Source organism: Tenrec ecaudatus, chromosome 8 (genome assembly GCF_050624435.1).
Source record: "Tenrec ecaudatus isolate mTenEca1 chromosome 8, mTenEca1.hap1, whole genome shotgun sequence".
NCBI lineage: Eukaryota > Metazoa > Chordata > Mammalia > Afrosoricida > Tenrecidae > Tenrec > Tenrec ecaudatus.
This window is the reverse complement of record NC_134537.1, coordinates 83,652,640-83,783,710: the sequence shown is the minus strand read 5'-3', so window position 1 is coordinate 83,783,710 and position 131,071 is coordinate 83,652,640. Positions and strand designations below refer to the sequence as shown.

Sequence of the window (131,071 nt, the reverse complement as noted above, 5' to 3'; positions counted from 1 at the left end):
AAACTGTTGTGATGTTGAACACAGTTTACAAGGACAGCGCTATGGGAAAAAGTCAAGTGTACGAGTGGTTTCCTCATTTCAAAAAAGTGAAATATTGATTGGTTACAAACCTCATTCTGAACGTTCGTCAACTTTGCAAATGGACAAAAATGTCAGCAAAATTCACGCACTTGTGCTTGAAGACCAAGGACAGACCATGGAGGAGATGGGGAGTTATCTGTGCTGTCTTGGAGCTTGGTTCAGTGAATATTAAGGGAAGATTTGGGAATGAGAAAGGTCTTGTGGGATTTGTGCCTTGGGTTCAGACTAACCAGGAAAAAGAGTGTGGAGTAGAAACATGTCATGTTTTCAACAAACAGCTCAAAAGCGACCCTGACCTTTTCCCAAGGTCATTACTGGTCATGAGACATGGTGTTACTCTTATGACCCTGAAAGCTAACATCAGTCAAGCCAGTGGACGGCGCCATCGTCATTTTGTTCAAGATACGCTCGTCAGGTGAAATCAAAGATCAAGACAATGCTCTTTTTAATTTTTTTTTTAATGTGAGGGGCATAGTGCATTAGGAGTTCATTCTACCAGGTCAGATTGTTAATCAAGCTAACTATTTAGAGATTCTGAACTGATTGCATAATAGTGTGGAACAAAAAAGGCCTGATTTGTAGCAGATGGGGGAAAGGTTTTGCCACTACGACAGTGCACCTATACATACAGCCATCTCAGTGTGCCAGTTTGGGGCAAAAAAAAACATACCTCTCTTGCCCCACACAGCTTACTCACATGACCTTATGCCATGTAACTTATTTTTGTTTCCAAGAATGCAGAGGGACATGAAAGGACAGGGATTTGATGATGTAGAAGAGATGAAGAAAAAAACGGATGAGGTTCTGTCAGCCATCAAAGAGATGAGTTTGAAAAATGTTTCCAAGAACGGAATCACAGATTTGACAAATGTATTAATTGTAATGGAGAGCGCTTTCAATGTGATAAGGTTGTTTTGTAAAAAAAAATCTAAATACATGACTTTGAAAAAATCCTGTTTGTGGGTGGGGTGTACCCTCTCATATACGGGCTTAAAATATGCTGCCACAGCACCACCCACATTCTTGGGGATCTGAGACTTAAAGGGCTCATTTAAAAGGCAAATATGTAGCTTGGGGTTGTGGTGGGTGGAATTACTATGTAAGTCCATTAGTATTATTCGACTAACGAGTATGTTCGGATTTGTGTATAAGGGAGTGAATGGGGAAGGGAAAAGACTCCAAAACCATTTTTCCCTAGAAAATGCAGAAATAGGTAAACCTATTGTCTTACTGATTGGAAATTCAGGTAAAAGCTGCAAAACTCCTCAATAAATTTTGGTGTTGTGAAAACCATTTAGGGTTTCTCATTTTAAGGTACATGAAGGTAAAAGCATTTTATGTATTAGAGACACAAACCTTGGACTTACTCTGACGGAGTTCCTGTCACAGGACTCCTCCATCATGGGGAGCTCGCAATACATACTGTGAATAAGAAGCAATGTGCAGCTTCTTCCATGGCAGTACATAAGGCACAAGAGATTAATTTCTTCTCAAAATGTATTCTTATGAATTCCATCCATGCCACATTCATCAGCATATCCTGTGCATGAGAGAACTGTAATGTCAAAGGGATATCAGGATACACTTTTGAGTTATAAAATCAGTCATGTCCCCAAGTCCTTCTTCCGCCAAGAAATTGTAGTGTGTCCTTTAAAGTATATAAGAGGAAATGGGTAACAGGTTACCAGAAGTCAGTTGGATTGAATATGACAGAAGAAACAGAAAAACATGTTTTGTTTACTGGCTTGTGAATATTCTCTATAAACACTGTGTGTGATATAGCATCTGGGGACTTAAAGGCTTGAAGTCAAACAAGCGGCCATCTAGCAGGGAAGCAAATAAGCCCACCGGGAAGAAGCACACCAGCCTGTGTGATCATGAGGTGTCACCGGGATCAGGCATTGGGTATCAAAAGATCCAAAACAAATAACTATATCAAGGCAAAAGAGAGGGGTTAGAGTGGAGACCCAAAGCCTACCTGTAGATAATTAGATAACCCCACCCCCTCCCACAGAAGTGGTATAAGGAAGGGATGATTCATCCAAGGTGTACTACCGCACCGATGAATCACACATCCGAAGGGGACGGATAACAGAAATATGGGTGCAGGGAGGCAGTGGACAGTATAAGATATGAAATAACAAAACAATATATCAAGAATACATGAGGGTGGGAGAGTGGGGAAGGGAGGGGAGGAAAATAGCTTATACCAAGGACTCAAGTAGAAAATGTTTTGGAAATGATGATGGCAACTTATGTACAAATATACTTGATACAATTGGTGTATGGAATGTTATAAGATCTGTAAGAACCCCCAATAACATGATTTAAATTAAATAAAATTCACAGAGGAGAATCACAGGAAGGGAGGAGGGGGGCAGACACTGGATGAGAAAGCAAAGGCAGTTTCAGCCACCGGGGTTTACTTGTTCTCGAAATCACATCAGACTCCACCCTGCAGTGCTTTTCTATACATCTCGTGAATGAGAAATCAAAGACATCAAAGGAATTGCCATGCAGACATTGAATTACAAAGCTTTAAAATCCCCCAGATATCTGGAGGTGGCTAACACAACCTAGTATTTCTCATATTATTATTAAAATAGTTTTATAATTTCACTGACATGTAATGCACATACGACACACTTCAGTAGTTTCAAAAGAGCTGTAAAATTCTCACCACCACAAATTCCAGAACATTTCCTTCCTCTTGCACTCACTGTGACTGGTTTCCCATTTTCCTTCAATGGAAAATATCCCTCCCACATCCACAATAACCCACTGACTATACATTTAACTATCCTGTATTTCATATATTGGAGAACATACCAAAACACAAACCCCAAACTCCAACAACATTTTCAAAACCAGACAAAACCCTCAATGGGAAAAAAGTAGGAAATATTTTAAAAGAACACATTTTAAATGGGCCCAAAGGGAGATCAAATGATAAGGTGTTACATTAGATATTGTGTTATTCTGGGTGAACTAGAGAAAGTCATAGATATGTATCTGTGTGTAGGAAAGAGCTTTATATAAAAGAGCAATTGTATATTGAAAAACATCCCAGCCTAGACCAGATCAAGTCCATAAGTCTGATATTAGCCCTTATGTCTGATACCAATCTATAAAGTCCTCTTCAGACTCATGCAACATATGCAATGACACCGAATGCAGGAAGATCACAGGCCACTGGGTGGGAAGTCTTGTGGATCCAGCAGCTGTGGAGGCATCTCAGCGCTGCCAGGTTTGTCCACATGGCTCCTTCAGTCTCAGGACTAATGTAGCTCAATGTGTCTTGTCCACAGGAATGTCTCACAGGAAGTCTAAGTAGAGACAGTGAGGCTGTGTCCCATCTCCAGTGAGCTATTTATCTCCTTAGCACCTCCAAATGAGGTCATCATGCTGCAACCAATTGATAGGCTAAACTCCACCCCTTCACTATTAATAATCCCAAATTGACAACAGATTATGTAACTACCACAGATATTATTAGCCTATAGCAGCGGTTCTTCACCTGTGAGTCGCGACCCCTTTGGGGATCGAAAGACCCTTTCACAGGCATTGCCTGATTCATAACAGTAGCAAAATTACAGTATGAAGTAGCAAAGAAAATAACTTTATGGTTGGGGGTCAAACCAACATGAGGAACTGTATTAAAGGGTCACGGCATTAGGAAGGTTGGGAACCACTGGCCTATAGGTTTGCTATGTGTTGGTATCAACTGAGTGGCAATGAGTTCGGTTTGGGTTTGGGTCTGCAACAATCCACTTTCCGTTCCATTGCACTTTGCATGATATCACGTTTATAAAGATCCCTAGAGCAATGCACAGCGTTCCCCTACCTAAGCACCCTGCGCACATGCCCCCCCCTCCCTCCTGCACAACATTCCCCTGCCTCCGTGCCCCATGCACCTTGTTCTCCTGCTGCAATCCCGTGCCTTACCTCCCTGGTCAGTGGGTCACTGACTACCACCGCCTTCCCTTCCCCTGTGACTATGGAGATCTGCCAGCATGGGGAAGTTTCCCAGGGCAGTCAGCCTCTAGGGCTTCACAAGGGCAGACCCACAGGACTCTGGAAACAGCGGGTTAACCCGATAGATAACCCCAGCTATTTAGCGAGAGAGCCAGCCCCAGAGAAACAGAGATGCAGCTCGAACTCGTGGTGTAGTGGGCTCCAGGAGGCTATTAGATTTTTTCCTATTATCTTTGGAGAAAGAAAACAGCTCCTTTCCCCGCCAGAGACATTGGTATTCAGTACTTCCGAGTTACTCGGCAGCCATCCCTGCACCTGGCTAGGTAGCCTGCAAACACAGGAACCCACGATCCTTAGCTGGACCACAAGCCCCTCCTCCCTGGGACACCCGCTTCTTTAGCCTTTTTCCACCCTGCCACCACGCGTAAGGAGCAGAGAGTTCTGAGTGGTGCACAAAGGGGCCTTCTGTTATAAACACAAACAAGTGAAGGACTGTACTCTCCCTACATAATATACAGGATGGATAAGTGACTCTGGTAGATTTCATATACCCCTCACATACCCCAACTCCCATAGCCTCTACACCCTGCTTCATCCACCTCAGTAACACACTCTCCTTCAACTTGCCAAGTAAAATCTCATCTCCCCAAACTCTCTTATTCATCTTATAAAAATTTCATATATTTAACAGGAAGGCTTTCTGTAATCAATACCACGAATAGCAACCTATTTCTGAACAACTATATCATATTCTTCCTACTGACCCAACGAAGACTCCCTCATCATCTAGAGAATATAAGTGAATATTGTTTAGGGGGCTTACAAGAAATTAGTGGATCAATCCTGAAAACAGAGGGAAAAAATAGAGATACTAGAATCCTCACACTGAAGGAAAATCCAGGAGTTCAGGAATGATATTGTTGAAATAAAGAGCAAGGTGAATGATCTTAACAATAGAATGGAAGAATTGGAAAATTAAGCCAGTGAACTCGAAGATAAGCAAGCAGAATTCCACAAACAAAAGAAACAGTCAAACAAAAAAGCAAAAGAAGCTGAAGAAAGCCTAAGGATGATGTGGAATTCATTGAAGTGAAACAATATTCAAATTATTGGGATGACTGAACAGAAAGAAATGAGGAAGCCTACAGTTAAAATTTTAAGGGAATGCATGGGAAAACATGTCCCAAATATCACAAATGGGGAGACAGTAACCATTCAGGAAGCAGAGAGAAAACAATTAGGTTAAACCCCAAAATAACATACCAATACATAGAGTAGTCAAATTATTCAATTTCTAGGAAAGATTTTTGAGAACAGCTTGATAGAAAAACGCAGTCACTTATAAAGGTAACTATATAAGAATAAGCTCAGACCTCTTTCTAGAGACCATGCTGGAAAGAAGAAATTGGAGCAACTTATTCTGAAAGTTGAAAGACAATAACTTCAATCCAAGAATCCTTTATCCAACAAAGCTCTCCATCAAATTTGAAGGAGAATTAAAAGGTATCTCAAATAAGGAAACATTTAGAGAATTTGTAAAAACAAAGCAAAACCAGTCTTACAAAAAGTACTTTCCAGTTTTTTATGGGCAGAAAAGCAACAACTGCAACACTCACACGTGAGACCATTACAGGGTAAAACACCACCCCACACGGGAGACCATTACAGGGTAAAACACCACCCCACACGTGAGACCATTACAGGGTAAAACACCGCCCCACACGTGAGACCATTACAGGGTAAAACACCGCCCCACACGTGAGACCATTACAGGGTAAAACACCACCCCACACGTGAGACCCTTACAGGGTAAAACACCACCCCACACGTGAGACCATTACAGGGTAAAACACCGCCCAGAACATAACACACTGAAAACCCAAAGCTTTACAGATCTAGTGGAGAAGTGAAGACAAGGAAAAACCCCACACATCACCCTGTAAAGGAAAATATCAAACACAAACAGTGTGAGATGACCCTGACTGTACTACATTTAGACTTAATTACACTGAGTGGCAATGTTCTAAATGCCCTGATTAAAAACAAAGAGTAGCAGACTGGATTAGACAACAAAATCCACCCATCGGCTGCCTTCCAGAGACACATGTCAAGCTCACATAGAAAAATAGAAGTAGAGTCAAATGTTGGTGAAAATTTTACCAAGCTAATGACAATTAAAAACAAAGTGGGGGTGGCAATATTAATCTCTGATGAAATAGACCTCAACATACAGGATATCAGAGAGATAAAATGGGTATTACATAACACTCAAGGGATCAATAGGTCAAGAAATAAAAAACATAATAAGCTTATATACACCCAATGAAAGACCCTTGAAATTCATCAACCAAAGCTTAAATGACATTAAAAGCGAAATTACCATAAAACAATCATAGTACAGGATTTCAATACACTGCTCTCAAAAAAAGATAAATCAAAGGGTAAGAAACTCAATACAGAAATGAAAAAGCTGAACATCACAATCAAATAACTCGACCTCCTAGATATTAACAGAAATCTCCAACCAAAACCAAGCATAAAAATATACATATTCTTCTCCAATGCACACAGCATATCTTCTGAAACAGATGGCATGCTGGTCCATAAAACAAGCTGGAGAAAATTTAAAAACAGATTATTCAAGCCATTTTCTGTGCCATGGTACCATAAAGCTGGAAATCAACAATAGAAAGAACAACCCCCAAAATCACAAACATTTGGAGATTCAAGAGCACACTTCTTAATAAAGACTGGGTAATAGCTCAAATTATCGAGGAAATTAGGACGTTCCTAGAAACCAATGAGAATGACAGCACAACAATCCCAGCAAAGGCAGTTATCAGAGGTCACTTAATTGTAATAAAAAAAGGAGAGCATTATTGTCAGCACCTTAACACAGCACCTCTAACAATTAGAACAAAGTCAACAGCATAATCCATGCAACAGCAAAAGAAATCATAAAACTTAGGGTGGAAACAAATGAACAGGAAAACAACAGAAGAATGAAAGGATCAACAAAATAGACAAACTGAGGCAAATTTAACAAAGGAAAAGGAGCAGTCGTCAACATCTAGAATTGTGGATGAAAGAGGAAGTCACAATAGAACCAAATGAAATAAAAGAGTAATAACTCAGTATTAAGAAACACCTTATTCCAACAAATTCAATAATTTAGAGGACATGGACAAATACCTAGAAAACCACTCTTTTGTCATATTAGCATATAGGGACATTAAGAACTTGAACAGACTCACAACAAAAGGAGAAATAAATAATGTCATCAAGAAACACCAAACCAAAAAATAATCCCAGTCCAGATGTCTTCACAAGAGAACTCTACCAAGCATTCAGATAAGGGCTGCCACCAATTCTACACACACTCATCCAGAATATAGGAAGGGACAGCAAACACCCACACTCATCCTACTGAGCCAGCTTAACCCTGGTTAAAAACAAAAACAAAAAGTAGGTAAAGACCCCACAAGGACAGAGAATTACAGACTGATATCTCTCATGAAAATAGATGCAACAATTCACAACAAAATCTCGGTCAATAAAATCCAACAACATGTCAAAAAAATAACACATCATAACAAAGTGGGATCATACCAGGGAGACAGGGATGGTTCAACATTTAAAAAACAGCTAATGCAATCCACCACATTAACAAGCAAAAATATAACCATATGAGCATATCAATTGATGTAGAAAAATCATTTCATAACACCCAAGACACAAACAATGAAAGCATACAAGACAATAAAGGCCATACACAAAAACCAATGGCCAATAGAACACTCAATGGAGAAAAGCTGAAAATGTTCCCATTAAACAAGGGAAGCGACCAGGATGTTCCCTATTCCCACCCTTCTTCAACATTGTGTTAGAAGTCCTACGTAAAACCATAAGACAACGGCAAGATGCCAAGGGAGAACAAGTGGATAAGGAAGAAGTGAAACTTTCACTATTGGCAGATGATATGATTTTCTATATGGAGAACCCTAAAGTCTCCACAATAGGATTGCTGGAAACAGAAGAGGAGTTTAGTAGAATAGCAGGATACAAGATTAACAATCAGAAATCAATTGGATTCCTATAATACAGTCAGAGGAATAACGAGAAAGATATCAAGGAAATAATACCACTCACAATAGCCACACAAAAGCGGAAATCCCTAGGAATAAACCCAACCAAGTAAACGAATGGCCTGTATAAAGAAAACTATAGAGCAGTGGTTCTCAACCTCCCTAAACCGCAACCCTATAATACAGTCCCTCATGTGGTGGTGACACTCCAACCAGAAAATTATTTTCGTTGCTACTTCATAACTATCATTTTGCTACTGTTATGAATCGGGCGACCCCTTTAAATGGATCGCTTGAAGCCCCAAAGGGGTCGCGACCCAGAGGTTGAGAACCACTGCGATAGAACCTTACAACAAGAAACCAAAAAGCATTTACTCAAGTGGAAGAATATCTCATATTCCTGGATTAGAAGACTCAATATTGGGAAAATGTCAAGACTACCTAAAGCAATGTACAAATTCACTGCAGTCCTGACCCAAATCCCACCATCCTTCTTCAAAGCAATGGAAAAACTGATCACCAGCTCCATAGAGAGCGAGAAGAAGCTCAGGGTGGTAATTACATAACCTCGTGTGAACTTGAGGGTATTAAGAGGGAAGGAGAGGCGTCTAGCCTCTCAATTAGGCCAGAACCTGATGCCTCCTCGTGATGATGGCTTCTCGCTCTCTCTGCCTCCGTCTTTCTGTTATCAAGCCACTCAGAAAATTGCTGAGACCTACGAGGATCCTCTCCCTCTACTTCACTCTCCTGCTGTTGAGACACTCGGAGAGCTGAAGGAGCCACATGGAGACCTGCACCTGGGCTGAGATGCTACCACCAGCATTGGGTCCGCATGACTTTTCACCCACTGGCCTGTGAGCTTCCTGCATTTTGCAGCATTGCAAGTGCTGCATGAGTCTGAAGAAGAATCTGTGGACTAGTATTGGACTATGGGCTGATATCAGATTTATGGACTTGATCTGGTCTGGGCTGGGATGTTTTCTCAATATACAATTGCTCTTTGATATAAAGCTTTCTCTTACACATATACAAGTTTCCCTGGATTTGTTTATCTAGTCAACCAAACCTAAAATACCCAAGATAGGCAAAGAGCTCCTCAAAAAGAAGAACAAATAGATGATCTTGCCGACTGACCGTATTACCCTACTATACAGCCAGAGTGCCTTTTTTCAGCTAGCTGAACTACTGAGAAACTGAAGACGCTTCCCCTCAGAGCTGCCCTGATGGACTTCTCAGTCCATCTTCAAGACCAAGAACTCATTTATCACCTGCCTAGGGTTTAAGCAAGAGTAAACAGAAACAGAAAGCAAAATTAACGGATTAATTGTAACTTCAAGAAGAGTAGGCATGCATTACAAGGTTCATTCCTTATCGTAAAAGAAACAATACTAAAATTGATTATATCATCCTGGTTATCATAACAAGATGAACTACACCATTCAGAGTACAACATCAAAGGGAACAATAATGAAAAATAATCAAACAAATGATATATTGGAGAATAGTCTAAACTAATTATATTGTCTTGAACCTGGGAACATGGGGATACATTCTAAAATTAATCATCAGCAGAGACTTTCCCATAAGAGGAGGGAGGACAGGCAGGTCAACTAGCAGTCAACTTTCTGGGCTGGAAGGAAGGAATGGGCAAGTCACTTAGCAACTAACAAAAATAGAGTTTCTTTTGCTAGTCTGCCTCAATACACCATCCGCTTTAAGTAAGCATTTTTAAGGTCACTGTGGGAGGCCACCTCAAATCTTTGATGAGGTCCCCTGGACAGGTAGAGCGCCCTATCAGAGGGAGGACGGGTGCTGATGGGACAAATAACACAGCAGAGAGGAAAATGAGCAAACATGCCTGGGGGAAACACAAATGCATGACTGTTGGCAGGGAAAGAGGAGGACTGACCTCCAGGTGAGGGGAAGAATGGCTGAAAATGCTTTTAGGGACACTAAGTCAGGGGGTGTCTGTGGTGGTGTGCCCTGGATGGACCACATTGACCCAGGCTTCTGAGAGCATCCTGGGGACCCAGACCAGGTGCCAAGGAATGCTGGCACACTGAATACTGGATCTTCAAGATACACAGCATGCTCCAGAGACTACATCAGTGAGATCCCCAGCAGGAACTCTACTGGATGAACTGGACTCTACCTCAGACACACTTGTATTTAACCTGAGGACTTAAGTCAGAAAGTACATGGTGTCCGAGGAAGCAGAAGACAGCTGTACCAAGCCGTGAACAATCAAGGTCCTGCTTCATAACACCCTGTATCAGTGCTTCTCAAACTTCCTAATGCCTCGACTCTTTAATACAGTTTCTCAAGTTGTAGTGACTTCCTCAATCATAAAATTATTTCTGTTGCTACTTCATAACTGTACTTTTGCTACTGTTAGCAATCAGGCGACCTCTGTGAAAGGGACGTTTGACACTCCCCCTCTCCAAGGGGTCACGACCCACAGGTTGAGAACCGCTGCCATATGTGCTGTGTTAAGATTTGTAAATGGGTGATGAACATTCTGTTTCATTTAGTTTATACTTGTTCATAGTAGGGAGTATTTCTCTTGAACAGTGCTATTTGTTTATTTGTTTTTTGGTAAGTAAAACCCAGGGACCTTGAGCCTATAGGGAAAGAAAATGTAACAAGGGTTTGAGGGGAAGGGTGATATAGAGAGATGGAGGACATAAGAGGGAGATGATGTCAAGAAGTCCAGGAAGGTAAAGTGTGTTTGGAGACTGAGGTAGTTAGTTTATTGAGCCAATCTGGCCGACAAACACATGTGCGGTTAATTGAAGAGTGGTGGGATAAATGCCTCAGGGAGCCTTGCCTTTCGAGTTCTCAGGTCTCTTGTTTTGTGATGGTTGGATTAGGGTGCAGCTGCCTTAGCCAGTTCACTACTTCAGCTTGCAAGGCTCACTTCCTGCAAGACAGCCCCAAGGAGAATCCACATGAACCTTCCTCGATGCAGCCCTGGGTGCTGGAGCACCCGTGTGGAGACCCCACCAGCACTGAGATGCTTACACACTCACTGACTCGGCTTTTCTCCTGCAGTCAACATCATAGTGTGTGTTTTGTGAGATGAGGAGGACTTTGTGGATTGGTGGTGGACATATGGGTTAATGTTGGACTTGTAGGTTTGGGTAGCACTGGGTTGGGATATTGATGTGCACTTAACCTTTATATAAAACTCTCTCTTATACATGAGTGTCTGAGGATTTGTTTCTCTAAAGTACCTAGACTAATACACTGATTATGAAAGCAGTTGTATAACTATGTGTGACTTGATTGAACTATGGAATGTTATGGCATATATCTTACTTCCCATGTTACAGCAAATTTTTTTTTTAAAGCATAGATCCAGGAATGGGTTTGGGGCTCATATTAAACCCTAGCTCCAACTTAAGAACAATACGATCTTACATCATGGTCCTGCTTGAGACTCACCCCCAGAAAGAAAACACAAAAGACATGGGTGCTATAGCAAAATGTGGTGAAGAATGCAGATGGCTCCTAGCTAGCAGGTAAATTTCACCTGGGGTCTGAACAGGTTGTTTCTAAACAAGCAGCCATCTAAGTGAGATGTCAACTAAGCTCACAAAGAAGAAGCACACCATCATCAGTCACCAAGGGATGGTCAGCCATATATTCTGAAATGGAAGGAGGGACTAGTTTCAGAGCCTAAATAGTGAGAATCTGGAGTAGTACAGAAGGCTATGGTTGACAGTGGGAGCACAATATTAATTTGTGGAACTACATAGGAAATATGAGGGGTAGCCCCAAAAAACAAGAATTTTCCCCCCAAAAGCTATATATTTAAACTTTTTTTTAACAAAAAGCCTTATCAACATCAAAGTACTCCATTACGCTTAATACAGTTTTCAAACCTGCAATTCCATTCTTGGGAACATTTTTCAAACTCACCTATTTGGATGGCTGTAAAGCGCCTCCCTCATTTTTTTCTTCACCTCTTTTACATCATCAAATTGCTGGTCTTTCGTGTCCCTCTTCATTCACAGAAACAAAAAGAAGTCATGAGGAGTGAGGGCAGGTGAGTAAGGTGGGTGGGACAAGAGAGATGATTTTTTTTGTGAAAAACTGGCGCACTGAGATGGGGTTTGTGAGCAGGTACATTGTGGTGGCAAAACCAGTGCCCTACCTGCCACAAACCAGGCCTTTTTTGGTGACACACTGTTACACAATCTTTTCAGAACCTCTAAACAGAAAGCTTGGTTAAAAGTCTGACTTGGTGGAATGAACTCCAAATGCACTACAGGTTGACATTTTCATCCCTTGTTTAGTTGATGGATGTCCAGAATGAGGTTTGTCATCGATCAATATTTCACCTTTTTTGAAAAGAGGAAATCACTCCTACACTTGAGTTTTTCCAGAGTGCTGTCCTTGTGAGCTGTATTCAACATCACAACAGTTTCTGCAGCATATTTCCTGAGCAGGAAACAAACTTTCACTGCTGTACACTGTTCTCTTAAATGGTCCATCACAAAAAACAAGGTGAGCAGAACTGCTTTTATGAACAAGTTCACTGTGACCAGAGAGAACTTTCCCAGACGACACCACTGGTGCACTAACTCAGAGTGAGTTGCTCAATGCTCACTTGGCAGGAAAAATGTGTACTATGAAAGCTCCGCTCCACCCAGTGCAATTCCAATTTTTCTTGGGTTCCTCTTAAGTCTCTAAAGAACTCCCTCTATCTTCTGTTATGGTATGGGAGGAGAGTGGTCACTAAACAGAGAGCTTTGGAGAAATGAGTTCAGAAGATCAAAGGCATAAATCTGACTTCAACAGTTAAAACTTTGTCAGTAAATCCATCTTATGATGCAGGGTGGAACTAATCTTGCTCCAAAATTTTCAGTGTTTTTGGTTAGTATGGTTTGGTTTGGTTTTTGATGGTTCGTATCAGAGTGCATCTCAGAGGTGTCATGTCATTAGATGTCATCCTTTTGAAATTGCATGATATATTTTTCCATTTTCCACATAGGAAACCCAGGCAGCAAGTAGAATAAAGGTTTCAAGGGGAAAGGGGTACAGACTTGGAGGGGGTGAACAGGAGATGATGTCAAGGAGTCCATGTAGAATAAGAATATTTGGAAACTGATTGTATTAGCAATTGTACAATTCTCCTTGACATAATTGAACTATGGAATTATATGATATATATAAATGCTAATTTTTAAAAAATTAAAAGGCCTAACTGTAAGATAATTGGACACACCTGTAAAATAATTGGATAGTTTTTCACAAGAGGGCACAAAGCCAGGATGTGGTACACACTGATGAAACACATAAGTATCCTTGAGTTCATTAATATTTCCTCCCCTTGCTGCTTTGGTTTGCCCTCATTAATCTTGTTAGACCTGCATTCCTTCATTTGTATAATTAAGATCATTCGATGCATGAGAGCCAAGATAGATAACTCTTCAGAAAGAGCACTGTGAGTAATGATTCCCTGAGGGTACAGGAAGAGAGGGAGGAAGGGAAAGGGAGCTGATTGTCAAAGAGCTGAATCGAAAATTTCAAAGGGCAGTTTGAGAAGACAAAGCCAAACAATACAATAAAATGCGCTAAGACCTAGAATTATAACACCCACAGTAAAGGACACCCTCAGCATATCTGAAACTGAAAGAACACAAGAAAAATGCCAAGCCTCAGGTTGAAATCCTGAAAATGTGCATGAGCAAAGTATTAAACGATGCAGGAAGCATCCAGACAAGATGTGTGGTAGTTACATCATTACATGCGAACTTCATAAATAAGTGCAGGGGTGGAGTCTAGCCTGTCAATCGGGTCATAGCGTGTGGCTGCCTTCTGTGGGGGCCTGGCGACCTCATAAAGATTCTGGGAACTTACTGCCTCCCTTTTGGTCTTCCTATTTGATAAGCCAAGCTCTTTCTTATAGATGTATGATATGAGTCCCAGGAATTGTCTCTCTAGTCAACCCAGACTAACACAAGATACAAAGAATACACAGTCAGTGTACCAGAAAACACTACTCTACCACCCACCATTTCAGGAGTTAGCAAATGATATCGAACCAATGGTGCTGAAGGAAGAAGCTCAAAGTACAATGGAAGTATTAACCAAAAACAAAGGTCTAGGAATGGGTGGAAAACCAATTGAACTACTTCAACAAGTGGTTGAATCTCTGGAAGCACTCATTAGTCTACCCCAGGGAAAAGAGCTGTACAGGGGGAAAAAGCTACTTGGCCAACTGACTGGAGATCAATAGTTTTACCCACTCCAAAGAAAGAAGGATAATCTTGCAGAAAGTTTCCAGCATAGAGCAATATTATTGATATCACATGTCAGCAAAATTGTTCTGAGGATCATCCAACAGTGCTGACAACAGTACATTGACTGGAAGCTCCCAGAGCTTCAGACCAGTTTCATAGGACAAAGAAATGAATCAAACAAAAAACAACACAGTTTCAAGAGGTGAGCCCCTCAGAGATACACCCCAATGGCGACACACCGCTGAGATGCACCCTAATATACAAAGGCACAAGGAAAATATAATAGGATGGCCATCACAGCATAGCCAGAATAATATGTATCTTAATACAGCACACAGGCCTTTGATGTAGCAAGACCTAGTTTGTCCACCAATCAACAGTACTATTGGTACAGCTCTTGATACATCTGCCTTCTGCTTCCTCAGACATCATGTGTTTCCTGGCTTATACCCTCAGGTTACAAGTGTGTCTGGGGTAGAGTCCAGTTCATCCAGTGGAATTCTCATAGGGGTCTCAACCTCTGGGGCATAACGTGTGCTGCAAAGATCCAGGATACAGTGTCCCAGTTCTCTATGGCATCCAGCCTGGGTTCCCAGGATACCTCCAGACTCCCTTGGTCAATTCTGCCCACCCACTACATGCCACTAAAGACCCTCCCCTCCTAATGTTCCTAAGAGCATCCTCAGGCTGTCCTCCCAAACCTATGCACCTATGCTCCTCCACACTTGACTGTCTTCTCTCCCCTCTCCTGCTCTGCCCCATCCATCAGTAAGCCTCGTCCCTTTGACAAGGCTGCCTCTCTCTCTGGGGACTTCACCCCAGATCCACATGGCTACCACTCAGCTTTTCATTTTATTAGGGTCTGCTGTGATTTCCCCTGTTTCATCTCTCATTCTAGATATTGACATCTACGTCATTTCCTTTGTTATGTTTGGTAGAGGTTTGTCGATTTTGTTGATCTTTTCAAAGAACAAACATTTTGCTCTGTTAATTTTTCCCCACTGTTCTTCTCTTCTCCAGTTCATTGATCTCTGCTCTAATTTTTATGACCTTCTCTTTTGCTGTTCAAAGGATTATGCTGTTGACCCTGTTCCACCTTTTGGATGTGCTGAGTTAAGGTGCTGACCTGAATGATCTCTTCTTCTGTCACGTATGCATCTATTGCAATGAAGTGACCTCTGATCACGGTTTTTGCTGTGTCCCATAAGTTTTAGTATGTTGTATTGTTATTCTCACTGGTTTCTAGGAACTTCTTAATTTCCTCTCTAATTTGAGCTCATTCCCATTCTTTTGTGAGAAGAGGGTTAGTAAGTCTCAAAGTGTTTGTCTTTTTTTGTTGTTGTTTCTATTGTTGATTTCCAACTTTATGGCATTGTGATCACAGAAGGTGGTTTGAATGACCTCTAGGAGTTTGGATTTGCTCCAGTTTGCCTTGTGTCCCAGCGGTGGTTCATTTTGGAGTGTGAGTCCTGTGCATTGGAGAAGAATGCATTTTTTTGCTGTTGGTTGGAGAACTCTGAAAGCGTCTATTAGGTGGAGTTGTTTGATTGTGGCATTCAGCTCTTTAGTTTCTTTATTCAGTTTCTTACCTGTTGATCTATCTTTCTTTGAAAGTGGTGTGTTGCAGTCACTTACTGTGATTTCTCATTTCATCTTTTTTTAGGATTTAGTTGAAGAATTTCAAGGGTCTTTCATTGGCCCATATATACTTATGCTTATGGGTTCATGGTCTACTAATCCTTTGAGGATTATATAATGTCCATTCTTATCTCTCCTTATGCCATGTACCTTGAGGTCAATTTGGTCAGAAATTAATGTTGCCACTCATGCTTTATTCTATTGCTATTTGCTTGGTAAATTTTCCCCCATCTTTTGACTCTCAGTCAATTTTTGTCTGTGAGTTTGAGATGTGTCCCTTGAAAGCAAAAGATTGATGCTTTCTAATCCAGTCTGCCACCCTTTGTCTTTTAATAGGTATGTTGAAACCATTAGCTTTAGTGTAATTAAATCTAAATGTCATCTCATACCATTTTTGTTTGATATTTTCCTCCTCTATAGGATGGTGTGTGTGTGTTTGTGAGAGGAGTTTGCTGTTTCCAGTGTGCTGGTTTCTGGGTGACTTTTCACCCAGTGGTGGGTCCATGTTTGTGTGCTGCAGTTGTTGTTTTTCTTTTTGTAACGCTAGTTTCATTTTTATGAATTCTCTAAATGTTTCTCTGTTAGAGAACACTGTTATATCTCCTTTACATTTGCCAGAAAGATTTGCTGGATAAAGGATTCTTGGATTGCAGTTGTTGTCTTTCAATTTTTGGAATATATCTCTCCAATGTCTTCTTTCCTGTATGGTCTCTGAGGAGAGGTCTGCGCTTATTCTTATCTGTTCATCTTTCTATTACTGCCTTTTTTCTCTCTAGCTGCTTTCATGATTCTCTTCTATTCCTTGAAGTTGGATAATTTGACTACCAGATGTCTTAATGTGTTTTAGGAGCATGGTTTGATCTACTTGACATTCTCTGCTTCCTGAATGGTTATCATCTCCTCCTTTATGATATTGGGGAAATGTTCTTCCAAAAAATTCCTTTACTATTTTAACTGTAGACTTATTTGTTACTTACTGTTCAGGCACCCCAATAATTTGAATATTAATTATTTCACTTCATAGTATCCCACATCATCCTCAGGCTTTCTTCAAATTGCTTTGCTTTTTTTGTTTGATTGTTTCTCTCACTTGCTGAATGCTGATTCAATTTTCCTTTGCTTCTATGTTTTGGTCAGATTGTTTCCTTGCTTTTTTATTTCTGCTGCGTCATCCCTTAACTGCTGGATTTCCCTTAGGTGTGCGGGTTCTAGTATCTCCATTGTTTTTCATCTATTTTCAGGATTGGTCTCCTAATCTATTGTAAGGCCCCAAGCATCATTTTATATATATATTCTCTGTCAGGCAATTCAATAGTTTCTTCTTGTGTATTCCATTGGGGTTTAGTTAATCTTCAGTTGCTTGCATTTGTTTCTCTTGATATATTTCAGTAGCTGCTGGCGGCTGTTTGCACCCCCATGGTGGCTGACCTTTAGGTGCTGCTTAGGTTTCTGGGTTATGTAGAAGGGGAGGTATTGATTCTTTAGAATAAATAGAGGATGGTCAGATAGGTGTTGGAAATCATTTTGTGTGTGAGAAGGGAGTCTTAGTTAGGTGGGTGGAAGGAATAGGCTATAGGTACTCAGGAGTAGGTTTTAATTGGTGGTATTAACCATAGGAAACCTTCCTGTTAATATAGTAATTGTTGATGAGTTAGAGAAGAGGGTTGTAGAAAATGTTATGCTACTTGGTAAGTAATGAGAGAGTGTGTGTTACTAAGTTGAGGAAGCAGTGTCTTGAGGTACTGGTAGACTCAATTATTGGCACTATATATTATTTAGGGAAAGTTCAGCCTTCCTGTTATTGTGTTTATAACAGAAAGCCCCTTTATTGTGGATTTCTTCAAGACACAGTACTATCCACTCCTTGAGTGTGGACCCAGGGTAGAAATAGGCTATTGTAGTGGTGGTCCATGATGGGGGGAGGGAGGAGGAGGAGGGTTTTCCATTCAAGAGGCAGTCCTGGAAAGGACAGTGACTCTCAGTGTCCCCTAGTTACCTGAATGAGGGATGGGGGAAGCCACCAAGAAACCCAGGACCAGTGAGAAAAAGAGTCTTATGGGTTTCTTTCTAAAAAGAAAATAGCAACAAATCCAATAGCCTCTTTTTGCCATCTCTGGGTTCAAGTTATTTTCCCATCCTGATAGGGATGAGTCCCTTTCGAGAGAGCTGAGGGTATCTATCTGGAGAGTTGTACTCTTGGAAGGCAGGGAGGGATTGGGTCTGTGTAAGGGCTAGCTGTTATGGAGCTATTCATCAGGCTGCCATGGGCTCCAGCATCCAGGGCTTCCAGAGGTCCACATGGGTATTTGGCCTTGGCTTTCCCATAGGTAACAGTCTGTCCTGGGATAGTTCACCCTGCTGGTGGATTGAGGAACAAGTGGGGAGAGGATGAGGCTGCTAGTTGCCATCCCACTGATCCTGCAAGCTAGGGTATGGGGAAGCCCTCAGGTGGGAATGGGGGAAAGGGAACACCACAGAAAACTCAGTGGAGCTCTCGGTAGGTAAAAATCAGAGGGAGGTCTGAACCAAGAACCCTCGGATGCTGAGAGTCTAAGTCTAGCACCTGATTTCCCAGGGTTGCACACCTCAAGTATTGATTTCCTGCTCTCATGATTAGCGTTCTAGACAGGTGATTCAACACTGGCTCCATCTTCCCAGTAGTCTTTGATTCTTAAACAATCAAAGATGTTTCCTCAACACTCCAACCAAGAGAGGAATACACTGTATCAGCTTAATTAAGACAGGGCAGCCCATCCTTTGCCTAATCCCGCCCTTCTACTCCATGAAGATCTCATGACCAGCCAGGACCACAACCATCACAGCTTAGAGGAGTGCCTCTCCTCTAGCAAGTATTTTATTGTCTAAGATGGCACCTGGGCACAACCGACTTTTTTGAAATAGGACACCTGTCTCCAACAACACAGAAAAAGAAGCTCCACCTCACATCAAATATTGAGTCTGGAGTCCCGTCTTGCCACAGACTGGTTAGTGGAAAGCCATGTACTTCCCATGGCTTAATTGACTCAAAGTGTCACCAATCAGGTGGAAGTCATCTTGAGCTTGAAGGCTAACTGAGCATAGCTGGGTGAAGAGAAAGGACTAGTGCCCGTAGGAGGGAATGGAAGGATTCAGGAGCAGGGTGCCAACAGGGAGTGGCCAAGGTGGGGACAATAACAGAGATCCTCATAGTGGGGCGAGGAGATGACCATGACAGATGTATCTCAACATTAGGATGTTTTGAATACTGTGTCTTGTGGAGAATTAATACCCACAAATTCATCTGGCAAGTGTGCACATACCTTCCATTATGTGCTCTCTTCTCTTGGGCTAGCACAGATCAATAGACTTCTAAGAGTTTCAAAGATCCACAGTGATGTAATGGTCACATCTTGAGCTTAGTCTGGTAAGTCCGCAGTTCGAAACCACCAGATGCTTCATGGAAGACAGGGCTATCAACTCTAGTCATCATCATAGTTTTGGAAACTCATGAAGAAGTTCTACCCTGTCCCTAAGAGTCTGCCTTGACTCAATAACAGTGAGTTCAGTGTTTTGGGAAGGGCTTAAACATTTGGGGGAAACTGGAAGGTACACATAACTAGAGAATTAGGCAGCCTAAAGGTCTAGTAATGGGGGTACAGTGTAGGAGCCCAGAGGAAATCACAGTTAATATTTACTATCAGAGAGGACATTTGAGCTGGTTCTACATTATGAGTAGGACTTGGGGGAGTGGCTATGAGAATGAAGGACATTCTAACCTGGCACAAAAAAGACTGAAAATGCCTATAGAACTGGCTTAGGAGATGTCTGCTGGACAGACCAAGGAAATATCAACAGGGAGAGAGAAGGTTCCTAAAGATTCAGAGTTTTTCAAGGTGAGCTTCGAACAGCTATGAATCAACCATCAGATTTAGTATATGGATGCATTTTTTCCGGGAAGAGCTTTAATAACTCCATCAAGCCTAAGCCCTGCTGGACTCCATGGCTTTGTTGTTTCACTTGTGGTTCAGGGACAAAAAGCCTGGACATCGCCTAGGAGATTCTCAGAAGTGTAGCCTGAAGGCCCCCTTCCAGAGCTACCAAGCAAGAGCTGACCAGCCGGCTAACAAGGCCGCCCTGTGAAGTGTGTGCTTGCTGCTCTGGAGGCCTCCCCTAGATGACAGCGCGTGGCCTGTGCCCCTCTGTCAGTCAGTGTCTCAAGCTCCAGCGTGCATCACCATCTGCCATGGAGCTCGTGAGAGCACAGCCCACAGCACTCCGTCCAGAGTAGGTCTTGGTGGGCCAGAGCACTTGCATTCCTAGCCCACTCCGTGGTGAAGCTGATGCTGGTCATTGTGCCACCTGGTGGGAACCACCATTTTTGCCTCAAGAAAGGGGCATATCTACCTCGTTCTGGGTTTTGCTGGGCCAACAAGTGATGGGCGAATCACTTATTGATGGGAAGAGAGGTTGCTAGGCAACTGGGTCTAGTGGAGGATTGCAGGCGGGAATGGTGAAGGGTACTAGGTGCTGCCAGAAAAGTAGCTTCTCTTTATTGCAGTGGGTCTCATCCTTTCTGGTTCCAAGCTCTTTTATTTCTTTTTCTTTTTTATACTCTTTTTTCTTTTTTTTTCTTTTTTATACTCTTAACAGTTACTAAGGACTCAAAAAGAAAACCCCCAATAATATAGATTATAATATATAGTTATTTTAGATTATAAATATTGACATTTGGCATACTAAACCATAACCCATTGTCTAATTTATTCCAACTCAGCCATGTTATAGAGCAGGGTAGAACTGCCGCAGAGGATTTCCAAGTCTGTAATGTGTATGGGAACAGAATGCCACATCTTTCCCCACCAGCGTGGCTGCTGGGTCCACGTTGAGAACCCGAGTACTTAACCAGGGTCACATCAGAATTGCTTTACTAGAAATTAAAATTTTAAGATATGTCTGAATTCATTGTAAAACAGAATTCTGTACCCATTGCGTATTAACACAATATGTTGCTATTAATATATATATATATATATATATATATATATATATATATATATATATATATATATTTGCCACCAAAAGAATAGTGAAAAGCCTGCCACTGTTTTACCTATTTCAAACCCTTTCAGGTCTGATTCCATAGCAGTTGGCTGGTATTTCTGCCCTCGGGCCATGTGCTCTCACAAGTTAAGTAGCCTCAGGCTTGTAGGAACTGCACTTGCCTTAGGAGGAGGGATGAGCGAGAGAAGCAGCAAAACCGCATGCTACCATTATCACAAAGGGTTTGTGCGATTTCCTTAAAAGGCCTGGGGGTCCCCAATGATCTGCATGGACTGTTCTGTGAGAATGCATGACTGCACTGACCCTGCGACAGTGACAACAACAAGGACTCACCGGGTGGGAGGCCCTGGCCACTCCCGGAGTCCTGCCTCAGAAGAAAGGCGTGGCCATCTACTGCCCAACCCCGCCTTTGTCCGGGCTTCAAGAGGGGAACCTGACCCCTCCAGCAACTGCAGGATGCTTTGTTTAAAGTAGTGCGGTTTATCAGTTTGATAGTCAACCATTCGTACACCTTTTGTTTCAACTCATGCCTGGCCATCCCCTAAATGTACCCTCCTGTGTCCCCCTTCCTCCCTGTGTTTCCGTGTCCTTCCCTCCTCTTCCCTAACCTGATGAACTCTGTCCCTTTGGATCTTAAGTGGTTGATTATTCTCCCTCGGGGTGAGTTCAGCTCCAGACCTAAAGGTAGACTAAGGTGGAGGCTCCACCGCTCTCTATCCATCCACCAGTGAGCCTGAGCCTTATGCTGGGTAAGTCCTAATCCTTGAAACAGCCCTATTGGATTCTCTCTCTTTTTTGTTTCTGTTTTCAACTAAGCAGAGGCTTGGAGGGGTTAAATAACTGGGTCCCAATATTGATTTGTTTGATCCCAAAGTCGACTTCTCTCCTACAAGCCAAGGTTGGACTTCACTCTGTGTGCTTTGGGAATCCTTGCAGAGAGAAGTTTGTTCAAACCAGGAGAAGCTCAGAAGTCCTGGTTTTTAAAGTGCCTGAAGAAGAAAAGGGCTTTCTAATTGCAGACCCAGGAAGGGCAATGTTTTTTGTTTCAAAAGTTATTACAGTCTCTGCAGAAAATTTGGCATCTCTATTCTTCTATGGTGGCAGCTGGTTTTAAAATCTCTGGGGGTGGTTTAAAACCTGGGGATGGTTTTGTTCTTAAGAACAAAAGCAAGGGCACGTTAGATACCCAAATTAGTGGCCTGTCCACTGAGCGGCACCCAACGGGGCAAGCAAACCCAGCAGCTGTGTCTGGTGATGTCAGGCACAGAGCTGCCCCGTGTGGAGTGAGAGTCCAGGAGGGCTTCCACCAGCCTGCCTCCGGCCTGCTCAGCGAGGAGATGTATGGATGACCTCCTTGCCCATCTCTGGCCCTTGGTTTACTGTGCACACAGTGGGGGTGGGGTGGGGGCCTGGAAGTAGGGCGTGGGTAGTTGGATAACTTTCAAGCAGGTTGAGGGCTCCAACATCCCCGTTTCTCATCTTGTTAAATCTTTAAGCAAAACCAATTGTTGATGACTGAAAAGTGCCAAGAAATGAAGCAAGACTATCTTGTCACCTCTTTGGTTCAGGGGTGGGAACTAAGAACCCAGTTTTCTTGTCTTCCTCCCCGCAAACTTGCCCCAGGAGCTCTTTGTCAAGATGAGTCCTTTTTGGTTTTCTCCCCCTCCTAGCTCTTTAGCAAGGAGCCGGGTGGAGCAATGGCTGTGGGTTGGGTTGGATACTTGAGGTCAGCAGTAGGAAATCTCCAGCTGCCTCTCAAGAGAAAGACAGAGCTTCTGACTACCATAAACACCATCTCAGAAATGCGCAGGGGCAGTTCTGTCCAGTCCTCAAGAGTCACTCAGAGTTTGCCTCGCCTCAGTGGCAGTGAGTATGGTTTTGCTGGTTTTGTCCTTTAAGAAGGAGCCCTGCAGTGTAGACAGGTTGGAGGTCCGTGGGTCCTGCCCCCCTCCTCCCAGTTGTTGCTCTGTTTGAGCCCATGCCTGGGTGCCGTTATGCTTGTTTTGCAGCCATTGCCACCCCACCTCATGGAATCTTCCTCTTTACCATTGACCATCCTCTTTAACAAGTGTGATGTCCTTCTCCAGGACTAACCCCTCCTGATAACATGTCCAACGTGCAAGAGGACTCGGACGCTACTTCTTCCAAAACAGATCTATTTCTTCTTGCAGTCCATGATACATTCAGTACGCTTCACCAACATCATAATTCAAGGCATTGATCCTTCTTTGCCCTAACTTTCTTCTTTTTTTTTAGCTTTGTTCATGCTTTAATTCATAGTTACATTTAAAAGATTCATTTTATTGGGGTCTGTTATAGCCCTTATCACAATTCATCCATCCATCCATTGTATCAAGCACATTTGTACATATGTCACCATCATTTTCAAAATATTTTCTTTCTACTTGAGCCCTTGTTATCAGCTCATTCCCCCTTTTTTTCCACACCCTCCCTCATAAACACTTGATAATTTATACATTTTTCCATGTCTTATACCAACCACTATCTCCCTTCACTCACTTTTCTGTTGTCCATCCCCCTGGGAGGGGGTTATATGTGGTCATTTTGATTGGTTCCCCATTTTCTCCCCCCACCTTTCCCTTCCCTTCCTGGTATGACTACTCTAATTATTGGTCCAGAGGGGTTTTTCTGCTCTGGATTCCCTGTGTTTCCAGTTTTTATCTATATCCATGCGCATGCTCTGGTCTAGCCGATTTATAGGGTAGAATTGGGGTCATAATAGTGGGGAGAAGGAAGAATTAAAAAACTAGAGGAAAGTTCTGTTTCATCAGTGCTATACTGCACCCCAACTGGCTTGTCTCTTCTTTGTGACCCTTCTGTAAGGGGATGTCCAATTGCCTACAGAAGGGCTTTGGGTCTCTATTCAGCACTCCCCCTCATTCACATTGATATGATTTTTTATTCTGGGTCTTTGATGCCTGAGACCTGATCCCATCGATACCTCGTGATCACACAGGCTGGTGTGCTTTCTTCCATGTGGGCTTTGTTGCTTCTCAGCTAGGTGGCTGCTTGTTTATCTTCAAGCTTTGAAGACCCCAGACTATATCTTTTGATAGCCAGGCACCATCAGCTTTCTTCACCACATTTGCTCATGCACCCATTTGTCTTCAGTGATCATGTCAGGGAAGTTGAGCATCACAGAAAGCTGAGTTCTTGCATTGCGGGAGTACTTGAGTATAGTATCTGTATGCAAGCTTAATATATAAATTATGTCCACAGATCTATTTTGCTATCATTATATATAAATATATACTTACCTATGTACATGCCTGTATTTAGACCTCTATAACTGTCCTTTGCCTCCTAGTTCTATCGTCTATCATGTTCAGCCTTCATTCAGGTTTGAGTAAATCTTCTCTGCTACATTGCCCTTGATCAAGCCCCACCAGGCATCCTATGCCCTCCTCGTCATCAAGTTTAGATCGTTTGTTGTTTCCTTGTTCTTGGGTTTGTTGACAAATCCCCTTTCTTTCCCCTGCCCCCTCTCCCATGTACCCCCAGAAATGTAGGTCCTATTGTTTCCTCCTCTGGATTTGACCTAACTTTCTAGTGCATTGTCCAGGTTTTGAATCCATTTGAGGAGATTAAAGATTGGCCGTGATTATCTTAGTTCTCAAAATGACATCTTTTCTATTTTTCTGTCAAATTAGTCTTGGAATCTCTATGAGCAGTTCTATTCTGTCCTATCTAAACCAATCTCACTTCTATCAAGTCAATTGAGTCATAGAGACCCTGTAGGGAGGGGCAAAACTGTCCCTTTGGGTTTTTGAGATGGTAACTCTTTACAGGAGTTAAAAAAAAAAAACTCTTCCTTTTTCCCATGGTGCTTTCATATTGCTGACCTTGTGGATTTCAACTTAATGCCTACCTGCTAAGCTATCAGGGCTTCACATTCTGTCCGACAGGGTTGTAAAAACTTGAATCAGCTCTTTTGTGGCTGATCTCTTTTGAGGGCTCGGGGTGTTATAGACTCATTCAACTGGAGGAGGGCTGCGGGCATGGCTGCCACCATGGCCTGACTCCACTCACATTTGCTGAGCACTCCAGGCTGGGGCATTGGGTTTCTCTTCTGTCCCTCTGAATCCTTTGGCAACATTTTCACTGGCTTGTCCCACAAATCTACCAAGGGTGATCCACAGTAAAGAGATTTTGTTGTTCTTTTCTTCTCAAAGCAGAGACCATTAAGACAAATAGAAATGGCCAAGTAATTTAAACCACCTGTTCCATGTTTCAACTCTTCACGATTCTTAATGTGCTTCCCTTGACCCAGTAAAATCTCACAACCCTTTTGTCTCTAAATAAAAAATTAGAAGATATTTAATTATTCTACACCTGCTCTCTGCCACTTCTTCATACTCTTTCTGCTCTACTTGATCAAAGAGCAAAGGACTAGAAAGGCAAAGCCCACCGAGCCATTTATCTCTCCGCCCTTCAATTAATCCAACATTTGTTTATCCTCCAGGTTGACGCAATAAATTAAGGACCTCAGGGCTCTTCATTATGTTCCCTTAATGGTTGCAGGGAGTGGCTGAGGCTGAGCTGCAGAAGAACCTGCCTTCAACTTTCTAAAGCTTATTCCGAGACGTGACCAGATGGGGGCGAAGGTGAGGGGGGTGCCGGTGGGCAGGAAGACATGACCAGATGGGGGCGAAGGTGAGGGGGGCGATGCCGGCGGGCAGGAAGGGGCAGTGTTTGCATGAAGCTGTAGCCCTCAAGGTCGTTGGGTGGGTTCTCTCTGGCGTTGGGACTTGACAGGGCCTGAGAATGAGCACTGGGCCTTCTTTACTTTGGCTTCTGAATCGAGCCTCTTCCCTAGTGGGGAAGACCCACATCTTCCTTGTCACACACAGGGCTGTGACGGGAACAGCAAAGAATGATCAGGTGACGTCGTGGTGTTCTGGACATTACACTATTTCTGCACCGATACTGTGATCCGCATAATGGAATGGTCCAACATGGCACAACCAGCCGAGTGTTGTGTCCACTGCTAGCCGGAAAGCTGGCCTTTTGCAGCCCCGCAGCGTCACCCTGGTGGTCTGCTGGGAGCCAACGCACCTGATGGACCCTGTGGAGTGGGTTCCTCTGCCCACTTGGGTCTCCAGGCACCTCCATCCACAGCAGCAGCTGACAGTGACCAACCCTATGCTTGAGCTGCCAAGGCAGCTCCAGATGCTGTCTGCCCAGTAGCAGCCCTACCCCACCCCCAATTTCACAAATTTGCAGCCAGCCTGCAACAATCTGACCTGGTGAACTTGTCATCTCAACTCAGTTGTGACTCAAAGTGATCCAAACAGCAGAGTAGCACGGTCCCGTAGGTTTTCCAAGACTGTATTCTTTACAGGAGCTCATCTTTCTTCCCTACAGTGGCTGGTGCCTTTGAACTGCTGACCTTCAAGTAGCAGCTAGCAATTCACCACTGCCTCACCAGGGCTCCTTGTAATAGTCGTTAAAGAAAACAAAAACAAAAGCCAACTTATTGAATGTGTTCTAACCAACTCATAGCGACCCTATAGGACAAGGTAGAATTGTTCCTTTGGGTTTCCAAGATTTTAAATATTTACGGGAGTGAACAGCCTCTTCTTTCTCCCACAGAGCCACTGGTGAGTTTGAACCATTGCCTATGCAGTTAACTTGGGCTATTGTGCTCACATTTCTTTGCTGTTCACATACATCTCACTCCTTGTGGGATCCATCTCATTCTTCCAGAACTACCTTCTTTTCATAGTTCTTTCAATAAGGATATCTTCTTCTTTGTTTTTTCCAAACCATTTGATTGGGAGTTAATTCAGCCATCATATCATCCCATAGTTGAATCACATCAAGCAGTATTGTACAATTCTGCCACAATCCATTTCAAAGCATTCTTTTCCTTCTTGAGCTCCTGACATCAGTTCCCTTTTAACAGCCCTCCTCCCCATCACACCACCACCTCCACCACTCCAACCACTATTGTAACCCCCAGAAACCCTTAGTCTACATGCTATCCACATAGGTTCATCAATCCCGAGTTCCATAGACTGAAAAACATAAAAGCATGTACAAAAAATGAAGAGGGTTACCCCCAATGACATTACACGAGTGAGATAAACCCTAATATGAACAAACAAAAAATATAGAAAATGCTGAAAACCAAAACAGGTCTAACATGCATCAGAGGGGGGATCCACTGACAAGATTTTAACTGTTCAAGTCACGTCTGTCCCTTTAATCATCTGCAGTCAGCTCTCCAGTGCGCTGTTTAGTAACCACTTCCCTCCCGTCCCTCTAGCACGGACAGAGGGAGATCACCGGAGGCTTACTTCCTATGTAGCTCCCACAAATGTGTTGGGGGCTCCCACTGTCACCCCTAGTCTTCTGCAAACAGATTCCCACAATTTAGGCTCTGAGGCTTCTCCCTCCTTCAACCGCGGATTTTATGACTTACAATCCTTCAATCACTGATGTTGGTGTGCTTCTTTCACGTGGACTTAGTTGTCACCTCATTTAGAGGGCTATTGCTTTGGAAATGAGCCTGGAAGACCCAAATGCTATTTTATCTGATAGCTGGACACCACACTGTGCGATAGCACCAGATCTTCCTGAAGGTAAGTATCAAGCAGGGCCATGAAAGCATCTATTCTTGATGAACACATACATTTTGTTCCTCACAAAATACCTTTATTGTACTTTTAATCTTAACGACTAGTTTATCTGAGTGTAGAATTCTCAGCTGACAGTTTTCAAAAGAAGTCTTCATTGTTACCCTGTTTCCCCGAAACTAAGATATAAAAAATAAGACCTACTTACAGTTTTGCCTCTCGCTGAAATATAAGGCATCTCCCCCAAAGTAAAACCTCCCTGAAAATAAGATCCCTCGAAGGTACCATAACTCTGGACTCCGGACCATAGCAGTAGGCGCTCCCGCACAGGTCACTGTTGGCTGCAGCGCAGCGGGAGCAGACAGGAAGTGCGAGGTCTCTTTAAATAAAACAATAAACAATAAATGTTTACCACATTCTTCTTCATGGAAAAATAAGACATCCCCTGAAAATAAGACCTACCACATCTTTGGGAGCAAATATTAATATAAGACACTGTCTTATTTTGGGGGAAACAGGGTACCTAAGAGAAATCTACCTTCTGGATTATATGTCCTTTACCCGGGTCAGCTCTATAGTTGAAAGGAGACCTTGTGGCACAGTGAGTGACAGCCACAAGCCCTTTTCTTGAGCTGCAAAAGCAGCTACTACCTGCTACCCACAAGCAGTGCTACCAAAGGTCAGCAGTTCGAACCCACCAGCCACTCTGAGGGAGAAAGACAAGGCAGTCTCCTTCTGTGAAGATTTACTGCCTTGAAAATGCTTTCAGGTGGTTCTACAGTGACCTATAGGGCTCCGATGGGTCAGAATCTATTCAAAGACAATGGATTTTTTAACACGTTTGTTTGCTTTGAAATGAGTTTTATAGTACCAGTACCAGTACCAGGATCTGCTGTTGCCCTGGCACAGGCTCAGACCATCTCTCACTCAGAGCCTGGCCTGTCCGTTCCCTCTGCTCTGACCCTTGAGGATTTCTCAAACTCTCTTGGAGGTTTAGCCTGGTGATGAAATCTACAGCACGCGTGGGTCTGCTGATGTTTCAGCGTGCTTCCTGCATGCTGGTAATGACTCTATTTCTAATGTATCTACCTACAGAGTGTTGGGACCCTGAGCAAAGGCTACAAAGAGGGTAAGTGACGTTCTTGGAGAAGAAAGTGAGGGGATATGTCAGGAAATGGCTGACTATTGAGTTTTTCTCCCTCTGACGGCTCGTGACAGAACTGCCCTTGGGCTTGTCCAACTCAGGTTCCCCCAGAGTGGAAGAGTCGTCCCCGCAACCTCAGGCCTGAGCATGCCACCCCCAGTTCCTTCCCTTCAGGGGGCTCTGCATTCGAGATGCTAAATTGTAAGGGGTGGGAGGGATGGCAGAGCCGGGGCGAGAGGAGTGGCTTCTAGAGTAATGAAGGCGCTAAGCCAGGGTGCAGAATCCTCTTCTCCCAAGGGCCATTTGGGTATTCCTGACATCATTTGCAGGTCGTACTTACTAGTCAAACATGTAATGAACGCCCTTAACGTGAGGGAGAAACCGCTTCTCTGCGGTGCGGCGTGTGATGCTAGCTGGCATTGAGGAGCTCTCCAGCCTGATGTGGCCCCGCGAGCAGGCATTTCCCAGCCCTGAGCTGAAGCACGGGTGGTTGCATCCACAACCTCTCCACCTCGAAACACATACGGCCTTTGTGGGGCAGCGGCCCTGCTGGGGGTCTGCTTCCTCCTGCTCCCCAAAGCCATCTCAGGAGCTGCCAGCCCTCTCTCCTCTGTCCTGTGCCCACACACTGCGGTCTTGCTGAGCCAACCATGCAGAATAACCCAGTCAATAAGGCGTGACATCTGGGCTTTTTGCGGGGGTTCAGAAAGTTCATGGGGAATGCCACAATCTTTTAATTCCACCTGTACATAACATTTTGAAGTCCTCTCATAGTCTCTTCCCCGGAGTCTCCCTTCACACGTCTCCAGCTAGCTCCTGACGGCAGGGAGGCATCATGGGAGTGTCTATGAAGAACATCCTGTCCCTGACTTCTGGGCATCCCAGTACACACATGGGAAGAGAGGCATGGTGCATGAAGTGGTTTAGAAGAGGTCCCGTTTGGAGGACAGAAACCCTGCTATAGGTGCAGCAGGAAACCATCGCCCTGACCTCCGTCACACACACACCCTCACACTGCCTGCCTGGACCTGCCTCGTTCCACGTATGTGGTTGCAAGAGGGGCAGGCTGGGTTCGCCCTGGAGCAGGACAGCTGCCCTGGGTGTGCAGTGTGTCTGCACTGGGTCCCTCCGGTCCCACAGGACAGTGAGAGTCCATGCGTGCAGTGAGAGCACATGCCCGGGCAGTAAGCTCCCTTGGAAAAGGCAGAGGGACCCGCCTTGGACTACCATGAGGCCCTTGCTATAGTTTCAGAAGTCCCAAGGCAATTAAGAGCCTCAGCTCAATCAGCAACACCATCGTTGGTCCTTGGACCTGGCACTGAGGATGAGGAGGGAATCAAGTATCTCTTTTTTTGAAGCAGGAATTCTGGGGCAGTTTCCTGAGGAGCCCAGTCGCAGTACCATGGTGACCGAGGAGGACATCCTGTTCTATGTGCAGCAGTTCAAGAAGTCTGGTTTCAGGTAAAGAGAGAGCGGGACCCCAACTCAGGTGAGAATAGGCAGCAGAGTCAGGCTCCAGCTCTCAGGTGAAGAGACCCGTCTAGCACTCCCCAGTGAGCCCTGAGCCCCAGCCTCTGCACAGGTTCCCCCTGCACCAAGGTCAGTTTTCAGAAGCTCAGCCTGCTCTACTGGGGATCAGCCAACCGGCTCCACCTCATGCTTCGTGACCCCGCCCGGAGCAGAGGTTCTAACCTTATGTTAGTCACAGACCCCTCTGAGAATCACATGTGAGCTCTCATTGCTTGCTCAAAAAACAAACAAACAAACACAACCACATCAAACTAAAAAGTAGGGTTCATTTTTAGGGAGCAGTTGTCATCCTCTGAAATATTTTTTCTGCTTCCTTCTTCCTTCTTCTTCCTCCTCCCTTTCTCTCTCCCCACCCTTTCCCCATTTCTCTCTCTGCTAAATGTATTGACCTGTAATGCACAACCCATAGCATTCACTGACTCAATGTATGGATTTCTGATTCTTTAAAAATTATTCTAGTTCCAGAGTACAGTACAGTATACTTAGTAGAGCCAGTGCTGCGATCAATTTCTGACATTTCTCTCACCCCCCAAAGAAACCCTATACCCTTAAGCAGTTACCCTCTACTACCTCCCCCATCAGCCACCCCAACAACTCAAATCACATACTTTATATTTATGAATTTGTCCATTTCATATATATTTGTCAATTTAACACAACAGTAGACTCTGTAACAGACTTCACGTATTTAGCATGTTTACAAAGTTCATCCACGTGTGTCTGAGTTTCATTTCTTTTTCTGAAATCTATTTGCTGAAGTTAACGGACCCTGCTGTAGAATTGGGAGCTCTGGTGATGTAGTGATTATGTGTTGGGCTGATAACCACAAAGTCACTAGTTCAAAACCACCAGTCATTCCTCTGGAGAAAGATGAGACTTTCTGCTCCCATGGAAGACGGGCAGATCTACCCTGTCCTACAGAGTCACCATGAGTCAGAATTGACTCGACGGCAGTGAGCATGGTCTTTGGCAGGCTCTAGAATTCCCTCTGACCATAGACCAGGGATATGCCTAGCCTTGATAACATGCAGAGTACATTGGAAAATAGATTATTACAGATGCAGTTAAGTTACCTGTCTCAGGGGTGAAGGCCAGTCGGCTGCTGCACTACAAACAGAGTCCCATAGATCCTGAGGGGAGGGAGGATTGACTGTAATAGGTAAGACTCAGCTCAGAATATGAATGGTCGCTATGTTCTAACTCTGACCCTGGGCAAGTTGCTTCACCCCTCTGTAGTTCCCCCACAGGCCTATGGGGCAGGATTCAATAAGTCAGTAAATAGTTCCCAGTCCTGTGCCCTCCCCACATTGGTGGCAGATCCATCCATTGTGATTGGTGGAGTTTATACAGACTGATCCTCAGAAGTATCACCAGGCATTTTCTTCCAGGTCTATTGTAGTCTAGCACCTCTGCTGAAATCTGTTCAGCATTGTAACAACACACACACACACAGGCGGGTGGGGGCAGCAAATCAGGTGCAGTTGAACTGGGTCACCTATGTGAAAGGCAAGAATTCTACCCCACCCCCTGCCTTCCCACCCCCCGCCACACACACAATGCATGGTGAGCCCACCCACTGCTACGGCATAGGGCAGAGTAGGACTCTAGCTTAGGGTTTCCCAGACTACATCTGTATGGAGCAAACAGCCCCATCTCTATCACTTGGAACAACTGATGGGTTTGAACAACCAGCCTTGTGGCTAGTGGTCCAATGCTTAATCTGCTGTGCCACCAGGAGTCCTTGTAACACTTTCGGGGCTCAGTAAATAATCATTCTTCAGGGGGTGTCCTCTGTTGCTGCTGGCACCAGTCTGAAACCAGAGCCTGACTCTGCAGACCCCAGGGTCTTGGTCATGGGGCTCCTGCTGGGGTTTTCTTCCTGGTCCCCCATATGAAAAGGGGACACATTAAGGACTGTGGACACTGCACGCAGATGGAAAGGCAAGGAGATCGTGTGGCCCCAGGTGATGGGCGGGGTGGGGCGGCGGCATGGGAGTCGGTCTTCTACATTCATCCTGCAATGACTGTGGCCTACGTGAGCCATTGGCATCAAGCTCCCCCAGCTGGCCTTCAGGTGTAGTGAGTGTGGGGCGGGGCAGACAAGTGTCCATTGCCTTTGTTTCCTTTCCAGACCCGCTGAGTTGAGCCAAATCCTCATTGAGTGGCCGGACACTGATGCCAGGAAGCCACCAGTGGTCTCGAAGCTTTAGGGTGCAACATAGGTCCGTTCTCAGCAGGCACCCCAATGTTTCCCTCTCCCAAGACCTGCTTCTCCTACCCACATATCCCATGATAGCTGCAGTGTTCCAAGGGGGGGTGCAAACCTTCATGGTTTTTATTTTGCTTTTTAATTAAATGAAGTGAATCAGGGTTGAGGTGGTTTAGCTACAAGGAAAATCAAGTGTGACAAAAAGGAAAGATAAATTAAGTGTGATTACTTCTCTGGGGGCGATAGGATCCATCCCTTTATCTCCGGATAGTGTGGGTCCTGTGCAGGTACAGAGCAGGGCCGCCTAGTGGTGGTTTCTCTGAGACTGACCAGTTCAGAGCTGAGCAGAAAATGCCATCATCTTCATTCAAGAAAGCCGAGACAACATGGCCTTGCTGAGAGTTGCCCCGGAAGGACGAGGCCAGGGCAGTTGTTTTAAGGTTGCTGGCCATGGGATGAGCCTGTTTCCCACTGCTCTTCAATTGGGCTGGGATCACAGAGGCCTGAGTTTGGCGAGCACACTGCCCAGTAGAACTCACCAGGGTGATGGGAATGGGTCATCCAGTGCACTGTCTATTGGACCCACTGCTAGTCATGCACAGCTGATGGGCCCTGGAAATGTGGCGCAGGCGATAGAGGAAAAGCATGTTAGACTTGATGTCATTGTAATCAATTAAAATGGACGTAGTCACGTGTGACAAAGGTTTCCCTGTGCAAAATTTGTCTCCGTCTTGGTCTAGTGTCACCCCCTTACTGCTCCCAGGCAGCCTGTCTCGCTGGGGTTTGTCTCTCTGGCATTTTTCCTTGACCTGCTCTAGGATCTCCATCTCCTGCCCACTGCCCTTCCGGGGTAGCTATCTGACTGGCCTCCCACAACGCAGCCTCCCCACGTACTCAGAGTAAAGCCCAAGCACTGGGGACTGCCTAGCCAGCTTCCCCCAAGCCTTGTCCCCACCCACTGGCTCCCACCTACCCTCCAGTCACTCTGACCTACCCTAGGCCCTGTCCACAGGATGACTATCCATGACTCCTCCCTGGGGCATTCCTTGTCTTCCCGTCATCCCCTTCATGAAGCCTCTCCCAGACACGCCTGACACATCCTGTGCCTCCAGCATAGCATGTTTACATAGACAATTATGTACTCACCTGGGGCCCTTGTGGCACTATTGGGTAAGCTTGGTCTGCCAACCTCAAGGTTGGGAGTTCAAGCCCACCAGCAGCTCCGTGGGAGAAAGATGAGGCTGTCTATTCCTGTAAAAGAGTTGCAGCCTCAGGAACCCTCTAAAATGTTGCGAGGAGTCAACTGAGTGGCACTGGTTTTGGTTGTGTCTTTCGTGGGTTTCCCTCAGTGTGCTTCCTGCTGGTGGGGGAGACACGCTATCCAAGCTGAATTCTGAATTACAAGTTAGGCGAAGGGGGCTCTATGTGTCTCTGTTTGTAGAGAGCAAACAGGAGACTGGGACTTTGAGCATGAATGGTGTATGTGTGCCTGGAACATCTCTGCTCTTCACGGAGCATCCTCCCCATTTCATAGGTCGAATAACTGAGGTTCAGGGTAACTTGCCCAAGGTCACATGCGAGGAGGGGGCAGAGCCCAGGTTCAGCCACAAGCTCTGTGGTTCCTAGGACTGAGCTCTGCCCACCAAAAATCTCTTCACTCTGATCCCAGACTACTCCTGGTCTGCCACTCCCCAGCTGTGTGATTTATGCCTCAGTTTCCCCATCCGTGTAAAGGCAGCATCAACAGTACCTAACTTGCAGGTGGTTGTGGGCATTAAATGAGTCCATCTATGTCTAGAACAGTCTGCACAGAGGAAGTGCTACAGAAAGTATTGGCTAAAAGATTCCTGGTGTGCCCTAGGACCAGCCTATGAGGGCTTAAACTACCCAGCCACACCACTACCTACATTCTTGGGGATCTGAGACTTAAAGGGCTTGTTTAAAAGGCATGTGGAGCTTGGAGTTGGGGTGGGTGGAATTACTATGTGAATCCAATAGTATTACCTGACTCGCGGAGTATGTTCGAGTTTGTGTACAAGGGAGTGACTGGGAAAGGGAAAGAAAAAGACTTAGACCATTCTTCCAGAAGAAGCAAAATTGGGCAAACTCATTGTTTCTGATATCCTCTCCAGTAATCCCCAGGAACCCTCAGAAATGTTCTAGGAATCCTGCTCCTTTGACAAACGGTTGAATGAACCATGTTTGAAGCACCGTAGCAACTCTCTAATGGAGCAAATGAGACCGAGGGCCGTGAAGTATTGAAGGAGGCACTAGGGCGTCCAGGCTGCGTGCCACCTCCTCTTTGAGCTGCTTCACCGAGATCAGACAGGTGAAGTTTCTAGATGACATTCCAAGTAGGACTTGCTTGCAGCCGATCTCGTGATTGAATTCTAAAATGTTGCTTTCATTTGGCGACTGTGGAGGACATAAATAAACAGTTCAGAGAAGCCTGTGAGAGCTGGAACCCCATGGGCCTGCCTTGGTTTTCCGTCTCTGACAGGGTGCATCTGACGACATTGCTCTTGCTCCTTTGAGCAGAAAGCACTTGAGCCCTCCATCTCTGATAATGGGTTTCCACCTTCCCCAGGTTCCAGCTTTCACGGGGTTGACTGTAGCATCTCCTCTGGAGACCCTACGCAGAACAGAGGGAAATGCTGCCCAATCCTATGCCTTCTTTATGATAGTGAGGCAGTGGTGCTCCCGTAAGGAAGCTGTGATCCCACACTGACATGAGGAGGACCATTGGTGGCTGTTAACACTCAGTGTCCACGGTCTCCAGGAGAAATTCACTAGCTAAACCATAGCAGAACACTGGGGCTCTGCTAAGTCAAAACAAAAGCAATACCCATTTGAATAGCACAGAGAAGTTAAATCCAGGGACTATATCCACAGCTTTCAGACACAGAAATGTGAGTGGCGTGATTTTGTCAGTGTATCTGCATGCTCTATGGGTACGTTAAGTCATCTCCAACCACAAGCATTTGGAAGCAGTTCCTACATTTGAAAGAATGCCAATGACGTTTCTACCTCTGTAAGCTTACATTTTAACTAACTAAAAACAGCTTCAAATTCAAAACTGCTTTACACGTACATAGGAGATCGGAGGTGAGAGCCTGGCCTTTGTGTGCTCCTCTGTGGTGCTAATTTCACAGAGGGAAGAACATGCCTGTATTGGGAGGCCCTATGTGACAATCTGGGCTCGTGCCAGAGTTTCAAAGTGAGATGCTTCCAGAAGAAATCCTGGAACAGTGGAATTTGTTACAATTTGAAGAGAGGAGAGGCTGGATCTATGTCCATTGTCTCCATCAATTATCCTGGGTTCGGCTGGAGAAAGAACCCGTGGGATGAGGACCCGGGGTATTTTTGACAGCGTCTCTGAACTGTGTCTCACGGTGAATGAACTTCACATCTGCATCAAATTTCAAGCAGAACGAGCGTCCTGTAGGACAAGGAAATAAAATCTGCAATCGACCAGCTGCTGTTGCGTGCATGCTGACTCCTAGACAAGGCCACTGTGCTTGGTAAAGAGAGGGAGAGGCTGCAGAAGAGGAAGACACTCAAGAGGGGGATTGACACCAAGGCTGCAACCATGGGCTTGATCCGAACAATGATTATGAGGATGGCACGGGAGCAGGCAGGATTCTGATCTACTGTACATAGCATCCATCTGAATCAGAACCAACTAGATTTACCCAACAACATCAACAACAGGGGTGGGAGGAGGAGATGGGGAGAATTGCGAACTAGATAGCAGGCGCTTTTGGGAATGAAGGCAAAGGCAATACAGAATGGGGGAGGTAAGCACAACGTGACCAGGGCAAAGGAAGTCATGGGTACATACAAGTAAAAGGGTAACTATATTACACACAGCCTTGTGATAGCATTAACAACAAACTAAGTTATGAGTAGATACATAGGTAGGTATATAGACTGAACAGGTGTGGGATGGTGTATGGAAATGTACCCATGAGCATCTCTAAGTTTGGTGGAGGACATTTCCACATATTTACATATTTGTATATGTTGCAAATATATCCAAGTATATGGTAGCACATGCAGGAGGGCGGGGTGTAGTAGATTCTGCATTGGGGTGCTGACCTCAAGGTCAACAATTTGAAACTATCACCCAACTGCACAAGAGAAAAGGGAGACTTTCTACGCCTATAATGAGTTACAGTCCCTGGGGGGCACATCAAAGTTCAACATAGTTCACAAAGACAGTATGTTCTACATGCTAATTTGGTGAGTAATGACTGGGGTCTTAAAAGCCCAGAAGTGGCCATCTAAGGTACAACTATTGGTCTCTCGGGACCCAGGGGAAAGAAGAGTGACAAAAATGGAAAGCCCCATGAAAACAATCCGTCCAATGGACTAATGGACCATGTCAATATCGGTCTTCCCAATCCTGAGAGCAAAAGAACGCGATGGTGCCCAGAAACTTCTCTAAAAAGGAACATCTTAGAATGTCCCAGTCAGAATGGGAGAAGAAGGTGGAACAAAATACAAAGTCATAAAAGAGACTGTTGGAACCCCCAAGACTGTGAGGGGATTGAAACAGATGAGTTGAATCAGGATGTGAATTAATCGTTGAATGTAAAACTAGAATCTGCTCTGTAAACCTTTGCTCAATTCATAATAAAAGTCAAATATAGATATTAAAAAGAAGAGTTACAGTGTCAGAAACAGGGGCAGTTTTACCCTGCCCTCGAAGGCCCCCTATAAATCAGAATCAACTCCACAGCAATGAGTAGTTCTTAATCGTAGCTCATACAGGAAACAAGGCAAACGTGGACCAAACACCTTCAGGGACTGAGTCTCTGGATTCAAGGGCATAGGACTGTAGCCTCAGGGGGTCTCTAGATCAATTGGCATACCATCATCCATCAAGAAAGCATTCTACCTTCTACTTTGGTGAGTAGCAACCGGGGTGTTGGAAGGGTCCCAGTGACCATCGCAGGCACAACTCCTGGTTCCTTCCAGCCTAGAGCCAAGACAAGGGAAGAAAATCCAAGACTCAAGGAAACAATGAATCCCAAAGGACTGCTGGGCCACAATCCACGGTCTACTCTAGCCTGAACCCAAACTCAAAGTTGGTGGGCGGGTTACCATTACTGACCACTCAGATTGGGATCACAATAGGAGGTTCTGGCCAGAGACAGAGACAAACAAGAAATTTCTAACAAAATCCAAGGTAATAAAAAAGACCAGAGTGACTGGTCTCCTTGAAACAGATGGAATCTCTGGGACATGGCCCTTAGACACTCTTCAAGTCTGGAACGAGACCCACCCTGGGAGATCACCTTTCAGCCAAACAATAGACAGGTCTATAAACGGAACTGTATCACCCCCGAGGAACGTGCTCCTCTGAGCCATCCACCGCATCAGACTGAAAGGGCATCATTTGCCCAAAAGCCAAGTTCAAAAGGCAGGAAGGGGCAGAAGAGGTGGGCAAGTGAAAACAGGAACCCAGGAAGGAAATAGGAAAAATGTTGCATTGAAGGGATTGCATCTAATGTCACAAAACAAAATGTGTGCTCAGCTGAAATGGAAGATGAATGGCTCTGTACATCCTTGCTCAAACAGTAATAAGATGTTCACACACACACGCAAGGCAGCAGTCATTTTCACTGATCAAATCTGAGTGGAGAACATCTAAACTCAAGCTTGAGTGACTTTTGAAATTAATGTTGCTTGCCAACAAATGTCTGAGAAAGTTAAGACTCAGCAGTGATTGAACAAGCTGAGTCCTTCAGAAGAGAAGAACAGAGCAATAAACCATCCAGTGTACTCATGGGATGCCGGCAACACGAGGTGACTGGAGCACATCAGTTTTGCTGATTGTTACATTTCGCTTCATGCACTTTCATTTCTTTTCAATAAAAGCACTTTATAAAATGTATGTGGCTGGCTTGGGGGTCAGGAGAGAAGCATTCCATTCACCGGCAGGAATATAGGATGTAACCCACACTCCATACACCTAACCGTAGGCTTCTGAAATATTCCACCTCAGAAGCGCGTTCACACAAAAGATCAAGCTTAGATCCAGCCTTTGCTGACAGGAGAACTCGTGGGTGAGAAGCAAGGCAACCTTTGCCTGATGTTGGAACCAGGCACCATGTGGGAATGGGTAAAGCAATGATTTATTCAGGTGGTGCAGGCTGGACCTTGAACCTCCCTCCGCTCCCTGCTATGACCTCTCACCAGGGGCTTGATTCAGCCCTTTGTGTCACAATTCCCAGGCCTCCTTCCAGGCCTGTGGACAATGAATGTGTAGGTAGGGCAGCCATAAGCCAACATAGTAGGCTTTTCTTTCCAGGGCCCAGCTCCAGCCTACCACCAGCCCCTGCCCTATCTTTCCCAGGCAGGGAGTCAGAGGTTCTTTGGGGAGGTTCTCCAGCTTCCTGCAGGGAATGGAGCAGGCAGCCCTGGAGGGCACAGGCTCTGTCTGGGGCGGGATCTCACTGCCTCCTTCAGAGACAACCTCACTAGAAGTAGACAAGAAGGCAAGAGGCCAAGCTTGGCTTGTTTTTCTCGCTCACGAAGCTCTCAGGGGAAAGACTGAAGCTTTGTGGGTTCGTATACATGGGCTCTAGATCTTTGCTTAAAGTCATCGCTATCTTGGATCCCAGCTACTCAAAAGTCCTCACCTGACTGTGAGACCACCTCTCAATGATCCCATGTTTAACGATGCTGCTAAGCATTCCTGAAGAGCAGCACCTCCACCAGCTGGATTTACCCTGGAGGAGTACGTGACTGACAATCCCACTTACTCTTACCTCACAGTGTGTAGGTGTTGGACAAACATGTGCCCTGGGTCCAGGCTTGTCACCTGATACTGACATAAGTGATGGGGACACAGACAACAGTTCCCCCCAAGGACCCTGCCTCTAGGCAGCGCAGAGCTGCAGGAAGAGGCAAGAACTTGCTTTCATTGCAAGCATTTAGTGTGTCCCAGCATTTATTGTGCCTCTCGTGTATAAAATTACTATTTATGGCAACCCTGAGAATTAGGCAACATTGCCCTCATGGGATTGAGGAGAAAATAGGTTCACACAGGTTGAGTGATGAAGCATGGGTTAAGAACCCTGGTCTGTCTGCCAATGGCATTACTCTCCCCTCACCACATGGGGTAGGGGAAGGGAAGACATTGCCTGGGCTGAGTGTCTTTGTCTCCCTGTGCCCCAGTAATCAGTGTTCTGTTCTGTGACCCCAATAATGGGGAACCACTAACCAGTGAAATAAGACATGCCCACCTGTGGACTCGGTTGCATATGCTGTCATTTAGGCCATCCCTACAAGCCCGAACACAGGTAGCCTGGCCAGCTCCAGGCCTCCACATCCCCACTCATCCCCTAACTTATGATACTGAAGACCAAGTTTAGAAGCTTGAGAAAACCCTGTTGATACAATATTACAGCTCATGGCGGCCAACTGAAAGATTAACAGTTTGGAAGATGATGCCCTCTACTCCCGGACAGAGGTACAGTCTCAGAAACCCACAGGGGGTTCACTATTAGTGACTCTACAGCACTAGGTTTGGTTTGGGGGACCACTCCATGGGGAAACGATGCAGCACTCTATTTCCATAAAGATTTACAGCCTTGAAACCCCATGAGACAATTTGATAGAGACGTATGAGTTGGAATCAACTATAGCAGCATTTTCTTGTTGTCGTTGTTGTTAAACTTTTGACTGTGAATTGGGTGAAAGTTGTACAGAGCAGATCATCCATTTTATATTCAATATTCATTGTTTCTTCATTTGCAATCTCTTCTATATAACATCATTCCATCTCCTCCCTGTTTCCAGTCCCATTCCACCTCCTCCTTTCCTAACCTTTCCAAACATTGCCCTTGAGTAAATGCTACCCCTTGATCCCAAAAGTTATTCTAAAGTGTGTACCTCAGAAGTGTTATGATTCCCTTTATAGACCTGCTAGTGTTTGATTGAAATCTGAGTCACAGGTTTACCTGTGTAAGGTTTACCAAGGGCCATATTCTTGTGGGTTTTACCAGATTGTATCCAACCATCAAGTCTGCTCTTCACGATTTTGAATTTTGTTTCATGATTTTTCTCCTATTCTGTGACGCTATCACGTTCAAACATTTGGTAGTGGTAGCCAGGAACCATCTGATTCAATGTTTCCCAAAGTGAGCACTCCGCCCCTGATGGGGATGCTAGAATGATCAAAGGGGGTTACACAAAACGATACCTATATTTTATCCTGGATTATGAGCTACAGTACACAAATTTTTAATTGCCAGGGGGGCTCTGTGTACTTTTTTTTCTGAAATAGGGATGGTATATCAAATAAGTTTGGGAATTTGTAATCTAGTTCTTTTGGTTTCAAGGTCACAGAGACTGATATATGTGCGATTCATTAGTTCCCTGGACTAATTATCTCCATGTGCCTTTGATTTCCATCACTCTCCTTTCCTCAGGACAGGGGTAAACCACCTTAGATGACCACTTACAAACTTCCAAGACTCCAGTTGGTACTCACTGGAGGGGAATGTAGAACATTGTCTTTATAGATCATGGCATGCCTTGAACTCCAAACCCAGGAACTCATTGCCTTGAGGTGTTTGTTTGTATCTCAGACGTTTTCATAACTTTCCACCCATTCATGGATATATTTTCAGCAAAGTAAATACCAATGTACAAATGTCCTCAGTGAGATACATATGCATACACATACCTATATATATACATATACATATATATTCTCACTCTCCCTTCCAGCATGCTAAGCCTGTATGTCTATCCATGCATCTACCCATCAATCACTGTCATCACAGATTCTGTATATAATCATAATTAACTCTGTTGCCTTTAACTCTAGCATGCCTCCTAGTGTCTTCTCCAGTATCTATCATTTTGGCAGCCTCCTCATTGTATAATGTCTTCTCTTCTGCCAAGCTTATAAAATCTACCTGCCTTCTCCATTTGGAAGCTCTGTAACTACATGATTCCTCTTTTTACTCTGCAATTGTTTCATTAAAAATTGATATCTCTGGTTCCCTATTTTTAGTCTTGTAGGTTTGTTTCACTATGGGTTGGAGTTGACTTAATGAAAGTGATTTGGTTGTTTTGATTTTTAGGGGTTTTTTTTCACTTTGGGTACTGGTATTTTTGGGTGGACTTCAAGGTGGCATTGTCATGTGTGTTAATCTCAACTTGTTATCTACTACTGCTGGTTCTTTGTCTCCCTTTAGTATTTCTTGTAAGGTTAGTATGGGTTTGACAAACTCCTTTAGTATCTGTTGATCTGGAAATTTTCTAATTTCACTGTCACATTTGAGGAACAATTTTGTTGGGTCTATGATTTGGGGCTGGCCATTTTTCCTTTCAGAGTTTTATGCATGGCATACCGTTGCGTTTTTGGCTGCATGGTTTCTGCTGAGAAATCAGAACTTAATCTTATTGGCTCTCCTTTTTAGATAACTTCCTTTTCCTGGGCTGTTGTCAGATTGTTTCCTTGTTTTGGGGAGTGTGTCTTAATTATTTTCTTTTGGAGAATCTCTTGTGTGGAGTTCTTTCAGCCTCTTGAATGATTATTTTTTCATCGTTCATGATACTGATTGTTTTCTTCCAGCAACTCTTTAATATTTTTCTATATGCTTTTTTGGGGGGGAGTGTCTTTTCCTGTTCTGGAATTCCAACCACATGTAAATTATCCCACTTGATGGTGCCCAACAAAATCCTTAGTTTTCTATATGGGGAGATAAGGGTCTTCCTGGACAAGGAAAGACTCAAAGAATGTGCTGCAAGACACCTGGTCATGTGGAAGATACTGCCTGACTCACTATGGCCAGAGGATCAACCTCCACCAAGCACAAGCAGGAGACCACCATATAGCCCAACTCCATCCAGAAGTCAATGTGCCGACTTGGGGTGGGGGAGGGAAAGGGGGGTAAGGAAGTTGTGTTAACAAACACAGGGACAAGGGAACAACATGGAACCCAAAATGGTAGTGAGGTAGGAGTGGCAGGCCTGGTGGGGAATGATCAAGGGTAAAGTTGTGTAGAGAAGAGGTATAGCTATAGCCAAGGTGAGGACGGAGCATGGTAGTGGGGCAGGAGGAAAATAAAGGGAGATGGAGGAAGGAGCTGAGAGTCAAGGGGTATTTATGGAGGTCTAGACAAAGACATGTGCATGCAAATATATATATGAGGATGGGGAAATAGATCTAAGTGTCTACATTTATAGGTTTAGTATTAACGTGGCAGAGGGACCTTGGGCCTCTACTCAAGCACTCCCTCAATGCATGAATACTTTCTTTTATTAAATTTGCACTCTATGATGCTCACTCTCCCGACACAACTGCTGAAGCCAAAGCGGGTGAACAAGTAAATGTGGTGAAGAAAGCTGATGGTGCCCAGCTATCAAAAGAGATATGACTGGGGTCTTAAAGGCTTGAAGATAAACAAGTGGCCATCTAGCTCAGAAGCAACAAAGCCCACATGGAAGAACACACCAACTTGCGTGATCGCGTGGTCCCAAAGGGATCAGTTATCAGGCATCAAAGAACAAAAAATCATATCATTGGATGCACACCTCCATGATACGATCGCTGAAGACAAACGGGTGCATAAGCAAATGTGGCAAAGAAAGCTGATGGTGCCCGGCTATCAAAAGAGATAGTGTCTGGGGTCTTAAAGGCTTGAAGGTGAACAAGTGGCCATCTAGCTCAGAAGCAATAAAGCCCACATGGAAGAAGCACACCAGCCGGTGCGATCACGAGGTGCCCAAGGGACCAGGTATAAGGCATCATGTAAAAAAAAAAAGAATATATAGCTATAGATATGTGTGTGTGTGTGTGTGTGTGTGTATACCATAGTGAATGAAGGGGGAAGTGCAGAGTGGAGACCCGAGGCCCAAGTGTCGACCACTGGAGATCCCCTAACAGAGGGGTTTAGGAGAGGAGATGGGTCAGTCAGGGTGCGATGTAGTACCGATGAAGAACACAGCTTTCCCCCAGATCCTGGATGCTTCCTTCCCCCAACTACCATGATCCAAATTCTACCTTGCAGGACTGAATAGGGCAGAGATTGTACACTGGTGCATATGGGAGCTGGAAGCACAGGGAATCCAGGGTGGATGATACCTTCAGGACCAGGGGTGTGAGGAGCAATGCTGGGAGAGTGGAGGGTGAGTGGGTTGGAAAGGGGGAACTGATTAAAAGGATCCACATGTGACCTCCTCCCTGGGAGATGGACGGCAGAGAAGGGTGGGGGAGGGAGACTCTGGATAGGGAAAGATATGACAAAATAACAATCTATGGATTATCAAGGGCTCATGAGAGAGGGGGGAGCGGGGAGGGAGGGGAAAAAAAGAGGACCTGATGCAGAGGGCTTAAGTGGAAAGCAAATGCTTTGAAAATGATTAGGGCAAAGAATGTACGGATGTGCTTTATACAATTGATGTATGTATATGTGTGGATTGAGAAAGAGTTGTATGAGCCCCTAATAAAATGTAAAAAAAGAAAAGAAAAGAAGTCAATGTGCGAACAACAATTACCAAGATAACAGGGCCTCAGAGGGAAAAGAAGACAAGAAAGAAGCCTCCCACACAAAGAGCACACTGATATGGAGGGAGAAGGACAACACTCCAAATGCAAGACATGATATGACAGCAATGAATCCACAGCTTGTGATAATAATTCTGAATTCCAATGACCTCACCTTATACATTAATAGAAAAAGGCTTGAGGACTGTCTCAGAAAACATAACTCAACAATCGGTTGCATGCAAGAGACACATCTTAAGCACAAAGACAAAAATAAACTAAGACTAAAAGGCTGGCAGAAAGTATACCAGGCAAATGGCAACTTTTAAAAAGCAGGGGTGGCAATCTTAATATCTGACAAAATGGACCTCAAGGTTCAAACCATAAAAAGAGACAAGGAGGGGCACTATATAATGCTCAAAGGATCAGTGAACCAGGAAGCAGTTAGGATATTCAATATTTACTCGCCCAACAATGCAGCATCGAAATTTGTCACACAAACTATTAAAAAGATGGAAAAAGAAATCACAGATTCAACAATCATAGTAGGTGACTTTACTACTCTGCTATCAGAAAAAGACAGATCACAGGGAAATAAGCTCATCAAAGAGGCTATAAAGCTAAACAATGCAATTAGGCAACTGGGCCTGATAGATATTTATAGATTTTTTTCCATCCAAATGTAACTCACATTCTTCTCAAGCCCACATGGCTGATTTTCAAGAATAGACCACATGCTAGGACACAAACTAGGATCTTAGTAAATTCAAATACATAGAGATTATTCAGAAGTCTTTTTCAAATCACTGTGCCATAAAGCTGAAGATTAATAAAAGGATGTCCAGAAAAGCAAGGGTAACCAATTGGAGGATGAACAATGATCTCTTGCGACATGAATGGGTACAAGCCCAGATTAGAGAGGATGTTAGGAAGTTTCTAGAAACTAACAAGAACGAGAATACAACGTATCAGAGTTATGGGATCCTGTGAAGGCAGTTATCAGCGGTAGCTTGATATCAGTAAACACATATATGAAAAAAGAAGAGAGGCTTATGACTGATATGCTATCACAGAACCTCCAACAACTAGAACAGAGTTAGCAAAACAACCCCTCCAATAGAAAAACAAAAGAAATAATAAAAATCAGGGAAGAGTTAAACCAGTGGGAAGACAAGAGAATGATGCAAAAGATAAATGCAGCTAAAAGTTGGTTCTATGAAAGGATCAACAGAATTGACAGACTGCTGGTGAACCTAACCAAGGAAAGGAAGGAGCAAACATCAATAGCCAGCATGAGGGATGAAACAGGGGAAATCACAACAGACTCCAATGAGATTAAAAGGAAAATCACAAAGCACAATGAAATACTGTATTCTAATGAATTCATAAATGTGGAAGACATGGATAGTACTTGGAAAAGCAGTTCCTCCCTTGATTATCTCAGACAGAGGTCAAGAACCTCAACAAACCTATAGCAAAAGAAGAAATAGAAAAGGTTATCAAGAAGCAACTGACAAAAAAGTCCCTGGACCAGATGGCTTCACAGCAGAATGCTAGCAAGCATTCAGGGAAGAAGTGACACTGATCCTCCACAAAGTATTCCGTAGCATAGAAAAGGATAGCAAGCTCCCAAACTCATTCTACGAAGCCAGTATAACATCGATACCCAAACAGGGCAAAGATCCCACGGGCAGAGAACTACAGACCAATATCTCTAATGAACACAGATGCAAAAATCCTTAACAAAATATTGGCTAATAGAATACAAATGTATATAAACATATCATCCACCACCACCAGGTAGGATTCATCTGAGGGATGCAGGGATGGTTTGACATCTGAAAATCCATCAATATTAACAACACACCGATAAGAAAAAGTATAAGAACCACATGATAATATGCATAGAAGCAGAAAAGGCATTTGACGACATCCAACACCCATTGCTAATTAAGACACGAAGATAGGACTGGAAGGTAAATTCCTCAAGCTGATACAAGCTATCTACAAAAAGCCAACAGCCAATATCATAGTCAATGGAAAAAAGACAAAACCAGTCCCATTGAAAAAGGGTACCAGACAAGGATGCCGCTTGTCCCCACTTCTATTCAGTATCATGCTGGAGGTCCAAGCTAGCAACATAAGACAGAGGAATGACATCAAAGGAATCCAAATGGAAGAGGAGAAGGTGAAACAATTGCTATTTGCAGACGACATGATCCTATACATTGAAAACCCCCAAAACTCCACAACGAGTGTACTTACATCAATAGAGGAATATGGAAGAGTGTCAGGATACAATATCAATAAACAGAATTTGATAGATTTACTATATACATTAGACAGGACCATGGGATAGGAGATCAAGAAGGCAGTACCCTTCCCAGTAGCCAAGAACAAACTGAAATACCTAGGAATATATTTAACAAAAAAAATAAAGACCTATACAAGGAAAACTACAAGACCCGACTACAGGAAATCAAAAACAACCTCCACAAATGGAAGAACATCCCATGCTCATGGATTGGAAAGCTCAACATAGTAAAGATGTCAATCTTACCCAATGCACTTCATAAGTTTATCACTATACCGATTCAAATACCAACAACTTTCTTCAAAGAATTGGAAAAACTGACCACCAATTTCATATGGAGAGGGAAGAAGCCCAGAATTAGCAAAGATCTCCTCAAGAAGAAGGCCAAAGTTGGAGGACTCACTTTACTTGATTTTAACACCTACTACACAGCCACAGTGGTCAAGACAGTATGGTACTGGCATAATGACAGATACTCAGACCAGTGGAAAAGAATAGAAAGCCCAAGAGTAAAATCATCAGCATATAGACAACTGATCTTCAATAAGGATCCCAAAAACATCAAGTGGGAAGCAGATGCCCCTTTTTTAACAAGTGGTGCTGGAAACAATGAATATCCACATGTAGGAAAATGAAACAAGATGTTTACCTCACCCCATGCACAAGAACAAACTCAAGGTGGATCACAGACCTAGAAGTAAAACCTCAAACCATCAGGACCATTAAGGAAGCAATCGGGACTAGCCTAAGACCATTGGTCCAGGGAATTTATAGACTCACTGCAATGGGGTAGGGTACACACACAGGTGAACTGGAAATTGACAAATGGGATTTAATAAGAGTAAAACACCTGTGCGCCTCAAAAGACTTCACCAAGAGGGTGACAAGGCAACCCACAGACTGGGAGAGGATTACTAAAATCGACAACATCCTCATGGCCTGCAAAAAGAGGAAAACAGTTAACCCCTTAAGGAAGTGGGCAAAAGAACTGAAAAGAAATTTCACTAGGGAGGAGATTCGTATGGCCAATAAACACATGAGAAAGTGTTCCTGTTCTTTAGCCATAAGAGAAATGCAAATTAAAACAACCACAGATACCATCTAACATCCCTGAAGTTATTCCAAATCAGATCACCAGAGAGCAACAAGTGTTGGAGGGGATGTGGTGAAATAGGAACCCTCCTCCACTGCTGATGGTTGTGTAGATATGTACAGGCACTGTGGAAAGCAATCTGATGATTCTTAAAGAAAACGGAAATTGGTCTACTTCATGACCCAGCCATCCCTGTACTGGGCATATACCCAGAGGAGGTAAGAAATAAAACACGATCAGTCATATGCGCTCCAATGTTTATTGCAGCACAATTCACAATCGCAAAGACTTAGAAACAGCCTAAATTTCCATAGATAGATGAGTGGATTAGTAAATTCTGGCACATACACATAATGGAGTACTATGCAGCATAGAAAAGCATGAATGATCACATGAAACATGTCGTTTCATGGGAAGAGTTGTAAGGAATTATGTTAAGTGAGGTAAGCCAATCTCAAAAAGGACAAGTATAATATGAGTCCCCTGAGTAAGTACAATCAGCATGGCAGGAATAGAAGGAAAGACTTATTTCACAATATACGGGTGGAGGCACAGGCAGTCAGGGGGAGGTCAGACAAAACCAAGGGAGGTACAAGTGAATCCAACATAAAGAAGGGGAAAGGGGGAAGGAGGAGGAAGAATGGGGTGGGGAGAAACTGAGATGATGGCATGGGGAGAACAGAGTACTAACCCACCTAGGGGGAGAATGTTGGTTGTGTTTCCACAGAATTGGAATGTGCATATAGACTCCACCATGGCTGGCATGCCAAACTAGGAGGGCAACATAGAGGGGGAAGAAGGAAGTGGGGAGAAGGGGTGGTGAGCAGATGGCGTCATGGACAGGGGAACAACTAGGGAAGAGAACCAGCATCTAGGATCCTGTGAGTATTAGAACAACACCAAGCTAGTGGAGAGGAAGCACTAAGAGGTGGAAGGGAGAAAGTGATGGCAGGGCAGGAGAGGCAAAAAGAAGCAAAGACAAGCTCTAGGAAGCAAAGGCGTAGATAGGGAGATTAACAGAGGTGTGCACTTATGGAATTTGATTAATCCATAACAATAGTGGTATTGGCCTATGTACATATATTTATAAGGCAATACACTGAGGCTGCAGACGGGTCTTGGACCTCAGTTCATACCTTCCCTCAATACAAGAACATTTTGTTCTAACAAGTTGACATTCTGTGACACTTACCCACTTACCCTACACGATTGCTGAAGACAAAATGGATGCATAAGCAGATGTGGTGAAGACAGAGGATGGTCCCCTGCTATTAAAAGATATAGTGTCTGGGGTCTTAAAAACTTCAAGTTAAACAAGCAGCCATCCAACAGTGAAACAACAAGCTCACATGGAAGAAGCACACCAGCCAGTGCGATTATGAGGTGTGACCAAGACTGGGCAACGGGCATCAGAAGACTCACAATAAACAGTAAATGAAAAACATGCATTAGTGAGAATGGATGGGGAGTTGGAACAGAGACCCAAAACCCATCTACGGACAATGGAATATCCCCCCACAGAGCAGTCACAGGGAGGTGATGAGTCAATCAGGGTGCAGGAGAGCACTAATGGGTCACTGCAACATATCTTTGATCCCTGGAGGTCTCCTCACCCCCCACTATCATGACCCCAGTGCTGCTTCCCAATCTAGACTAGATGGGAACCTGTACACAGGTATAGGCAAAAGATAAAACTCACAACACATGGAACCCAGCAATAGGAATGGGAGTAGAGATACCAAAAGCGTCGGGAGAAGGGGGGAGAGGCGGGAAGGGAGGGGGGCACCGATTGCAATGAATGGCACATAACCACACACCCCATTCAGGTGGAAGAACAACAGAAACCAGAGAGGAAGAGATACAGCAGTCAGTGTGAGATTTGAAAATAATTAATCTACAATCTATCGAGGGGCCATGAGGGTTGGGGGGGCCTGGGGGAGGGGGAAAAAGGAGCTGATCCCAAGGGTTCAATGGAAAGTAAATGTCTAGAAAAGAATGATGGAAATTAGTGTATGAATATGTCGGATACAATTGATGCATGGATTGTAGCAAGAATTGCAAGTGCCCCCAATAAAACAATTGAAAACTAAACAAAACAAAGTTTTCTTAGTCTTTCTTTCTTCCGATTTTTTTCAGTTCTTTGTTCTGACTGTTGGTCTAGCAGATTACTATTGAGATATTTATCTTCAAGCTTATTAATTAAGCTGGCTATTTATTGAATTCTACTTCTTTACCCTTCACAAGCACTAACTATTTCTGAAAGCTTGCTATCAATCTTCAGGACTTCTAATGGATGTTTTTGTATAATTTCTAGTTTTTTCATTTATTTTGTCAATTTGTTTTGTAGTATTTTCCTGAATTCAACTAAAGTCTTGCCTTTATTCCCCCTTGATTTTATCTGCAGCTTTCTTGATCTTTCCTCAATTTTTAAAAACTCCTTGTCTAGTAGTTTCAATGCCATTTCTTCTTCAGAAATGCCTTCTAGCTCAGTGCTTTGGTCATTTATTTGAGCCACTCAGTTTTGTTTCTCTGTGTGAACTGAAATTTTCTTTTGTCTCCAAGACATCGTGGTATTGCATTTCATTGATGATTATGTGTGGGTTTGATCTTGCAAACTCATTACTGTCTCTTGATGGCTTTATAAGAACGTGAATGAAACACACTCTGTTAACTGTTTGTGTAGCAAAGGGGAGTGGTTTGGACAGGTGTTGGCTGCTGTCAATCATCAGGTAGTAGAGGAGCAGATAGTAGCCCACACTCAGAGGTAGGTCTGCAGGAAGTTTGAGTGTGGCTGAGGTTGTAGGGATGAGAAAACAATGGGAACATGAGTGTGATCATTGGGTTTTGTGTCAACTTGGCTGAGTTAGGATTCTCATTTGTTTAGCAGTTGCAGCCTAATGATCCCTCATGATGTAACCTAACATAATGTAATCAACTACATGATGGGATCAACTGTGAGCAGTCAGCAGTTGGAAAAAGATTTAAGTGGAGTACAACCTCCTTACTCAGGACATACCCCTAGTTCAACTGAAAGGCAGTTTCATCAGTGGAGTGGCCTACTCCCTATATAAATAGTCTTTTGGAGACCTTGCTTGTTTTTTCTGGGTCTGAATCTTACATCTTGCTTAGTGGCCTCAAGCCAAAGGTTTCCGTATTACTTCTTGGTTCCAGGAGCCGTCAGTGACCTGCCACCTGACCTGCCAATCTTGGATCCTTTTGCCTCTCCAGTCACAGCCTGATCTACTGACAATGCATTAATCTGCCTCTGCAGATTCATCAGCTTGTGGGGTTCCTGCCACTCCTGGTTTCATCAAGCCCTAAAGCTGTACAAGACAAGAGAAACCTCCAGCTTAATATCTGACCCACAGACTTGAAACAAGACTGGACTTACCCCATTTCTATAACTGTGTGAGCCATTTTCTTGACATAAATTACACACACACACACACACACACACACACACACACACAGGAGCCTGGTGATGAAGCGGTTATGCATTGGGCTGCTAACCACAAGGTCAGCAGTTTGAAACTACCAGCCACTGTGTGAGGAAAAGACAGGCTTTCTTCTCTTGTAAGCAGTTACAGTCTGCAAACGGAAACCACTGGGCCAGTTCTATCCTGTCCTATTGGGTCACTATGACTCAGCACTGAGTTGATGGCAGTGATTTTTTTGGGTTGTTTTTTTATATATATACATATAAATGTCACTATTTGTGTTTCTCTGGAGAAGATAGCTTAACACAACTAGAAAATGGGAAAAGCATCAAAAATGAAAGAATAAAAGGTGGGGGGAAACTGGCAAAAAATATCAAGTGAAAATAAATTTATAACTAAAAGAGCAAAAATGTAAACATAAACCTACTGTATCCAAGTTGATTCTGACTCATAGCAACCTAGAGTTAGTTAAAGTTTATTGTGCCAACCTGGCTGATAAACACATGTGGGGTTAATTGAAAAGCGGAGAAATAAATGGCTCTTTGAACCTCGCCTTTTGAGTTCTCGGGTCCCTTGCTTTCTGATGGTCGGATCAGGGTGTATCTGCCTTAGCCTGTTCCCTGCTTCAGCTGGCAAGGCTCACTTCCTGCAAGGCATCCCTGAAGAGAAGCCACATGGATCTACCCCGATGCAGCCCTGGGTGCTGGAGCACCCGTGTGGAGACCTCTGCCAGCACTGAGATGCTTACACATTCACTGACTTGGCTTTCCTCCTGCATTCAGCATCATAGTGTGTGTTTTGTGAGATGGAGGAGGACTTTGTGGATTGGTGTTGGGCATATGGGTTAATGTTGGACTTGTGGGCTTGGGCAGCACTGGGTTGGGATGTTTTCTTGATGTGCACTTATCCTTTATATAAAACTCTCTCGTGTGTGTGTGTGTGTGTGTGTGTGTTTCTGTGGATTTATTTCTCTAAAGTACCCAGACTAACACAAACCCTATAGAGAATTTCTGGAACGGTAACTTTCCAGGAGCAGGAGATAATTAGGGTTTGTGTCAAATTGACTGGACCTAGTAATCCTTAATGATGTTACTTAGCACACTACAATTAACTCCACAATGAGATCTATGTGGGCACTCAATCAGTTTTAAGAAGACTAAGGTTACTTGCAACCTCCTTACTCAGGTGACAGCCCTGATGCACTTGAAAGAAAGGCTCCTCGGGGGAAGAGGGAGATGACTTATTTCCTATATAAGTGGATGCTGTGCAAAATTTTGCTTGATTTTTGCTGTGTCCGAATCCTACATCTGACCCATAGACCTCTGGTTCTTTGGACTCGTGCCAAAGGCCTGCCATATTGCTTGCCAAATCCTAGAAAATATCAGTGATCTGCCATGTGATCTGCTGACCTCGCTTTCATCTGCCTCGCCAGCCATCAGCCGATGGTCTCTCTGTTAATGTTTGCTTCATGAGTCTTTTGAGCTATTTGAGTCAGGAAAAGCCTCCAACATAGCATGCAGCCCATGGGCTTAAAACCTGACTGAACTTGGACTCGCCTGCTTCCGCAGCTGTGTGAGCCCATTTCTTGATCTCACTTTCTTCCTGACATACATCTCACCTTACTCCAGAGGGCTTGCTGGTGGGTTTCTCCTGCTGCCCTTGTAGCTAGCAGTCCAATGCTCACCCTACATTGCCACCCGAGCAAATGAAAAGCCAATTAATGGGATCAAAGATAAATACAATAAGCCTAACTAGAGAGGGTGGGTTTGTGGAGAAAATAATAGAAAAGAGATAATTTTTTAAATAAGGAAAGGACAAAGGAACACAGGAAAGCAGAGAAAGGACGAGATGGGGGGAAAAAGAGAAAACTGTGATGGAGAGTAGGGTGCCTCGTATGGGAAAAGGAAACAAAAAATAATCAAACAAAAAAACAGAGAAAGAAGTGAAACAAAGGAGGAGTGGAAAAAGAGCATGCTATGGGGATCAGGGCACCAGTATGAGTCAATTTCCTCTTCCAGCCAGGGATCTCACATGGTAGGGGGTGGGGAGGGGTGAGTTGTGAGGACGGGTAAAGGGTGAACCCCGGTACCCCGGTGTAGTTCCTGCAGGCCAATATGCCATCAAGGATCGGGACAGCTGATTCAGAAGTAACTTGTTAAGGCCCAGATGGTGCCTGAGGTCCAAGGGCCACTTCCCAGAAAAGACCTCTTTCAGTCCTAGAGGGCAACTGAGGACAGGGTGGCAGCTGATGAAAGGAATTCTTCTCGTCCAGGGCTGTCCGGGGATCTGGCTCTGCGTTTTTGTTGATCTGCTTGTTAAGGAACCCAAAACGGCCCCTGCCCATTGTGTATAGAAATCAGATTTGTGGACACTGGTCTTTGAGAAAGGGAAAGCAGTTTTATTGCAAAGCACTGGGCCGGGAACTAGGTTGCCCTGTCCTCAGCTCTGACTCCCCAATACTTGGTTCTCCGACTTATAGGCCGTGCAATTTTTAATTCACTGTGCCTGTGCACTGGTGTTCAGTGTTTTGCCCTCCAGGGAAACTAAGAAGTGTGTGTGTGTGTGTGTGTGTGTGTGTGTGTGTGTGTGTGTGTGTGTGTGTGTTTTCTATGGGGAAATCATCACAAGATTATAATAGGGGGGAGCATCATAGAGACGGAGAGATGGGAAATGGACTGACATACGATCAAAGAATGCCTGGCGGAATCCAAAAAGCCGTACACAGTGTGCTCTTTTTATAGAGTTGGTAGTGGTTTGGTTCTTACAACAGATGAGATAAACATTAACAAGAATTTCTGTAAAACTTTTGTCAAAGTCTTTATGATAAAGACAGTCAGGAGGGGTCTCTTGTTGCTCCATCAGGCCAGAGTCGGGGAGGACAAAGAAGAAGGCTCTCTTCTTTTGCACGTTTATGTCTTGCGAGGGCTGGGGGTCGGGTGTTGTGGACGGCATTTGGGCTAATTTTAAGGCTTAGGATGAAACCAGGGCTGTGTCAGGGGTGCCTTTGCTTTTAGGCACTAACACAGATGTCAGTGAATTTTTCTGTGGGTTATAAGGCTCTATGCACGTGTGGGGACCCAAACCAGGAAGGTCTGGTTTAGACTGGTTATCTTCTGAGTGTGGCTGCTTGGGATCCGTAAGACAGTTAAAAGGGAAAGTTTCTGCTAAAATGAAATAGCACAACAACAGAGTAACATGGGCCCACAGTTGTGGTTTCTGGATGAGGGGTGATTTCCTCCCGACTTAGGAGAGGAGCTGGGAGAGGGAGCCTCGGGCTGAACAGAGGCTATACAGTGGACGTGTCACCAGCTTCTGGGTGCGTGAGGTCATTAGGACAGTGTGGGGAACAACGGTGGGCCTCAGCTTTCTAGTCAAAAGCCACAAACATGTCAGGCAGGCCCCGTCTTGATGGGATGCTGCTTCCAAACGTTCATGGCAGTTCTGCTGCTAGGCTAGCCAACAACCCCCCCCCCCCCCCGTCTTTCTCCTCGTGCTCTTTTGTTCAGTTTCTTCTGGTCATTTAGCAACGACACTACCCTTTCCTCTGAAGCTCAGGGTTCCCGGATTCTCCTGCATATCTGTTTCATTTGGTTTCCCCTATGTCTGTTAGGTTTTAGGGAACAAACATACTCTATGTCTCAAGCAAACATTTTTTAAATCATTTTTGGGGGGCTCATACAACTCTTATCACAATCCATCCATCCATCATGTCAAGTACATTTGAACATTTGTTGCCATCATCATTTTCAAAGTATTTTCTTTCTTCTTGAGCCCCGAGTATCAGCTCCTCATTTTCCCCCTACTCTACCCTCCCTCCCTCATGAATCCTTGATACTTTATAAATGTTTTTTTCATGTCTTGCACAGTCAGATGTCTCCCTTTACCCCCTTGTCTGTTGTCCATCCCCCTGGGAGGGGGTTATAGGTAGGTCATTGTGATCGGTTCCCTCTTTCTCCCCAACCTCACCTTACCCTCCTAGTATTGCTACTCTCAATATTGGTCCTGAGGAGTTTATCTGTGCTGTATTCCCTGTGTTTCCAGCTCTTATCTGTACCCATGTACATGCTTTGGTCTAGCCAGATTTGTAAGGTAGAATTAGGATCATGTGGGGGAGAGGAAGCATTAAATAACTAGAAGAAAGCCGTATGTCTCATCGGTGCTATACTGTACCCTGAATGGTCCATCTTCTCCCCACAACCTTTCTGTAAGGGGATATCCAATTGCTTACAGATTGGCTTTGGGCCTCTACTCTGCACTCACTCCCTCATTCACATTATGATTTTTTTTTTGGTTCTGGGTCTTTGATGCCTGATACCCAATCGCTTTGACATCTCATGATCACACAGGCTGGTGTGCTTCTTCCATGTGGGCTTTGTTGCTTCTCAGTTAGATGGACGCTTCCTTATCTTCAAGTCTTTATGACCCCAGATGCTATATCTTTTGATAGCCAGGCACCATCAACTTTCTTTGCCACATTAACTTATGCACTCACTTTGTCTTCAGCAATCATGTCCGGAAGGTATCAAGTAAAATTTATAGAGAAAATGTATTAACTCCATTGTCAGGACAATGACAAGACAAAGACCCATCACACAGATGAGGGAGGTCATCAACGTGAGTTCAGAATGATGTGCAAGGAGTTAGAGACAAACTTAAATAGACATGGGAGTACAAGGAAAACTCGCACAAGCTTGATTGGCAGCAGATGAATGTGTTGCAAGTGCAGGCAGGACTACTGAAAGGGAATGATCCCATGAAAGCTATGTTTGTTATGTTATGTTATCTTATGTTATCTTATGTTATGCAGAAGAGCTTACAAGATTGTCCAGGGCCTTCGGACCAAGGCAGTCAGAGCCTGACTTGTGAGGATTCAACCCCGTACTCCATGCAGGACACACACAGGCAAGCCCTGAGGGAGTCTGCCCATGACTGGGCTGGTTAAAGGAATGGCAATAATCCACTTTCCTATTTACTTTCTTTAGAAAAACTTTTATTTGCATAGAATTCACATATCATACAATACAACAATTCAACCATACCAAGAAGACGTGTGCAATCATCACTACAATCAATTTGAGAACTTTTTTTTCTTTCTTGTAGTTAGACGTTAAGAGTAATACACTTTCAAATGTACCCCACCTGAGGGCAAAGTTGTTCATATTCCCCTTTAACTTTCAGTAGGAACTCAAAGGAAGCTGTCTTAGTCTGGGTACATTAGAGAAACAAATCCACGGAAACTCATATGTATAAGAGAGGGTTTTATATAAAGGGTAAGTGCACATCAAGAGAACACCCCAACCCAATGTTGCCCAAGCTCACAAGTCCAACATTAGCCCATATGTCCTATACCAATCCACAAAGTCCTCCTCCATCTCACAAAACACACACTATGATGCTGACTGCAGGAGGAAAGCTGAATCAGTGAATGTGTAAGCATCTCAGCATTGGCAGGGGTCTCCACATGACTGCTCCAGCACCCAGGGCTGCATGGGGGTAGGTTCATGTGCTTCTCCTTGGGGATGTCTTGCAGGAAGTGAGGTGGTTAGTTTATTGTGCCAGCCTGGCCGATAAACACATGTAGGATTAATTGAAGGGTGGACTGATAAATGGCTTGGCGAGCCTTGCCTTTCTTGTCTCTTGCTCTTTGATCATCAGAAAAGGGTGCGGCTGCCTTGCTTGTTCTGTGCCTCAATTTGCAAGCTACACTACCTGTGGGACACCTAACCTGTGGACTGTGTCACTGTAATTTGAGGTTCCTTCACAATGTGCTTCGCCACACGATTGGAATTTACATCTCTTGAGCTGGGGACTGACTGCAGGTGACCTGCCTTGCTGTTTGCTGCCTCTGCCCGGATAACCTGAATTGCTCTACAGAGGACTACCTGGCAGCCCTCAAGACTTGAAGGACTGCCAGTGTCTCACAAGTGGCATTTGAATTGTACTGCTTTACAATTTTACTGTTTGTTTCTTGTGTTATATACCTATCTGTATAACTGCTTTATAATTTAACTGTTTGTTTCTTGTTTTATATATCTATCTGTCTATATAAATATAATATACAAAATGACTAGCAATCTGGTTTTGTCTCTCTGAGAACCCTGTCAAACACAGGAAGTGAGCCTTGCAAGCTGAAGCAGGGAACTGGCTAAGGCAGCTGCACCCTGGTCTGACCATCAAAGCAACAGACCTGAGAACTCCAAAGGTGAGGCTCACTGAGCCATTTATCTCTCCACCCTTCAATTAACCCCACATATGCTTATCCTCCAGGTGGGCACAATAAATTTTATCTCAGAAGCTTAATCTGCCTGGGGACTCTGCAAATGGATTTGGGGCTTTCACTGTTCATCCAAGGCTTCTGCAAACCTACTGCTCTGAATTTCAACTCTAATACAATTGTAGTGGCTCCGGGTAGAGCATCCGCATGATTCACCATCTTGAACTGAAACTGCTGTGGGTTTGGTATTTGGCTTAGAGGATGGTGGATGCTTTGGCTCTAGCACCCATAAAGTAAGGGTCAGAACTCAGGAAACTTCCATGAACAGAGGAGTCCCTCCTTAAACACTGCCCTTTCACCTTCTGCCCATGACAGAAGGCAGGTCTCAGCTGCTATTTGCTGAGATTGACTTCATCCTGTTGGAGCAGGTCCTGTTGCAACACTGTTTACCCAACTTGGTCAGGCCCCCACGCTCCTCTGGATACAGCAGCTGCCGAGCAAGGGAGCCAGTGCTGAGGTGGTGTGCTGCCGGCTCAGACCCTTCGGTCACACGCTTACGCTTCCAATTGGCTGCCCAGCGCGCTGTTCCTCAAAAGAGCCGGATTGAGCCAAGGCCACTGACTGCTGGAGCCATGGTAGGAGCATATGCATAGTAGTGGATCTGTGCCCAGGCTGGGTCTGTGTCCAGGCTGGATCAGTGAGCTGGGGACTGCAGAACTAAGTCAAATGGAAGGTCCATGGGCTGGAGACGTCACAGGTGGACTCACCTGGGGTGGGGGAAGCCAAGGGGCCCACCGTGAATTGTACTTGAGGCTCTGGGGAGGCACTGGCTATTGGGAAAGGGATAGGAGAGGAAGGCCTAGCTTGGACCCTGTGCCTAAATGGGGTGACAGGCTGAGCTTCAGTTTATGCTCCTGAGAATGGGCGTCATATGACCTGTCCCATGACATTGTTGTAAGGATTCAGTAAGACACACAGAGAAGCCCAGCACCGTACCCCACACACAATGGGCGTCTCCCACGGTCCCAGGACTCCACAGCTGGGGTCAGAGTCAGGAAAGTTGCTGTGGACTCCTTCGGGCCCAGGCTCTCTTCCAAGCCTGTCCTTTCCCTGCTAGAGAAGTCTTCAGCAAAGGTTGAGGGCCCATCCCAAGGATCCTGCTTTCTCCAGGTTTCCTTGCTGATCTCATCTCCCTGAGGCTATAATCACCTAAGCTCCTACAGCTGACGGAAGCTGTCAAGGAGAGAATAACAGAAATCCCCTCTCGAAGAATTAACCTTCCTCAGGGCCCTCGTCCAAGGCAGAAGGGCTCTGAGTGGCTGCTTACTCAGCCTCCTAGCTTAATAGTGGCGATGGAGGGGATGTGGGGGAGGCTGGTGACAGGACAGCGGGATGGGGTCACTGCTAAGACATGGCTTTTTTTCCTGGCCTAGGTTCATGGGTACAAAGGGGTCAAGTTCCAAAACTGGGCCAAGACCTATGGCTGTTACCCAGAGATGTACTATCAGCCCACCTCTGTGGAGGAGATCCGAGAGGTGAGTGTCCAATTCAGCCCACAGTGGGATGACCAGCCCTGGGGCTTCCAGCTCCACCCCCAGCCCACCATCAGCACAAAGGGCTTTTGTTAAAATGTTAAGGTGGGTTGGGAAACCTCCCTACAACTTCTCTGAGGCTTCCCATTGTTCTTGGAACTAGACCCCATCTCCTCCTCACTCACACAGTGAGCATCTCCTGGACCTGTTTCCCAAACCTCCCTCACATCCCTCTCTGCCTTGTTTACTTCTGTCCTCTCGGTTCACTGAACAAACCAAGCTCTACTTCAGCACCTGTGTGCTGGCTGTCCCTTTAAAGGGTCCTCGACTTTTCACATGACCAGCTCTCCGTTGTTGAAGAATCATGGTGAACTTCATCTCTTCAGAGGGTTTTCCTACCCACTAAGGAACCCTGGCACAACTGTTGAGTAAGTATTGGGTTGCTAACCACTAGGTCAGCAGTTCAAACCCACCAGCCACTGCATGGGAGAGAGATGCCATTATCTGTTCCTGAAAAGATGCACAGCCCCAGAAACGCTGTCGTCAGAGTTGATCTGAAGGCAGTGGATTTTTTTTTTAATCTGAAATCATTTAGCCGGAATGTCCTTCTTGTTTATTTCTTTCATTGCATATTCAGAACTTACAACTGTCTGGTTTCTTTTTTCATTCTTTCATAAGGGTGTAAGACCATGCTTATCTTGTTCTCTGTGGTTTTCGTCAGCACCCACACTGTGCTAGGCACACAGGAAGCACTCCATACACATTTGTTGGGTAATGAGTGTGAACGAGACCCAGAGTCTCCCTTAAATGGCTTGCACTTTTATAGGGTACACAGGCATGCATGCAACTAACACCCAAGGTTACCCCAGTTGACCCTCCAGTGCTGACAGAACAGAGGAGGAAGTATGTGTGCCTGGTGAGGATGTGTGTGTGTGTGTGTGTGCACGCGCTTATGTGGGTGAGTGTGTGCATGGTTGAATGTGAGTTATGTTTAGGGTACAAAAGAGACCCAATCTGGAATGTATTTTAAAGAGAACATTTATTAAGTCTTAAAAGAGACTAAGACAACACAAAACACAGATACATCATCCAGATAATGGCAGCCACCAACACAAGGTTGAGATGGCGCCCAAGTGTTCACGCTGAAGACTTGAGAGAAAGAGGGTATTGTCAGGGGGTGCGGAGGTGAGACAACTGGCAAAAGAAATTGTCACAAAATCATGATTGGTGGCAGATCAATACATCACAATAACAGATGGGGCTATTGGTCCAGGGCCTTCTGACCAATGCAGTCGTCGGGGAAGTGATTGAATGGGACTCATGACTGATACGCCCCTCTCAGTAGTCCCCAGAGGCTGCCCCGCCCTGGGCCATAGAGGGATGGAAGTAATTGCTCTAGAAGGCATTTTGCTTAAGGGCAAGATGATCTATATCATTGCTTAATGATAGGAAAGCATTCAATGGAGGCTTAATGGACATGAGGCCTCTGCAAATGGATTTTTGGCCGCCATTGTCATCCATACCCTTGTGCACACCAAGGTGCTTAGAATTTAAGCTCTAATAAAATCCCCCCTCTCATCACAAATTATTATTCTTGTCAGTAATTGCTTGATCACACAGGCTGGAGTTCTTCTTCCATATGGACTTCGATGGCACCTTGCTTAAAGACAAGCCTTTATGACCCCACTCAGACACTGTCTTTTCTTTTTTTTAAATTTTAAAATCTTTTTAAAATTACTTTTATTGGGGGCTCTTACCTCTCTTATCACAATCCATACATTCTTCCAATGTGTCAAACACATTTGCACATATGCGGCCATCATCATTTTCAAAACATTCTCTTCCCACTTGAGTCCCTGATATCAGCTCCCCATTTCTTCCCTCTCCCTTAATAACTTATAGATTATTTTTTCCATATCTTACATCTTCCTCCATCACCCCTCATCCACTTTTCCATTATCCCCACCGCCATCCCCACCCCCACCCCCCACCCCCGAGAGGTTTCTACATTGATACCCTCTCTCTCCCCCATCTGCCCATCTGCCCCTAATCCTCCTGGTATCTCTACTCTCCTTGTTAGCCCTGAGGGGTTTATCTATCCTGGATTCCCTATGTTGTGGGCTCTTATCTCTAGCAGTGTGCATGTTCTGGTCTAACCAGATTTGTAAGGTAGAATTGAGGTCATGATAGTGGGATGAAGGAAGCACCAAAGAACTAGAGGAAAGTTGTGTGTTTTATTGGTGCTACACTGCACCCTGATTGGCTCATCTCTTCCCTGTGATCCCTCTGTGAGGGGATATCCAATTGCCTACTGATGGGCATTGGGTCTCCACTTCATGCCTGCCCCCCCCCATTCACCTTGGATATGGTTTTATTCTGGTCTTAGATGTCTGATACCTGATCCCACCGACACCTCATGATCACATAGGCTGGTGCACTTTTTCCATGTGGGCTTTGTTGCTTCTCAGATAGATGGCTGCTTATTTATCTTCAAGCCTTTAAGACCCCAGACACTGTATCCTTTGATAGCCGGGCACCATCAGCTTTCTTCACCACATTTGCTTATGCACACATTTTGTCTTCAGCGATTGTGTTGGGAAGGTGAGCAGCACAGAATGTCAGATTGTTAGAACAAAGTGTTCTTATGTTAAGGAGCACTTGCTTTGAGGCCCAATGTCCATCTGCAACCTTAATTCTTAACATATAGATATGAGTACATAGTTCTATGCCCCTCTCATTATAAATATATTTACATATGTACATGCCTGTATTTAGACCTCTACAAATGTCCTTTGCTTCCTGGTTCTTTCCTCTATTTCCTTCTTACTTCCCTCCTGTCCCACCATCATGCTCAGCCTTCATTCGGGTTTAGTAATTCCTTGCTGCTACATTGCCCTTGATTGAGCCCCACTAGGCATCCTATGAGGTTCTTTCCATTGATTTTAGGTCACTTGTTGTTCCCTTGTCCCTGGGTTGGTTTACCACCACTCCTTCCTTTCTCCCACCTCCCCTTCTCCTGGATGGGACCAAACATTGGTCCCAGTCTTTTCATCTCCAAATTATTTATCCCACCTATCTTATCTAGACAGACATGCAGATGCATTAATAAGTGAAAAAAACAGGCAAAGCCAAATAAAGGAACAAAGGAAGTTGACACGGTCCTTTCTGACAGTCGGGCACCATCTGATTTCTTCACTACCCTTTGCTACGCAGTATATCTTCAGTGACCTCTGAAGTGAGGGTTAGTGTTGAGGAGGACCACATCACAAGAAGAGATTGCTCTTAATTTAGGGCTATGAGTAAGTGAGAGCTCAAACTCCATTCGTATTTAAGGTTTATAACATTTCTATGATCTACTGTAGAGGCAGCGTTATCAGCCTCCTGAGAAATAACATAAATAATCTCCATGGGTCATTTGGTAATTGTAAGATAAATATCATGGATGTAGCCAATGGTATAGAATTGAAGATACTGGTTAAAAAATGAGAACATATATATGAGAAAGTCTTTTAGACAAAAAATACATGAAAGTATACAGATTAAAAGTAAGTGACAGGACACTTGGAAAACAGTAAGAGTTAGGAGGCAACAGAGTATGTGTGTACATGTATGTGTGCATGAGTGTGCATGGTGAGTCTATATGAGAGTGCTTATGCTTGCATGTGTGGGTATAAGCCTGAGAGTGTTTGTGCCTAAGTGGGTTATGTACATGTTTGTATAGGTGAGCATCTGTCTTTCTGTGTGCATGTGTATGTGTGGGTGAGTGTCCCGTTCCCGCGGGACATTCACCGTGGATCCTGGAGGAGAGAGTGGGAATTGGGGGGGTACAAGAGGCATGGAGAATGAGGACAAGACAATATCCTGATCAAATCCTGTTTTAATGAGCAAAGAGTCACAGCTTATAAGGGCCAGCCAAGGTGGGGGGGAGCCTCAGCCGCACATGCAGATTAGGCTACCTTGGCAACAGGCCAATCAGGGAGTTCTGGGGAGCGTGCCCTGCCCATGGGTCAGTAAGGGCTTACAGTCTTCAATTAGGTACGCAGAGGAGTGGCATGTACATGCAAATCAAGCATAGGGGAAGATGATCTTTTGCCCAATCAAGGGAATGCAGGACACGGGTGCTTATCTAAAGAGCATCACCCCTTGTTTGCTCAAGTTTTACAACTGCAGTGCTCTGTCACGTAGGCTGAGGTAGAAGAATGCCCAGAGCTCAGGCTAATAAATTCCAAGTAATGGCCGGGCCTCATGGCTCCAGACAGGTGAGTGTGTGTAGGAGTGCACATACATGTGTGTGCACGTGTGCACATGTATCGCTGTGTAAGGGCAGTCGGATGATAGTAATCTGTACCGTGTGCTTCATATTTGGTCTCAGCCGTTGTTGTTGTTGTGAGTAGTGATTATTATCCTTTTCTAGAACTGAGGAGAACGAGGTCCTCTGAGGCTTGTAATTCTCCCATCTGAATTAAGGTCGGAGTCAGGATCCAAACCAAAGATTGTTTCTGGTTTCTGCTCATTTTCTTTGGCACATTCTCACACAGAAAAAGCAATGTAACTACATCCCACTTTTGGCAGGACAGTCCCGATTTGTAACAATTTTTCCCGCATCCTGTGGCATTTTAAAAAACTCCCAATTTTTGGAAAGAATGCATGACAAGCTAGGGTATACGGTTTTCAGCTGCCATGTGGCGATTTCGCCAGGATATGAGTTTCATCAATGGTGTCCCGCTGGTGTCCCGCTTTACCAATGTTAAATCTGGTCACCTTACTAAAAGAGCGGTGGGATGTGAGCAGGCTCTGCAGAATGAGTACGTGGTCAAAAGGGGCTGGGGAAGGGCATTTTGAGTGAGGAGGAGAAGGAGAGAAATATCTCTTGCAGGGAATGCCCAGAAAATTGTCATCTGTAGCTGCCAGGAGACTAGAAGAGGCAGGCTGGGGAGGAAGAGAAGCTCTGTACCACAGGGAGCCTTGGGCCCCAAGCATCTGGCTTCTCCCCATCTCTGAGGGAGACATCAGGAGGTGCTCTGTAAGAGCTAGCTGTGTGCGCGGGCATCTCCTATGCTGATCATGAATTACCACTAGGAGGAAGGTCTTGCCGGTCCATGCTTCCATGGAAGACTAGTGGGATTATGTGAACATAAAATATGTGGTCAAGGCAGTGGGAGGAAGATGGCGATAGAACCTCATGGTCTTAATACTAATCTGTTGGGGGCGGGGGAGAAGGATGAGGACAGAACCTGTCCGAACCTTTCTCAATCTCACTTGACCGTGGAAGTCTCTATGATGTAAAGTGTCAGGCTAGTCTCCTGTGGAGGAGATGTTTAAAAATGCTCACGGGGGTGTTTGAACAGGCACGGGACTGGAGAAGTGAATGGATTCATGTACGTTGGATCAGCAATCATCAGAGATGGCCTGCTTACGCCAGGCTTGGGTTAAACATCAGCTTTAGAGTCCAGTGGATCCGTTGCTACCCTGGGGGAGCCTCTGTGTCAGCGTGGGATGCAGGCTGGGGTGGAAGGCTTATTCTGAGGCACGGAGGAAGAATGTGATCAGCGGTCTGAGACAAGCGTGGAGCTGCAGGATAGAGAACAGCCCAGGCCCCACAATAGAAGGCACCTTGGTTCTCCATCCTGCTTCACACCCTGCTTCTTCTCCCTGGGGGTGGCCTGGAAGCAAGCTGCAATCAGGCCAAGGTTGGAGGCCTGGGGTGCATAGCATGGGGCTCACACCCCTCACGCAGGGCTGTCCCTGCCCCTCTCTGCCTGCCTCACAGAGAGGCCCTGGACTAGCTCTGAGTCCAGGCCTGAGCCTGGCATTGCTTTGGCAGGTGCTGGCTCTAGCCAGGCAGCAGAACAAGCGGGTAAAGGTGGTAGGTGGTGGCCACTCACCCTCCGACATCGCCTGTACCGACGGCTTCATGATACACATGGGCAAGATGAACCGCATCCTCCAGGTATGTGGATGCCTCTGCTCCCACCTCTGCTTGTCCCCAGCTGGGCAGCCTCTGCCTCTGTCCAAGGTCTTCATCCCAGACCCCACAGCCCTGGCCCCTTTCTCGCCACTGTGTCCTATACCTGACCCCCTCTCAGCGCCCCTCACCTGAACCCTTTCCTGAGCTGGCTCAGCCCTCTCCTCAGGCCTGGGCTCCCCTTTGCAGCCTAGAGAGCGGCCACCCCACACTCCTTCAAGCACTCCCCAGACTCCCCACCCCTCTGTGATACTTCTCTGGGGGTGGAGTATCTGGCCAGCCCCCTGAAATAGAGTTCACCAAGACAAATCTGGAAGGGCCTAACTCAACACTTAACCAGGGTTAGAGATGGAGACACTGGTGATTAGGGAGGGCCGCAATAGCCAATCAGGAGCAGAGCTGAGCCCAGACGCAGGGCTCTAAGTCCCATGCTGGGATCACTCACCGCCATGGAGTGCATGCCGACTCAGAGAGACCATAGGACAAGGACAGAAGTGCTCCTGTGGGTTTTCAAGACTAAGTCTTTCTGGGAGTAGAAAGCCCCATCTTTATCCTGAGGAGCGGTTGGTGGTTTCGAATTGCTGACCTTGTGGTAGCAGTGCAATCGGTAACCCACTAGGCCACCAGGGCTCCACTAGTTAGGGTGCTGCCTATGGCAGATAACCGGCATGTTGGGACTCCTATTCTGCCAGGGGCTATAAAGTTTGCCCAATACACACCCCCACCTCTGCTACGGAGGTCTGGGATTTTCTCTAAGATTTACTTATTTGCTCAGGTGGACAGTCTCCACCTATCAGAAAGCATTCTGGTCAAGGAGTCCGTCATGGCTGAAATTAACTCTGATTGCTAATTAGTGGAAATTGGTCTCCAGCCACAGATTTGAGCTCCCTCCTGCCTCGGGGTCAAGGCAGTGAGCTTGTGCTATAGATTGATACAGAAGTGGTTTCTCATCTCAGCTGTGCCTGTGTCACCAACATGTGTGCGACCTTGGGCAAGTGACTCACGCGCCCTGGATTGTCATCCGTCTGGGTAAAGGCCTCAGAGGACATCATGGGCACTTCTTACAGGTGGCAGCCACCCCATAGGTGTGGCTCCTCCTCTCCCCCTCTCATTCTTAGTGCACCCCCCCACACACACACCGTCTGACAGCACAACAGAGAAATGTGAACGCTTCCGAGGGAGCCCTGCTGTCATACTGGTTATGTGTTGGGCTGCCAACTGCCAGGTCAGCAGTTTGAAACCCCCAGCTGCTCCACAGGAGAAAGACTTCTACCGTAAAAGGCTATAGGCTAAATAAATAAATAAGGGGGTGGGTGTGGGGAAGTTACCCTCTCGGAAATTCACAGGAGCCGTTTCACCCTGTCCTGTAGGATTGCCACGGATCGGAATGAACTCACTGGCAGTGAGTTTAGTTTGGGGTTTGAGTGAAGCCATGCCCCTGCAGGAATAGGTCCCCGCAATTGTGCAAAGGAGCCCCAACTCTCTAGATTTGGAGGTCAGGGTAGGGTAGGCTGGGTGGAAGGAAATGCGGGAAAACAGGTCTAGCAGCTAAACCCAAACCAAACCCTGCCATCAAGTTCAGTCCGACCTATGGCGACCCTATACGATAGAGTAGAACGGCCCCTGCCGGTTTTAGTGGAAAAGGCAAAGGCCCTCAACAAGATGGATGGACAGAGGGCCTCAAACAGTGGCCTCAAACATAGGAACAATTATGAAGGCGGCACAGGACCAGGCGGCATTTCATTGTGTTATGTATAGAGTTGCTACAGGGTCAGAACAGACTTACTGACACCTAACAACAACTCTTTACAGGTGTAGACAGTCCTATCTGCTGGTTGGCGGTTTCGAACTGCTGACCTTGCAGTTAGGAGCCAAGCACACAACCACTCTGTCACCAGGGCTCCCCAGGTCTAGCAGTTAAAACAAAAGAATAAACTCACTGTGACCCTCCAGGACAGAGTAGAACTGCTCTGTGGGGTTCTGAGACTGTAACTTTATAAGGTAAGAGAAATCCCTGTCTTTCTCCTGGGGAGCGGCTGGTGGTCTCAAACTGCTATCCTCAGGGTTAGCAGCCCCACTCGTAACCACTACTCCACTGCAGCTCCGGGTCTTACAGTTAGGAGACCCAAGTTTAACTCTGCTGGATGACCTTTGGCAAGTCCCTTTCCCCTGAGCCTCATTCCTTTCCCTTGGGAAAAGAAGAGGTAGAGCAGAATTCATCCAGGGCTCCACTCCATCCTCAGCAGCTATCTGATGGCTCCAGCTGACCACAGGCTGAGGGTAGACATGCCCATCCTCTGTGGTGGGACCTGGGAGGCTGTCCAGCTCCTCCCAGCCTGGGATGGTCTCTTGCAGGTGGACAAAGAGAAGAAACAAGTGACTGTGGAGGCTGGCATCCTTCTGGCTGACCTGTACCCACAGCTGGACCAGCACGGCCTGGCCATGTCCAAGTAAGGGCCCCCACCCGCCCACACGTCCACCCCCAGCTCTGTAGCCAGATGCCCCATGATGTGGTAGGAGCGAAGCTGACCCTCTAGGGCAGTGGTTCTCAACCTTCCTCATGCCTCGACCCTTTCATACAGTTCCTCATGTTGTGGTGACCCCCCCACACCCATAAAATTATTTTTGTTGCTACTTCATCACTGTCATTTTGCTACTGTTATGAATCAGGTGACCCCTGTGAAAGGGTCGTTCGACGCCCAGGTTGAGAACCGCTGCTCTAGGGCACGCCTCCTTCCTCTGGGTTCCATTTTTCCTCCACAGGCCTCCTCCTCCTCCTCCTTCCATCCCAAGGGCCAGAGGCTGAGGTGTGAATAAGAAAAGGAAAGTTTAGGAGCCAAAAATGTGCGGAGCATTAAATAATAGACTCACAGGGGGGGGGGCACAGACGGCTGGATCAAGTCTTGTTAAAGCTTGCAACAAGCAACTCTAGATCCAAACAGGAGTGGGGTGTGGGGGATCAATCTCACTGCCATGCAGCATATTCTGACTCATGGCAACCCTATAGGACAGGGTAGAACTCCCTCTGTGGGTTTCTGAGGCTGTGCCGGTTTCTTTCTTTCTTTCTTTCTTTCTTTCTTTCTTTCTTTCTTTCTTTCTTTCTTTCTTTCTTTCTTTCTTAGGGCAATTGTGTGTGTGTATCTGTGTGTGTGCGTTTCATTTATTTTATGACACTAACTTTATGGGACTAGAAACACCTTCTTTCTCCCGAGGAGCATCTGGTAGTTTCAAACTGTTGACCTTGTGGCTAGCAGCCCAACCCATCATGATCACTAAGCCGCCAGGGCTCCGGGTAGGGATCCAGACAGAAGACTGCACAAAAGAATTCTTCAGAAAACAAACGAGGACTACGGATGTGCCACGGGGCTCCCGAGTATGCACACTGTGGCCTCACAGATCCCTCCATCCAAACATGAAGTCAGTGATTGAGAAGGTTTAAGCTTGAGGATTTCCACTGAAGTAGGAGTCAAATATAGCCAAAGGGGTGAATCTCTAACTGGGAAATTTCAACCATTAGAAATAGGAGACACAGATGTGCAGGATACTGGAATAAGAATATCTTTTGCCCATGGCACCCTGTGGCTTGTCTTCCAGTGGGAGTGTTCTGCGCTGCTCTCCCGCCAGCTTCTTGTCACAGGCCCTGGGGGATCACTGGTATTTTCACTGTGAACACTCTTCCTGCTCCCTCAGCTGCCACGGCAGCTCAAGCACATCCAGAGCATCTGCCATGTACAGAGCTTGTTTCGTGAACAAACCCCAGACCCCAAATGCAAGGAGCACCCGGCTAGGAGTACAGACAGACCCAGGAGGAAATCAGCACACACAGGGCAGGGCAATAGCACCAACGTGCCAACGATGTGCCTTGGGCAGTGCCAAAGAGGCCATGTTCAGCCTTGGAAAGGGGTGACTGTGAGGGAGGATTCTGGCAGGAGGGACCCTGGGTGGCATCCTCAATGAGTAGGTTCACAAGAGTAAAGAGTGGGTGGAAGACCTTTTTTAGCAAAGGGACTCTCCTGAGCAAAAGCAAAGAGTGAAGCAGTGTGGGGAGCAGGGCCTGTGAGCAGGTAGTGGGCCAGGGCCCATGACCAATGAGAACAGAAGGAACTGTGTTCTCCTTAATTGCAAGCATGGCTTGCCGGGCCCAGAAGCATCTCTGGGACCTGGCCATGATTTTTCTCTCCTTTCCTTGGGACTCCATCCACCTCCAGTGACTGAGCGCACAACGCCCATCTGCTTTTCTAAAAGAAGTTAGACATTCTGTCCTGCAGCTGTGGGCTGAAGTGGGGGGGGGGGGCGACGGGGGGGGGGGATGAGGTCCTCGGTTCAGGAACGCTTTTGAGACTAACCGAATGAATGCCTGTTGCTGTGAGTCGAAGGGCATCTCAGTCAGGTGTCTCTAAAGAGCAGAACCAGGGAGATAGATGCCAAGGTAAAGGAGAGATTCCAAAACGAGTAGAGAAATACAGCTATGAGGAGGGGGAGGGAAAGATGTACTTCCAGGGTGAGTGCTGAAAACTGAAACCTGGAAACAACGATTAGGCTGCCAGACTCATGCAGGCCTCAGCATCGGTTTCCACGGTCCTGCGAGCAGAAGAACTAGAGGGCGCCTGGCTCTGAAAGGATCCCATTAGAGAGTCCTGGATAGAGTGGGGGAAATGTGGAACAGCACCCCAGATCATGAAAGAGACCAGGGTTTCTGGTCGGACGGAGACTGGGGGAATGGTCCTTTGTCACCCGGTCTGGAATTGACCTCACGCCTGAGCAGTAGCACTTACCCAAGGACAAGGCTCAAGGATTGGGAAGAAGAAGGCAGTGGGATGCGTGGTGCTGATCGAGGGGATGGCAGAGGCTGGATTGAAACAAAATGTGTCTGAATTGGTGACCATACGCTGATCATCTGCATTGTAAACTTTCACCCAATTCACAGTAAACTTGAAAAAAAAAACACAATGATCCTAGGGATTAGCTCACATGATTGTGGAAGGCTGGGCAACCCCAAAACCCACATGTCAGGTGACAGGCTGGAGGCTTCTGCAGGCTTGTATGGCCAACCCTAGGTCAGACAAGAGGGAAAATGTCGAGTGGAGAGAGAGCAAGATCTGCCAACATACCTATACATAATCTGGAGACTGACCACATATTCAGGATACTCCTTTTCCAAATATGTTGGTTCTATTACCTGGGTTACATTGTGAAAATGATTACATCACATTAGATTACATTCACAACTAGTCTAGTGCTTGACTAAACCACTGGAAACCACACCTTAGCCAAGTCAACCCTTAGCCAATCTCAGAGGAAGGGAACAAAATGGGCTTGGTCAGACCCTGTGCTGGCTCCTTTATGTGCTCCCGTGTCTGATTGTCACGTGGCCCCGTGAGGAAGACACTGTACTCTCCACAGATGTAAGAGTGTGAAAGAATTGGGTGTCTGAGCAGAAGTATGTCACCTCCTTTAGTTGCTGTTAAAACAGGTTCTCACCTCCTCAAATCCTCCTGGGAAGTGTGACTGAAGCATGGTCACATCCAGAGAACTGTCGATCCTAATGAGCTGTGTCAAGGTGTCCTAGCCAGAGCATTTTTGCTCTGCTTGGGGGAGAAGATGCTGTTGGGGAGTGAGTGAAAGAGGCCATTCTAGGGTGCTGAGTCCCACCTGGAGAAACCCACCTGGAGCTGCTTATCTGACAGGCCAGTGAGAGAGAAGAGCCTTCCATACTTTGTTGTCTCCAACACTTTATTTGTTGTTGTTTCTAACTCAGCAGCACTAGGTTTCAGCACAAAGCACTGCCTGATCCCATTGTGGTAGCCACAGGGCCAATCCGCCTAGTTGAGGGGCTTCCTCCTTTTCAATGACGCTCTTATTTACCAAGCATGATACCTCTCTCCAGGGACTAGTGTCTTCTGACAACGTGTCCAAAGCACGGGAGTCAAAATCTCTCATCCTCACTTCAGAACAGACTTTGGAGATGAGGAACTGGGCTCTGAGGGAAGAACCTGCCGAACTCACACAAACCCTAGACCTGGGATAGTGGGAGGAGAACCCAAGCAGGCGAGGAAGCTTCTCCTTGCTCCCAGGCCTTTGCAACTCCACCCAAGGGTGCCCCTGCCCCCGGGAGGCCTAACCCTCTCTTCTGTCCCCTCCCTCCCTCCCTCTCTCCTTCTGGTGGGCCCAGCATGGGAGCCGTGTCGGACGTGACCATCGCTGGCGTCATTGGGTCAGGAACACACAACACAGGGATCAACCACGGCATCCTGTCCACTCAGGTGAGTTCAGCTGCTTCTCGGTCAGCCTGCTGCTCTGCTGGGGTGAGCTGACAGGTGAGAGGAATTGCCTTTCACATTGAACCCACAGCTTGGGGCCTCAACCACTTCCAGTCTCCTTCTTCTGATGGAGGCTCACCAGCGGCCCTCCAGGAGGAAACGCCCTTCTCTAGCCCTCCGATGTCTCCCACGGACACATGTGCCAAAGGCCCTCAAGAACGCTTAGGTTGCGAGAGTCTCAATCTCCAGCCCCCCGAGACCCTCCCGGCCACCACAGGAGACAGGGCAGGCCGAGCGAGGACAGCACCCCTCTCTGGAGTAGCAGCTGGGAGACAGGCGGGTGATGGGCCTTTCCAGGGCCCAGGTTAGCCAGCGAGGTGTCAGTTTCATGAGCTGGCTCACAGACTGCCAACCTAGGGGTAGAACATGGCTCTGCCCATTCATGGGGCGCTTGAGTTCAAGTACGGCCTCTGCGTGCGCAGTTTTGTCCTCACCTCAATAAAGACAAATGAGATCCCATGTGAAATGCCTGTCCAGAGGGGGCCGCTGCCAGGAAACCGGGCTTTGGGAGGCAGACTCTTACCTTCCTTTGTCTTTTAATTGTAGTAAATACATATGAGGATTCAGCCATCTTCACCCGAAGATGACATTGACTGACAGTTGTAGTGAATATGTTCATTGTGGTGTGCAATTAGCACCATTATCCTTTTCCAGATTATTCCACCACCAAGAGCAGAAACTCGAGGCCCCCGAAGCAGTGAGCTCCCCTCTCCCATCCCCCGGCTTCTAGAGCTGCGGCTGCCCTTTGGTCTCTAAACATTCGCCTACTTCCCAAAAGCGGGGTCATGCAATCGTGGTCTTCCTTGTGGTGGGCTTCCCTCAACGTGATGTTTTCAAGGTTCATCCGTGCCGTCGCCCATGGTGGGCCTTGTTCCTCAGAGGGTGTGAGGAGGGTTCCCTTGTACCGATGTCCCACAGTTTGTTTAGCCATTCATCTGCTGGTGGACATTCGCGTTCCCACCTTCTGATCCTGTCAATAGTGCTGAGAGCAGCATGGATGTTTTCCTTGAACTTTTACCACTAGGGAGGGAGGGAGGAAGGAAGGAAGGAAGGAAGGAAGGAAGGAAGGAAGGAAGGAAGGAAGGAAGGAAGGAAGGAAGGGCGGGCTTGCTCACAGGCGGCTGGGCCTTTTTCAGGAGCCCATGAGCATCCCTGTGAGGGCTGGCCCCTACAGCTCACAGTGTGCAGACACCGGTGGGAGTTCATCCACACCTGGTCTCTAGCTACTGGACCATTGTAGCTAACCCTCCAGTCCTCGCCACTGGGATTTTGATTCCCAGCTCCACCAATATTGTCTCTGTGGCTTGGCTCTGGCACCCTCTGGCACCTGGGAAATGGCATTGGGGGCAAGCCACTCAGAATATCACCCACAGTTCAAAGGAAAAGAATAGTTGCTGACGAATTGACTCAGACTCCTGGACCCTCGTGTGGCGGAGTAGAACTCTGCTCCACTGGGAGGTGTGTTGTTTTCACTTGCTACGGTGGGTTAGGTGTGAGTTTCCATCTCAGACCAGCATTTTTGCATTCAACAACCTTGCAGGCCTGCCCAGCTCTGTCAGGTTTTCCGTGGCTAATTTTCCAGAAGTAGCCCACCAAGGCAGCTGTGGGTAGGCTCAAACCTCTGAACTTCTGATGAGTCAAGTGTGATGGGCACAGTTGGTGCTCTGTGAGTGTTTGTCGTGGGCTTTGCTCACAAATCAAGGAGATGATCTCTGGAGTCCTCGTTCTGTGCTGTAGGCGTTTCAGCATTCCTGGGCTTGGACCACAGCCGGGGAGCCCCTAAGCTTCCTTCTAACTGACTGGACAAGTGTAGGGCAGGCTCTCCCTTCGGCAGGCAGGTACTCCCACCAACACTGGTTCTGTGCGACTCTTGTGAGCTATGCCCCCGGTGGTTCCGTCCCAGGGAGACACTGGTCAAAAGAAAGCAGTGCCCAAAGCTGTCTCTAAGGGATTCATTTGAACTTTTGTCCATATTTCCTGAGCATCATGACCAGAAACCTAACTCAGTGTTGCTAGCTGATGGCGAGCGGATAGTGAGCCAGGCCCAAGGGAATGAAGTGCTGCCCGCTGCTGCTCCTCCCCAGGGTCAGGTGCAGATTGAGCTGTAGGGCCTACAGGGTTTTCATAAGTAATGCTCCTTCAGATCTCACTCTGCTGTCTCAGCGAATATACATGCTTCGGCTGCCGCTGCCTCATCCTTGTCCTCCTCCTCCTCTTCCTCCTCTCACCTCACTGCAGGGCCTCCATGAATCAGGAGGCAAGGGAGGGCCAGGCTGAGGGGAGGAAGTGACCCAGGGAAGGACAAAGTGTGAGGCTAGTCAGATAACTGATTCTGGTGTGACAGCAAAGGAGAGTCACACTTGGCAGGCCCCATTACTAAGCATGGGGGCCATCACTGGCTGTTTCTGTGACTGGCTCAATGCTCAGTGCCTCAAAGAGCTCAGAGGCCCTGGGGAGGGGGGACAGCACAACACCTGCACCCCAGGATTTGGCCGCAGCCCCAGTCTGATGGGAGGCAGCCTGCCTCTCTTTCTGCACAATGACCAGCAGAGGATGAAAAGACGCCGGTGTAGGACTGTCCCCTGGAACCAGGGGGAGAACACATGGTGGCAGTTTACATCTTGTGTCAATAGCAGGGAGCAGGTGGACAAGAGGACTTCTTTTTTTTTTAAGTCAAATAATAACAGTCTATAATACGCTCTTGGATACTGGTCATTTCATTTCACCTAATTCTACCTTCTAAAAATGTTCAGACTTTAAAGAAATGTTACCTGTTTGATCATTACAATATTCTTTTTTTTAACATTATATTAGGGGCTCATACAACTTTATCACAATCCATACATACATGAATTGTATAAAGCACATCTGTACATTCTTTGCCCTCATCATTTTCAAAGCATTTGCTCTCCACTTAAGCCCTTTGCATCAGGTCCTCTTTTTCCCCCTCCCTCCCCACTTCCCCTCCCTCATGAGCCCTTGATAATTTATAAATTATTATTTTGTCATATCTTGCCCTGTCTGGCGTCTCCCTTCACCCCCTTCTCTGTTGTCCATCCCACAGGGAGGAGGTCACATGTAGATCCTTGTAATCAGTTCCCTCTTTCCAACCCACTTACCCTCTACCCTCCCAGTATCGCCCCTCACACCCCTGGTCCTGAAGGTATCATCCTTCCTGGATTCCCTGTGCCTCCAGCTCCTATCTGCACCAGTGTACATCCTCTGCTCTATCCAGACTTGCAAGATAGAATTCGGATCATGGTAGTTGGGGGGAAGGAAGCATTTAGGAATTGGAGGAAAGATGTATTCTTCATCGGTGCTACATTGCACCCTGACTGACTCATCTCCTCCGCTAGACCCCTCTGTAAGGGGATCTCCAGTGGCCAACAAATGGGCCTTGGGTCTCCACTCTGCATTTCCCCCTTCATTCACTATGGTAAGATTTTTTTTTCTGATGATTCCTTATAACTGATCCCTTTGACACCTTGTGATCGCACAGGCTGGTGTGCTTCTTCCATGTGGGCTTTGTTGCTTCTGAGCTAGATGGCTGCTTCTTCACTTCAAGCCTTTAAGACCCCAGACACTATCTCTTTTGTTAACCGGGCACCATCAGCTTTCTTCGCCACATTTGCTTATGCATCCATTTGTCCTTGGCGATCGTGTCATGGAGGTGTGCACCCAATGATATGATTTTTTGTTCTTTGATGCCTGATAACTGATCCCTTCAGAACCACGTGATCACACAGGCTGATGTGTTCTTCCATGTGGGCTTTGTTGCTTCTGAACTAGATGGCCGCTTGTTTATCTTCAAGCCTTTAAGACCCCAGACACTATCGGACAAGAGGACTTCTGTTTGGGTTTTTTCCTCCCAGTAGATCACCAGATCTTTCTTCGGAGGTACCTGTGAGTGGACTCAGATTCCCTGTCCTTCATGTCAGCAGCCGGGTATTAACCATTTGCTCCACTCAGGGACTCACATACCCCACAGGTTGGCAGTTCACACCCATCAGCCACTGCCTCAGAGAAAGATGACACTGTCCACTTCTGTAAAGATGTGCAGTCTTGGGAACCCTGTGAAGCAGGTCTATCTGTCCTATAAGGTCCCTCTGAGTCAGAATCAACTTGACAATGTGGGTGTGAATTACTACCAAACTCACTGTCCTTGGGTCAATGCCGACACATAGCCACCCTACAGGACACCCTGTGAGTTTCCCAGACTGTAACGCTTTAAGGGACTAGAAAACCCCATTGTCTTTCTCCTCAGATCACCTGGTGGTTTCGAACTGTTGACCTCGCAGTTAGCAGCTCAACTCATAACCATATGCCACCGGGCTCCTGGTCCACATAGTAATAGAGCTTTGTAGATTTTGTCATTCAATGCTATAGATATCCGTTCATTTGATCTTCACCATAGCGCCCCGAGAGAGGTGGTTTTATCCCACTGTAGACACCCAACAACTGGCACGTGCAGGGCTGCCCTCGAGTTGTTCCTGGGCCCCAGTGAAGAGCCTCCTTGGGTAACTCTTGTTCACTGCACTGGACCTGAGGTGACTCTACATTTTCTAAAAATTGTCCTGACGCCCTCGCTCTCACAGAGGGTAGCCATGGTGCCCCCATCTCTGCCAGTTTCGCTCCTCTGGTCTTGGTCACTCTTAATCAAAATTAGTTCAGCTTTATGTGTTCTCTCACCCTGAGCGCCTCGCTGCCAACGACACGCGTCAGAAGCAATTTCCATCCAAATTAGCTGGTAATGGAGTGTGCACGGGCAGCGAGAGAGGTTTCGTCTGCAGCAAGATCCAGGAGGGAGATTGAAAGTTATCTGCCATCTTTCCCTGCACTTTGTAGGAATGCAAAGGGGCGAGATGGATGTGGTGGAGAACACCCTAGTTGCTGAAGAGAGTAGGGCCACACAGATGGAGAAGAGCTCACGGAGCTGAGATGTGGCAGCGGGGAGCAGGGCGGGCAGAGAGAGGGAGGCAGGGCATGCCTGGCTCCAGGTGGTGTCCCGGGCTGGTGGGCTGGACCCAGAGGCACACACATCTTCACTTTGCCTTTGTAAAGCAACATCACCAGGAAGTCTCAGCTCTTTGCTGCTCTGGTCTCCCTTGGAAAGGCTCGCCATGCCATCTGTGTTAGTCTAGGTAGACTAGAGAAACACCTTCATAAACACACATGTGTATAAGGGAGAGGTTTATCCACAAGAGGAATTGAACATTGAGAAAACATCCATGCCCAGTCCAGTCCAAAGCCATAGTCTGATATTAGCCCATATGTCCCATACCAAGCTAGAAAATTCTCTTCAGACTCACGAAACACATGCAATGAAGCCAAATGCAGGACAATCACAAGCCAGTGGGTAGAAAGTCTTTGGGTCCAGTGGCATTGTAAGCATCTCAGCGCTGGCAGGGGTCTCTCTGTGGGTTCTCTGGCTTCCCAGGTCTGGTTATGTCCTTGTGGCTTGTCTTCTGCAATGTCCCCCAGGGAGTGGCAGAGAGAGAGATAAGAAGTGCCTGATTTCCCAGAATTCTCAGAAGGCCATGCCCACACAGAAGTCACTTTGGCGATCTCCAGATTGACAGCCTAGACTCCACCCCTACACTCAGTCCTTAAATTGACAGGAGATTAGGTGACGACCACACCCGGACAGAGGTCCACAGGTCAGTGTGGCCTGAAGACAGGGCAGCAGGAGCCTCCTGGATGGCTGAGCCCAGCCTCTGCTGAGGTTCGATTCAATGACCAACACACATAGGTTCCCCTTCTCCACTGCCACTCTCTTCCCCAAACAGAGACCCTTCCGGCTGTGACTGAAAACCCTTCTGAGGAAGGTTCCCTCTGCGGTCTTCTGGGAACACACAGGGACAAGGACCTTTCAGGTGACTGCGGGCTCCCTGCCGGGGGTTCTGAACGTGGCTTTTCTCTCTCGGCCAGGTCGTATCACTGACGCTGATGACGGCGGACGGGGCCATCATACAGTGCTCGAAATCGAGCAACGTGGAGCTGTTCCAGGCCGCGCAGGTGCACCTGGGCTGCCTCGGCGTGGTCCTCAGCCTCACCCTGCAGTGCGTGCCCCAGTTCCACTTGCAAGAAACCACCTTCCCCTCCACCCTGAGAGAGGTACAGAACCCTTTCGTACTACCATTCTGCCTCAGAAAACAGATGGGGGTCCTTGTTGACAAGGAGCTGTGCTTCAGTGAAAGTTCCCTGTGGCTCGGGGGGCTCTCTGAATGTAGGGGGGAGGTCTTGACTCTTTTCACCCCCTCTCTGGGCCCAAGATGGAGCCCTGGTGGGGTAGTGGGTGGGTGCTGGGCTGCGATCTGCATAGTCAGCAGTTTAAAACCACAAGCACCTCCTTGGCAGAAAGACTGGCCATTCTATTCCCAAAAACAGTTCCAGGAAAACCCACAGGGGTGGCCATGAGTCAGCATTGACTCAATGGCAGTGAGCACTGGGCCCAAGGGATCCCATGGCCAGAACCTTTTCTGAGCAGGGCAGCGAGACTCAGAATTGCAGGGGTGGTAGAGATAAGGCCAAGAAAGGGGGTTGGGTAGAGGCTGCCACAGAGGCACGTTGCCCTTGTGACTGACTGCTCCACTGAGCGTGGTTACCCTCAGCCGCACAGAGTCATACAACATGCCCAGTGCTCCTGTTAGCTAGATGGTTTCTCACAGCCAAGTGTATGCGCTGGATGGAATAAACGCCACCTTTGTACACCTATGGCCACTCACAGGAGGTTTGCCTCTGGACCCCAGGGAACAGAAAGGGTGGCTTCCAATTGGCAAGTGTTTTTAATAAATGAAGAAGCCGTATTGAATGGGTAGCTAAATGGATAGCGAGGTGGGTGGTTGACCAGATTGATGTGTGGGTGTCTGCTGGGATGATGGGTAGTACTTAACAGACCTAGAAGGCCTGGCTGGCTCTGTCCCCACTTCTCATTGAGTCACAGCATACCAATATATGGTTCCAAGTCCCTTCGAGTTTGGGTTCTTTTCATTAGAGCCACCTGGGGCCTTCCTCCATCAACCACAATCCACTGAACCAAACTAGTGGCCATCTCTAGGTCTACTGATCTAAGTTGACAAGACACGCTACTTCTTTCCAGTGCTGGGCAAGCTGATCAAGGGCAGACCAAGATGCACCTAGCATTTGGGCTCACATGATCCAAGGACTAACCCATAGCACTATGGGATGATGTTGTGAGCATCTTTGGAAGCGGTTTATCTACAGTCCTCTTGCCTCTGGTGTTGTTGGCCTTTCTCTTACTCTTCCCATGTGGTGACCACGCCATCTGACATGCAGCAGGGACCCTAGTGCAGTGCCACCCAGGGAGCCTTCTCAGGCCTCTGTGGGCAGCCCAGGGTCTCTTTCCTCTCTCCCACACACCTGGGACAGCCTGCTCCGCTCCTCGTCAGTAGCTGCCAGTATCTTTTCTGGCCTTTAGTGCTATTTTGCCCCTGGAGTAGCTGCAGAGGAAATTCAGATCCTCCAACTTCCCACACCCCTGCTGCCTCAGAGCCATGTGTGCCAACCCTTATCAGTTTAAGGGTTTCAAATGGGCCGTGAATGATGAGTCAGTGCCAAGTCGTGGTAACCCTTGTGGCTTTCGGAGACTCTAACTGTTCATGGGAGGGCGAAGCCTGGTCTTTTCCCCAAGGAGCTGCTTGTGCTTACAAACTACTGGGAGTGTGGACTGCAGCCCAATGGATAAGACGACACCACCAGGAGAGGGTGACATCATGGAGACACTGGGTGCTGGGTTTCCAAGAGTGAGAGGCCAGCAGAGACCAGATGCTGCAGGGACTCTGGAGTTGGCCCCTGGGTCTGGTGATGAAGGGACCATGGCTGACCACAGCGAGCATAGAACTGGCTTAGGCTGCTACACTCCTCCTCAGAGGGTGTTGGAGTTGGGTGAAGGAGCCTCCAGTCCATGCTACTGATGCTGTGAGGTGCCAGGAAGGCGGTTCCGATGCATAATGATCCTGCAGGCAACAGAACGAAACACTGCCCAGTCCTCCACCATCCTTCCGACTGTTCTTAGGTGTGAGCCCACTGTCACAGCCACCGTGTCAGTCCATCTCGTGGGGGTCCTCCTTGTCTCCCCTGATTCTCTGCTTTCACGAGCCTGGCGGCCCTCCCAATGACCTGCCCCCAGAGCATTTGCGATGAAGTCTCGACATCCTCACTTCGAAGGAGCATCCTGGCCATCCTTCTTCTAATGCAGATCTGGCACCCCAATTCCACAGTCTTCACCGACACCACAATTCAGGGCCATCGCCTCTATGGTCTTCCGTATTCGTTGTCCACACGTGGCGTTCCCGTGGGGACCTGGTTCCTCTTGCAGGTGCCTGACAGAGGAAGCTCCACTCCCCACTCCTCCCCCCACCCCCTGCATCGGTGAGGCAGCAAATCTACGGACTCTCTGCCCTTCTCTCCGAACGGGCTGCTGCTACAGTTCTCTGCAGCCCTGCAGCCCGGCAGTGGCTTCTCAGAGGCTCCTCATCAGCTTCCCCACCAGCAGCCACAGGCCATAAACAAGGACTGCCAGAGAGGGTGGGTGGCCTTTTCAGCCTTGGGATTTACTGCAGATGTGTGCGATCAATAGTCCCATATTTCACTTGCCTTTGCGCTCTCTGCTCAGAGCAGCCTGTAATGGGCTGAAAAGGCCTGGAGGGGGGAAACTAAAGTGAAGATGGAAAGCTGCGACAGTGACCTTGCTCCAGCTGCCTCAAAGGAAATAAATGGAAGAAGGGGGAAAGGGGAGAATTGGGTCTCTGCAAAGTGCAATTGGTGCATCTTCGCTTCTCTCTGGCTGTGCGAGTGAATTTTTAAATCCCCACTCTAATCCAAAAGGGATATTGACTGGGTCTGTCATTCAAAAGGCCTGACGTTCCTTGAGCACAAAGAAGCCTCCACTTGGCATCCGCTCGCTTTCGATGCCATTGAAGGTTCTGAGGAGCTGCCCCACCTTCACTGGGGCCATGAACCATGCTGCCCCAAGTGCCAGGCTGCCTGCAGCCCGCCAGCATCATGGTCCTCTGCACACCTGCAGCAGCCTCTCTGGGTGGATTGACCCTGGGGTGGTCTGGAGCCAGAGGGGGACGACAGGAGGAGCACAGGAAGCCAGGACCAGGAAGCGTGACAATTGCTTCCTGAATGTCAAGTCAGGCTTGAGAACTCAGGTTCTCAACCATTTCCGCTTCCCTTCGATTCTTCCCCCTTCCTTTCTCTTCAGGGGAGGAATATGTGGATCAAGACACTGTGTCCACACTGTCCTTGTTAGACTGGCCATGCTGGTCATGCCTGTGTGCGGTGACCCTGGCTAACTGCTTCTTCACATTTGTCCCCACCCTCTTCTTGTGGATGCTTAGCTCCAAGAGGGTCGAGATCTTACAAAACATTCCCAAGGCACTGCCCTCGAGTTCATTTCAACTCACAACTACCTTGGAAATGCAGGGTTTCCAAGGCTGCAAACCTTTACAGGAAGAGCCAGCTTCGCCTTTCATCTTGGAGCAGCTGGCGGGTTTGAACTGCCAACCTTGAGGCTAGTAGTCCTTGACCTACCCAGTATCCATATTAGTGCTTGATACAACATCGCTCCAATGGTCAGTTGGATGAAAACTTTATTTTAAAAATCCATCCTTTTCTAGTTTTTCCCCACGCAGGATTGGATCCATCCATCGAAGATCCAACTCCATGCTCCTCAATAGTGATTCTTGTGAAGTTCAGGTCAATATAATCTTTCAAACTGATCAAAACTAGATCAGGGGAAGGACTCATTTCTAGGCCCCAGAGAGAGTTTCAGCCCATGCTACCAAGATGCAGGGAAGGAGGGAGAGGGAGTGAAGTCTAAGTTCAGTTTGATGGAAGTGGTGCTGAAGCAGGGGCTGCCTTTGGGGAGTTCAATCGCAAATTCCACTGTTTCTGGCTCGGTGCCCTCTTGTCAGGATGCAACCACAGTCACTTAGAAGATGAAGGAACTTTAGAAATCAGTATCAACCCTTCAGCCCTTATGCCACCCAAACCATAAGGAGCCCAATGGGACACTTGCCAGCTTGAACCCCCTGTACTTCCCCAGCCTGACTGAAAAACAGGGTTCCTTTGGGTCATGGAAGGCATCAGCAGCAGCCAGGTGTTTATTGCCCTCTCAGGTGGCTGTTCCGTGCTGACACAGGTGTGGAGCACGGAGCCTTGCAAATCTCCCCTCAAGCCTGGCAACCATTCCCCCAGTAACCAGAACCATCCCCTTTCCTTCTGCCGAGGTCAGGTCCTTGACAACCTGGACAGCCATCTGAAGAAGTCTGAATACTTCCGCTTCCACTGGTTTCCCCACAGTGAGAACGTCCGGGTCATATACCAGGATCACACAGACAAGGTAGCTGTGAGCCTCATTCCTGCTTTGATGCCTTGTCTATCCCCTTGCCATCGGGGAGGGGGGGTGACACGTTGTCCAGGATGGATCTGAGAGTGAGCAGAAGACTGACTGCCAGTGACAAGCCATAACCTCCCCATCTGCACACAGTGTGCACTCACACGCATGCTGGGGGACCAGGCACCACTTTATAGGTGTAGGAAACCTTGTCTTTCTCCTGAGGAGCAGCTGGTGGTTTTGAACTACCAACCTTGCCAATAGCAGCCCAACTCATAACCACTATGGTACCAGGGCTGCTCATGAGGGTCCACTATGCGAATGACTGGGGATGTGTAAGTAGAGGTGGTCAAGAGACAGCCTAGATGTGGAGGAGGCAGCAGAAGACTAAAACAGGATCCATTGGAGTGCTAGAAAGCTGAACCAGGCCTCAGATGGCATCTAATGTAGCCGGCCTTGCCTCCAGCATTCCCTCTCTTGAAGCTGAAGAAATGGGCAGTTTAGTCTCTCCTCTCATGTCCTTAGCAAAGACACTGCTTCCAGGAGAAGAGAACAAGGCCAGTCCAGGGAACACGCCGTGATGGGGCAGACTCAGGCAGAGGCCATGGCATTTGCTGTGTGGAAGACACTGGTGTCGGGTCCAGAGAGGTTCTTGGGCTCATAGACTCTCGAGTGTAGGGACAGATGGCCATTCCTCCTCTCTTTTTTCTTTTTTTTTTTTGCCTCATGCAAACGAATTCAATACCTAGCATGAAATACAAGGAGCTGGGAGTGGCAATTAGGTCACTATGAAGCAGGTTTTCCCTTGTGCTGGCAGGCAGGTCACCCCTCACACACAGCCACCCCAGACACATTCCTCTAAGGGGCCACCAGATATATAGGTCAGAAGAGGGCCATACCTGACCCTGAGGTGATCACAAATTCTGTTTCTCAGCCCCCCTCGTCCTCGGCCAGCTGGATTTGGGACTATGCCGTTGGATTCTATCTGCTGGAGTTCCTGCTCTGGATCAGGTAGGAGCGCAATGGCACCATTGTCCGACTTCTTCCCCGTGCTGGAGATGATGGGGTCCAGCAGAAGAGCAACACCCCGCCTTTGTATCTGCACGCCAGTCCAGTGGGTCTAGGGTGTGGTTTCAATCTTGCCTCTATAGTCAAATCTCCTGAGGACTTTAAAAATAAAACAAAACAGTGGCTAGGTGCCATGATGGCCCAGAGGTGATTCAAATGCACCGCCAGCATTGAGAACACATGGTCAAGAACACTTACATTGTCTTCAAAAATAGTTTTCTTTTAAGGATTAAAAATTATCTATGACATATCAGATAAAATTAAACATAATTTTTTAATTTAAAAAAGAGAATCTCTACATTTCCCTGCTCTCCCCCTCCTTCCTGGGTCCATCTCTGTGCTCAGGCCCCATGTTGAGCACTGGACCGGGAATGGTCAGTGATGAAGGCTTGGGGGCCATCGAGTGGTGACTCTCTATTCAGCCAAGATAGGGGGTAAAGTCTTATACGTAATGATGAGATAGGATAGGTATTAAATACTATGAGCAGCAAATGTTTAAGGTCTGAAGATTAGTATAAAATGCACCTGTGTCTTCAGAATCGACTTTAGCTCTCCCCTTTGGTCATTACAAATAAGAATATTGCTGCGAGCATTCGGCAAGTTGAAGCATTTTACTGATGCTTTTTAAAAATCTTGAATATCTACTGATGAATAGAATTGCTGGGCCAAGTAAGGAGCATCTTCAGCTTTATTGGATAGTTCTAAATTGCTTTCCCAATGGGCAGGTTACATTAACACCCCCAGCGTGATAAGATTGTCAATGCTTGTTGTACGATTCTCAGCGCTCCATTGGCTTGTCAACATCACGATCTGAAGACCTTTACATTTTGGTGGCATGAAAGGATTTATCGTTCTGGTTTTCCATTCTCATTTACCCGATGGCTAGTACGGTTTTCAGTTTATTGATTATTCAGGTTTCCTCTTCTGTGAAGTGCCTATTATATGCCCTTTGTCCTTTCCCCCTACTGGGTGATTTTTCTTCTTCTGATTTTATAAGAGCTCATTTTTCTTTATTTTGAGCACTTATTCCTTGTTGACTGTAAGGATTGCAAACATCTTCTCCCAGTTCCTACTTTGTCTTTAATTTTTACCGTGTCTTAATATACAGATATTTTAGTTTTAAGTTTATCACATTTCTTCATCTGCTCTTTTATTTGGCGACTTTTGTAGCTAATTAAAATTAATTTCCTACACTGAGGCATAAAAAAAGATGCTGTTTTAATTTAGCTTTACATTTAATCCAACTGGAATAGGTTTAGACCTCTGGGTGAAATAGTCAAACAATTTTATTTTTTCCAGATGATAACCAGATTTCCTGACACTTTCTTGGAAAGGATACTCTCTTAATTGTAATAAAACTTGATGCCTGGTGGAGTAGGTTCTCCCATAATCCTCTATTTCTAAAAGGTTCTATTTGTCCTTGACCTTTGTTCCTGACTGCCCCTCAGCCCTCGGTTCCTCTGCGTTTCTACAGTCTGTCTCTTCTACAGAGGTGTTTTCTGAAGCCTGGGAACTGAAAGTCTTGGTGATTCTAGCAACTTTCTGCAGCTGACTTCATTCTGTCTGATTCCTGTATCTCAGAGCCTCCCTCCTGAGGACTCAAGTCCTGGTCTATCCCACTCTGACTTCTACTACCCCAGAACCACTCCCCAGGCTGCCAGAGGGTATGGTCATTTTCCATGTACGTACCTCCATTTGGGCAGGCCCTGGCCACAACCAGCAGCCCGGCATGAACACGAACTTGGGTCGGGGATGCAGTTGGATCCAGGCATGGAAACTCACAGACTTTGTGAATAGACAAGGAGATGTCTCGTCCAGGTCTTTGCTGACTTGGGTAACAGGAGGAGGGCAGGGAGGCAGAGCTTAGAGGCCAGGCTAAGGACAATGAGATGTCATTAAAGGGTTTGAAGGTTGTTGCTGGTAGGTGCTGTCAAGTTGGATCCAACTCATAGTGACCCTACCTGTGTACCACAAAACGCAGCCCTGCCTGCTCCTGCACCATCTTCGCAATAGTTCTACGCTTGAGCCCTTGATGTGTCGGTCCATCTGGTCAAGGGCCTTCTTTTTTGCTGCCCTCCAGTTTATCATGCATGCGGTCCTTCTCCAAGAACTGCTCTCTCCAGACCACAGGCCCCAGGTACGTGAGACATCCGTCTCACCATCCTTTCCTCTGAAGAGCATCTGGCTGTTCTTCTACAAAAACAGATCTATTCTTTTGGCAAGCCATGGTACTTTCAATATTTTTTTGCCAACATCTTAGTTCAAATGCACCGATTCCCCTCACTCTTCCTCATTCCAGGCCCACCTTTCACATGCACATGAGGTCACTGAAAATATCATGGCTGTGTCAGGTATGCCAATGTCCTCAAAGTAATTTCCTTGCTTTCCAACATTTTAAAAGAGGTCGTGTGCACCAGATGTACACAATGCAATGTGTCCTTTGATTTCTTGACTGTGGCTTCCAGGAGCATTGATTGTGGATCTAAGCCAGACAAAACCCTTGACAACTTCAACCTTTTCTCCATTGATCATGATGTTAGCTATTAGTCCACTTGTGAGAATCTTAGTCTTCTTCACATTGAATTGAAGTCCCCACTGAAAGCTGCAAATCCTTACTCTTCAACAGCAAATGCTTCGAGTCCTCCTCAATTTCAGCAAGAAAGGTTGTGTCATCTGCATGTTGCAGGTTGGTAATAAGCCTTCCTCCAAACCTGATGTTGCCACATTCTACTTCATGTAATCCAGCTTCTCTGATGCTCTGTTCAGCATACAGACAGATTCAGTAGGGTGAGCACATCCAACCCTGAGACACACCTTTCCTGATTTTTAAACCATGCAGTATGCCCTTGGTCTGATCCCACAACTGCCTCTTGGTCCGTGTACAGGTTCCGCACAAGCACAATGAAGTCTTGTGGACTTCCCATTCTTCTCAAGACCATCCACACAGGTGGCTTTGAAGGAGGGGGTTCTGTAGAGGGAGTCATGTGAAGACTGGACTGGCAGGGGCAGGGGGAGAGGAGGAGAGGAGTCCCTGTACCCACCCACGAGTGATGGCCATGGCAGTGGGTGGCAGTGAAGATGGAGAGAGGTGAATGAATGGGTGGATTCTAGATAGACTGAGAATACCAAGTGTCCACAGCTGGGTACATGTAAATAGCAAGCATACTCAGGCATTGAGGGGTTTGTTTTGGGGCATTCCCCAGGCCAAGCAAGAGTCTGGTTCTCTGGGACCCTCCAGCCAGGCTAGAGGACCTCTCCCTGATCTGGCCATGGCAGTCATCCTGGGCCAGCCTGGGCTACCACTCAGCCAGAAGGGTCTGAGGCTGAAAGATGCCGTGTTGGCCCTATTTTCCTGCTAACCTCAACAAACTCAGGTTTCCAACATTAATTAAGCCTTTCCAAGTTCTCCCTGAGGAATCTGCAGCTGTTAGTAGTTAGTAGTAGATAAAGGGGGTTTGCTTTGTTGAGGGCCTCTCGTAGCACAAGGAACACTGGTGGCATAGTGGTTACCCACTAGGCTGCTAACCATAAGGTCCACAGTTCGAAACCATCAGCTGCTCCCCGCGAGAGTGATGGGGCTATCTATTTCTGTAAACAGTTGCCGTCTCGGATACCCACAGGGGCAGTTCTACCCGGTCGGGTTGAGTTGCTCTGTGTTGGCACAGACTCGCTAGCAGTGAGCTTTTTGGTTCTTGTAGCCCAGGCCCTGCCCTGTGTCTGTGACTTGTGCTATTCCCTTTGCTGTTTGAAACACCCCCAGGAGGTAGGATGCGTCACTCAGACTTTGCAAATGAGAAAACTGAGGCACAAAGTCTAGAGGCCTTTCCAGAGGGCACAGTGACTGGATCATGAGGCAAGCTCGGGCTGGAGTGCGCTCCTCCCTCGTGAGCCAGGCAGCTGGGCAGGGAAGGCAGCGAGGCCAGAGCCCTGTGTTCTTAGCTTGCTGTTCAGGTCAGAGCTGAGCACCCGTTTGAGTCCAGGCATCAAAAGAAGAGTCTGCCCCTTTCCTTCAAGGGGCCGGCCCTGCTCAGTGTAGGGGAGCAAAGGTGATATCAGACGGCTTCCATGGTGAGGGGCAGGCACAAGAAGTGGCTTAGTTGGATCTGAGCAGGAAGGGACAAGAAGATGTCCGGGAGCCTGGGGAAAGCCACCCCTCTGTCCAGATGATGGATAGTGAGAGAGCGCAGAAAATGCCCCGTCAGGTCTTCTCACCCAGGCTCGGCTTCCATCACAGATAACTCGACAGCTTTATGTGTGTGGGTCTGTGGCCAGCGTGTAACCACATAAATTGGACTCTAAATCACAGTGGTCGTTTCTCTGCCAGAACCCTGACACCCCACAGCAGCTCCAAGCCTCAGAGCTCAGTCCCCGGGGCTCCCTTGTGGTGGCTTCAGGTAACTGCATTGACCCGGCCTCGTCCCCTCAGCTCCGCGGATATAGGCATGAGCATGAATGACTAATTGAGGAGTTGCTGGTTGAATGTGTGTGCCCCGGTAAGACTAGTGTAACTGTGATGGTGGGGGCTGTGCCTATCTGGTCACCGCTCAGTTCCCTGTGCCCCACCAGTGCCTGCGCTGAGGAGGCCCACCGCTATCTGGGGAAGAAACCCTGAAAGGAAGGGGCTTGCTTCTTGTCCCCAGTCAAGGGCAGTGTGTAGTGGTGGTAGTGGAGGTGCTATTGATGGTGGTGGTGGTGTTGGTGGTGATGGAGATGGTGAGGGAAGCTCTGAAAAAAAAAAAGCAGATGAGACACAGGCCCCAGGAGGGGAGCAAAGCCAGAGCTGTCCTAGCTCCCAGCTTCTATGATAAGATCAACCCCGTGCCCTGGACAGGATACCACCGGGGGAAGCCCCCTTATGCCCAGGTTGGTCTCTCTGACACCAGACGGTACCTACCTTGAAGGAGGCAAGAGCCTTTCCCCACCTGACGCCGCCCTGCAGCACGTTCCCATCACTTGGGATAGCTAGCTAGCTAGGTGATTAAATAAATACACAAACCAGAGCCATCAAGTAAATTCCGATTCATACAGGTCCTAGAAAAACTCAGGCCCCATGGGGGGATGGAAATAGCATGGTCTAAGCACTCAACTGGACCTGCACTCTGACCTACCCCATCAATTACCTGCTGGGTGACTCTGGGAAATCCCTCCGCTTCTCTGTGCTAGGCTTACTCACACATAAACTAGAGCTCTTAGCACACATCAGACGGAACGACCAAAGAGTGCGGGCAAAGTCGGATGGTACTTCCTTTCCCTCCCAGAAGAGCAAGCCTCAGCTGTGCTCCTCATGCCTGACCTCGGTGGCAGAATAGAGGTCCTGGATCCCCTGGTGTTGTCTGTAATCCCACAGGGTCTGAAGTCTCTGTGCGACTGTGGATTGAGCACAGATGTGATGGAGAAAGCCTTTGCTGCACCGCCTGGCCTGCTGAGCATCTGGGCAGGGGCTACTCTGGCTGAAAGGTCAGCAGTTTGAGCCCACAAGCCACTCTGCAGGAGAAAGATGCAGCAGTCTGTTTCCATGGAGACGACAGTCTAGCAACCCCCAGAGGGTCTGCTCTCATCCTGCAGGGTCACCGTGTGTCAGAAGTGACTCAGCAGCCACAGGTTTTGGCCACACGTTAGCAAGTGGCTTTGTGCCTCTATCCTTGCCAGCTTGGTGAAGTCAGGGGAAAAGTGGGTTTTCATTTCGGCGGTCACGCCAACCTGCTTCCTATAAAGTCTAGTCATTCCCACCCCTTCCCACCTGACCATCGTTGGCAGCCTTTTGAAGACATGATTTTTTTATAAGCGGCTAGTAGTGGGGTCTGTGTTCTCAGTTTACAGACTATGGTCCCTGGGATGACACTGGCCCTGCCCAAGGGCTTGCCACTTCCTGGGCCACAAATAAAGGCGCTTGTCATCAGACTCTTTGCTTTGGGAAACTCACCAAGACTTACTCTCCAAACTCCATTCTCCACGCCCGATTGTGTGTGTGTGTGTGTGTGTGTGTGTGTGTGTGCACGTTCCTCTAATAAGGTGGCAGTCGTGGTAAAACCAGCCTGATCGCGAGGGGAAGGGTGAAATGGGTTATTCAGAGCCTTGATTCCTACGACAGGAGCCTGGTGGTTCTGTTGGGAAAGCAGGGACTGCGACCCCCAAGGTCGGCAGCTCAAACCCACCTGCTGCTCTGAAGGAGAAAAATGAGGCTGTCCACCCCATAGAGATGTGACCGCCTCAGAAACCCTCTGTAGGAAGCTAGGAGTCTGAATCAAGTCCGTGGCAGTGGGGTTCATTTGGGCGGAGCAAGAACGACAGAGTGATATTCACATCGGCTGCGTACGCTCTAAACCACGGAGACTCCACTGAAGCAATCTAAGTGGTCAACCATGTTAGAGGAAGACCCTGCTTTCTAAAGTCCCTGGGCGCTGTCAGCAGTATGCGTCTTGCTGCTAACCTTTCGGTGATTCCAACTGATTCGGTATCTCCCATGGCTCTCGGTGGCTTGAATTCCAATGGATCCTGGACCAGGCAGGGTGTCATACTGTGGATCCTGGGGATATCATGCTCAGCAACCAAGTCAATGGCAGCTAACAACACCCACAGCAGTGTCATGGTTGCTGTGGGGAGCCCCCAGGCAGCCCTGTGCAGCCTCTCTGCTCTGTTTGTGACAGCACCTTCCTGCCGTGCCTGGTGGGCTGGATCAACCGCTGCTTCTTCCGGCTCCTGTTCAGCGTGAAGAAGGAGAGCAGCAACCTCAGCCACAAGATCTTCTCCTACGAGTGCCTCTTCCAGCAGCATGTGCAGGACTGGGCCATCCCCAGGTAGGGACTCTGCCCTGCGTCTGACTGCAGGCCGGGACAGCCGAAGCAGACCAGAGCCTCCTCACCTCCTTCCCATGGGCGGGGGGGACCCATCCCGCCTGGCCACAGACCACAGCCCTCCTCACCTCCTTCCCATGGAGGGGGGGACCATCCCGCCTGGCTACATCCCATGGGCGGGGGACGGGGGGACCCACCCGCCTGGCCACAGGGGCTTGGGGGCCTCTGTGCAGCTCCCCTGGGCTCCGGGATGCTAAGATCTTACTTAGCCAGCAGTACTAGAGGCAGAACCAGAGACGTTGGACTCTGAGTCCAGCCAGCACTCCCTGTACCCACTTTCTGTACCACGCAGGTCAGCCAGTCACAGGTGCCCCCATCCTGCTAGGTCTGCCCCTCCATCCAGGAGATGGGGGGAGGGGGATGAGAGGGCAACTACAGGCTTCCAGTTGGAGTGTGGAGCTTCTTTCTATCTGTTATAAAAATGAAATAACCCATTCAGTCAATTCAATGATTCCCTTTTGTACAGCCCCCGGGGCCCATTGCCTTAAAGCATATGCAACCATCACCGATGTACTGAGGCCCACCGAGATGTTTCCACCATCAAAAACGGAAGCCACTCGGTGCTTCCAAAGCAGCGGCTCCCTCCCCAACCCGCCTACCCCGGTAACCTCTACTAAGCTTTGGCCTCGGCACTGGCCTGTCCCTGGGTGGTGCTCAGAGGACAGGTCAGCGAATGCCTGTCAGCGTGTGCTGGGCGTGCCTCCTGGGCCCTGACCCAGCTGCTCTTTTTGCTGTCGGTCCTGGTTGGGAAGAGATCAGCTGGCAGTGGCAGTGCCAGGGGCAGGAAGACTCAGCCCCTCTTCTGAACTCCAAACCATCTCAAGTCCAAATGCCCCCTCTCTCTCCTGTGATGGGCACTCAGGGGACGCCTCGGCCATTGTGCTCTGTGGCTTGGGCCTACAGCCTCTGCAGGCAGAAATATAAGAACTGGAGTGCCATTTCCAGCATGCCATTATACTCTGCCTGAAGATGAGCAGGCCTGGGGACAGGAGACAGCTGCGATCGTACCTCGGGGGGCCCTCAAGGCCACAAACCCTGGGGCCCAGCCAGCAGCAGCAGGTGGGCTTACCAGGGAGACACACACTCAGGCTCCACCCTCCATCAGGAAGACTTAGAGGAGGCGCACATGGACCCGCCAAGAGAAGGGAGCCCCTGCTGCGGGGGGTGCCTGGGAGGCTGTGCAGAGGCCTGTGCGAGGGCCCCTCTTATCTCACTTCTTCCCCCGCTGAGTGCAGAGAGAAGACCAAGGAGGTGCTGCTGGAGCTGAAGACCATGCTGGAGGCCCACCCCAAGATGGTGGCCCATTACCCCGTGGAGGTCCGCTTCACCAAGGGGGATGACATCCTGCTGAGCCCCTGCTTCCAGAGGGACAGTTGCTACATCAACATCATCATGTACAGGTGACTGGCCCCAGAGCCTGCTAAGGGCTGAGGAGGGACACTGCCCCCTGCCTCCCCTCAGTCCAGAGACTACCAATCTTTCTGTCCACTGGATGCTGCTTCCTCCAGGAAGACTTCCTTCTCTGATGGTGGAAGCAGGGAATAGCTTCTTTCTTCTTGGAGTGCCCTAACCCCTCCTCTATGGTCCCAGGGCACCTAACTGTTTTCTAGCCTTTGTTATATAAACACAAATGCCATCACATGTTTATCGTAATATGAATGAGTACCATTTATCATGCTGATAATATTATGGGATGGTAAATGTGTTTTATCTGGTCAGTGATGCTGACAGCCTGGGCTGCTCTGTTGAGGATGATGCTGAAGCCATGTGTTAGGCCAGGTTGTCTAGAGAACAAATCCAGAGACACTCATCTACGTATAAGAAAGAGCTTTATATCAAGAATTAATTATATATCAAGAGGGCAGCCCAGCCCAGTTCGACTCAAGTCCATAAGTCTGATGCTAGTCCACAAGGCCCTCTTCAGACTCAGGCAACCGCATGCCAGTGACACAGAATGGTGAACCAGGCAGCGGGAAGACCACAGGCCCATGGGTGCAGAGTCACGCGGATCCAAAGGCAGTGGAAACAGGACAGGGTGTCAGCAGCTCTCAGGGTCAGCCCCATGTGGGCCCCCCTGGCGGCAGACACGCCCAAGGAGGTCCCAGTGAGGCGGAAGAAGTGGCCAAGAGAGACAGTTCCCAGAGTCCCTCCCTCGCACACTGAAGCCACACCCCCAAGGAGGCCTCGTCCAGCTGCCACTTTATTGACAGGTTTGGGCTCTCCCTCTAGCCATGAGTGTCTAGTTGACATAAAATTCCCCAACTACCACAGACCAAGTTCAAGTTCAGCCAAAAAAGAGGATGCTAAACCATGATAGGATGCACCCCTCCTGGGTTCTGGTGCCGGCAGATACTGGAGGCCGGACTACAGCTGCCCTCTGCCTAGCTAGGCATGCAACAGCCGGCCAGCCAGGTGCAGGGACAGGGACAGGGACAGGTGAAGCCCATTTCCAGACCTTGCATTTCCATTCTTTTAAAAACAAATTCCCGGCTAGAAATAAATAGGCCTTTCTTCCACCTCCTCTTTCCCAACCTCTCATTCAAGACACCCCTCTCTGGCTTTGCAAGGAGCCCTCCTTCCCCATGTCCGTCCCAGTCCTGGGGAGCCCTGGTTGGGTAGCGGTTCCCACCAGGCCCTGTGGGGAACAAAGACGGGGCTTTCTACTCCCACAGAGTTACAGTCTTGGGAACCCACTGGGGCGGTTCTACCCTGTCCCATAGGGTCGCTGTGAATCAGCATCAACTCGATGGCGATGCATTTGTTTTTCATTTGTTTGTACCCATCCTGTGCATTACTTGGAGTGTTTCCCTAGAGTCTAATGCCTCAGCGTCCAGGACTCCAGGGGGCAATGGAAAAAGGGAGTCCCACAAAAGCGAGAAAAGAGAGATTCTTGGGGGCACAAGGGCAGGGGGTGACTTGGTTTCCTAGGTGATAGACAGGGAAGGCTCAGCTCTCCTGCCTGTCTTCACCCCTCCCCCTCCCCCTCCACACACCTGAGAGCTCAGATTCAAGGAGTGAGGACACTATGGGGATGCATAGTCACCTGCTTATTTGAATATTTTGTCACATGCAGTGAGCCTCTTTCAGGCAATGTCTGGCCTGGCTCATTGGCTGGGCAACCAGAACTGATGGGCCATGATATGGCTGCCGCATCTTGCACACATCCAATGAGGTCATTCTGAAATTCCCAGGCTTGGTCAAAGTACATTTTAAATAGTGCAAAATTCTCAGAAATTATTCAAATATATGCTAAATCGCAGGTGCAACTTGAAAACATGTGAGACAAAGCAGCGGTTGTCTCAATTCTTCTGAGGACACATGAGTAAAAGCCTGAGTCACTGGGTGGCTGCCAACTCTGTCTTATGTCCCTGTTAGACTGAGAGCCCCTGGGAGCAGAGCCAGGCCTTAACCTCCCCATCTGCAATGTCAAGTGCTGGCTGTGGGCAATGACACCAGGCAGGACAAAGGCCTCACTTTGTCCCTCTGCCCTCCTCAGGCCCTACGGCAAGGATGTGCCACGGTTGGACTACTGGCTGGCCTATGAGGCCATCATGAAGAAATTTGGGGGGCGGCCCCACTGGGCCAAGGTAAGACGAGCTTCTCCTCAGAGTCTCACTGCCAGACAGATAGCTGCTTATGAGCCATTGGTTAAGCAGGAGACACCTCAATTCCCTCTGGTGACCCCCAGCTAGGATGTTAGGAAAGACCGGGCTGAGAAAAACCCAAAGAGAAGCAGGCTCCCAACTCTACCCAGACCCAGTTCCCTTTCTGTTCTCTGGTCTCCAAGCCGGCTCAGGGATTGCGATCTCTCGTCTGCAACTGGTACTTGCACATGTCCAGAGAATTCCCTCCGTTGAGTATATTTTATTCTCCCAAAACCCTACGGGCAGGCTAAGGCCAGGATCGGTAATCCCATTTACCAGACAGGAAGCTGAGGGTCTCTGAGAAGTGAGGTGGCGCATTACCCCGTGCAGGTCCGCTTCACCAAGGGGGATGACATCCTGCTGAGCCTCTTCTTCCAGAGGGACAGTTGCTACATCATGTACAGGTGACTGGCCCCAGAGCCTGCTAAGGGCTGAGGAGGGACACTGCTCCCTGCCTGCCTTCAGTCCAGAGACTACCAATCTTTCTGTCCACTGGACGCTGCTTCCTCCAGGAAGATTTCCTTCTCTGATGGTGGAAGCAGGGAATAGCCTCTTTCTTCTTTGAGTGACCGAACCCCTCCTCTATGGTCCCACTGACTCCATAGCTATAGAATCAGGGCCAGAGCCCGCCCTCTCTGCTGCCTCACAAGAGCAGGGGGAATGGGGATGGGAGACGTGAGGGCAGTCCTACCATCTTGGTCTTGTACTGCCCAGAGGCTCCTCCTTTCTGTGCATGTCTCCTGAGGGTGCCCTGCCTGTAGGTGCAGTGACACAGGTGCCCGGTCTGCAGCCCTGCTGAAAGGCCAGCTCCGACCGGAAGGCCTGTAGTGACATTGCTTACCCCTTAGGCCCACAGCTGCACCCGAAAAGACTTTGAGAACATGTATCCCGCCTTCCCCAAATTCTGCGCCATCCGAGAGAAGCTGGACCCCACTGGGATGTTCCTGAATGCGTACCTGGAGAAAGTGTTCTACTGAAGTGGAAATGAGACCTCAGCTCGCCCGCACCACTCCTCTGCCCTCCCCCTGCCCTCCAGTGCCTTAGATGCGGTCGAAGGTCCCAAGGCTCACGGGCCTGACGGAGCAAAGGTGTCAAGGCCTGGCCCCTCTGCGGCAGCATCCTCAGCTCCTCCAACCCCATCAAGATGAGCCTGGTTCTGGCCAGAAGTCCTTCCTCTTTGTCCTCATTGTTCCTCCCGGATGGAGGGACCTGAACAGGACTTACACAGCACCCACATTCCCATTGGCATCTCCATGATAGGCATCCCTTTCCCCAAGCTGACAACGCAGAATCCTCTTTTCTCAGGAGGAAGAGAACCCCTAAAATGTTTTGTCCAGGAGGTCAGTGATTGTACATCCATAGATGCTCGCTGCTGGCTGGGCGCACCCATTAGCTCCCAGGGCCAAGCAGTCAAATCTGCCTCATAGCAGCCTCATGAGTAGAACGGCCCCATTGGTTTTCTGAGGCTGTAAATCCTTCCGGAAGCAGACTCTAGCATACCTTTCTCCTGGGGCGCAGTTGGTGGGTCTGGGCCTCTGGCCTTTAGGCTAGCAGCCAAGCGCTAACCGCTGGGCCGCCGGGACTCCACTTGTTGGCTGGTGAGGGAGTGAAAGTCCCCTGGTGTGTCTGGTCAGGGCTCCCTTCCAGACTCCTTGGGCAGTGGATCCCACTGGCTGGTGCCCCGCCAGGCGCACAGAACTCCTGTGTGCCATGCTTGGCTTTCTGTCCTCCTCGGGGTTTTTGGTTTTGTTTATTTCAAATGCTCAGGTGGGTTTCCATCTTCCCTAGGACTCTGCCCGCTTCACCTAAACCCACCTTCACGGGCCCACCTGCCCACCCGATCACCAGCATGCAATGTTTGGGGAGTGGGCGCTCCTTGATTTCATTGAAGAGCTAGCCCTCGGGGGCCTGGGTTGACACAGGGGACGTCACAAGGGGCTCCCACATAACAATGGCAAAGGCGGCACTGGACTGGGCAAGGTTTTGTTCCACGCCACAGAGGGCCGCCATGAGTCAGACCTGACCCCGTGGCACCTCACAACTGTGTGTGTGTGTGTGTGAGTGTGTGTGAGTGTGTGTGTGAGTGTGTGTGTGAGTGTGTGTGAGTGTGTGTGAGTGTGTGTGTGTGTGTTGTGTGTGTGAGTGTGTGTGAGTATGTGTGTGTGAGTGTGTGTGAGTGTGTGTGTGTGTTGTGTGTGAGTGTATGTGTGAGTGTGTGAGTGTGTGAGTGTGTGTGTGAGTGTGTGTGTGTTGTGTGTGAGTGTGTGTGTGTGTGTGCGAATGTGTGTGTGAGTGTGTGTGTGAGTGTGTGAGTGTGTGTGTGAGTGTGTGTGAGTGTGTTGTGTGTGTGAGTGAGTGTGTGTGTGAGTGTGTGTGAGTGTGTGTCTGTGTGTGTGTGTCTGTGTGTGTGTGTGTGTGTGTGTGTGTGTGTGTGTGTGTGTGTGTGTGAGTGCTGGAATCCTAACCTCAATACTTACAGATATGATCCCATTTGGGAATAGGGTTGTATCTGGTTAATGAGCCTGTGTCAGTGTAGTAAATGAGATTACTGTTGAGATCTAATAAAACAAAGACCAGATTGGGCACAGAAGCAAGGAGACACAGGTGAGAGAGAGGCCGCAGCAGGTCGCCAGTGAAGGGAAGGGGGCGGAGCAGAGCCCGCGAGCAGCTCCGATCCATGCATGACATCATGTGTTCTCCATGGCAGCATCATGGAGAAGGGTTTCATCCTCCGCCAAGCCCTCTTTTTAATAAAGACCAAGAATGATCCACTCTCTCTTCCCGCTGGTTTCTCTGATGATAATTTTGTAACTTTTGGTAAAGTAACATTTTTGCTAAAGTAGAGGGACAGGAAAAACGAGGAAGGCCCTGGACAAGAGGGATTGGCCCCGGCTGCAGCAGTAGGCTCCACGATGCAAACATTGGTGAGGATGGTGCAGGGCAGGGGTGTTTCACCCTGGTCTCCGCGGGTGCTCGGAGTTGTGCCCCCACTCGACAGCATGGAGCAACAGCACCCTCTTTATTGTGAAATGGGTGTGGGTTTAGAAAGCAAATCCATTTCCATTCAACAATTCATGCGCATTTTGTGTCTGCTCATTAACTGCAAATACATTGCAATCTTCCTGTGGTTTGTTGTTATTATCATTTCGCTTTCTTTCCCAGTCCTTCTAAGCCTTGTCATGGGTAACTACGGCCCTCTCAATGACAAATGGTTCATGAGAAGAAGGGATATCTTCTCAGAGGCTATTGTTCAGCTCACCGATCCGCTATGGTTCAGCTGAAACATTGAGCCATGCGGGGTGTGTGTAGTTCCAGATGTAAAATGTTGACTGAAGCCGTAGTCTCCAGATTCCATCAGTCTTGGACTGACCAGTACACTTAGGGGGCTTGGTTTTGTTTTTAATGAGTTTCAGTTTTTGCTTTTGCATACATAATTTGTTTCATCCTATGGATTAAAAGCCCCACAATATAACCACTTATCCCACTTCCTCCCTACGATTCTTATTTCCATTCCTCCCCCTTTCCTAACCCTTCTGAAATTTGTAAGTGATGCTCTTTGATCTCAAATGGTTGGTTACTCTAAGGTATGGGTACCTTCCAAGGGTTACTATTAACTTAACAGACCGGCCTGTTAGCTGAAAACAGAGTTCTGCTCCGTGCCAAGAAGGTGACTACAGCTATGGTCTCAGTGCTTCTATCAGTCTCTACTTGACCGAGAAACCTGGTCTTTTTTATACAGTGTTGAGGTGGTTCCATATATTTTTTCTACTCTGTTCAGGACCTTCTATTACAATCCTCATCAGAAGGACTGTAGTGGGAACTAGCTCTGGCCTCAGGCTAGTGGACACTGGGTTTCAGGTTTGCATGGCCCATTAGTTCTTTGGATGAATTGTTTTCCTGAGTGTTAGATGGGTGCACCCAAGCTCCGATGGCTCTAGTCACTGCTCACTGGTGTCCAGGATGGAGATCTTTGTCTCTGTGGACTATGATGTGCCAGTTGGTCTAAGGCAGCTCTTTTGTAGACTCATCGATCCCCTCCCTTCCCTCCGCTGGGTCTTGGACTTACCTGGAAAATGCTCTTCCTGTTTATTAACTTAATTTCAGGTTTGCCTCTGATTTTCCCACCACCCTGCGGCCATTCTTCCAGCAAGCTTTTGTTAAACCTCTGCTATGTGCCAAGTGCTTGGGCAAATTAAAAGAATAGGTTCCCGCCCTCAATAAATCTGTCTTCTAGTTTGGGAAAATAAGATGAAGGTGCTCAACTCAACTCATAGCAGCCCTGTAGGACAGGGTGGAACTCTCCTTGGGGTTTCTGAAGCTATGAGTCTGTACAGGAACAAAAATCATCTTTCTCCTGTGGAGTAACTGGTGGACTGGAACTGCTGATCTCATATTAGCAGCCTGCTGTGTAACCCACTACAGCAGGACTCCTAGGTTAAGGTGTATAAAATGGCAAATACAAGGGAGAATATGATGAAGTGTCAGGTAAGTGGAGTGGCCACGAGGACCTGTCCACCTTGCCTGGACTGAACGTCATCGTTGTGGCTCATCCAGGAGACACAGGTCCATAGCCTTGGGAGCAAGATCCAATTCTGAAGCAGAATGAGCTGCATAGTATGCAGGGCCCACTGCAAAATGAAAACCCAAGACCTCATGTTAAAAAATGACTAGGGAGTTTAAGAAGGTGGTGCCCAAGTGTTAAACCAAGCACATGGCCCATCACAGGCACGCCCGACCAAGTTTGCCCTGCTCTTAAGTGGGTATGACCAGGGGTGGTGGCTTTTCTGTGTGTCCATATGGCTAGGCTATTTATGTGGTTATTTAATCAAGCATAAATCCAGATGTTTCTGTGAAGATATTTTGTATATGTGGTTAATATATGCAATAAATTGTCTTTAATGGATGGGGGAGGGGGAGAAAACTCTGCTACTGTGGATGGGCCTTTTCCAATCCATTGAAAGACTTTAAGAACTAAATTGAGGTTCCCCTAAGAAAGAAATTCTGCCTCAAGTGGCAGGATACAAGATCAACAAACAGAAGTCTGTCAGACTGCTGTACACATCGGACAAGGTCACGGAGGAGAGGATCAAAAAGGTGGTACCCTTCACAACAGCCAAGCACAAATTGAAATATCTAGGGATATACCTGACTACAAAACAAAAAGATCTGTGTGAGGAAAAGTACAGAACACTATTACAAGAAACCAAGAGCGACCTCCACAAATAGAAGAATATCCCATGCTCGTGGATCGGAAGACTCAATATAGTAAAGATGTCAGTTCTTCCCAGGGTATTATATAAGTTTGATGCTATGCTGTTACAATTACCATCATCCTTCTTCAAAGAATTGGAAAAACTGACAGCCAACTTCATATGGAGAGGGAAGAAGCCCTGAATTAGCAGAGAACTCCTCAGAAAGAGGACAAAGTGGAAGGGCTTGCTCTACCTGACTGTAGCACAATGGTCCAAACAGCATGGTGTTGGTACAAAGACAGATACTCACACCAGTGGAAAAGAACTGAAAACCCAGAAATAAAATCATCATCATACAGACAACTGATCTTTGATTAGGGTCCAAAAATTATCAAATGGGAAGCAGAAGACCTCTTCAACAAGTGGTGCTGGGAAAAAAATGGATACCTACCTGCAGAAAAATGAAGCAAGACCCTGACTTCACTGCATGCACAAGAATAAAGTCAAGGTGGATCACAGAGCTTGAGGTGAAACCCCAAACTGTTAGGGCCATTTATGAGGGAATTGGGACAAACTTGAGAACTTTGGTGCAAGGAATGCATAGGCTATTGGAAATAGGGAAGGACACAAACACAGAGGAGGCACAAATTGATATGTGGGATATACTGAAGGACACAAACACAGGGGAGGGACAAATTGATAAGTGGAATATACTGTATATCAAAAGAATTCACCAAGGGAGTAATAAGAAAGCCCACAGACTGGGAAAACACCTTTAGCAATGACACATCAAATGTCTTATTATGAAAATCAACAATACTCTGCTAGCTTATATTAAGAAAAAAATAATTGCCCACTGAGGAGGTGGGAAAATAACCTGAACTGAAGTTTCTCAAGGGAAGAAATCCAAATGGCTGATTAACATATGAGAAAATGTTCCCAATCATTAGGCATAAGGTAAATGCAAATGAAAACAACTATGAGATACCACCTAACACCTCAAAGATAGCACAATTCAAAAGATCAGAAAGAAACTAGTATCAGAGGGACTGTGGTGAGATAGGAAGTCTCGTCCACTGCTGGTGGACCTGTGGGTATATACAGCCATTATGGAAATCGATTTGGTGATTTCTAAAACAAATGGAAATTGAGCTTTCATATGACCCAGCAATCCCCCTTCTGGGCACATAACCAGAAGAGGCAAGAAACAAACCACAGCCAGACATCTGTGCTCCAATGTTCATTGCAGTTCACAATCACAAGGAGTTGGGAAAAAAACCAAAAAACCCAAATTTCCATCAATGGACGGATGGATTAAAAAACTATGGTACATATATACAATGGAGTACTACGCATCCCTAAAAAGCAGCAATGAATGCATGAAGCACATCACCTCATGGGAAGAATTGGATATACTAAGCAAAGTAAGCCACACACGAAAGGACAAGTGCAACATGAGTCTGCTGAGGTAAGCTTAAAAATGCAAAAGGGCATAGGGGGAAATTACTACATGCATACATACATTCCTGGGGTGAGGTCCAGGTAGTATGGCAGGGGCCAGACCCTATCCAGGGATACATATGGCAGCCAACTAAAAAGGAGAGGGGGCAAGAAAAGACATGGGCAGCAGGGGAACAGGGCATTAACCCACCTGAGGGGAGGGTATTGTTTATTTCTCCTGGAGAGAGGGACCAGACTTCAGCCCAGTGCACCAAGACATGAATGCAACATACCGGCACGAAGCAGCGAACCAACAGAGAGATCTGAGGGGCTGGCCCCAGTCTCAACTACTTGGACACCCTCCCCTGTCCCTTCCTACCCCCCTAATAAGAATGCACTTCAGAGGACAGCATTGAAACTACAGCTCGGAGAAGGACATGTCTGATCAGAGCGCACAGGAGCAAACAAAGAGGGAAAGAATAGAAGGACTGTCCCCACCTCTGGACATGGTGTCCTTCACTGAGCCATAGTGCTATGGGGGAGAACACTGCGATACAATGTGGGAATTGTGCCCAGTCTGACCCCACCACACCCGGGTGAAACACTAAGGGCGTGCAATAGAGCAGCAAGGGTAGCAGAGCAAGGACGTCCCTAAGGAATACCAAAAAGAGATTGTGGGTCCAGGCATGGCACCCCATCAGACTCAACTGGAAAACACTCCTAAAGGTCAACAAACAGACCTGAAAGGCTTTATAGGCTTTTGTGGTAGTGGTGGTGGTTGGGTTTTTGTTGTTATTGTTTTGTTTTGTCTTGTCCTTGTGCTTATTAGTATTAATAATTATTATTATTATTAGTCTCTGCATGTCTATCTAGATAAGACAGGTGGGATAAAAAATCCAGAGGAGAAAGTAACAGGACCGGCAGTTCCGGGGAGGACACGGGAGAGGGAGACGGGGCAAAGGAAGGGGTGTGCCAACAAACCCAGTGACAAGGGAACAACAAGAGATCCAAAATCAATGGTGAGGAGGGCATAGGAGGACTGGGGTGGCTTGATCAGGAGCAATGTAGTGGAGAGGAATTACTGAAACCCAGAGGAAGCCTGACCATGATGGTAGGACAAGAGGAAAGTAAAAGGAAATGGAGGAAAGAACTGGAAGGCAACGGACATTTATAGAGGTCTAAGTACAGGCATGTGCATATGTAAATTTATATTTGATGATGGGAAAATAAATCTATGTACATATATTTACTTGTTAAGTATTAAGGCAGCAGATGGACATTGGGCCTCTACTCAAGTCCTCCCTCAATGCAAGAACACTCTGTTCGAATAACCCATCATTCTGATGCTCACCTTCCCTGACATGATCGCTGGAGACAAACGGGTGCATAAGCAAATGTGGGGAAGAAAGCTGATGGTGCCCGGCTAACAAAAGAGATCGCATCTGGGGTCTTCAAGGCTTGAAGATAAGCAAGCAGCCATCTAGATGAGAAGCAACAAAGTCCACATGGAAGAAGCACACCATCCTGTGAGATCACGAGGTGCCGAAGGGATCAGGTATCAAACACCCAGAACAAAAAATCATTTCGATGTGAATGAGGGGGAGTGCAGAGTAGAGACCCAAAGCCCATCTGTAGGCAACAGGACATCCCCTGACAGAAGGGTCATCAGGAAAGGATGAGCTAGTCAGTCTGCAGTATAGCATTGAAGAACCATACAACTTTCCTCTAGTTATTTAATGCTTCCTTCGTCCCCCCACCCCACCTCACTATCATGACCCCAATTCTACCTTACAAATCTGGCTAGACCAGAGCATGTACACAGGTACAGATAAGAGCTGGAACCACAGGGAATCCAGGACAGATAACCCCTCAGGGCCAATAATGAGCAGCAATACCAGGAGGGGGAGGGAAAGGTGGGGAGAGAAAGGGGGAACCAATCAGAATATAACTCCACCCAGGGGGACAGACAACTGAAAAGGTGGGTGAAGGGAGACAGTGGTCGGTGTAAGACATGAAAAGGATAATACTTTATAAATTTTCAAGGATTCATGAGGGATAGAGGGTGGGGGAGGGAAATGAGCTGATACCAAGGGCTCAAGTAGAAAGAAAATGTTTTGAAAATGATGATGGCAACATATGTACAAATATACTTGACACAATGGATGGATGGATGGATGGATTGTGATAAGAGATATAGGAACCCCCAGTAAAATAATTTTTTTAAAGAAATTCTGCCTCAAGTTTGGAATTTCAGCCCTTACCTGGTCTCCACTCTAGATTGCAGACTTGCCATAATTGTATGAGCCTATTCCTTTAAATAAATCTCTTGCTACATGAATATGTATTAAAAACTCCTTCAGTTCTGTATCCCTAAGAAAATCTGATTGACACATAGAAAAATAATTCCATCTCTGCACAGGATTGATGAGGTCAGCGAGAAGCAAAGCATTGCCGGCTCAGGCCTGAGGCTCTGGAAATCATTGACTCCCCATCACCCAGTGTTCTGGAGATGGGGCCACTGAGTCTCAGAGAGGGGAAGACATGTGTCCATATCAACAGCAAGTCAAGAGAGAGTTTTACATGCACTCCCTTCAATCTTTTCAACTGCAGAATGACTCTCAGCCCTGCGTCTTCGATGACTCATGTTTTATTTTGTGAAGTCTGCGAGTTTTGTAGTCCACTCTATGATGTGTGAAAAGGTTCACCAATGTTTTGCTTCAGGAGGAAGAGTAGGCTTTCTACCCCCTGTAGAGAGTCACAGTCGCGGAAACCCACAAGGAGTTGTACCCTGTCCTGTACAGTGGCCATGCATCCGCATCGACTTGTTGCCAGTGAGTGGGTGTTTTGTTTTCCAAATATTTCAGTGCTATTTGTTGTCTAGGAAGGAGTGCCATGCTGGCTCTGTGGTCTTCTGTCACTCTGAAACCTCCCCACTTGGTGGGAGGAACACAGACCTTTACGGGAAGACATAGTGCAAGGGCGTGGCTCTGAAGCTTTGGGGTTCAGTAAAACCTTCATTCCTAGAATGCTGAGGCAATAGAATGTACTCGAAACAGACTTCCTAATGATCTAACTGCCCTTTTTGTTTCAGCCTTTTGATGAAAATAATCTCTTTGATTTGTGATCTTTTGAATGGTCACCAATCCTGAAAATTCTCCTTGCATATCTTTGGGGTCCTTACTGAGCCCTTCAGGCGGGCCCCTGGAGGCATCACCAATTCAAATAGGCTTGTTCCCCTCTCCTCCCTGCTGCTTCTATTTCAGGCTCCACAGGCTGGCTGGTTCTCACCTCTCCTCATAAGGCTGTCATGGGCTAAGCCTGGGGTACCTCCGGAGTCCCTGAGAGAGACCAAAGAATAACACACTTAACCAGGTGTTCAAATCTACCCAGAGGCACTTTGGCAGAAAGGACCTGGTAATATACTTCTGCAAAAAAAAAAAAAACTTTCTTCTAGTTTTTAATATTTTCTGCATTCTTTTAGATTAAGCCTTTTCTTTTGCTTGTTGTGATTGTTACTCTTGGTATGTGAAATCCAGGGTAGGTAAATCTACGGAGGATGCATGGCTTCGTGGGAGTATATGGCAGGAAAAGGTTGGTGGGGAAACACGTACAAAAAAAGAGGAAAATGTTCTAAAATCTATTGTGGTGATGACTTCACCCCTCTTCCTGATATAATTGAATAGGAATTGTATGATAGGTGGATTAAGTACCAATAAAACTTAAAAAAAACAACAAACACCCTAAGGCAAAGTGAATCTATGGCATGGCAAGAGATCTCACAAGCTGCCCCTGCCCTCTTGTGGCGAGCTACGGAAATGTCGTTTGGGAAATGCGGTGGTTAGGCTGGTGCTCTGAGTACGGAAATGTGATGATGGATGGTTAGTGCTGGGCACATCCAGGAAGAAAGCCGGTGGAGAGATGGGAAATAGTGTCTCCCTGTGTGGAACTGAATCACAGAGCTGCATCAGGGCCGCGGGGCCAGGAGCGGCTCTCAAAGGTGTACTTGGGGTGAGATGCCACCAGCCAAACTAAAAGAAGCCAACCTCAGGACGTGGATTTGGAGCAAGCAGGTGGTAAGAAGGTGAGTTCTCTCTGGGTGTACAGCTCTGCCCTTGCTCTCAGGACCATGAAGACGAGAAGTGGGGGAGGTGGGGGGCTCTGGGTGAATTGGTAGGAACCACCTCTATTCCGCAGTGAGAGAACAGGCTGGCTACCCTACCAGCAGGCACCAGCTGGGCTCTGCAGTGAGGGCTTACCTCAGTCCGTGCCTCTGTCCTGGGAGCTCACATCACATCACCGGGAGGCCACTGCTCAGGAGGTTCCCCAGAATACAAAAACGTGGGACACTCAGAGCCCCACACGGAGCCCCTTGACTTCACTGTTAGTGATTCTAGATGAAAATCACACCCCACCCCCTGCCCCCCGAACCATTAGCCATGCCCACCTGGTCACCTGCACAAGAGGATCAATAAGGTCTTGAACTCAGGAATGCACTAGGTAGGACGTGTGTGGGGAAGGTGGGCAAGGCAGAGTTGACAGGGGCTAGAAAGTAGACCCACACTGAGGACACAAACATCACTGAAGGGAACGGGCACTTTGTCTCCTTCCCCCAGGCATCAGCTGTCAGCCAAGAAACAGGAATGTGCTGCTGGTTATCTGCGTCCGGGAGGCATCGGAGCCGCACACCTGTGGCCTGAACTACACCTGCTAGTGTCTCTCACTGCCATTGAGTGGATGCCAATTCACAGTGCCCTATAGGACAGAGTAGGACTGTCCCTGTGAGTTTCCAAGACTGTAAGTCTTTATGGCAGAAGGAAGCCAGGTAGCCTAAAGTGACAAGAAATGCCGCTGGCAGGGAGGAAACTCCGAGGAAGCCACTAGGGAGGTTGGCGAGGAAGTGTTCTCTACTGGAGATTGGCTTCAAACTTAGAAGGGGTGTTCCCAAGAGGTTATGAGTTGGGCACCTAACCCAAAGGTTGGTAGTTCAAAACCACCTGCAGACTCTCCTCGGGAGAAAGACAGAACTTTCTATTACCGTAGAGATACAGCCTCCGAAACTCACAGTGGCAGTTCACCCCCGTCCTATAAGGTCGCTATTGCCTCGATGGCAGTGGGTTTGAGTTTTTTTATTAAATCTTCAGTAACTGAAATGAAAGCTAGGCAGGAACTATCCAAGGGATAAGAGAGTGAAGGGGTGGGTGGGGAGAAACAGCTACAAGCACTCTAATCCCAGAGTCCCTGGTGGTGTGGGCGGCTGATGAGCTCAACTGCTAACTGGAAGTTTAGAGACCTGAATCCACCCAGAGGCCCCTCGGGAGCTAGACCTGATGAGCTACTTCCTAAAGGTCAGAAAAGTCCTACGAAGTCCGGTTCTACTCTGACACGTGTGGGGTTGGCGTGGACTTGACAGCAGCTAGTGATCCCCCATCCCGAGTGCAGGTCTTTGAAGAGGGACCCTGGAGCGAAAGGGGGAAATGCTGGCAGCAGTGGAAACTGAGGATCCCGGATGGGGTACCTCGGTCTCAGCTTGGCAGCGCTGAAAGGATTCACGCAGCAGAAGCTTGTTTGTAGCCCTAGTGACTGTGATGTGAAGGGGTTTCAGGTATCACAGTCTCAAGAACACACGCTGTTGAGGCCCCAAACCCACACTTACAGAACCCTGAAATCCCAGGGGGCCAAGAGAGAGTGCGCCCCCTACCCCCAGCAGGCCCCGGGTGGGTATGCAGGCCTTGGGTGGGACTCCCGGTGGGACTCCCACCCTCCGTTTACAGCATGCACCTGGGACTCCCACCCTCTGTTCACAGCATGCACCTGGGACTCCCACCCTCCGTTCACAGCATGCACCTGAGCGAGAGCAGAGTAAAGGGGAGATCCAGCTAGCTGCCTGAAGCCTGTGTCTTTAGCCCCTAGGGTTGGGGAGGGATGGTTGAAGGTACTGGCTGATCTTATTGACTGACTTTAGGCCTGCCTGTGTGATGCCATGTGGCTGAGCCTGGGTGCCCAGGTGGACTTCCTACCTGGGCCTAGGGGCCATGTGTCTGAGCATGTTGAGTTTGGATCTTCCCATAGGTACCTAATGGATGCCTGCATTCTTTCCAACCCCATTGTTGTGGCCCTCTGCAGATTGTCCCAAATCTAGCTACCTAATAAAGCCCGCTGTGTGAAATACCTGAGCCTGCCCTCTCTCCGTGTTTTCCCTGGTCTTCCTGATGGCAGGGCCTGTGAGTGGCTAAGAAAAACAGAATGAACCACATTTTGGTTTGTTTTTAATGTTTTTATAACATTTAATGGATTGCCTTGGAACACGGAGAGAGAGAGTATCATGCTATGCGTGTGATGGGGCGATTGGGTGACATACTTATTACACATGGGGCTGCAATCCACAAGGTCAGCAGTTCAGTAACCACCAGTTGCTCGTTGGGAGCATGATAGGGCTTTCAATCTTGGAAACTCACAGGGGCAGTTCTGCCTTGTCCTAGACCTAGAGGGACACTATGAGTCAGCATCGACTCAGGGGCAGTGAGCTTAGCCTCATGATAATTTCATGAATAGATAGATAGATAATATTTTCTTTTATTAAATCATTTTATTGGGGCTCATACAACACTTATAATAATCCATAGTACATTAATTGTGAAAAGCACATTTTGTACATTCGTTGCCCTCATCATTCTCAAAACATTTGCTCTCCACTTAAGCTGCTGGCATCAGCTCCTCATTTCCCCCCCTCCCTCCCCTCTCCCCTCTCCCTCATGAACCCTTGATAATTAATAAGTTATTATTTTGTCATATCTTATACTGTCTGACGTCTCCCTTGACCCACTTTTCTGTTATCCATTCCCCAGGGAGGAGGTTATATGTAGATCCCTGTCATCGGTTCCCCCTTTTCACCCCACCTTCCCTCCACCCTCCCAGTATCGCCACTCTCACCACTGGTCCTGAAGGGATCATCGCCCTGGATTCCCTGTGTTTCCAGTTCCCATCTGTACCAGTGTACATCCTCTGGTCCAGCTCTTCCATAAAGACTGGAACCAGAGAGGGCCTATAGTGTATATTTTCAATGAATCCCTGGTACACTCAAGGAAGGTGGGCTGCTGAAGGGATGCCGGCTTAAGTTTGGGTAATGAGAATCTTTGGATGTTGTCAGTGCACCTCTGGTTTTGTGCATTGCCACTGGCTTCCCACTGAGTCAGCCGCCAGCCCCACAGCTCTCAGCGCCAGGCACAAAGGCACAAAGTACCACCCAGGCCTGCACAAGAGCCACAGTCAGCTGTGTCATGGAGCGGTGTGATTTTCCAAAGTCTGTCGCCAAGCCTTTCTTCCGAGTCTATTTTAATCTGGAAGCTCTGCTGAGACCATTCTAGTATCACCTGGGTCTCCACCAACAGACAGATGATGTTCACACTTGAGGCACCTTGACTGAGACTCAAACTTGTCTCCCACGTGGAGGGCAAGAACACTACCCTGACCCACCTTTGGTTGTATTCCTGTGGAGTCATTTGCAAAGACATCAATTGTCCCTCATTCAAATCTTTATGCATGCCCCACAGGAGTAAGTGGTCGACTCTGCCCATCACCCCTCTCCCTGTGATGCACCTCCTTTAATCCAGCTGTCATGAACTGGGACTGCCAGATGGACTGGAGATGCATAAGGGACCTAGGGGATGTTCAGTATCTGGGTGAGTTCAGCCTTTGGGCCCCTGCGTGTGGGTAGAATTGAATGACTCTGCCCTCTGCCCATTCCTGCCTAGTCCAATTAAGAGTGAACGTGGCTAACTGTTAAACAGCTCATGGGTGACGGGACAGGGAGTTGCACAAATGTGCTGACGTTACCCAGCCTGCACTAAGTGATGCCGGAATTGAGGCAGATGACCACAGAAGGTGAGGTCAGAGATGTAGCAGATTAGTGCGTGGGCCTATCTCAGAAGCAAACAGAGAGTTCATTATTAACCTGGGAAATTGGTAGCATGTAGTCTGGAATTTACTGTTATCATACTGGCTGATTGAGCAATCATCAGTTCTATTAAAAATTCTCAAAAACCTGAGTTCTGTTGGCATTCTCTCTGGAACGATTTGATGCTTCCCGGGACAGCCACGCTATCCTGCTACAATGAGAGAAATCCGTGGAATATCTGAGCCTCTGGTCAAAGGTAGAGTGCTGGGGAGGAAAAGGAGGCAATGAGCGCACCTCAACTCTGCCTCTTACTCCCTGCACAGCCCCACATGAATGGTCCTGATTATTTCTAAAACTGCACTCACCATTACCTCTCCCAGCTTTACTCCATTTCCAAGCCTCCTGCTTCATTGTGATTAAGAGCTCCTGGAACCAGCTTCAATTCACTTGGGGGCCCAGGTCTCAGGCAACTTGATTCACTCTAACCACCATTCCAATCACGCGATAACATCTCAAGCAGATTCGATTACTCCCCGATAGCTTCTTTAATAAAACAATCCAATTTACTTTAGAACTTTAATCTCCTATCCAAATAAAAAGGTTTCCCCTTCCCCAACAAAAGCCAGAATGGAGACAGGAGAAGGGTAGTGGATGGGGGAGGGTGCTTAATCTATCATCCCCTCCAGTCCCCTTCTGACTCCCTGAGAGCGGGGGAGGGGAAGGGCTCGCCACACTCCTCCTCTCTCCACTGGTCAAGCAGTTCTGAGCATCGCTGATGGTGGTCTGGAGACAGCTTGCTTGGTCTGCCATTGGTGGTCTCCCCATCGGTAGTATGAGCTGGCCTTGAACCTGAGTATCCAAGGGTGCCTGTAGAGGGGGTCGACTCAGTCCTCCTCAGGACCCTCATCAACAGTCCAAGCCCCGGCTCTTCTCTGGGCTGGGCTTGCTTTACTTGATAATGGAACACAGCCACTGCTATCCAGGGGCATTTACCTTAGTTCTCTCCATCCAATTCTGTCCCCGAATGTGTAATGTGCATGAAGATGATGTCAAAAGCCTATTTTAAGGCCTTTTGAGCCCGTCTGGTTCCTCATGGCCTCAAGAGAAACTCTGCTCTGCAGACACCTGGGCAACTCTCCAGTCCCCCACAACTCCCTCCTACTTAGTACCAAAGGACAGCAATTCTGCTGCAAGTCATGGTATTTTCACTGGCCTCGTGTGCATGTGAAAGTTGGACATTAAATAAGGAAGACCCTAGAAGAATCAGTCGTTTGAATTGTGGTGCTGGGGAAGAATGTGGAGAGTACCAGGGCTGCCGAAAGAACAAACAAATCTGTCTTGGAAGAAGCACGGCCCATGCGCTCCTCTGAGGCAAGGGTGGCGAGACTTACATGCTTTGCACATGTTGTCAAGAGAGACCAGTTCCTGGAGATGGACATCAGGCTTGGTAAAGCAGCTAAAAAGAGGAAAGCTCTCTAGGAGATGGATTGACACAGTGGCTGCAACCATGGGCTCAAGCATGGTAACAGTGATGAGGGAGGCAGGGCCAGGCAGTGTCTCCTTCTATTGTGCATTGGGGCACTATGGGTCAGAACTGACTCGATGGCAGTGAGTTTTGCTTTTGAGTGCTTTCTGGAACCTCACAACAGTGGGAAAATGGAAATAATGTTTTGAATGTGCTCTGGGACACTACTGGAACAAAGGATTTACAGTTAGAGACATTATTTAAAGATGTCTTCTTGGCCAAACATGATAGGGGGACAAAAGGAAAGTAAAAGGAAATAGAGTAGCAGTTCTCAACCTTCATGAGGGAGGGTGATGGAGGGAGGGGGAACGTGAGAAGCTGAAGCCAAGGGCTCAAGTAGAAAGAAAGTGTTTTGAAAGTGATGAAGGTAACAAATGTACAAATGTGCTTGACACAATGGATGTATGTATGGATTGTAATAAGAATTGTAATATCCCCCAGTAAAATGATTTTTTTAAGTTTTGAAACAAAAAAAAGAAACATACCACTTTCCTCTAGTTCTTTAATGCTTTCTCCACCCACTATCATAACTCCAATTCTACAAAGCATGTACACTGGCATGTACACCAGATAAGAGCTGGAAACACAGGGAATCCAGGACAGATAAACCCCTCAGGACCAATAATAAGAGTAGTCATACCAGGAGGGGAATGGAAGGTGGGGTAGAAAGGAGGAATTGATTACAATGATCTACATATAACCCCTCTCAGTGGGATGAACAACAGAAAAAGTGGGTGAAGGGAGACATTGGTTAGTATAAGGCATGAAAAAATAATTTATAAATTATCAAGGGTTTGTGAGGGAAGGAGGGTGGGAAAGTAGGGGGGGAAATGAGGACCTGATATCAAGGTCTCAAGTAGAATATATTTATGATGGGAACCTATGTACAAATGTGCTTGACACAATGGATGGATGGATGGATGGATGGATGGATGGATGGATGGATGGTGATAACAGCTATAAGAGCCCCCAATACAATGATTTTTAAAAATACCTTCTAACCCCACAACCCAATGAACGTGTATGTCGACTCACAGTGACCCTTGTAGAACTGCCCCTGTGAATGTGGGACTGTAACTCGTTACAGGAGTAGAAAACCCCACCTTTCTCCCATTGAGTGGCTAGTGGTTTTGAAACACTGACGTTGCAGTGAGCAGCCCAATGCATAATCAATATTCCACCAGGGCTCTGTGAGTTCTCGTGCCAGCAATCCTAAAATATTAACTTCTTTTGATGGTAACTCATCCTTAAGAATTAAATTGGATGCTCCTGTAACTGAGTTGTTGGCATAGGCTGTTATTCATTTACATGTGGGCTTTGCTACCAATCTATGAGACACACACAGATTTTTTTCCACTTTATGTATGTGTGATGAAGAGGATTCTTTAATTAGAAAGTACGACTAAGTGGAAAGGCTTGATTACTTTATGTTGAGATGTGTACCAGGTTAGGCAGGGAAGGCTACTGGTAACATAGGATATGGCAGCCAGAACTATGTTTCAGAAGTAGCAAGTCATCTGGATGGTGGAAACAGGGTCAGTGTGCTCAACTGCTGACAAAAATGTCTGAGGTTCGATTCCACCCAGAGGAGCCTCGGAATAAAGGACTGGTAATCTGCCTCCCAACCATTGGGAACCCTGTGGATCAGTCTGCCTCACACACACGGGGCACCATGCATTGGCACTCACTGGATGCCAAATGGACAAGTCACAAGACGATCATAGGCACAGAATGCCCTGTGGTCTAGGGAGAGATGGGCATGCTGTATGGACTGACAGTGGACACGCAGCACCAGGGCCAAGGAGGGGTCACAAAGACTCTAGATCATAAAACTCAGAAGAAAATGGCTTCATTTTGTCATTCCAGGACCAGGGTTTCCATAAGGAAGTTGTCCCTTGGTGTTCTTGAAATACCCCATACACCTGTGAGTATATTCTTGCTCTTACTTTCAACGGGCTCCTTCTGGAAGTGTCTCTCTTATTAGAATGGATCTACAGTTTTCTAAAGCAATTAGAAAAGACTTGCTTTACAGAAACCTTTTAGTTGGCTTGCTGAGATTCAGCTCTCTGAAAGCAAAAGCTGAACCCTCATACTTTTTTCTTCTCAATCGGAGATCATCTTAGCAGCTCTTCTTTCTTTCTTTCCTCCCTCCCTCCCTTCCTATTTTTTTTTTTCATACCTAAAATAGAACGGGGGAGATAGACAAACAGCGGACACACAAACAGGACATGCCAGAGCCATCTGATCGCAAGGCGATTTTATTGAATTGGTTGCAAATGGAAGGAGTGGTTCCCACTAGCGGCAACTGCCAGCAGGAACTGCCAGCAGGAGCTTGCAGACTCCACAAGGGAGGTGGGTTGGGTCTGGTTGGAGGGCCTTAGAAACGGGGATGGAGCTACTTGGTGCTGGGCGGAACTCTCTCCTGGCTTTATCCCAGAAGCAAGTGGAAAGCAGCGTTCATATCTTACTCCTCTCTAAAAAAAAAAAAATAATGAAAAGGTTTGGTGGGTGCGGGTGAGAAGAGAAGGATTCAAACTTCCAACACTCTTATCAACTCAGAAGGAACATCTTCCAAAGCAAGGATCAAATTCCCACTGGGTTTAAGGGCCCGGGCTGCAGGAGGAGCCCTGCTCGCCAGCAGGGACCTCGGGTGCGGGTTTGTTTGGCGACACCCGCGTGCTTACTGGTGCTTCCTGCGGAACTCGTCCAGGGCTTTCTTTGCCACGATCTCCATAAATTTAGGCTCGTCCCAGGCGACTTCTTTGGGGACGGTCAGCGTCATGGGGTCAGAATCAAAGAGCTGCACCATCACCTCACTGTCCTCAGACTTGGAGCCAGGTGCTCTGGCAGTGACCTGCGAGGCAGGGGGTGAGAAGAGAGAGGGAGGTCGAGGGGCCGCACGTGCTGGTTGGGCAGCTGGGCGCATGTGTGGGAGTGCTCTTCACCCCGTCGTGGGAACCTGGAAAGGCTGCGTCTTTGCGTGGGAAATCCAGACAAGCATCCGGGCACGTAACCACTGTGCCGCCGGAGCTCCTGAGGACTGATAGGATAGATAGTTGCTATCATATAGGATAGCCAGGAAAGTTTTACCAAGGAAGTTGGCCCTTGAAAATAGGCATGAGTGCGCAAAGCTATTTGCACCGTATGTGCTGGGGGACAGGGCTCACCGAGAAGACCTGGAGATAGGCATTGTCGCTGTTGCGGGTGTTGTTAGCCAGCTGGGATACCCAGCTAAACTGCTGGTTGAGCTGGTCCAGCAGGGAGGAGGTATTGAACATCTTCTGCTGGTAGGATTTGAGCAGCTCATCGTAGTGCTTGGTGAATTTCTCCGCAATCTGGAGGGCAGTCTTAAGCTCCTGTCGCAGCTGGGCCTGGGCAGGGTTGGTGGCAGAACAGTCTGTGCAAAGATTGGCAATGTGAAGGGAAGGCAAATAAGAATGAGCGCATGCGTGGAGATGGGCCCCCAGCAGCAGAATCGGAAGCGGTGCTATTTCAAGTAGCCATCCACCCACTGTGTACTCTCAGCCCACAGCAAAAGGAAGAGCTTGTACCAGAAGGCAATCAGCCCACTCTTGCCTTCAATAAGACCTTGCTCTGAACAACAACAACAAAATCAGCTGGACCGAACAGTGCGCTTGCTTAGCGGCTTAACTGACTTATTCAGGCCGAAGGTCTTTATCTCCTTGGAGACGGGTAACAGTCCTGAGTGAAGGAATGTGCTTTGAATTGCATTGACCAGGAATGTTCTGTTCCTCAGGGCAGGAGCTAGCCTTGTTGCCTTATCCCTCTGGGGATTCATTTCAGGAAAGGGGTACTATTACTTATACCTCCTATTTATGTGGCATGGATCTATTATACCTACTATTTGTGCACTATGGATCACAGACCAGGTAAGGTGATTCAGAGGAATACTGGGATGTCAGAATTGCCTTCTTTACTTATAGGAGTCCACAGGGAATATATATTAACCCGCTTGGCTGCTACCTGAAAGGCTGGCAGTTTGAATCTACCAGAGGTGCCTCAGAAGAAAGACCTGGCAATCTAATGTCCCCAGAATTAGCCATTCAAAACTCAGTGGAGCACAGTTCCACTGTGATACACATGGGGCCACTATGGGGGAGAATCAACTACATAGCAATGGGTTTATTTACCAGTAATAAAACGGGGGTCCACAGTAGTAAAGGCCTTGCTTAAAGTCATAGACTTCTTCATCTGTGAGGCCAGCATTAAACCCCGAATCTTTAACTCCTAAACTTGGACTCTTCCTATTCTGGGTCTGTGATGCTGGATCGTTCTTCTATCTTGGCTTTTGAGCACCTCGGCAAAGATTCTTACCCCAAATGCCCAGGCAGGAGCAGGACACCTAGGTCACACAGTTCTCCTCAGCATTGCAGCCAGGTGGAGGGGGAGTCCCGAACACCCACAGCTGGCCACCAAGCTCATCAGGAGAGCAAAGACCAGAGCGTTCCGCCTGCTGCCCAGTGCCTGCTGCAGGTTGTAATGTTTCTGAGAGTTGGCAGTTAATCTCCATCTCTTTAATAATTATTGTCTTTCTCTCATTAAGTTATTATTTTTTAATATCAGGGGGATGAGGGTGGGGCTATCCAGAGGGTACATCCAACTTCTAATCATGGGGAAAGAGATCTAGAAACATTTATATAAAATAAAATAAAACCATATGTAAGACATTTTTGATTTTCGTAGCTGCTCAGGAGGCTTTGCTGCTGGAATCTACTGGGCAGAGACCAGGGGTGCTGATAAACATCCGAAGCTGCATAGGACAGCCCCCATGATCGAGCATCATCAGCTCCAAATATCCTGAGAGCTGAAGCCGAGAAATCTTAGGCTAGAACTTTCTTTCAGAACACATTCGTATAGGTGCAAGCAACAAATCCATCACCACTAGACTGATTCCAACTCAGGGCAGCAAACAGGGCTCCATAATGCTTTCTGAGCTCCATCCGGCCTTTGGGTTCAAACTACCAACTTGTAGGCCAGCAGCCAAGAACAAACTGTTTATGCCACCCTCAGAGCTCATGATGGCAAGCACCATAAACAAGCAGCAAATCTTCCTCCATAAAGGGCGGTGTTTAATAAGCTGTGGTGCGCAGACGTGAAGATCAGTGGCAGAGGGATCAGTCTGAGCCCAGGCATGCGTATGTCTCTTCTTGCTCTAACTTGATTAACTTTCTTATTATCCAAACACCAAACTCACTGATATCAAGTAGCTTCAGACTCACAGTGACTCAGTGAGCACAACTGCCCCTTTCGGTTTCTGAGACTTTGAACCTTTACAGAAGTAGAAAACCTCCTCTTTCTCCCATGGAGCAGCTGGTGAGTTTGAACCACCACCTCTGCAGTTAGCAGTTTAATGTGTAACCCACTAGGCCACCAGAGCTTCTTACTGGAATGAAGCACTATATAATTAATGCTATAATAACGACTGTGCTCTCTGGGGAAAGCCCAAGGGGCCTAATTAATTGTCACTTGGGGAGCAGCAGCCAAGTAATGCAGCAAATCTGAGAAAGAAAGAATAAACTTTTTTAAAGTGTTAAGTAGCAAAGACGTCTCTTGGAAGGCTAAACCTGACCTAAGCCATAGTATTTTCAATCACCTTATGCATTCAAAAGCTGGACAATGAATAAGGAAGGAGGGAGAAGGATTGATGCTGTGGAAGGCCCGTGCGGGTGAAGACCCTGGAGTGAACCGTGGGCTGCCAGAAGACCAAGCACATCTGTCTCTGAAGAAGCACAGCCAGAATATTCTTATCAGCATTGCTGCTGAGACTTCATCCCCGGTACTTCAGACATGTGACCAAGAGAGGTAAGTCCCTGTATGTGTGCTACATTGTGCCACGCTTGGTAAAGTAGACAGCTGGTGGAAAAGAGGAACACCCTCAATGAGATGGATTGACAGGCGGCTGCCACAATGGACCCAGGCCTGACGATGGTGAGGATGGTGCTGGACACGGCAGTGCTCCCTAGCTGGGACACGGTGTTGCTATCAATCAGAGCAGACGCAACAGCACCCAACAACAACTATTTATATTTCTTCCCAGAGCCTCTTGTGGCCTTAGTATTTATTTTGCAGTGGTTTCTGAAATTACAGGGATGAAGCTAGGAATATTTAACTAGACTCCCAAGGTCTGTCCCAGTAAATCCAAACACATTAAGTAAGCGCAAAGCTGCAAGATTGATAAGCTAGTCACAAGGGAAACCATTAACTCTTTGCAAGCATGTACTACTGTGTACCAGGAGCGACTCTAGATACTTTTACATCTGTTATTTCGATGTAAGAAGAATTTTGTCCATGTCCAGACCTAATGAAATCCGGGGGTGGGGGGCACCCCTGAAATGAAGTATTTCCTCTGCGTAGAGAAGCAGATAAAGAAAACAGTGCTGGGGCACCCACAGGCCAGCACCGTTGTGGGTCAAGACATCATCGCAGTTATGAAAGTTGGACTTCCTGCTCCCTGACTGGGGAGCGAAACTGCCATGGGCAGTCAGTCCCGTAACCTTTCCAGGGCTCAGTTGCCTCCTCTGTAAAAGAGACGATAACTGGACCCAGCTCATTGGGTTGTATGTGTTTGTAAAATGTTTAAACATTACCTGGCACCCTGGCAAGTTACCTCTAAAATTCCATCGTCTGCAGAGAATCCTGAGCATGGGTACTCTGCCAGGCTGACCCCCAACTACCAGTCTGTCACATGGCGGTGGCCGGACACTGGAAAATATGCCACCGTTATTTCCAGCACCAGCAGGGCCATCCTTGGTGTGCATGTTTCAGCTGCACTTTCAGACGGAAACAGACCAGGAAGAAAGGCCTGGTGATCTGTTTCTAGAGATGAGTGAATGGGAACTAAAAAGCCCTAGGGAGCAATGCAGAACATTGCAAGCACACGCTGGAAAACGAGGCCGCTGGCATTAAACTTCCACAGTGGCTGCAGTAGCAGACTAGACCATACCACCACCAATCACGAGGCTCACACAAAACGGGACAATGTCCGGCCTGTCCTATGAGCGGGCAGCATGAATCTCAAACTAACTCCCTCAGGAACAACACTTGGGTCTTGGGATCCGAATAACAACAACAATAACAAAATCAAAGGAGGATGACTATTTTAAAAGGTAAAAAAATAAGAGCCCCGCCCCACTCCTACGGAACACCTGCCTCCCCATGCCAGGTGGTATGGCAGACACCGCCCCTACTGCCTCACGGCAGGATTTTCACCTGGGGCAGAAAAACAACACCCCCCCGCCCCCGCTGTCTCATCAGTGCCCACTCATGATGACCTCCTGTGGGTCAGAGCAGAAGCGTGCTCTAGGGGGTTTGCCAGGGCTGTTTTTCTTTCCAATTAAATTACCAGTCTTTTCTTTCCAGACACCTCTGAGTGGACTTGAACAGCCAACCTTTCCATTTGAAGGTGAGCTTGTTAACTGTCTGCCCCAGCCGGGTGGCCAGCCACGGTGTTGGGTTGAGGGCTGTGTGAGGCTAAGGCTGGGCGGACAGGAGAGCTGGGAGCCCGACTCCTGTCTGGCTTCAGTAAAGGCGGCGGCGCTAGCGAGGCACAAATGGCCCAAAGACAGGGCCGCAGCTTGCAGCGGCCGCCTGACTCACCCACAGACAGGAGCTCCTGGCACTTCTCACACTGGCTCTTCATCTTCAGGCAGCCCGTGGAGTTGCGGCGCATTTCTCGGCACACCAGGCGGCTGTTGTTGTTGTGTTCTGGAGACACGGAGGGAAGGGGCTCTCGTGATGGGGGATTCAGCAGACCAGAGGGGGGCCACACACACTTTGGTGAACCCTTCCTCCTAATAGCATGGCCCTTTCAGAGGGTTCTGGAGTTCAGGGGTTGGCAGGCCTGTGTCTCTGGAAGGTGGTCCAGGTCAGGGACCTCACAGAGCAGAGGACACGTGGGGCCCTGGATATGGTGCTTGTCTGCCCGCCTCCAAGCTATGCTCATATGGCTCCACCAGCCAGGCATGGCTGTCCTGCCCGCCTCTCCATCTGATGAGGTCTCCCTCCCTCCATACACCCTTAACTACTTGTACTTCTCTTGGACAACATCGCATTGTTTGCCCTGCTTTCTATCTGACTCATTTGCAATCCGTTCCCAACCAAACTGAGACCAGTCAAACCAGAGGGACTGGTGTTGGATGGGAAGGGATTAGGCAACACAGGAGAGCTTTGAATTAAAATATATCTATATTTTCTGTTGCATCTGCATAGCGCATGAAACTCAGTGCTACTCAGAAGCTACAAGGAGGACCCCATTTCTGCCTTCAAGGGGGCTCGCGGACTGGCTAGTAGTGAGAAATGAGCCACGCAGAATGCAGAAGGAAGGGAAGCACCCAGGAGCCACCTGGCGTGGCTCACAGCATCTAAGGAGGCTGCTTGGTGATCAACAAACGGTTAGTTCCCACCCCTGCCAATGAAGAACAAGACCTCTTTCAAACCTGTAGCAAATCCCCCCATCAGGGGATGGTGGGAGATATCCATGGCCTGTTGAGCCTGCTGGATCAGGTTTGAGAAGGGCTGGAAGGTGTCCAGGAAGCTCAGAGGCTTATGAAAAAAGAAAGGGTCCATATCCCGGACCACACGGGACTTGGGGTACAAGAAGTGGGTCTTAGGAAAAGAATGGTCATGGAAGTTGCTGAAGGGCAAGTGGAAGAAAGGCTTCAGGGGCTCGGGCCTGAAGAACCGGCTCTGGAACAGCTCGTCCAGCACTTTGGACAGCTGGCTGAACCGGCCCTCCATGTCTTCCATCATGTAGGTCTGCTCCTGGTTGTTCTCCATCAAGGTGTCAACACGGTCACCGTCCATCCAGATGTAAAAAGGAGACGACTGGTTCAGGAACTCCTCCAGCTGAAAAGAGCCCAAAGGGGCCACAGTTGGGAGTGGCTCACCCAGGCCACAGGCCCTGGCGCCTCTCTTTTGTACCTCAGTCTCCTCAGAGTCACAGTGAGTGACCGAAGGCCAGCAAGGGAGACTGGCCCCCGTTAGGCCACTGTCAATGCCTTTCCATTCAACCTCCTCCAAAGAGGGGAGAGCTGAGAGATAAGCTTAGGGACACTCAAGGCGCATGACTTCAGGGGCTACTGCACTGGAAACGTACCCAGGCTAAAGTGAGGACCAACTGACTGGCCTTCAGGAATAGCACCAGGGGAGGGTCACAGTTAAGAACAGGATCAATATTAATGTATTGAAAATACTCAAGTTCCTCCCTCTCCCTGTATGGAAACATGTTTGTCTGTTATGGGCCAGCTCTGTGTGTTATATTCCTCCAGCATGAGCATCTGTCCACTAGGATGACAAATAGATGGTGTGGGTGCTTTTACACCACGTTTCTGTACTCATGGCAGACATTACCAATTGATTGTGGTACTTTGAGCCCTAATACAGACACTCTTAATCAATTGTATGTGTCACATGAAATGAAACATGGAGAGAAAAGATAGAGCCTGTCTCCTTCCTCACTGGTGCTTCCTCCAACAATGGCCTGAGCCTGCGGTCAGAGCGGAGGGAACCTAGCGAGTTCCCTCCACAGGCCTACTTTATTCTACCTTGGGATAAAGATCGTGACCCCTTAAGGTAAGGTGACCAGATGTCCAGCTTTTGGCGGGACAGTCCCGATTTTTAACACTTTGTCCCGCACCCCGCAGCATTTTTTTAAAGTCCCGATTTTTGGAAAGAATGCACGACAAGCTAGGGCATACGGTTTTCGGCTGCCATGTGGCTCTTTCACCAGGATAGGAGTTTTATCAATGGTGTCCCACTTTACCAATGTTAAAATCTGGTCATCTTACTAAGCACAGAGAGCTGTCTCTTCAAGTCCTTATCCCTACCCAGAACCTCAGCTGTACCCTGAACGCTTTTCCCCTTTCACCTGATGGCCAACGGCCGGAGAGCCGCTTCTGCAGATGCGTGTGTAGAACCTCATGCAGGTTTGTTTCAGGCAAGGTTTGCATTCCTCCCAGAGGGCCATCATGGTATCATTGCACACCTCTGGAGATGCCTTCAGCTTCGTTTCGGTATCCCTGGTCACCTTTATGGCATCCTGCAGGACAGAGTCTGGGTTAGCCACTCAGAAGCCACCTCCTTCTCCTCTGAAGCAGTGCTTTGTACGGCGCCTGAGAGGCCCTCTGCTGCCCAGGCAGATCTTCCTTTGGGCAATACAGTGTAGATTCCCACCCCTGCTTTGGCTCAGAGTTGCCTTCACTTGCCTACCTGGAATTCCCTCCCCACTGACCTCTAAACATGCTCACAGACTCCAGGATCCCAATTGTTCCTCAAAGTGTTTTCTAAGTAACTCCTATTACCTGTGTGGACATCTTTTACTGACTCATCACAGGAATAGTCTTAACCCTGGACTCTACCACTCACATATCTAATTTTCTATCCTCAATTCCTGGCCAAATGTCACTGGCCAAAGCAGCTGCACCCTAGCTGAGTCTCCCTTTCCTGTTGTACCTCCTTGGTTGCTGGCATGCAAAGGGAACAGACAAGCTTTTAAAACCCAAATCCCTACCACTGTCAGAACTTTCCAACCTGCCCATGCCATTGGACCCAATTATTCTATAAGAATCTATCCTGGAGAATTCCTAAAATAAAGAGAAAATCCCTAGGCCTAAGGATATTTGTATGGCAAAAACATAACGATAAACAAAACAATGGCATCCACCCAGATTCTCAAAAGTAAAGAACAAGTTGAGCGAGATTCATTACATACAAAGAGTCGGTAATTGTGTCATTGCCACTGAAAATAATATAAAAAGCCTTTTCCATGTCAAAAATTCATAATTTTGCCAACAGTTACTGCAAAAAGAGTATATATGGGCAGATGTATATGGTAGTAGGAAATATATTAACCATTCATAGTGGATTGGTCTCAGGTGAAAGAATGATGGAAAGGTTTTCTTCCTCTCTTTCCCTATCTTTTCTACTTTTCTATATTAAAATAGGTATAAGCGAGTTTATTTCCAGAAAATATTGACTAAACTATCCCATCCCAGAACAAAGCTACACTCTCAGGACCCAACTCCAGAGGGGCTGGAGCTTGCAGCATCTTCATCCCACTTTCTCTCACCCTTACCCTCAACTCCAGGCTGAGGAAGGTCACCACACCTGCATGGATCTGAAACACCTGTCCACTTCCTGTCCTTCTGGTCCACGTATTCCTCACCTAAGATGCCACGATGAACTTTTCCAAATGGTGCAGTTAATGATACAATATGGTTGTCGAATATCAAACACCCACGATAATACAACAAACATCTGAGACCAGGACTTGCCCCCTTCTCAGGAATTTTTGAGGCTGCTCATACAACTGTGAGGACTAACATGGACACTAAGAAAGGGCTTCATGTTTTCAGGAAAAGTTATGGAGTTGCATCCAGGCCAACATTTCCTTAAGTGACTTTGCTGGAATCACGGTTGAACTATCAGGACAGACATGCGTTCCCAGACCAGTTCAATTTAAGAAACACTGAGCTAACTTACAAAGTTGCTCATGTTTCTTTACTGCAAGATGTCCAGAACCTTTGAAATCATTTTAATATGTATTATAGGTCATGATGGCAGGTGGCCCCATCTGAGCATTTCTTCATCCTGGCATTTCCTCCATTAGGGTCAGGTGGCAAGGATGTCTAGGACATGCCAGTTGGAGATGACTGGTTTTAAAAAATAATTCATTTATTAGTGATTATTATATAACTCGTTTTTAACATGGCTGAGGCATTGAAGTAGATGATAGGTGAATTATGTCTCAATAAGACTAGTTTAAAAAGTGACAAGTTATTTATTGAATTGTGATATGTTGGTTTTGTTGATCTGGATGCAGATCTGGGTGGTGCAAACAACTAATTTGCTTAACTGCTAATCAACCAAAAGCTCAGAGGTTCAAGTCCAGAAGGGCCCCAAAATCAAGATCTGCTGACCCACATCTGAAAAATTAACCAATGAAAACTCTGCTGAGCACAGGTCTGCTCTGATGCACGGGGGCGTGGCCATGAGTTGGTTCCGACTCAATGGCAACTGCTGGTGGTGGCGGTGACGGTGGTTTGAGACATGCTGCGCTCACTTTCAGACTCAAGGGGTCTCTTTATGAAATAGTCAGCCGCTCTGGAAAGACAGGAGGAAAGACACACCCAGTGTGTGTCTGGCTTGAGCCCAATCCCATTTCCACTGCTCAGTGTAGGCTCCTCAAAGCAGGCTCCATCCCTCTCCTCGCTCCAGCCACCAAATGATCCAAAGCTTGGACCTTGTGTGTGGTTGTTGCAGTTGTTTGTATGCACTGAGTTGATTCCAACTCACAGCAACAAGAGAAAGGAACGCTGCCAGCTCCTGCATCCCCCCCCCCCCCAATTCTTCCTGTGCCTGTGCTTGTGGAAGTAACCAGTGTGCCAATCCACCTTGCTCTTCTGTGCTGACCCTCTACCACACTTGAGATCCTTCTCCAGGGGCTGGTGCCTCCTGATGACATGTGAAAAGTACATGAGACTGTAAGGGTTTGGGGGGGGGGAAATGCTATTGAATCTGAGCATCAAGCTCTGGGCTAGATCTGTAACAACAACAACAACAAAAACCCAGATCTGAGATCTCACCCTCTGAAGTTTTCACAAGCTAGTAAATCTCTATTATTTCACGACAGCTGACTCAGCCCTGGGTGGATTGGAAGTCGCTATGGCAACCCAGCAAGGCACCTTGCAGATTAGGGATCATCCACCTCTGCCCTCCAGCAGGACTGGATCAAGGTCACCTGGCTCACCCTTACCTCTTTCTGCTTCTTGGCTTTCTCTAGGGTGTTGAGCAGAGTCTGGCGCTCTTCATCTGTTTCACTCATGAGGGCTTTTATCTCTTTCATTCCCTTGAGAGCGTTTCGAATTTCCTCATCGATGTACTTACTCCCCTGGGCGGACAAATCTGCAACAGAAGGGCAGGGGGTTGAACCAGGGGGTGAGAGGGCGCTGAGCAGATGGCCATGGCTGCAGCTGTAATGAGCAGGAAGGAGCTGCCAAGGCTGGGACCCCTGGCAGGCAGCTTTGACTATGGATTTCCATCACAGCTTTCACTGTGTTCCGCATAGAGGGGCGGAGCCTGAGAGCCAAAGCCATCCAACAGCTCAGAAAGCGCATATTAGGAAGTGGCGCCACAGGGTTGCAGCGTCAACGCGATGTCCAAGAGGCGGTCTTCAATCTGGAAAAGGATTGGGGCCACAGAAGGAAACATGGAAGAAAAACAAATGAAGAGCAACTTTGTCAACATCACAACATAACTATGGTTATTTTGGATGTAAAATTTCCTAGGGAATTCACTTTAAACAAGCTCTTGTGCTACTTTGTCCTAAGGCACTGTGCGAGGGAAGGCGAATGTAAAGATGAATGATCAGCACCTCCCCCCACCCCGCTCTGCTCTGGTGGCGTAGTGAGTTACATGTTGGGCTGCTCACCACAACATCAGCAGTTTGAAACCACCAGAGGCTCAGCAGGATAAACATAAGGCTTTCCACTCCCATAAAGATCTGTGGTCTTGGAAACCCCAAAGGGCAGATCCACTCTGTCCTATAGGGCTGCCATGAGTGGGAAACAATTTAATGTCCATCAGCTTGAGATGAGTCTTTCCTCGAGGAGACGGTCATCAAAACCTGAGGCTCACCTTGGGACCCAGGCAACCCAAGGTGAGCGGTGCCCACATTCATCTCCGACACGTGCTGTGCCAAGCCCTGGGCTGACACTTCACATGGGTTTCTTCTAATAGTCCCTGCACCATCCCATGCCCATGTCACAGATGAGGAGAAGGAAGTGTAGTGGAATTGAGATATGGGTCCAGAGTCACGTGCAGCCAGGACTCATACCCATATCTGATCTCAGAGTTGGGCTTTTCACCACTAAAACTAAACCCAACCAACAACCACAGAGTCCGTTGTGGCTCCCAGTGGCCCTCGATAGTCTAACAGCCCAGAAGGACTGCCCGGCTATTAGGAAGCAGATGGACTGGAGGGAGAGAGGATGGGCGCAGGAAAGCAGACCACCAAGAGGAGCTTTGAAGGACGACTGCTCTTCAAACTAAACAGCATGCCCCCTCTTGCCCTTGGGAGCTGAAGACATGGAGCATGACTATGTGAGTGGAAAGGCGGAGGACTGAACCATGGTAACACAAAAGGAGGGGGAGGGAGGCTGAGTTGTCTACATCACACAAGAGGTCTTTCAGCCCACTTCCAAACACATGTGGAAGTCAAGATGTTGCACCCTTCCCCGCAAACTAAACCCTCCGACCCCCCAGCAACCCTGAGTCTTCTTTGAGGTGGACGTCGAAGGGGAGCAAGTTGGTCAAATTGTCTTAGAGTCATTTGCAGATGTTGTCCCTAAAGCTGCAGATAATTCCCATGCATTGTGTATGGGAGAAAAGGCATTGGACTCACAACTGGAAAACCCCTCCATTTCAAAGGGTGCCCTTTCCATCGGATGATTGAGACATTCGTGATTCTGTCGAACCGGAATGGGACAGGCAGAGAAAGTATTTATAGGGAAGAATTTGAAGATGAAAACTTCTGTTATCGGCATGACTGGGCAGGTGTGTTGCGCATGGCAAATGGCCCTCTCTTCTTGATCACAACTGGTCCAACTCCTCGTTTGGATGGTAAACATGTGGAAGTGGGCCAAGTTACTCAAGGAATGGGTGTGGCGAGGATGCTGGCAACCATAGAAATGAAAGGGGAAACGCTGCCCACTTGTGCGTTGTTGCCCAATGTGGGGAATTGAAAGAAGGGCAAGACTCCCAAAAGGTGGTTCTGGTGACAGCCATCCAGACTTCCCTGGGGATGCTGACACAGACTTAAAAGATGGAGATAAAATTTCATTGATAACAGAAGACATGAAAAAAAACTGGAAAGACTTTTTTTAAGTCCCAGAACTGGGAGATGACCATAAAGATGTATGCCAAAGTGTTAAGGGGTGTGGAAGGTTTAAAGGCTGTTAATGAGAAAGCAGGTAGATCCAAGCTACAACCTATAGCTTTAAGTGATGTGCTGAATGTTGGAGCTTGCAAACTGAAGATGCCCAGTTGGCAGGGAGCAATTTGGAGGCTCTTGAACTAGATCCAGCAGAGACCAAGGCACTGTACCGCAGTGCTCAAGGTGGCATGGATTAAAAGACTGATCCAGCACCCGCTGAGACAGCCCCAGAGACAAGCTCTCCAGGCAGAAGTGCGGGAAGTCAAGCAAAAGGCAAAGGCGCAGAAAGATAAAGAGAAAGCAACTTATGCAAAAAATGTTTGCTTAATAAAAAGCTGAATTTTGGAAATGTGATCTAAAGGCAATAGGATTTAAGGGTGATTGACAAACATGTCCCTAATGTGTTTCTTTTTATGATTTAGTTTCCCATTGTTTATTGTTTAGGAATACTGATGAGGCCTCTTAATAAAACAGTGCCACACACCCAAATGGGGTGGGGTGGGGGATCAGTAAAGACTCGAGGGGACTGAGGCAGCCACAAGCAAGAGAGAGCGGGAGCTGGGCTTTGACGACAGAGGATGCAGTCAGCTGAGGGCCCTGAGAACAGAGCGAAATGTCATCAGAAAGGACTTGCCCTTGCTGGGAAATATCTAAAAGCCAACTGGACCCCAGCAGCCCAGACAGGGGAAATCAGACTGGCACAAGATACAGATGGTCTTTAACACATTGGGGTCCTGGCAGAGAATTGCCACTTTCGTCCGCCTGAGAAGCAGCTCTAGAGCTGGGGTCCCCCGGGGACAGCACGCTGTGGGTACTTACGCTGCAGTTCATTGGCTGAGGTGTTCTCCTCGCCCAGCCCCTGCCCCTGGAGCAGCCCCAGAAGCAGCAGCAGCAGGAGAGTCTTCATCTTGCCGCCTCCTCTTCTCCTTCTGGAATCCTCGCACGTCCCTGGTGGACAGAGGAAGGGAAATGTCATGGCAACGGCTAGTCAGCCCTCCAGCTTCCTGCCCAGCCTGCTGCCTGAGCAGCTTCCACAGAATGCAGAGCCGGAGGCTGCTCTTGTGCCTGTTGTGTTTGATCCCGGGGAAAACCAGCAGGGAAGGGAAGACTTTTCAGAGAAGGTAGATGGTTCGAGGCAGAAACGATAAGGTCAGCGGCAAACTACAGGAAAAGCAACGTCCAGGAGTCAAGCCCCCTACTTTCTCTCCTACCCACCCATCGTAGGTCTATATGAGGGGACTTCAAAAAGCTTGTGGAAAAAACAGAAGACACTGGGAATTTTCCCACTAACATTTTGAAACCCCTTCCAATATGCCTGAGCAAGATCTATGAGTTTACTGTACCTCGGCCTCCTTGTGTAGATAAAGACTGCCGACGCATAGTGACCCTATAGGGCAGGGTAGAACTGCCCCTGTGGATTTCCAGAGGGTAACTGTGTATGGGAGTAGCATGCCTTCTCTTTCTCCCACAGAGCCACTAGTGGTTTTAAACTGCTGACCTTACGAATCACAGCCACCATGTAGCCATGACGCCACCAGGGCTCCTGACCTTGGCAGTGTCTCCAATGATACATGCTCCTAGCAGACTTACTCATCCTCAACGGACTCATTCTCCCCCTCCCTACACTCCCCTCCAGTGGGGACTGCAGGCCAGAGAGCAAAAACGAAAACCCAGATGGGCGTTAGCATCCCCCGTCCTCCCTCACAGCAGACACGAGTAATCAACTGTGCATCACAGGCATCGGCGCCACAGGCCCTCCATGCCACCGACGATCTCTTTTCAAGGGGCAAGAACAGCCAACCCTTTGTGCTGACACAGGAAATCAAACCCATTTGGGACTCGAGCCAGGCTGCATGTGAACCCAGCGAGGAAAATGCTCTGCAGGGCAGACAGAGGGACGTGTGAAAACAGAGGAGCAGACTTGGGCCTCAACCATTCCAGGAAGTCTCTTTGGGAGGACACATCCTCTGGCTTCGCCAGACCCCTTGGCAGCACCCTGGCCCCCAAGCCCTGTACGGTGCTCTTGCCACCACCCTGCCAGCTCCCACAGCCAGGACATCAGGGCACAGCCTCAGGCTTACACAATGTTGCACAAAGCAGAAGCCCTCCCCCTACCCGGCTCCACCACTTATCCAAATACACACATTTCCCATAACACAAGGGAAGGGGGCCAGGGAGTTCCCCGGCCCCAGCCTTTTCCTAAAATTGCTCCCATCAAAAAACCACTCTCCAGCGACCAGACCCATGGGTCCACTTGGCAGGACAGTAGGAGCACAGCATACCAGGAGGGCAGCGGGAAGGTGGGAAGAAGAGGGAGGAAGGTGGAACTGATCAAGTGGTAGACACATAACCACCGCTCCCACCACCCCAGGGGAACAAACAAAAGAAACTGTGGGGGGAGGGAGATAGCAGTCAGTGAAAGATATGAAAACAATAATAATTTATAGTTTATCAAGGAGCCACGAGGGTGGGAAGTGGGGAGGGAGGGAAAAAAGAGGAGCTGATACCAAGGGCTCAAAAGAAAGTACGGTAACTTTAGAAAATGATGATGGCAACATATGCGCAAATATGCTTGATATAATAGATGCATGGATTGTTATAAATGCTATAAGAGCTCCCAATAAAATGATCTTTTAATAAAAAGTAAAAAGCCTGTCATGAACAGTAGTGAACAAGGCTTCCCGAGTTGTGGTTCTCGAAGCAAACCTACAGCATGAAGGAGAAAGAGGGCAGAAGGAGGCGGGGCGAGCAGGGCCATCACCTTCCCCCAAGATGACAGGATGGACGGGCAGCAGGCTAGACACAGAGCACGGTTTCAGGCCTACTGCGAGGCTCTGCCCAGGCTGCCCACTGAGGCTTGACGTGCCTCGAGCGGGGACAGAGCCTTTGTCACGCCAGACAGACAAAGCGTGGGGCAGCGAACACCGCTCCAGGGGAGATTTCCAGGTTCTGACCAGAGAGAGTGGGGGGCCTCGAAGAATGGAGAGGCACGGCATTCAACAGCAAGAGTCCTAGCAAGGAGTCCAGAGACTCCTCTCCTCAGCGTCTACAGGGTCTTGTTGGTTGGAAAGAAACCACCCCTGCCCAACCCCTGTGACTTGGAGAGGTGGGCGCTTGAGGCCCAGACAGAATAAGGCTCCCCAGAGCCCACTGCAAGGCCATAGAAACCTGCTCTTTCCTTAACAATGGGTCCCTTAAACTGCTGGGTCTCAGTTTCTTGATCATGTATCCTTCAGAGATGCACACGTGTTTTATAAACACGAGGGTCTTATATAATCATAGTAAATTGTCACTATTTGAAAAGGTGACCTAGGACCCCTTCTGTCCAGTGGCGATCTACAGAGGGCTTTTACAGGGTCTGTAGAGGAAACCCGAACAGGCTCAGACAGGCCGTCAGGGTCCCTGATCAGTCTCTGTGGCTTTTTTCAGGCGGGGGGTGTGGGGGAAGGAGGAAGAGGATGGGGCTTCTAAAAGTTTAAAGTGCCTCTGAATCACCCGGGGACCTTGTTACCTCGCTTGCTCCGACTCAGTAGGTCTGGGGCATAGCACCTGCCTCTGTGTTTCTAAAGAACTGGCAGATGACACTGATCAGGAAGGCTGGTGTGATGGCAACACCAGAGCAATGGGTGGCCAGGCAACTGCCCGGCCTCTCCCCTGACGGCACTGGGCTGACGGGATGCACACATGGGGTCCCTCCTTTTCCCACCTCTACTCAACACGCCTCCACCCAGGGAGGCTTAAACCTCTAGGCCTGGCTCCTTCTATTAGCAAAAGCTGGCCCTGTGGGTGACGGAGCTGTGACGGAGGAACGAGACGAGGAGATGGAGGAGCATAAGGCTGCCTTCCAGAGCAGGTCCCCTCTAGGCACGCCTTCCTCCGAGCTTGAAATGCCCCGAGTGCTCCCAAGCACCAACTCCAGAGCCAGAAGCCACCCAGGAAATGGGTCCAAGTGCAGAGGGAACAGTGAGAGCGAAGAGAGCGACTCCAGAGTGAGGAGCTGGCACAGCTAGCGTGCTGCAGAAGTAGGCCTGGTGCCAGAGCCCACGCGACTGTCGTACTGCCTCCCGCAATGTAGAAACTCAAGCCCAAGAAGGAAAACAAGTTATTTGTAAGTCACACCATCCAGGGGCAAAAATTAATATTGAAAATGTTTTTTTTCTATGCATTTTTATACCATTAGGTCATTTACATGCACAAACTACAAATATTCTTTAAAAGCCTATGTTGATGGTTAATATTCCATTTTTCTATTGTCCCTCTTTTTTTTCATTCCTATAGATTTGAACACTTTCTATATGCCTCCTCTCTTATAAGCAATGCTCTCAGGATCCATCTATAGTATCTGTAGTTACAGTCTTAAGATCTTCTAAAACTAAACTTGAAAGCACTTTAAAATTCTTAAAAAAGAAAAGAAAAATCAGCTTCAAAAATTAGGTCCCAAAATTCTGGAAGGAGAAGGTTTGGGTTCTCAGAACCAATTCTGACACTTATTTTGCTGCTTAACTTTGGAGAAAGGCCCAAACCCCTAGGGCTCAGAAAATCACCCGTGAAAGGATACGGTTGTGTTAGTCATCTGAGGCCTAAGGGAGAAGCTGCACTTTTACCCAGATGCACCTTGGGTGCATGGAAAAGCAGGTGGTCGCACCGTACATTGAAACCCACCAATACGTCATACGACCACATTATTCTGCAAACTGCATGATTTACAGAAAACAAGCTGGCCCGTACCTGCAAACCCACCACTACAGGGGAGGCTCAGCACCTTCTCAGGAAGATGAGACCTGTGAAGGGTCGGTCTGACAAGTGGCCCGGCTCCACCAGCTTCCCATCTTTGGCCAAGGACAATCCTTACATCTGTACTGCTGGCCAGACAGATTTGTGGTGGGAGCGAATGAGCCCTAGCATGCCGGAAGCCCAGCCTGTGGGCTGTCCGGGCACCGCAGGGCCCCAGCCACTCAGCACCTGGATCACTGCATTGTGACGGGGCTCTGGCCACCGCTGTTCCTGGCCACCCCTTAGGCTGCCTTACAATCACTCTGCCAGCACTGTCATCCTCTCCCTTAATGGCCGCTACCTCCGGCCCGCCCATCTGTCTGGTGTTAGGCTCTGCGCAGGCATAGGAAAGATCGGGAAGGGGAAGTACATCTCACCGGTCCCAGGCACCCGGCTTCTGTGCGCTCTTCCTGGCGGAGAGGCTGCGTGGTTGAGCACCGGAGCGCTGGTATTTATAGCGCGCCGCGTAGTGCACACCCCCTCTGGGGCTGGCTGCAAACCTGCGTGACTCAAGCCCAAAGAATGCCACGGGACGCGCAGGGAGCTTTCTGGAAGCTGGCCGTGGCCCTGCAGGGAGAAGCGGTGCAACGCCAGAAGGCGGCTCTGGGTGGCGCATGGGTACCAGGAATGGCGCGCGGGCTCCGGAGACCCACAGGTGCCTGTATGCTCCGTGAGCTGAGTTGGAAAGTAGCGCCCAGCCTCCCAGGCCCCCCACTCCCGCCAGAGGTTTAGTTTACGGATGCACAGCTCTGGCCGCGCCCCTGGGCAGTATGTAGTCCATGCGCTCCTACCTGGTTCTAGGTTCAAATAAGCAATGCATAGTTCTCCTGCTCCAGTGAACAGTATTATTCACACGGGGTTGACACTTCTCTTGTCCCGTTTCAACCCCAACGTGTCAGGAGTGATGCGGGTGACCTGGAGAAGGTGATTGTGCCACAGAAGCAGAAAGCTACGAGTGAATTCTTCAAATCCTGACCAGGTCTGAGCCACCATGTTCACCCGATGGTTCCTTCTCAGGCCTGCCAGGCCACGAGGAAACAGAAATGTGCTTAGGAATCAGCAGAGCAGAAATGCCGGGAAGCACACGACATCCCAGGGCTGCTAGAATCCAGAAGCACACGGAATTGTTGTCCCCATCCCCCAGGGACCCACTCAAGCCGGGCCAGCTGCAGGGGCCACGTGCTTCGTTGTATTCGTTGTATTCTCCCATTTTGAATGACAGACCCCATGTTTTCACTTTGCTCGGAGTCCCCATAAATTATGCAGCCAGCCCTGGGGCCCAAGAGGGCTCATTCCTCTCCATCTGCCACAGGCTCCTTCTGAGAGCAGAAAAATTGTTTCTGGATTCACTTTGACTAATGTGTGTGTATATGGGGGGGAGGGGAGGGGACATGGGGAGCTGACTCCTTTTACAAACGCCCCACCTCCCGACAGAGAGCAGGACCCGAGAGCCCCTCAGAAGCACCTGCTTCTCCAGGAGGAAGCAAAGCCACTCATTCTGGACTCAGGGGTATTTGAGCAAGGGCATAGAAGGAGGGTCGGGACCCTCCCTGGTGGTTGGGGCGATGGATGGGGCGAGAGTAAACAGCCTGGCTTGGGGCTCTGCACTTGGTAAACCTGGTGAAAAGAAAGGGCTTAGAGGCAAGCTTGCTGCTCCAGGCCAGATTTTTCCTGCCTGTGGCTATTGAGGAACATCCATGTGACCCAGCCCTGGTTCAAATAAGAGTACAATTCAACACTCTTCTTTTTCTTGTCCGCAGGTGAATACAAGAGGAGGCCCCCACCTGGCTTCTTTTTCCATCCACGACCCTTTTTTCCCCCAAGAAATTTTGAACACTGACAAGTACTGCCAGAAACACCTCATAGTCGTTTAGTATTTGATTTTCAATCAATTTTTGGTTGCTATGTGTTCAGAAGCCTTTTAATGTTGCCAGCATTTTCCCAACCCCCACATTCCGTTACGCGACTGCAAATGGGGTAGAGTTCCACAGTTTTAGGATCTTTGTGGTAGAGTAGCAGCTAAGCTTATGAAAAGGTGGGGACCTTGGGCTGAGCGAATGTGAGCTTGGTTACAGCACTGCCTCTGCCTCGGGAGCTAGTGCCTGGGCCAATCCCTTGGTCCCTCTCAGCCTGGTCCTTTAATTTGTGTAATAAGGGATGTGGAAGGGCCCCTTCAATCATCCTGATTTAATGACAAGTGTGAGAAAAAGCTCAAAACAAGGGGGGGGGGGAGAAATTCTGCAACATCTTGGAACAATATTCTTCCCCAAGAAAAAGATTCATTTAATTTTCCTTTTTTAAAATTCTATCAGTAATAGCTACATCTGTGTGTACAAACTGCCTCCTCCTCATCCTATCAATGTTCGAGGACAGAAGGAATCTTTTTGAGCTTGTTCTTTGTGACTGGGGTGTCCTATCACCGCCCCAGAGTCCTC

The 131,071-nt window shown here is 47.5% G+C and overlaps 2 protein-coding genes and 1 pseudogene across 2 annotated transcripts; 2 read left to right on the top strand and 1 right to left on the bottom strand.

Annotated features, from left to right (window-relative positions):
• Positions 1-57,484: 57,484 nt before the first annotated feature.
• On the top strand, positions 57,485-93,839 carry LOC142455458 (L-gulonolactone oxidase). The gene is made up of 12 exons (XM_075557204.1): positions 57,485-57,574; positions 58,550-58,651; positions 64,473-64,598; positions 66,969-67,063; positions 70,786-70,876; positions 76,862-77,047; positions 81,195-81,302; positions 82,231-82,307; positions 89,012-89,161; positions 90,454-90,618; positions 92,715-92,805; positions 93,711-93,839. The coding sequence occupies exons 1-12, from the start codon at positions 57,485-57,487 to the stop codon at positions 93,837-93,839; spliced, it is 1,410 nt and encodes a 469-aa protein (XP_075413319.1).
• Positions 93,840-111,155: 17,316 nt separating this feature from the next.
• Positions 111,156-129,160, bottom strand: CLU (clusterin). The gene is made up of 9 exons (XM_075556480.1): positions 129,014-129,160; positions 124,683-124,811; positions 121,686-121,834; positions 118,800-118,970; positions 117,370-117,778; positions 116,531-116,638; positions 112,081-112,310; positions 111,598-111,767; positions 111,156-111,387 (listed from the first exon to the last, which is right to left on the bottom strand). Exons 2-9 carry the CDS (start codon positions 124,768-124,770, stop codon positions 111,378-111,380), a joined length of 1,335 nt encoding a protein of 444 aa, XP_075412595.1. The 5' UTR covers positions 124,771-124,811; positions 129,014-129,160; the 3' UTR covers positions 111,156-111,377.
• Positions 123,151-124,202, top strand: LOC142454595 (peptidyl-prolyl cis-trans isomerase D pseudogene; annotated as a pseudogene).
• Positions 129,161-131,071: the final 1,911 nt, after the last annotated feature.

Excerpts from the sequence above, each read along its gene's own strand:
- LOC142455458 (XM_075557204.1), top strand. The coding sequence starts at position 57,485 with ATGACAGAAGGCAGGTCTCAGCTGCTATTTGCTGAGATTGACTTCATC. Across the intron at positions 81,303-82,230 it reads ACCAGGATCACACAGACAAG|CCCCCCTCGTCCTCGGCCAG; the intron begins GTAGCTGTGAGC and ends TCTGTTTCTCAG. Across the intron at positions 90,619-92,714 it reads ATCAACATCATCATGTACAG|GCCCTACGGCAAGGATGTGC; the intron begins GTGACTGGCCCC and ends TGCCCTCCTCAG.
- CLU (XM_075556480.1), bottom strand. The coding sequence starts at position 124,770 with ATGAAGACTCTCCTGCTGCTGCTGCTTCTGGGGCTGCTCCAGGGGCAG. Across the intron at positions 112,311-116,530 it reads CCAGGAGCTCCTGTCTGTGG|ACTGTTCTGCCACCAACCCT; the intron begins GTGAGTCAGGCG and ends ATCTTTGCACAG. Across the intron at positions 111,768-112,080 it reads CCTATCTCCAGGTCTTCTCG|GTCACTGCCAGAGCACCTGG; the intron begins GTGAGCCCTGTC and ends CCTGCCTCGCAG.